Source organism: Petromyzon marinus, chromosome 57, assembly GCF_048934315.1.
Source record: "Petromyzon marinus isolate PM22_M1 ecotype Great Lakes invasive population chromosome 57, UKy_Petmar_22M1.pri1.0, whole genome shotgun sequence".
NCBI classification, from domain to species: Eukaryota; Metazoa; Chordata; class Hyperoartia; order Petromyzontiformes; family Petromyzontidae; genus Petromyzon; species Petromyzon marinus.
In genome coordinates this window covers 3,354,838-3,499,016 of record NC_133723.1, presented here as the reverse complement: position 1 = coordinate 3,499,016, position 144,179 = coordinate 3,354,838, and the positions used below count along the sequence as shown (strand labels likewise).

Here is a 144,179-nt window from a genome sequence, read left to right as displayed (position 1 = left end):
ATCCCAATCGCGTTTCTGGCCCTTGACCAGGAAAAGGCTTTTGACAGAGTGGACCACAAAATACCTGCTGGGAACCCTCAAGACCTTGGGTTTTGGAGATGCCTTTGTCCGAACGATCCGCCTACTCTACACCAAGGTGGAGTGCGTGATCAAGGTCAACGGTGCCCTCGCTGACCCGGTCAAATTAGAGCAAGGAGTGAGACAGGGATGCCCATTGTCGGGCCAACTTTATGCCCTGGCATTAGAGCCTTTCTGAATCTCATAAGGCGGAGACTCAGCAGCCTGGTGCTGAGGGAACCAAGCGTCAAGTTGGTCCTGACGGCACACGCCGACGACGTCCTCCTCATCCTGCGCTCCCTGGATGATGTCGCCCTGCTGCATGAGTGCCAGGAGGTCTTTTCGAAAGCCTCCTCATCAAAAATGAACTGGCAAAAGTGCAGCGGCCTGCTGGTTGAAGCGTGGGACATGACCGAGTGTCCCGAAAAGGCAAAAGCCATCAATTGGAGCACAACATCGCTGCACCACCTGGGGGTGTTCCTGGGACCAGAGGAGGAACCACCGCAGAGGAACTGGGTCGAGCTGGAGGAGAAGGTGAAGGAGCGGCTGGGCACCTGGAGTCGCCTGTGCAAGTTCCTCACCTTCAGGACAAAGACGTTGGTGGTGAACCAGCTGGTGACGTCCATGCTGTGGCACCGACTCTTCTCCCTGCACCCCCCCATGAGCCTCGTCAACGCACTTCAGAAGCGAGTCCTCGACTTCTTCTGGTCGGGTGGAGGACACCGGAGTCGCGGCTGGGGTCCTGGCCCTGCCACTGGACGAGGGCGGTCACGGGCTGGTGTGCGTGCGGAGTCAGCTGGCCACCTTCCGACTGCAGGCAGCGCAAAAGTTCCTGCACTCCGCCCCTGCACCGGCCTGGAGCGTTACGGCCTCCTTCCTCCTGAAACAGCTGGGGGGTCTGCAGTGCTCCAAGCAACTATTCTACATGGACCTGCAGGGCCTCCCACTGGGACAGCTGCCACCCTTCTACAGAAGCATCCTGCAGACATGGAGCTCCCTCGCCGTCAGCAGGCTGAACCAGCCGCAATCGGCCGAGGATCTGATCTTTGAACTGATCCTCAAGAACCCACAGACAAAGCTGCCATCCACCACCGCCACCCCAGGCATGGAGAAGCGCCTCGCCAACGCGCGGCTCACCAGGATGGGAGATCTCAAGGAGCCTGAAACACGGGGCTGGTGGCTCGGACCAGCAGACATGGCCGTAAAGACAGGGGGGCTGCAGTCGCTCCGGGTGGCTGCCCAGATCCTGGCCGAAGCCAAAGGAGCCTTTTCAGCGGCAGCGGGGAGAACGCCCCCCATCGGCGTTGGGGATGACGAGGCCCCTCTCGGTCCCCCTCCACCGGAGCTCTCAGTCGTACCACTGCATCGCCAATGCCGACAAACGAAGGCGGATCACAACCTGTGCCGGCTGGAAGACCTGCCGGAGTTGGCCTTCGCAAATGTAAAGAGGAAAGTGCTCTACTCCTACATGGTCCGGTTCCACCAACAGGACACCCTGAGGAGCCACAAGGACCACGCCTGGAGAAAAGCCCTGTCCAGCGTCTCTCCGGAGAGGCCTCTCTGGAGGCAACTCTACTCCAGCCCGACGTACAACCGCATCGGCGACCTCAGCTGGAGCATCGCCCACGGCACCGTCACCACCAACGCCTCCCTGGCGCGCTTCACCAACACGTCCCCGGAGTGCCGGTTCTGCGGTAAAGTGGAGACGGTGGCGCACCAATATGTGGAGTGCAAGAGCCTGGACTCGTTGTTCAAGGTCCTGAGAAACATTCTCCTAAGGTTCAGCCTCCACTTCTCCCCGACGGTGCTCATCTTTGGATACCCAAAGGACGACGGACCCGAACATCTTCAGGGGCTGGTCAACGTGCTCTTCGGCTACGCCAAGCTCGCCGTGTACAGGGCGAGGAAGTTGGCCCTGGAGGGGCAACGTCCGGCCAGCAGCCTGGGCATCTTCCGCGCTCTGGTCGGAGCCAGGGTGTGTGGGCCGGAGTTCTGCCACGCACGGCTGACCCACGCCGTGCCGGCCTTCAAGGAGCAGTGGGCGCTGGAGGAGGCCGTGTGCTCGGTTGCAGATGACGGTAGAGAGCTCTGCATGCAGATATAAGCTACCCGTCGGAGGCCGTAGGACTGTGGGAAGGGCTACGTGCAGATGCAGCACTTGTCGTAGTTATAAAAAAGCAAGAGTGAGCGAGAGAGAGCGAGAGAGAGAGCGGGAGAGAGAGTGAGCGAGAGAGAGCGAGAGCGACATGGAGTAGGAAGAGAGGGGGTATAGAGAGAAGGGGGTAGAGAGAGAGAGGGGAGGGGTAAGGAGAGCAGAGCGAGAAATCTTTTGTTAAATCTTTCATTTCAAAAGGGGGGGGGGGGTTACATAAAGCACAGCATAAAAAAAACTAAAATGATGAACGAAGCAAAGTACCGACTACACCGAGCACCTTCTTGTTTCCTTTGATCGGAAAAAAAAGAAAGAGAGGGAGGGGAGAGAGAGAGGGAGGGAGACGAGAGGGGGTCTGAGAGGTTAAGAGGGGAGCGAATGGGTGGGAGACGTAAACCGGGGGAGAGAGGGAGAGAGAGAGAGCGAGTGATGTGGAAGAGGCGGGGAGAGAGAGGCAGTGTTGAGAATGAGTCAGAGGTGTGAGTGTGTGCGTGACAATGAGAGAGGGAGAGAGTGCGTGTGTACAGGAGGATGGGAGACTTTGACTTTTAAACAACTTTTATTGCCGCCAGCAGCAAAAGCACTGGAGGCGATTTCGATATGAAATACACAAAGTTACCCAGCAACACAAATGAAAATAATCGCTACAAATCCACGCGCTGTGGCGCTAAAAAGCACCGCGCACGACACGAAATAAAAGTCACGTGGTTGTGGTGGTCATCGCGCACGTCACGGTGACGAGCGAGCGCTTCAGAAGGTGAACACGTGAGGGGTGACGTCCACGCTGGTACAGAGAGGGGCTTTTCCGGCCACCCCAGCGTTCGAGGCAGACGCGCTGCACATCACCGACACGTATGTGTTGTCACGTGGCGTGCTCCAGCCGGAGCCGCGCCTTGAGCAGGCCCCTGAACACTGCAAGCAGCACAGATCAGCCGTCAGTGTCACCTTGCAGCGTCTTTTTACCTCGTTCTGTACCACCGCCAACTTCGCCTGAGCACAGGCGAAGTTGGAGATGTCAGGGTCTGAATTGAACCCACGACCTCATGTCGACCAGGCGAGGTAGTCAACATCTCATAGCCACCGTGATGATGATGAGAGAGAGAGAGAGACACCGCAAGCTCCAAATATACAGCAGCGGGCATTGTCAGGGTCAGGATTGAACCCCCGCTCTATTGAATACCGGGCGAGGCAGTTACCACGGGTGGAACTATACCAACAACAACAACTACAACAACAACAACTACAGCAACTACAACAACAAGCGCGTGCGGACGTCACGTCTCACGCCCCCCCCCCCCCGGTCTGGGATTTCCCTGCCACTGTCACCGTCGTCACCAGCGAGGCACCACCCCCCCCCCACCCCCCCACAACTCTTTGATACAGGGCGGTGAAGTATGGTTGGTCAGCCATGGAAATCGACACGCCGTGAGGAGGGATTTTTGAGCTCTTCCGGCAGCGAAGAGAGCCCCGAAATGGGGCCGTGCATTGCTATTGGGGAAGCGTACACCACAGCGTCGTTAAAATACTAAATATAGTTTTTTTTAATAAAAACGTGCTATTAAGTGATTTGATTGGCTTTCTAATGCGTTTCGCTGCTGTTGTTCCTTGACATTGTTTTCTGCTGTGACCCCGTGACCCCCGCCTCCACCTTACTGGACATCTGTGGGTGGGGTGGGGGGAGGGCGGCGGGGGGAGCAGAGCTTCATAGCTCATCGGATTCCTCCGCCAGTACGAACAAATCAATTCTTGATTCCGATGCGCGGGAGCGGTGGCGCCGCGGTTAGCGCGCCGCTCCGTCGCCAACGCTCACGGGCGTCGTTGATGATCCTCACCACCAGGTCGACTCAGCTCTCAAATTAGTGCGTGGGTGCACTTGGGGGGGGGGGAGACAAAGGCGGCCCGGTGCGGCGATAGCCACGCAAACCCCCATCCCACTTCGTGTGCCGCAGTGCCGGCCTCCGAAGGCGCTGCTATTCGCTACGAACAGCACTTGCCCCACAAGTCTGTGAAGGCTATACTTGGAGGTGGGGGTGGGGGTGGGTGACCTTTGTCTTTGTGCGATCGGGGGCCCACCCGATATCGATTCCAACCGCTCACGGCCAACGTCAGTGGCGAGTTGATATCCGAACCGACTCCTGGTCCTCCCCTAGGTCGACTCAGCCTTAAACCGTGTAGCACCAGCGGATTCAGTGTGTGTAGACGTTAGCGGATGGGGGAGGGAGGGGGGGGCGGGTGGAGAGACAAAGGCGGCCGTGCGTGGGGTGGCCGCTGGCCACCAAACGCCCCGTCTCGCTACGAGCAGAGCCTTCCCTCTGCGTAGCACGAGGCTAACCGGGTGAGCTTTGTCTGTGCGCCAGTGTCTGAGTGTGCGAGAGAGAGAGAGAGGTGTACTGAGGTGGTGTTGCAAAGCAATTAATCTTTTATAGTTAATTTAGATCCTGGCCCTATGGGCATTGTGATTTATAGCCGAGAACCACACACACACACGCAACAAAACGCTCGCAACGCGTAAGAAAACACGTAAACACACACTCACATTGACACACACACAGACAAGGACAAAGATCCCCCGTGTAGCCTTAACAAACTGTGGGGGCAAGTGCTGTTAGCGAGCAGCAATACCTATGAAGGCCGGAACGGCACACGAGGGGGTGGGTGGCCAGCAACCACGCCCGGCCGCCTTTGTCTCCCCGGTGGCGATGTTTACACGCACACACCAGGGTAGTCATTTGAAGGCTGAGTCGACCTAGGGGAGGCCCAGGACCGGTTCAGAATAATCGTCACCGGTGTCGGTGGCCGGCCGTGAGCGGGAGTCGAACTCGGGGCAGCCGGGTTCGTAGCGCTCGCAGCAACGCGCTAACCACGGTGCCACCGCTCCCCACGGCATCACACGCGCCGCCAAAGGCGTTGTGAGTGTGTATAGTCGGTTAGGGTTTAGGAGTCAGATTTAGGGGTCAGGTGTAGGGGTCAGGTGTAGGGGTCAGGAGTAGGGGTCAGGAGTAGGGGTCAGGTGTAGGGGTCAGGAGTAGGGGTCAGGTGTAGAGGTCAGGTGTAGGGGTCAGGTGTAGGGGTCAGGTGTAGGGATCAGCAGTAGGGGTCAGATTTAGGGGTCAGGTGTAGGGGTCAGGTGTAGGGGTCAGGTGTAGGGGTCAGGTGTGGGGTAAGGTGTAGGGGTCAGGTGTAGGGGTCAGATTTAGGGGTCAGGTGTAGGTGTCAGGAGTAGGGGTCATGTGTAGGGGTCAGGAGTAGGGGTCAGGTGTAGGGGTCAGGAGTAGGGGTCAGGTGTAGGGGTCAGGAGTAGGGGTAAGGAGTAGGGGTCAGGTGTAGGGGTCAGGAGTAGGGGTCAGGAGTAGAGGTCAGGTGTAGGGTCAGGTGTAGGGGTCAGGGGTAGGGGTCAGATTTAGGGGTCAGGTGTAGGGGTCAGGAGTAGGGGTCAGATATAGGGGTCAGGAGTAGGGGTCACGTGTAGGGGTCACGTGTAGGGGTCAGGTGTAGGGGTCAGGTGTAGGGGTCACGTGTAGGGGTCAGCTGTAGGGGTCACGTGTAGGGGTCAGATTTAGGGATCAGGTGTAGGGGTCAGGTGTAGAGGTCAGGTGTAGGGTCAGGTGTAGGGGTCAGCTGTAGGGGTCACGTGTAGGGGTCAGATTTATGGGTCAGGTGTAGGGGTCAGGTGTAGGGGTCAGGTGTAGGGGTCCGATTTAGGGGTCAGGTGTAGGGGTCAGGAGTAGGGGTCAGGTATAGGGGTCAGGTGTAGGGGTCAGGAGTAGGGGTCAGGTGTAGGGGTCAGGTGTAGGAGACAGGAGTAGGGGTCAGCTGTAGGGGTCAGGTGTAGGGGTCAGGTGTAGGGGTCAGGTGTAGGGGTCAGGTTTAGGGGTCATGTCTAGGGGTCAAGTGTAGGGGTCACGTGTAGGGGTCAGCTGTAGGGGTCACGTGTAGGGGTCACGTGTTTGGGGGTCCGTGTTGGCAGCGTATCCCTCCAGGGCGCGGTGCTCGCGTCACGTGACCGGGAAAACAATCGGAGCCGTTGGGAGAGAAAAATGTTCTAATTAAGGAAGAGAGAGTGGGGAGAGGGAGAGCAGAGAGAGATACAGGGGGAGAGCGGGGAGAGAGAGTGAGCAGAGAGAGAGACAGGGGGAGAGTGGGGAGAGAGAGTGGGGAGTGAGAGAGACAGGGGGAGAGCGGGGAGAGAGCATGGGGAGAGAGAGAGCCATGGGGAGAGTGGGGAGAGAGAGTGGGGAGTGAGAGAGACAGGGGGAGAGCGGGGAGAGAGAGTGGGGAGAGAGAGACAGGGGGAGAGTGGGGAGAGAGAGAGTGGGGAGTGAGAGAGACAGGGGGAGAGCGGGGAGAGAGAGTGGGGAGAGAGAGACAGGGGGAGAGCGGGGAGAGAGAGTGGGGAATGAGAGAGACAGGGGGAGAGCGGGGAGAGAGCGTGGGGAGAGAGAGAGACAGGGGGAGAGTGGGGAGAGAGAGTGGGGAGAGAGAGAGCCATGGGGAGAGTGGAGAGAGAGAGAGAGTGGGGAGTGAGAGAGACAGGGGGAGAGCGGGGAGAGAGAGTGGGGAGAGAGAGAGACAGGGGGAGAGTGGAGAAAGAGAGTGGGGAGTGAGAGAGCCAGGGGGAGAGTGGGGAGAGAGAGTGGGGAGTGAGAGAGACAGGGGGAGAGTGGGGAGAGAGAGTGGGGAGTGAGAGAGTGGGGAGAGTGGGGAGAGAGAGTGGGGAGAGAGAGACAGGGGGGAGTGGGGAGAGAGAGTGGGGAGAGTGAGAGACGGAGGAGAGTGGGGAGAGAGAGTGGGCAGAGAGAGTAACAGGGGGAGAGTGGGGAGAGAGAATGGGGAGAGAGAGTGGGGAGAGTGAGAGACGGGGGAGGGTGGGGAGAGAGAGTGGGGAGAGAGAGTAACAGGGGGAGAGTGGGGAGAGAGCGTGGGGAGAGAGAGAGACAGGGGGAGAGGGGGAGAGAGCGTGGGGAGTGAGAGTAACAGGGGGAGAGTGGGGAGAGAGAGAGTGGGGAGAGAGAGAGCCATGGGGAGAGTGGGGAGAGAGAGTGGGGAGAGAGAGTGGGGAGAGAGAGTGGAGAGAGAGAGACAGGGGGAGAGTGGGGAGAGGGGGGAGAGTGGAGAGAGAGACAGGGGGGAGTGGGGAGAGAGAGTGGGCAGAGAGAGACAGGGGGGGAGTGGGGAGAGAGAGTGGGGGGAGTGGGGAGAGAGAGTGGGGAGAGAGAGCCATGGGGAGAGTGGAGAGAGAGAGTGGGGAGAGAGAGCCATGGGGAGAGTGGAGAGAGAGAGTGGGGAGAGAGAGAGACAGGGGGAGAGTGGGGAGAGAGAGTGGGGAGAGAGAGTGGGGAGAGAGTGGGGAGAGAGGGTGGGGAGTGAGAGAGACAGGGGGAGAGAGGAGCAATCGGTGTTGCTGAGTGTGACTGAGTATGGTAATTGAGGTGCTGTGCCTCCCCTAGGTCTACTCAGCCTGCGCTGTGTGAACGTCACCACTTGGGGAGACAAAGGCGGCCCGGAGTGGTGAGGGCTACCCACCCCATCGTGTGCCGTTTCGGCCTTCATAGGCGCTGCCGCTGGTCGCTCACAACACTTGCCCCATGAGTCTGTTGAAGGCTATACGGGAGGGCTTTGCCTTGTGTGTATGTGGCACAACAATCTTTAATAAGTGCTCGCTCACAGCACTTGCCCCATGCGTCTGTTAAAGGCTATACGAGGGCCTTTATCTCTTGTGTGTGTGTGTGGCACAGCAGCAGCTTTTAATAGGCGCTCGCAGACAGCCCACGTGTTAGCGCGACGCGATCCGCGTGCGATTGGGGCGGTTCGCACGCGTGGGGCCGCCCCGGGGAATAAGGGCGCGCGGAAACAATCAACACGTGCCTAAAGAGAGAGAGAGAGAGCCGGAGAGAGAGGGGAGGGAGGGAGCGAGAGGGAGGGAGGGAGCGAGAGAGAGGGAGGGAGGGAGCGAGCGAGAGAGAGGGAGATGTAGAGAGTCCACGCGTGCATGCGTAATCTCGCCGAGAATTTACATCGCGCGGCGAATTTGGCGTGCGAGATGGAGTAAGCGATTGCCTATTAGGGGCCCGCGTTCATTATGATGTTGGAACGTGTGTGAGTGGCTGGATGTGCGTTGGCGTGTGCGTGTGTCGTTGTGTAAGGTGGGAGCGGTGGTGCAGCGGTTAGCGCTACGACCCCGTGATCCCGAGTTCGAGTCCCTCTCACGGCCAACAACCAGGTGACGATTATCTGAACCGGTCCTGGGCCTGCCCCTAGGTCGACTCAGCCTCAAATGAGTACCTGGTGCGGTGTGTCAACATCGTCACCGGGGAGACAAAGGCGGTCGGGCGTGGTGCTGGCCACCCACCCCCTCGTGTACCGTTCCGGCCTTCATAGGTGCTACTCGCTAACAGCACTTGCCCCAACAGTCTGTTAAGGCTATACGCCCGGCCGCCTTTGTCTCTCCACCCCCCTCCCCCCCCACCCGCTAACGTTTACACACACTGAATCCGCTGGTGCTACACGGTTTAAGGCTGAGTCGACCTAGGGGAGGACCAGGACCGGTTCGGATATCAACTCGCCACTGACGTTGGCCGTGAGCGGTTGGAATCGAACTCGGGTTGACCCCCGATCGCACAAAGACAAAAGTCACCCCCCACCCCCACCTCCAAGTATAGCCTTCACAGACTTGTGGGGCAAGTGCTGTTCGTGTGTGCATGGGGAGCGGTGACGCAGATCAGCGGTTCGCTCGCTGCGCGGCGAACCCGAGTTTTTGACCAATTTCAGTGGGCCTCCCCTAGGTCGACTCAGCCTCAAATGGTGCGGTGTGTCAACGTCACCACTGGGGAGGAGGAGGAGGCGACCCGGGGTTGTCCACCCGTCGATGGTGGCACTGGCAGAGACTTCGGCCCCAAACGGTGTGTGTGTGTGTGGCAGGCGACGCGGGCGATAATATAACACAGAAACAGATGATGTAACAGATGGGGATTAGTCCACACACACTTTGATGTCACCGCCTTATCCCTGGCGAGCCAAGGGGGCGCGGCTCTCTGCTCGACACCCACCCACGTGGGAGGAAGGGAGTGAGTGTGGAACAGATGGAGATTAGTCCACACACACTTTGATGTCACCGCCTTATCCCAAGCAGATCCAAGAGGATCTGCTTGGATCAAATAAAAAAAAGTTTCTTAGTAGCCGTCCATAAATGACGTCACGCACCTGGGGGGGGGGGGGGGGTCAGACGTCACATCAAAATGCGCAACTTTATAAATAAATATAGACAACACGTTCTACTTAATTAAATAGACTTTTTAATAAATGTTTTCTCCTACAACATCAGAGTGCAGCGCCACATTAAATACGCACTACAATGACAATAGTTTAAAGCGATTTGAAGCACGTTTTATTAAAAAAAATTGGGGGGGGGGGCGGGTAGAGCTTTGTGACGTCATATTTGGGGGGGGTCTGACTTTTTGTGACGCCGTGTGACGAGGGGTGGAAGGGAAATCGTCCAAAATGGCGTGACGTCATATATGGACGGCCCCTTAGTAGCAGCTGCGTCACCCATCCTCACGACTGGAGGTTACAGGTGCAGTGGTGTTGCGGGAAGCGAACACACAGCCACACCAGGGTGGCTACAACCACGTCCGCTATAGCCACGCCCCTCAGTGGTGTTGCGGGAAGCGAACACACAGCCACACCAGGGTGGCTACAACCACGTCCGCTATAGCCACGCCCCTCAGTGGTGTGTGGGTGCCCGAGTGCTCGGGGCAGTGCGTCGGGCACAAGAATGAATAACCGGTGAAGAAGGAAGGCCGGCTAGGATAGACCCTGGGACTCCCCTGACCGCTGTCCCTTGTGAGGGCCGGCAGGGTAAGCCGGTGGTGCGGTCCCAGAGCCTCAGAGCCGGAGGCCCTTGTAAGGACCGGTCTGGTTGGTGGGGTGTCCGTGACCTGTGCTTGACCAGGGCCGGGTTAGATAGCCTTCTCTAGCGCCTGTAGCTGGAGGAACTGGGGACACAGGAGTTAGGCTGATAGCGTAGGAAGTGTCCCAACGTGTGTACGGGTGAAGGGGCCCGTTACTCCTTCCAGTGTAACCCCTCGTTAAGCTTGAATAAACAGTGCTGCCTCTACTCCACCGTCTCCGTGTCCCGTGAACCCACTACACAGGCAAGCCACGTAGCCTAAACTACTAAACTAAACTATTTGTTATGTTTTACCAGCTAAGACTCACCACTGAGCCGTCCGTGGAGCTCTTCAGAAGCGACCTTGCTCTCACAAATGATCGCTCAATGAAGTGAGCTCATCACCGCCACCATCATCACCGCCATCATCATCACCACCATCATCATCACCACCATCATCATCGCTGATAGCAACCAGCATAATAATAGCTCGAGATGCGTGGCGTTGATTGTTAGCGTGGAGGAGACGAAACAACCGGAGCACCCCGAGAAAAATCCACGCGACCACGGGGAGAGAGAGACACGCAAACTCCAAATATAGAGCAGCAGCAGGCGCTATGGTCGGGATCGAAACCACGACCTCCTGCAGACCAGGCGAGGTAGGTAACATCTCATAGCAACCGTGATGATGATGAGAGAGAGAGAGACACCGCAAACTCCAAATATACAGCGGCAGGCATCGCCAGGGTTGGGATCGAACCCCACGACCTCCTGCAGACCAGGCGAGGTAGGTAACATCTCATAGCCACCGTGGTGATGGTGGTGGTGGAACCCACGACCTCCTGTACACCGGGCGAGGTAGGTAACATCTCATAGCCACCGTGATGATGATGAGAGAGAGAGAGACACCGCAAACTCCAAATATACAGCAGCAGGCATCGCCAGGGTTGGGATCGAACCCCACGACCTCATGTACACCAGGCGATGTAGTTAACATTTCCTAGCCACCGTGGTGATGGTGGTGGTGGTGGAACCCACGACCTCCTGTGCACCAGGCGAGGTAGTCAACATCTCATAGCCACCGTGGTGATGGTGGAACCCACGACCTCCTGTATACCAGGCGAGGTAGTCAACATCTCATAGCCACCGTGGTGATGGTGGTGGAACCCACGACCTCCTGTACACCAGGCGAGGTAGTCAACATCTCATAGCCATCGTGGTGATGGTGATGGTGGAACCCGCGACCTCCTGTACACCTGGCGAGGGAGTCAACATCTCCTAGCCACCGTGGTGATGGTGGTGGTGGAACCCACGACCTCCTGTACACCTGGCGAGGTAGTCAACATCTCCTAGCCACCGTGGTGATGGTGGTGGTGGAACCCACGACCTCCTGTACACCAGGCGAGGTAGTCAACATCTCATAGCCACCGTGGTGATGGTGGTGGTGGAACCCACGGCCTCCTGTACACCAGGCGAGGTAGTCAACATCTCATAGCCACCGTGGTGATGGTGGTGGTGGAACCCACGACCTCCTGTACACCAGGCGAGGTAGTCAACATCTCATAGCCACCGTGGTGATGGTGGTGGTGGAACCCACGACCTCCTGTAGACCAGGCGAGGTAGTCAACATCTCATAGCCACCGTGATGATAATGAGAGAGAGAGAGATACACCGCAAACTCCAAAAAGACAGCAGCAGGCATCTCCAGGGTTGAGATCGAACCCCACGACCTCCTGTACACCAGGTGAGGTAGTCAACATCTCATAGCCACCGTGGTGATGGTGGTGGTGGAACCCACGACCTCCTGTACACCAGGCGAGGTAGTCAACATCTTATAGCCACCGTGGTGATGGTGGTGGTGGAACCCACGACCTCCTGTACACCAGGCGAGGTAGTCAACATCTCATAGCCATCGTGGTGATGGTGGTGGTGGAACCCACGACCTCCTGCACACCTGGCGAGGGAGTCAACATCTCCTAGCCACCGTGGTGATGGTGGTGGTGGAACCCACGACCTCCTGTACACCAGGCGAGGTAGTCAACATCTCATAGCCACCGTGGTGATGGTGGTGGAACCCACGACCTCCTGTACACCAGGCGAGGTAGTCAACATCTCATAGCCACCGTGGTGATGGTGGTGGTGGAACTCACGACCTCCTGTATACCAGGCGAGGTAGTCAACATCTCATAGCCACCGTGATGATAGTGAGAGAGAGAGAGACACCGCAAACTCCAAAAAGACAGCAGCAGGCATCTCCAGGGTTGAGATCGAACCCCACGACCTCCTGTACACCAGGCGAGGTAGTCAACATCTCCTAGCCACGGCGGCACCCCCACCACCACTGCCGTCTGGCTGCAGAGGCTGCCCGCTCATCTCCCGCGCGGGAATTGCGGGGCAATTGATGGCGAACAGCATCGGGAAGCCTCCCTGGGGTTCATTAGCTTGGCCAGCCGAGTCTCGGAGTGGGGGGGTGGTGGTGGTGGTGGGGGGGGGGTGTTGGGGTTGATTGGGGAGAGGGGGTGAGTTAGGGGGGTTGATTGGGGAGGGGAGGGGGGCAGCCCTTCCGCTTTGTTTGGTCTCTCCGGTTAGAGCTGAGAATGAATGAGAATTGAACGCCCGATCGCAATGGGGGTTGCAGGAGAGGCGCGCAATCGACAGTTGAGTTGCCATGCGATTGATGGGCAATTGCGCTCGCGTGCGGGTGGGGGCCATGGGGGCCATGGGGGCCATGGGGGTGGAACGGGGGGGGGGATGATGAGGAAAGTTGGGTGGTTAAATCGAGTACTCAGCTCTCATCTGGGGACGCAGTGCGCGCCAAAGTAGTGCGGGCTCGGTGGATGGAGAATGGTGGTGGTGATGGTGATGGTGGTAATGGTGGTAGTAGTAGTGATGGTGGTGGTGGTGGTAGTAGTGATGGTGGTAATGGGGGTGGTAGTAGTGATGGTGGTGGTGGTAGTAGTGATGGTGGTGGTAGTAGTGATGGTGGTGGTGATGGTGGTAGTAGTAGTGATGGTGGTAATGGTGGTAGTAGTGATGGTGGTGGTGATGGTGGTAATGGTAGTAGTAGTAGTGATGGTGGTCGTGATGGTGGTGGTAATAGTGATGGTGGTGGTGATGGTGGTGGTAATAGTGATGGTGGTGGTAGTAGTAGTAGTGATGGTGGTAATGGTGGTAGTAGTAGTGATGGTGGTCGTGATGGTGGTAATGGTGGTAGTAGTAGTGATGGTGGTGGTGGTAATGGTGGTAGTAGTAGTGATGGTGGTAATGGTGGTGATGGTGGTGGTAGTAGTGATGGTGGTCGTGATGGTGGTAATGGTGGTAGTAGTGATGGTGGTGGTGATGGTGGTGGTAGTAGTGATGGTGGTCGTGATGGTGGTAATGGTGGTAGTAGTGATGGTGGTGGTGATGGTGGTGGTAGTAGTGATGGTGGTGGTGATGGTGGTGGTAATAGTGATGGTGGTGGTGATGGTGGTGGTAATAGTGATGGTGGTGGTGGAAGTAATAGTGATGGTGGTAATGGTGGTAGTAGTAGTGATGGTGGTAATGGTGGTGATGGTGGTGGTAGTAGTGATGGTGGTGGTGGAAGTAGTAGTGATGGTGGTAATGGTGGTAGTAGTAGTGATGGTGGTAATGGTGGTGATGGTGGTGGTAGTAGTGATGGTGGTGGTGATGGTGATGGTGGTAGGAGTAGTGATGGTGGTAATGGTAGTAGTAGTGATGGTGGTAATGGTGGTAGTAGTAGTGATGGTGGTAATGGTGGTGATGGTGGTGGTAGTAGTGATGGTGGTCGTGATGGTGGTAATGGTGGTAGTAGTAGTGATGGTGGTGGTGATGGTGGTGGTAGTAGTGATGGTGGTCGTGATGGTGGTAATGGTGGTAGTAGTGATGGTGGTGGTGATGGTGGTGGTAGTAGTGATGGTGGTGTGATGGTGGTGGTAATAGTGATGGTGGTGGTGATGGTGGTGGTAATAGTGATGGTGGTGGTGGAAGTAATAGTGATGGTGGTAATGGTGGTAGTAGTAGTGATGGTGGTAATGGTGGTGATGGTGGTGGTAGTAGTGATGGTGGTGGTGGAAGTAGTAGTGATGGTGGTAATGGTGGTAGTAGTAGTGATGGTGGTAATGGTGGTGATGGTGGTGGTAGTAGTGATGGTGGTGGTGATGGTGATGGGAGTAGTGATGGTGGTAATGGTAGTAGTAGTGATGGTGGTAATGGTGGTAGTAGTAGTGATGGTGGTAATGGTGGTGATGGTGGTGGTAGTAGTGATGGTGGTGGTGATGGTGGTGGTAGTAGTGATGGTGGTGGTAGTAGTGATGGTGGTGGTGATGGTGGTGGTAATAGTGATGGTGGTTGTGGAAGTAGTAGTGATGGTGGTAATGGTGGTAGTAGTAGTGATGGTGGTAATGGTGGTGATGGTGGTGGTAGTAGTGATGGTGGTGGTGATGGTGGTGGTAGTAGTGATGGTGGTGGTGGAAGTAGTAGTGATGGTGGTAATGGTGGTAGTAGTAGTGATGGTGGTAATGGTGGTGATGGTGGTGGTAGTAGTGATGGTGGTGGTGATGGTGATGGTGGTGGGAGTAGTGATGGTGGTAATGGTAGTAGTAGTGATGGTGGTAATGGTGGTAGTAGTAGTGATGGTGGTAATGGTGGTGATGGTGGTGGTAGTAGTGATGGTGATGGTGGTGGGAGTAGTGATGGTGGTAATGGTGGTAGTAGTGATGGTGGTAATGGTGGTAGTAATAGTGATGGTGGTAATGGTGGTGATGGTGGTGGTAGTAGTGATGGTGGTGGTGATGGTAGTAATAGTGATGGTGGTAATGGTGGTGATGGTGGTAGTAGTAGTGATGGTGGTCGTGATGGTGTTAATGGTGGTAGTAGGAGTGATGGTGGTAATGGTGGTGATGGTGGTGGTAGTAGTGATGGTGGTCGTGATGGTGGTAGTAGTAGTGATGGTGGTAATGGTGGTAGTAGTAGTGATGGTGGTAATGGTGGTAGTAGTAGTGATGGTGGGAATGGTGGTGATGCTGGTGGTAGTAGTGATGGTGGTCGTGATGGTGGTAATGGTGGTAGTAGTAGTGATGGCGGTAATGGTGGTAGTAGTAGTGATGGTGAAAATGGTGGTGATGGTGGTGGTAGCAGTGATGATGGTGGTGGTAGTAGTGATGGTGGTAGTGATGGGGGTGGTAGTAGTGATGGTGGTGGTGGAAGTAGTAGTGATGGTGGTATTGGTGGTAATGGTGGTAGTAGTAGTAGTGATGGTGGTAATGGTGGTAGTAGTAGTGATGGTGGTAATGGTGGTGATGGTGGTGGTAGTAGTGATGGTGGTGGTGATGGTAATGGTGGCAGTAGTAGTGATGGTGGTAATGGTGGTGATGGTGGTGGTAGTAGTGATGGTGGTGGTGATGGTGATGGTGGTGGGAGTAGTGATGGTGGTAATGGTAGTAGTAGTGATGGTGGTAATGGTGGTAGTAGTAGTGATGGTGGTAATGGTGGTGATGGTGGTGGTAGTAGTGATGGTGGTCGTGATGGTGGTAATGGTGGTAGTAGTAGTGATGGTGGTGGTGATGGTGGTGGTAGTAGTGATGGTGGTCGTGATGGTGGTAATGGTGGTAGTAGTGATGGTGGTGGTGATGGTGGTGGTAGTAGTGATGGTGGTGGTGATGGTGGTGGTAATAGTGATGGTGGTGGTGATGGTGGTGGTAATAGTGATGGTGGTGGTGGAAGTAATAGTGATGGTGGTAATGGTGGTAGTAGTAGTGATGGTGGTAATGGTGGTGATGGTGGTGGTAGTAGTGATAGTGGTGGTGGAAGTAGTAGTGATGGTGGTAATGGTGGTAGTAGTAGTGATGGTGGTAATGGTGGTGATGGTGGTGGTAGTAGTGATGGTGGTGGTGATGGTGATGGTGGTGGGAGTAGTGATGGTGGTAATGGTAGTAGTAGTGATGGTGGTAATGGTGGTAGTAGTAGTGATGGTGGTAATGGTAGTAGTAGTGATGGTGGTAATGGTGGTAGTAGTAGTGATGGTGGTAATGGTGGTGATGGTGGTGGTAGTAGTGATGGTGGTCGTGATGGTGGTAATGGTGGTAGTAGTAGTGATGGTGGTGGTGATGGTGGTGGTAGTAGTGATGGTGGTCGTGATGGTGGTAATGGTGGTAGTAGTGATGGTGGTGGTGATGGTGGTGGTAGTAGTGATGGTGGTGGTGATGGTGGTGGTAATAGTGATGGTGGTGGTGATGGTGGTGGTAATAGTGATGGTGGTGGTGGAAGTAATAGTGATGGTGGTAATGGTGGTAGTAGTAGTGATGGTGGTAATGGTGGTGATGGTGGTGGTAGTAGTGATAGTGGTGGTGGAAGTAGTAGTGATGGTGGTAATGGTGGTAGTAGTAGTGATGGTGGTAATGGTGGTGATGGTGGTGGTAGTAGTGATGGTGGTGGTGATGGTGATGGTGGTGGGAGTAGTGATGGTGGTAATGGTAGTAGTAGTGATGGTGGTAATGGTGGTAGTAGTAGTGATGGTGGTAATGGTGGTGATGGTGGTGGTAGTAGTGATGGTGGTGGTGATGGTGGTGGTAGTAGTGATGGTGGTGGTAGTAGTGATGGTGGTGGTGATGGTGGTGGTAATAGTGATGGTGGTTGTGGAAGTAGTAGTGATGGTGGTAATGGTGGTAGTAGTAGTGATGGTGGTAATGGTGGTGATGGTGGTGGTAGTAGTGATGGTGATGGTGGTGGTAGTAGTGATGGTGGTGGTGGAAGTAGTAGTGATGGTGGTAATGGTGGTAGTAGTAGTGATGGTGGTAATGGTGGTGATGGTGGTGGTAGTAGTGATGGTGGTGGTGATGGTGGTGGGAGTAGTGATGGTGGTAATGGTAGTAGTAGTGATGGTGGTAATGGTGGTAGTAGTAGTGATGGTGGTAATGGTGGTGATGGTGGTGGTAGTAGTGATGGTGGTGGTGATGGTGGTGGGAGTAGTGATGGTGGTAATAGTGGTAGTAGTGATGGTGGTAATGGTGGTAGTAATAGTGATGGTGGTAATGGTGGTGATGGTGGTGGTAGTAGTGATGGTGGTGGTGATGGTAATGGTGGTAGTAGTAGTGATGGTGGTAATGTTGGTAGTAGTAGTGATGGTAGTAATGGTGGTGATGGTGGTGGTAGTAGTGATGGTGGTCGTGATGGTGTTAATGGTGGTAGTAGTAGTGATGGTGGTAATGGTGGTGATGGTGGTGGTAGTAGTGATGGTGGTCGTGATGGTGGTAGTAGTAGTGATGGTGGTAATGGTGGTAGTAGTAGTGATGGTGTTAATGGTGGTAGTAGTAGTGATGGTGGTAATGGTGGTGATGGTGGTGGTAGTAGTGATCGTGGTCGTGATGGTGGTAATGGTGGTAGTAGTAGTGATGGCGGTAATGGTGGTAGTAGTAGTGATGGTGAAAATGGTGGTGATGGTGGTGGTAGTAGTGATGATGGTGGTGGTAGTAGTGATGGTGGTGGTGATGGGGGTGGTAGTAGTGATGGTGGTGGTGGAAGTAGTAGTGATGGTGGTATTGGTGGTGATGGTGGTGGTAGTAGTGATGGTGGTAATGGTGGTGATGGTTGTGGCAGTAGTGATGGTGGTGGTGATGGTAATGGTGGTAGTAGTAGTGATGGTGGTAATGGTGGTAGTAGTAGTGATGGTGGTAATGGTCGTGATGGTGGTGGTATTAGTGATGGTGGTGGTAGTAGTGATGGTGGTGGTAGTAGTAGTGATGGTGGTGGTAACGGTGGTGACGGTGGTAGTAGCAGTGATGGTGGTGGTAATGGTGGTGATGGTGGTAGTCGTAGTAGTGATGGTGGTGGTGGGAGTGATGGTGGTGGTGATGGTGGTGGTGGGAGTGATGGTGGTGGTGGTGATGGTGGTGGTGGTGGTGGGAGTGATGGTGGTGGTGATGGTGGTAGTAGTAGTGATGGTGGTAGTGATGGTGGTGGTAGTGGTAGTAGTAGTGGTGGTGGTAGTATTAGTGATGGTGGTGGTGGTGGTAGTAGTAGTGATGGTGGTGGTGGTAGTAGTGATGGTGGTGGTGGGAGTAGTCGTGATGGTGGCAGTAACAGTGGTGATGGTGGTAGTAGTAGTGATGGTGGTAGTGATGGTGGTGGTAGTGGTAGTAGTAGTGGTAGTATTAGTGATGGTGGTGGTGGTGGTAGTGATGGTGGTGGTGATGGTGGTGGTAGTAGTGATGGTGGTGGTGATGGTGGTGGTAATAGTGATGGTGGTGGTGATGGTGGTGGTAATAGTGATGGTGGTGGTGGAAGTAATAGTGATGGTGGTATTGGTGGTAGTAGTAGTGATGGTGGTAATGGTGGTGATGGTGGTGGTAGTAGTGATGGTGGTGGTGGAAGTAGTAGTGATGGTGGTAATGGTGGTAGTAGTAGTGATGGTGGTAATGGTGGTGATGGTGGTGGTAGTAGTGATGGTGGTGGTGATGGTGATGGTGGTGGGAGTAGTGATGGTGGTAATGGTAGTAGTAGTGATGGTGGTAATGGTGGTAGTAGTAGTGATGGTGGTAATGGTGGTGATGGTGGTGGTAGTAGTGATGGTGGTGGTGGTAGTAGTGATGGTGGTGGTAGTAGTGATGGTGGTGGTGATGGTGGTGGTAATAGTGATGGTGTTTGTGGAAGTAGTAGTGATGGTGGTAATGGTGGTAGTAGTAGTGATGGTGGTAATGGTGGTGATGGTGGTGGTAGTAGTGATGGTGGTGGTGATGGTGGTGGTAGTAGTGATGGTGGTGGTGGAAGTAGTAGTGGTGGTGGTAATGGTGGTAGTAGTAGTGATGGTGGTAATGGTGGTGATGGTGGTGGTAGTAGTGATGGTGGTGGTGATGGTGATGGTGGTGGGAGTAGTGATGGTGGTAATGGTAGTAGTAGTGATGGTGGTAATGGTGGTAGTAGTAGTGATGGTGGTAATGGTGGTGATGGTGGTGGTAGTAGTGATGGTGGTGGTGATGGTGATGGTGGTGGGAGTAGTGATGGTGGTAATGGTGGTAGTAGTGATGGTGGTAATGGTGGTAGTAATAGTGATGGTGGTAATGGTGGTGATGGTGGTGGTAGTAGTGATGGTGGTGGTGATGGTAATGGTGGTAGTAGTAGTGATGGTGGTAATGTTGGTAGTAGTAGTGATGGTGGTAATGGTGGTGATGGTGGTGGTAGTAGTGATGGTGGTCGTGATGGTGTTAATGGTGGTAGTAGTAGTGATGGTGGTAATGGTGGTGATGGTGGTGGTAGTAGTGATGGTGGTCGTGATGGTGGTAGTAGTAGTGATGGTGGTAATGGTGGTAGTAGTAGTGATGGTGGTAATGGTGGTAGTAGTAGTGATGGTGGTAATGGTGGTGATGGTGGTGGTAGTAGTGATGGTGGTCGTGATGGTGGTAATGGTGGTAGTAGTAGTGATGGCGGTAATGGTGGTAGTAGTAGTGATGGTGAAAATGGTGGTGATGGTGGTAGTGATGATGGTGGTGGTAGTAGTGATGGTGGTGGTGATGGGGGTGGTAGTAGTGATGGTGGTGGTGGAAGTAGTAGTGATGGTGGTATTGGTGGTAATGGTGGTAGTAGTAGTAGTGATGGTGGTAATGGTGGTAGTAGTAGTGATGGTGGTAATGGTGGTGATGGTGGTGGTAGTAGTGATGGTGGTGGTGATGGTAATGGTGGCAGTAGTAGTGATGGTGGTAATGGTGGTGATGGTGGTGGCAGTAGTGATGGTGGTGGTGATGGTAATGGTGGTAGTAGTAGTGATGGTGGTAATGGTGGTAGTAGTAGTGATGGTGGTAATGGTCGTGATGGTGGTGGTAGTAGTGATGGTGGTGGTAGTAGTGATGGTGGTGGTAGTAGTAGTGATGGTGGTGGTAACGGTGGTGACGGTGGTAATAGCAGTGATGGTGGTGGTAATGGTGGTGATGGTGGTAGTCGTAGTAGTGATGGTGGTGGTGGGAGTGATGGTGGTGGTGATGGTGGTGGTGGGAGTGATGGTGGTGGTGGTGGGAGTGATGGTGGTGGTGGGAGTAGTCGTGATGGTGGCGGTAACGGTGGTGATGGTGGTAGTAGTAGTGATGGTGGTAGTGATGGTGGTGGTAGTGGTAGTAGTAGTGGTGGTGGTAGTATTAGTGATGGTGGTGGTGGTGGTAGTGATGGTGGTGGTGGGAGTAGTCGTGATGGTGGCGGTAACGGTGGTGATGGTGGTAGTAGTAGTGATGGTGGTGGTGGGAGTGATCATGGTGGTGGTGACGGTAGTGATGGTCGTGATGGTGATGGTAGTGATGGTGGTGGTAATGGTGGTGATGGTGGTAGTGATGGTCGTAGTGGTGATGGTGGTGATAGTGGTACTATAGTGATGGTGGGAGTAGTGATGGTAGTGATAGTGCTAATATAGTGATGGTGGTGGTGGGAGTGATGGTCGTAGTGGTGGTGATGGTGGTGGTAGTAGTGATGGTGGTGGTGGTAGTAGTGATGGTGGTGGTAGTAGTGATGGTGGTGGTGATGGTGGTGGTAATAGTGATGGTGTTTGTGGAAGTAGTAGTGATGGTGGTAATGGTGGTAGTAGTAGTGATGGTGGTAATGGTGGTGATGGTGGTGGTAGTAGTGATGGTGGTGGTGATGGTGGTGGTAGTAGTGATGGTGGTGGTGGAAGTAGTAGTGGTGGTGGTAATGGTGGTAGTAGTAGTGATGGTGGTAATGGTGGTGATGGTGGTGGTAGTAGTGATGGTGGTGGTGATGGTGATGGTGGTGGGAGTAGTGATGGTGGTAATGGTAGTAGTAGTGATGGTGGTAATGGTGGTAGTAGTAGTGATGGTGGTAATGGTGGTGATGGTGGTGGTAGTAGTGATGGTGGTGGTGATGGTGATGGTGGTGGGAGTAGTGATGGTGGTAATGGTGGTAGTAGTGATGGTGGTAATGGTGGTAGTAATAGTGATGGTGGTAATGGTGGTGATGGTGGTGGTAGTAGTGATGGTGGTGGTGATGGTAATGGTGGTAGTAGTAGTGATGGTGGTAATGTTGGTAGTAGTAGTGATGGTGGTAATGGTGGTGATGGTGGTGGTAGTAGTGATGGTGGTCGTGATGGTGTTAATGGTGGTAGTAGTAGTGATGGTGGTAATGGTGGTGATGGTGGTGGTAGTAGTGATGGTGGTCGTGATGGTGGTATTAGTAGTGATGGTGGTAATGGTGGTAGTAGTAGTGATGGTGGTAATGGTGGTAGTAGTAGTGATGGTGGTAATGGTGGTGATGGTGGTGGTAGTAGTGATGGTGGTCGTGATGGTGGTAATGGTGGTAGTAGTAGTGATGGCGGTAATGGTGGTAGTAGTAGTGATGGTGAAAATGGTGGTGATGGTGGTAGTGATGATGGTGGTGGTAGTAGTGATGGTGGTGGTGATGGGGGTGGTAGTAGTGATGGTGGTGGTGGAAGTAGTAGTGATGGTGGTATTGGTGGTAATGGTGGTAGTAGTAGTAGTGATGGTGGTAATGGTGGTAGTAGTAGTGATGGTGGTAATGGTGGTGATGGTGGTGGTAGTAGTGATGGTGGTGGTGATGGTAATGGTGGCAGTAGTAGTGATGGTGGTAATGGTGGTGATGGTGGTGGCAGTAGTGATGGTGGTGGTGATGGTAATGGTGGTAGTAGTAGTGATGGTGGTAATGGTGGTAGTAGTAGTGATGGTGGTAATGGTCGTGATGGTGGTGGTAGTAGTGATGGTGGTGGTAGTAGTGATGGTGGTGGTAGTAGTAGTGATGGTGGTGGTAACGGTGGTGACGGTGGTAATAGCAGTGATGGTGGTGGTAATGGTGGTGATGGTGGTAGTCGTAGTAGTGATGGTGGTGGTGGGAGTGATGGTGGTGGTGATGGTGGTGGTGGGAGTGATGGTGGTGGTGGTGGGAGTGATGGTGGTGGTGGGAGTAGTCGTGATGGTGGCGGTAACGGTGGTGATGGTGGTAGTAGTAGTGATGGTGGTGGTGGGAGTGATCATGGTGGTGGTGACGGTAGTGATGGTCGTGATGGTGATGGTAGTGATGGTGGTGGTAATGGTGGTGATGGTGGTAGTGATGGTCGTAGTGGTGATGGTGGTGATAGTGGTACTATAGTGATGGTGGGAGTAGTGATGGTAGTGATAGTGCTAATATAGTGATGGTGGAGGTGGGAGTGATGGTCGTAGTGGTGGTGATAATGGTGGTGATGGTAGTGATAGTGCTAATATTGTGATGGTGGTGGTGGGAGTGATGGTCGTAGTGGTGGTGGTAATAGTGGTGATGGTAATGATAGTGCAAATATAGTGATGGTGATGGTCGTGATGGTGATGGCGGTATTCGTGGTTGCTGTACACAGACCCAAATGTTTCGATATGCAAAGCGGCCGGTAACAATCAGCACGATCTATGGAATATACAGTACCGGCTCGGGTATATAAACATACTTTGTACATTGACTGCCAAGTCCCCTTGTATAATTTAAATTCACGTACATCAAAAGTTTGTGTCGTACACCCTTCCTCCACCCGACACTTCGCAACAGACTAACACGTAGTAGGCTTTCGCCGCGACCAATGTCATCCATAATACAGGTTTTATTGTTTTGGGTTAGATCGCGTAAATATGTAATTGTGTCGTTAAACCCGCCACCACCCGACACAGCCAACTAGTAAGGGTTGTGTCACATAAACAGAACGTGGCCAATTCGTCACTAGTAGAGCACTAGTGTGTAGTGTACAGTGTATAGTGTAGTGTTTAGTCGTGTAGTGTATATTAGTGTAGTGTATAGTAGTGTAGTGTATAGTGCAGTGTATAGTGTAGTGCATAGTGTAGTTTATAGTAGTGTAGTGTAAAGTGTAGCGTGTTACTACGCCGTGAAGGACCATCTTAAATTTCACACTTGACTTACAATTTAACAATCTTTGAAACAGCGTATTCAACCAAACCATGCGTTAATTGTGTTTTAACCGACCATTTGTGTTGCTTTATATAGTTTCCACATTTCGCTCAACCCTGTTTGATTTAGTGTGATGTTCCGTCTCTCTGTGTCCCCTGGTATATATGTGTTAATTCCCCCTACTTAAGGTCTGTATATATCTGCGGTTATGTGTTTCCTCTGCCTGATGATGATTGCTTGTGTTGCGATCGAAACGTCGTATGCTATTATATAATTTTATTTTATTTTTATTATTTCTACGTGACTTTACCGTGTTACCAATTGTTTTCTTGGTGACTATGGTCCCAGCTGCGTTGAGATCATTGACAAGATCCTCCCGTGTAGTTCTGGGCTGATTCCTCACCGTTCTCATGATCATCGCAACTCCACGAGGTGAGATCTTGCATGGAGCCCCAGGCAGAGGGAGATTGACAGTTCTTTTGTGTTTCTTCCATTTGCGAATAATCGCACCAACTGTTGTCACCTTCTCACCAAGCTGCTTGGCAATGGGCTTGTATCCCATTCCAGCCTTGTGTAGGTCTACAGTCTTATCCCTGACATCCTTGGAGAGCTCTTTGGTCTTGGCCATGGTGGAAAGTTTGGAATCTGATTGATTGCTTCTGTGGACAGGTGTCTTTTATACAGGTAACAAGCTGAGATTAGGAGCACTCCCTTTAAGAGTGTGCTCCTAATCTCAGCTCGTTACCTGTATAAAAGACACCTGGGAGCCAGAAATCTTTCTGATTGAGAGGGGGTCAAATACTTGTTTCCCTCATTAAAATGCAAATCAATTTATAACATTTTTGACATGCGTTTTTCTGGATTTTTTTTGTTGTTATTCTGTCTCTCACTGTTCAAAAATTAACCTACCATTAAAATTATAGACTGATCATTTCTTTGTCAGTGGGCAAACGTACAAAATCAGCAGGGGATCAAATACTTTTTTCCCTCAACTGTATATTAGTGTAGTGTATAGTGTAGTATACTAGTACAGCACACCGGTTGTGTGTTGGAGAGTCAAGCCACAACATTTACAATCAGAGCACGACGTTTCGCCAGTAATTACAACCAGCTTCATCAGGTGACAGCCAGATTTACGCGACTTTACCGAACGAGCAAACGAATACGATTCATAATGTTACACAGAAAGCGTCCTTCGCGCTAATAGCATCCCGTAACCCTGCGCGTTAATTATATGTAATTACCCAATCCACTCCCAAGCAAATTAAAACATTAATGAAATTATCCATAATGGAGGGGGGTCTTTATTGGGGGGGGGGGGTGGGTTAGTGAAATTAATAAACAGCACGAATACAAAAGGCGGGGACGACTCCTTAGTACTAATAAAATAAAATAACATTCTGCGAGGTGTGAGGCTCACATTGAGCCGCCAATTAAAATGTTTTTCAGAAGCGACCCTGGGCAAAGGACCGTCCATAAATGACGTCACGCGATTTCTGACGATTTTTGATCCCCCCCCCTCCCCTCGTCACACGGACCCCCCCCCCCTCAAATATGACGTCACAAAGTTCTGCCCCCGCCCGCCCCCCAAAAAATAAAACATTCTTCAAATCGCTTTAAACTATTGTCATCGTAGTGCGTGTTTAATGTGGCGCTGCACTCTGATGTTGTAGGAGAAAACATTTATTAAAAAGTCTGTTTAATTAGGTAGAACGTGTTGTCTAAATTTATTTATAAAGTTGCGCATTTTAGGTGTTGTTATCTTGGTGTGGTCTAGGACTGGTGTTGTTGTTGTCTTGGTGTGGTCTGGGACTGTTGTTGTGGTCTGGGATTGTTGTTGTTGTTGTCTTGGTGTTATCTGGGACTGTTGTTGTTGTTGTGGTCTGGGATTGTTGTTGTTGTTGTCTTGGTGTTGTCTGGGACTGTTGTTGTTGTTGTTGTGGTCTGGGATTGTTGTTGTTGTTGTCTTGGTGTTGTCTGGGACTGTTGTTGTTGTTGTGGTCTGGGATTGTTGTTGTTGTTGTTGTCTTGGTGTTGTCTGGGACTGTTGTTGTTGTTGTTGTGGTCTGGGATTGTTGTTGTTGTTGTCTTGGTGTTGTCTGGGACTGTTGTTGTTGTTGTGGTCTGGGATTGTTGTTGTTATCTTGGTGTGGTCTAGGAGTGTTGTTGTCTTGGTGTTGTCTTGGTGTGGTCTGGGACTGTTGTTGTTGTTGTCTTGGTGTGGTCTGGGATTGTTGTTGTTGTTGTTGTCTTGGTGTGGTCTGGGACTGTTGTTGTTGTTGTCTTGGTGTGGTCTAGGACTGTTGTTGTTGTCTTGGTGTGGTCTGGGACTGTTATTGTTGTTGTCTTGGTGTGGTCTGGGACTGTTGTTGTTGTTGTCTTGGTGTGGTCTGGGACTGTTGTTGTTGTTGTCTTGGTGTGGTCTAGGACTGTTGTTGTCTTGGTGTGGTCTGGGACTGTTGTTGTCTTGGTGTTGTCTGGGACTGTTGTTGTTGTTGTTGTCTTGGTGTGGTCTAGGACTGTTGTTGTTGTTGTCTTGGTGTTGTCTGGGACTGTTGTTGTTGTCTTGGTGTGGTCTAGGACTGTTGTTGTTGTCTTGGTGTGGTCTGGGACTATTGTTGTTGTTGTCTTGGTGTGGTCTGGGACTGTTATTGTTGTTGTTTTTTTTTATATTGGGTAAAGTCACGTAGGTGAAAATAAAATAACAAAATATCACGACGTTTCGGCCACAACACAAGCGGCCTTCATTAGGTGAAGGGACGAGACTGTCTGTGGGGTCTAGGACTGTTGTTGGTGTTTATCTGCCTTGCCCCAAGCTTGCATTAGCCATTGACAAATTGGCAAGTTCTGTATGAACTCACGCAACCTGCGCCTCTAAACTGCATAGTTATTTATAGTTTGTCACTTCCTTGACTGTTTCTCTGTTATGCACTGCTGTCGTGCCTGTCTGTGTGTGTGCTTTGTCTGTTGTTGTAACTTTCTGAGCCACCCCTCCTGGACAAAGAGCTTCATGGCTCGTGGGATTCCTCCCCCCGGCTAAATAAAGATTCTGATTTGATGCAGGCGGCAATGGTTACGCACGTGGCCTGCAACCGTGCACTGTGGGTGGCAGCGAGGGTTGGTGGATCGCACACAGATGGGATGTAAATCTCACTTCCCCTGGGTGTCGAGTAAGAGCCGTACCCCTGGCTCTCCAGGAGAAGGCGCTTGCAGCATTCCCTCGTTATTCGCGACCCTTGCCATCCGCGGTTTTGGCTATCGTCGACTCTCACCTGGAACTCTTTACGCGACTGCATTTCGAGGGAGAGAGAAAGTGATGCGATGAAGTGATAAGAGGGACTGCGATGAGATAGAGTGACGAGATAAAGAGAAGTCCATTTATAAAGTGTTATATAATATCGATTTAAAGCCTTCGTGACTGCAGGGATTCGTCTTCTTGGTTCTTTCGGTAAAGTCACCACGTAGAGTGGAAACAAAATAGTAAAGAAAATAATAACAATAATAAAATATAATAAAATTAAATTCTCACGACGTTTCGGCCACAACACAAGTTGCCTTCTTCAGGTGAATGAACAGGACTGTCCAGAAGACAGTGCTCGAGCGCTGTCAAGGTTCAAAGAAAATAACAAAAAAACTACGACGTTTCGATCGGTCGTCATCAGGAAAAGGGGGTTAGCCTCTAAAGGCAAACTGTTCACACAGACTGCGGTGGGATATCTGCCATTGGATCGTGATGATAATGCACTACACTATACAACAACAACAACCGGCATTCGCCACTAAGTGGCGATGACGTCACTACGACGCTTGTGCCAGGCCCACCTTGAGGCCACGTGAAGTTTCGAACGCCCGCTGGCAGGAGTTCACGGGGCAGACCCAGGTGCCACGGGTCGACCGACTGAGATGGATGGCTGATGCACCACCTGTGCCCCCTACTGTGCCAACTTGCCATGCTTTAGCCACCCGGCACTCCGCTCGTTGTTTTGAGCGTCGCTCCTACTCCCTCCATTGTTGTTGGAGGGCAACTGCCTCCAATTGCCCAGCATCTTTCACGAGCCTCCTGCACAGAAGCCGATCTTGACACCGCTGGTACCAGTCATCGGCAAGTCCACACAGCTCCACATCCTCCTGTACCACATCACTCCATCTCTTCTCTAGCCCGTGCCCCGCCTGTTTAGCCCCCTCTATCTGGCTGAACAAAAACTGTTTAGGCATGCGGTGACTGGGCATGCGGGCTACATGACCCAGCCAATGCAGCCTTGCCTGCCGGAGGAGCTCACCGATGGGACTTTGCCCAGATCTTTCAAGGATTTGTGAGCTCCTAACACAATCCAGCCTGGTTAAACCCAGGATGGATCGTAGGCAAGCCAGCCTAAATGTTTCCAATCGGCGAAGATGCTCCATTAGAGGGGTCCACATTTCGCAAGCGTAGAGAAGGGAGGGAATGACCATGGCCGAGAATACTTGAAGCTTCGTGCGGAGCGACAGACCAGGTAGCTTCCACACAGCATTACGCAACCGATGAAAAGATAATGCCGCTCAATTGATTCTGAGTGAGACCTCTGAGCACAGTGCCAAGGTATGGGAAACTCTCTAATCTCTCCACAACTGCCCCATCACCGATTGGGAGTTGTGGGCATGGAGTGCCCGATGGTACAAAATATCCAGGCAGGTGCTTAGTTTTGGTGGGGCTGATGGTAAGGCCCCACCTCTTAGTGGCACGCTCCAATTTCAGCAGCAGCGCCTCCAACTCCTCCTCTGAGTGAGCGGCAATTACCAGATCATCGGCATACACAGCGTGGTTGACCAATAGGGAGCCATCCCTTGACCGCACCCGGGCATCGACCAGCCTCCCATTGTATCTGTACCAGATGGAAATTCCTCTGGTACAACCATCAAAGGCTGCACGAACTACGTGGTGAAAACATATGTTAAATAATGTGGGAGCCAAGGTGAACAGGGAATGGCTCCAACTTCCGGCCAAGTAGTTTTACCCGGGCCCACTCACCATCATGAAGGCCCTTAATGATCGTGAGCAGAGGGTCAGGGACTCCGGAAATACGAAGAACAACCCAGAGTCCAGGCCTACTGATGGTATCATAGGCCTTGACCAGGTCAATAAAGCAGATATGTCGGTCTTGATGGAATTCCCTACACCTCTGCTGTAGCAAACAGACAGAAAATATGGCATCTGTGCAGGACCGCCCTTTCCTGAAACCGCATTGGGGCTCCGCAAGCCTCTCCTCAGTATGCCTGGCAAGGCGATGTTAAATAATCCTTGCCAGGACCTTTCCCGGCACACTGAGGAGTGAGATGCCCCTGTAGTTGTTACAGTCTGTGTGGTCCCCCTTCTTAAAGAGGGGGACCACAAGGGCATCCTTCCAATCCTGCAGAAATTTGAATCAGATGCCATCCAGACATCCACCCTCAGCCCTTCCCTGTGGAAGAGATATGTGGATGACACTTTCGTCATTTGGCCACATGGCCTCCCAGCTTTGAACCTTTTCCTAGACCACATCAATTCCAGACACCCTTCCATTAAATTCACCATGGAAGTGGAGAAAGATGGCAAGCTACCATCCTGTTTGAGAGAAGGCCTGATGGCTCTTTGGGACATTCTGTTTACAGGAAGCCCACCCACACAGACTCCTACTTGAAACCTGATTCCCACCACCACCCGACTCAGAAGAATTCTCTCCTCAAAACGTTAATCCATAGGGCTCATTGCATTTCTGACAAACACCACCTGACTAGTGAATTAAAACATGTACATATGGCCCTCAAGATGAACGGATACTCTGACTGTACCATCCGCCAAGCTGTTTCTCCCACCACACAGAAACAACCACTTGACACTCCGATCAAAATCATCACGTTACCATACATATCAGGCGTTACTAAAAAGATTTCCAAAATTCTAAACAAACACAAGATTCAGGTCCGGTTCAACACAGTGCACAAAATCTATGATCTGATCACGTCAGTAAGGGATGTGATTCCTGACCTACAGTACCCCGGTGTTTACAAATTGAGTTGTACCTGCGGGGACTGTTATATCCGGGAGACGAAACGACATATCTCTGACCGAATCCGCGAGCACAAATCAGATTTGAATCACGGCTGAACGAATTCTTCTGCCGTAGCTGATCATTGTTACAACGCTGTGGGTGATCATGATATTGTCTTCTCCGACACCAAGGTGCTCTGAAAACCTACAGACTATTATCAGAGATTTGTCCACGAGGCCATCCAGATTTACAAACACAAACACAACTTCAACCGAGAGGATGGTTTCAAATTGAGTAATCACTGGAAAGATGTTTTAAATCAAGTCAAACGTTAGCTGCCTTTCAATTATTTGTACAGCCATTCCTCACAGGTTGTATATCATAGTGCCCTTTGATCGCGTTCACAGAGAGCTCGCATCCGGGAGCCCTTTGATGTGAGCTCACATCGAGGGGCCCTTTGATGTGAGCTCGCACCGGGGGACCCTTTAATGTGAGCTTCGAGAAATGGGTGTTACCCGCAGCATTCTATCAAAAGGCTGCTTAGCCCAGCCCTCCCACCCACCCACGCCCCCTTACTGACTCCTCCCCCCTCCCTTAATCTGTATATAATCCAAGGTCGTCTCTGAACTGTGCTCCTGACACAGATATTCTGCGTTGACTTTTCCACCTGAAGACGGAAGCTTGTGTTGCCTCCAAAACGGCGTGATTTAATTGTTTTATTTTGTTTTATTTTATCTACGTGACTTTACCGAATAAAACCAAAGAGTATGAATCTTTGCAGTTACGAAAGCTTCAAATCTAGAACCTGCAGAACCCGTCAAGTGGTCCAGACTGTTGTTATGATGTCATGCAGGGCAGTCTATGCACAGACGCCACCCTCCCTCAGCATTTCGCTTGGGAGATCATCTCTGCCCGCTGCCTTTCCTGGTCTCAGACTCCGGATCGCCTTCAGTACTTCCTCAACAGATGGCACCTCAGCCATCCACTCACGGGGGGTGACTTCGTCCTCCAATATTTGAGGCACCGCAGCCTCAGCAGGGTCATCCCCACTTTGTCCCAAGATGTTTTCCATGTCGAGGCATTTCCCCTCCCCCAGGACTTCACAGAAATGCTCAGCAAATCTGCAAACCTGTTCCTGGGGGCCGGAGATTGGATAACCGTTTTTTCCCCTAATGATGGTAATGGGTGTGGCACTGCAGGTTACTTTTTTGATGGAGTTAGGACATGGCGGTAACAGCAAATATGGACCTGACCTGTTCCATCTGTATGGGGATCGAGTGTTTCCCCCTCGCACACGTGGGTTTTTTAAAAAAATCAGGGTCGCTCAGGTTTCCTCCGACTTTGCCGGTGAGTTTAAATGTTTAAATGTCCTGTTTAGTAACCAGGCAGTACCAGAGTCATTGATGAGATTTGAAGTTATAAACGATGCTCTTTTAATTATTCTTAATTGTATTTCTGTAATGGATTTATGTCTTAACATCTGCGCCTCTCGAATTTCACTTTTAATTTGAATTATTCTTTAACTTACATTTTTTGCATGTTTATGCGAATCTTGGTGGAGATTTTATCAGTCCTGACCCAGCCTCGCTCACGAACTCAATGAACGATAAAAACAACAATAACAATTACAACAACAATAACACCCCCTTCCTGACAATAACCAAGATCCCCCGTATAGCCTCAGCAGACTGTTGGGGCAAGTGCTGTTAGCGAGTAGCACCTATGAAGGCCGACAGCACACAAGGGGGTGGGTGGCCAACACCACGCCCGGCCGCCTTTGTCTCCCCAGTGGCGAAGTTTTTACGCACTGCACCAGCTACTCGTTTGAGGCTGAGTCGACCTGGGGGAGGCCCAGGACCGGTTCAGATAATCGCCAGCAGTGTTAGCCATGAGCGGGAATCAAACTACACAACAAACACAACACAGACACAACACAGTCACACTACACAACACAGACACAACACAGTCACAGTACAGAACACACACAAACAGTCACACTACACACAGAACACACACAACAGAGACACACAACACACACAACACAGTCACACTACACACAACACACACACACAACAGAGACACACAATATACACAACACAGACACTACACAGACAACACACACAACAGAGACACACTACACAACACACACAATACAGACACAACACACACCACAGACACTACACAATACACACTGCACAACACACACAACACATACAATACAGACAACACACACAACACACACACAATACAGACACACAACACACACAACACAGACACACTACACAGACAAACTTCACACACAACACAAACACACAACACAGACACACAACACACACAACACAGACACACAACACACACAACACAGACACACAACACAGACACACTACACACACAACACAGACACACTACACAACACAGACACGCAACAAAGACACAGAGACACACAACACAGACACACAACACAGACACACTACACACTCAACACAGACACACTACACAACACACACAATACAGACACACAATACAGACACACTACACAGACACACTACACACACAACACAGATACGCAACAAAGACACAGAGACACGTAACACAGGAACACAACACGACACACTACACACACACAACACACACAACACAGACACACTACACACACAACACACACAACACGACACACGACACACACTACACACACAAAACGACACACTACACACACAACACAGACACACAACACACACAACACACACACACTACACACACAACACAGACACACAACACACACAACACACACAACACAGACACACTACACACACATCCACACCCACAACACAGACACACAACACAGACACACTACACACACAACACAGACACACTACACACACTACACACACAACACGACACATTACACACACAACACAGACACAAAACACACACAACACAGACACACTACACACAACACAGACACACTACACACACACTACACACACAACACAGACACACTACACACACAACACAGACACACTACACACACAACACGACACACTACACACACTACACACACAACACGACACACTACACACACAACACAGACACACAACACACACAACACAGACACACTACACACAACACAGACACACTACACACACACTACACACACAACACAGACACACTACACACAACACAGACACACTACATACACAACACAGACACACTACACACAACACAGACACGCAACACAGACACACCACACACACAACACAGACACACTACACACACAACACACACACAACACACACAACACAGACACACAACACACACAACACAGACACACTACACAAAAAACACACACAACACAGACACACCACACACACAACACAGACACACTACACACACAACACACACAACACAGACACACAACACATACAACACAGACACACAACACAGACACACTACACACACAACACAAACACACTACACACACAACACACAACACAGACACACTACACACACAACACACACAACACAGACACACCACACACACAACACAGACACACTACACACACAACACACACACAACACAGACACACAACACAGACACACAACACACACTACACAGACCCACTACACAGACACACAACACAGACACACAACACACACTACACAGACCCACTACACAGACACACAACACAGACACACTACACACACAACACACACAACACAGACACACCACACACACAACACAGACACACTACACACACAACACACACACAACACACACAACACAGACACACAACACAGACACACTACATACACAACACAGACACACTACACACACACAACCCAGACACACTACACACACTACACACACACAACACAGACATCACCGCCCGCTTCTTTGAAATTAAAACCTTGTGACGGCACAAACGCCGCTAGCCAGCGAGGGAGCGGGTGGTGGTGGTGGGGGGGGGGTGGTGGTGGTGGTGGGGGGGTGGTGGTGGTGGGGGGGGGGGTGGTGGTGGGCGGGTGAGGTGGGGATGGGGTGGGGGGCGGGCAGGTGGCGTCAATTCCACGTTCCCACGCCGGGGGACGATGGAGGTAGTAGGGAGTGGTGGCGGTGGTGGGGAGCGGTGGCGGTGGTGGTGGGAAGCGGTGGTGGTGGGGAGCGGTGGTGGGGAGTGGTGGTGATGGTGGTGGGGAGTGGTGGTGGTGGTGGGGAGCGGTGGTGGTGGTGGGAAGCGGTGGTGGTGGTGGGGAGTAGTGGTGGGGAGTAGTGGTGGGGAGTGGTGGTGGTGGTGGGGAGCGGTGGTGGTGCTGGGGAGCGGTGGCGGTGGTGGGGAGCGGTGGTGGTGGTGGGGAGCGGTGGTGGGGAGTGGTGGTGATGGTGGTGGGGAGTGGTGGTGGTGGTGGGGAGCGGTGGTGGTGGTGGGAAGCGGTGGTGGTGGTGGGGAGTAGTGGTGGGGAGTGGTGGTGGTGGTGGGGAGCGGTGGTGGTGGTGGGGAGCGGTGGTGGTGGTGGGGAGCGGTGGTGGTGGTGGGGAGCGGTGGTGGTGCTGGGGAGCGGTGGAGATGGTAGGGAGCGGTGGCGGTGGTGGTGGTGGTGGGGAGCGGTGGCGCAGCGGTTAGCGCTACGAACCCGGCGACGCGAGCTCGATTCTCGCTCAGGGGCAACCACCAACACCACCGGTGGCGATTATCCGAACCGGTCCTGCGCCTCCCCTAGGTCGACTCAGCCTCAAATGAGCACCTGGTGCGATGTGTAGTGAACATCGTCACAGGGGAGACAAAGACGGCCGGGCGTGGTGCACGCCCCACTACCACCTCGTGTGCCGTGCGGGCCCTCACTGGTGCACGTGGACTCGCAGCAAGAAGCCGCCTGGGTTTGAATCCCAACCCGGGCGCTCTGTCTGCGTGGAGTTTTGTGTGAAACGGCCCTCGTCCTGCAGTGAGCGAGTGGAGGATGCGCTCCTGAACGGCACTTGCCCCCAACAATCTGTCGAAGGCTATACGGGGGATCTTTGTCTTTGTAAACTCTGCCGACGTGGCGGGACAGCACCACCGCGTGGCCGGTGTGAGAATCTCGTGCAGAGGTAAAACCTCTGTCCTGAAGAGAGGAATCTGGTGTAGAGGTAAAACCTCTGCCCTGAAGAGAGGAATTTGGTGTAGAGGTAAAACCTCTGTCCTGAAGAGAGGAATCTGGAGCAGAGGTAAAACCTCTGTCCTGAAGAGAGGAATCTGGAGCAGAGGTAAAACCTCTGTCCTGGAGAGAGGAATTTGGTATAGAGGTAAAACCTCTGTCCTGAAGAGAGGAATCTGGTGTAGAGGTAAAACCTCTGTCCTGAAGAGAGGAATCTGGTGTAGAGGTAAAACCTCTGCCCTGAAGAGAGGAATTTGGTGTAGAGGTAAAACCTCTGTCCTGAAGAGAGGAATCTGGAGCAGAGGTAAAACCTCTGTCCTGAAGAGAGGAATCTGGAGCAGAGGTAAAACCTCTGTCCTGGAGAGAGGAATTTGGTATAGAGGTAAAACCTCTGTCCTGAAGAGAGGAATCTGGTGTAGAGGTAAAACCTCTGTCCTGAAGAGAGGAATCTGGTGTAGAGGTAAAACCTCTGCCCTGAAGAGAGGAATTTGGTGTAGAGGTAAAACCTCTGTCCTGAAGAGAGGAATCTGGTGTAGAGGTAAAACCTCTGCCCTGAAGAGAGGAATTTGGTGTAGAGGTAAAACCTCTGTCCTGAAGAGAGGAATCTGGTGTAGAGGTAAAACCTCTGCCCTGAAGAGAGGAATCTGGTGTAGAGGTAAAACCTCTGTCCTGAAGAGAGGAATCTGGTGTAGAGGTAAAACCTCTGTCCTGAAGAGAGGAATCTGGTGTAGAGGTAAAACCTCTGTCCTGAAGAGAGGATATTGGTGTAGAGGTAAAACCTCTGTCCTGAAGAGAGGAATCTGGTGTAGAGGTAAAACCTCTGTCCTGAAGAGAGGAATCTGGTGTAGAGGTAAAACCTCTGTCCTGAAGAGGGGAATCTGGTGTAGAGGTAAAACTTCTGTCCTGAAGAGAGGAGTCTGGTGTAGAGGTAAAACCTCTGTCCTGAAGAGAGGAGTCTGGTGTAGAGGTAAAACCTCTGCCCTGAAGAGAGGAATCTGTTGTAGAGGTAAAACCTCTGTCCTGAAGAGAGGAATCTGGCACCTAAGGGGGAGTGCTCGGCGGGGGCGTTCCCGTTCTTGTGGCTGATTGGTCAGAACCGGGGGCATGGCTCAGCATTGAAGGAATCGATTTCAGTCAAAACCAAACATATCGACTCCTATTGTTTCTCATACGAATCGAATGGCAACCGAAGAATCGATCCTATTACACTTCTCAGCGTGGAATCGATTGTTGTACATTACAAATGCGCTAAATCGAACTCTCCTCACTCGAATCAACGTGAGTCCTCGATCGGCAGCAGGTGAGTGAGTGTGGGGGTGAGTGTGGGGGTGAGTGTGGGGGTGAGTGTGGGGGTGAGTGTGGGGGTGAGTGTGGGGGTGAGTGTGGGGGTGAGTGTAAGGGTGAGTGCAAGGGTGAGTGCAGGGGTGAGTGAGTGCAGGGGTGAGTGAGTGCAGGGGTGAGTGTGGGGGTGAGTGTAAGGGTGAGTGCAAGGGTGGGTGAGTGTAGGAGTGAGTGTGGGGGTGAGTGTGGGGGGTGAGTGCATAGGTGAGTGAGTTCAGGGGTGAGTGCATAGGTGAGTGAGTGCAGGGGTGAGTGAGTGTGGGGGTGAGTGAGTGTAGGGGTGAGTGAGTGTGTGTATGCACATGTGCTCGCTAACAGCACTTGCCCCAACAGTATGTTAATGCTATACGGGGGATCTTTGTCTTTGTGTGTGCACGCGCGTCTATGGGCAGTGTTAGTCTATGGTGCAGTGTTGAGTCTATGGGTAGTGTGAGTCTATGAGCGGTGTTAGTCTATCGGTAGTGTTAGTCCATGGGTAGTGTTAGTCTATGGGCAGTGTTGAGTCTATGGGCAGTGTTAGTCTATGGGTAGTGTTGAGTCTATGGGCAGTGTTAGTCTATGGGTAGTGTTAGTCTATAGGCGGTGTTAGTCTATGGGTAGTGTTGAGTCTATGGGCAGTGTTAGTCTATGGGCAGTGTTAGTCTATGGGCAGTGTTAGTCTATGGGTAGTGTTGAGTCTATGGGTAGTGTTGAGTCTATGGGTAGTGTTGAGTCTATGGGTAGTGTTGAGTCTATGGGCAGTGTTGAGTCTATGAGCGGTGTTAGTCTATGGGCAGTGTTGAGTCTATGGGCAGTGTTGAGTCTATGGGTAGTGTTAGTCTATAGGCGGTGTTAGTCTATGGGCAGTGTTAGTCTATGGGCAGTGTTGAGTCTATGGGTAGTGTTGAGTCTATGGGCAATGTTAGTCTCTGGGCAGTGTTAGTCTATGGGCAGTGTTGAGTCTATGGGCAGTGTTAGTCTATGGGCAGTGTTAGTCTATGGGCAGTGTTGAGTCTATGGGCAGTGTTAGTCTATGGGCAGTGTTGAGTCTATGGGCAGTGTTCAGTCTATGGGTAGTGTTGAGTCTAAGGGCAGTGTTAGTCTATGGGCAGTGTTAGTCTATGGGCAGTGTTGAGTCTATGGGCAGTGTTAGTCTATGGACAGTGTTGAGTCTATAGGCAATGTTGAGTCTATGGGCAGTGTTGAGTCTATGGGCAGTGTTGAGTCTATGGGCAGTGTTGAGTCTATGGGCAGTGTTGAGTCTATGGGCAGTGTTGAGTCTATGGGCAGTGTTGAATCTATGGGCAGTGTTGAGTCTATGGGTAGTTTTGATTTAAAGCTTTCGTGACTGCAGTAATTAATAGTCTTAGTTCTTTCGGTAAAGTCACGTTGAAGGGAAACAACATATATATTTTATTATTTTGTTGTTTCCCTTCAACGTGACTTTACCGAAAGAACTAAGAATATGAATATCTATGGGTAGTGTTGAGTCTATGGGTAGTGTTGAGTTTAAGGGTAGTGTTAGTCTATGGGCAGTGTTGAGTCTATGGGTAGTGTTGAGTCTATGGGTAGTGTTAGTCTATGGGCAGTGTTGAGTCTATGGGTAGTGTTGAGTCTATGGGTAGTGTTGAGTCTATGGGCAGTGTTGAGTCTATGGGCAGTGTTGAGTCTATGGGCAGTGTTGAGTCTATGGGCAGTGTTGAACCGCTCCAGTGTGTTTGGACTGTGATTTGCATCCAATGCTGCCACGGTGGCTAGGAAATGTTAACTACCTCGCCTGGTATGCAGGAGGTCGTGGGTTCAATCCCGACCCTGACGCCTGCTGCTGCTGCTGCTGTATATTTGGAATTTGCGATGTCTCTCCCTCTCTCTTTCTCCACGTGGTCGCGTGGATTTTTCTCCGGCTCGTCCCGGTTTTTCCCCTCCACATTTAGCATCAACGCATCACTCGTTCAGAGTGCATATTTGGCTGCTATGAATGTCCACACGACAGTGACGGTGATGTTGGGCCGCTTCGTTGAGCCATCGTTTGTGATGGGCAGGGTCGCCTCTGTTCAAGAGCTCAGGCCTTGCACGTTGGCTTAGCTTTAGTTGTCTGCGCTTTTAGTTTTGGTGCAATTTATTTGATCATGGTGAGATGTGCACTTGGGAGATGTAGACTTAGGAAATACGCTTAGGAGATGTTCACTTAGGAGATGTTCACTTAGGAGATGAGCACTTAGGAGATGAGCACTTAGGAGATGCAGACTTAGAAGATGTTCACTTAGGAGATGTTCACTTAGGTGATGTTCACTTATGAGATGTTCACTTAGGAGATGTAGACTTAGGAGATGTTCACTTAGGAGATGTTCACTTAGGTGATGTTCACTTATGAGATGTTCACTTAGGAGATGAGCACTTAGGAGATGTTCACTTAGTAGATGTAGACTTAGAAGATGTAGACTTAGGAGATGTTCACTTAGGAGATGTGCACTTAAGAGATGCGCACTTAAGAGATGTTCACTTAGGAGATGTTCACTTAGGAGATGCTCACTTAGGAGATGTTCACTTAGGAGATGAGCACTTAAGAGATGTTCACTTAGGAGATGTTCACTTAGGAGATGTTCACTTAGGAGATGCAGACTTAGGAGATGTTCACTTAGGAGATGTTCACTTAGGAGATGAGCACTTAGGAGATGTTCACTTAAGAGATGCAGACTTAGGAGATGTTCACTTAGGAGAAGTTCACTTAGGAGATGTTCACTTAGGAGATGTTCACTTAGGAGATGGGCACTTAGGAGATGTTCACTTAGGAGATGTTCACTTAGGAGATGTTCACTTAGGAGATGAGCACTTAGGAGATGTTCACTTAGGAGATGTTCACTTAGGAGATGTTCACTTTGGAGAAGTTCACTTAGGAGATGTTCACTTAGAAGTTCACTTAGGAGATGAGCACTTAGGAGATTAGCACTTAGGAGATGAGCACTTAGGAGATGTAGACTCCTCGGTGCGTGGCTGACGGATGCGTAAAACAGAAAAAAGCTTCTCCACACGCGGCGAACACAATATTGGTGTGAAGGAGAGAGAGGAGTGAGTGTAAGAGAGAGTGAGAGGAGTGAGTGTGAGAGAGAGGAGTGAGAGTGTGAGAGAGGGATGAGTGAGAGGAGTGAGTGTGAGAGAGAGGAGTGAGTGTGAGAGGAGTGAGTGTGAGAGAGAGGAGTGAGTGTGAGAGAGAGTGAGAGGAGTGAGTGTGAGAGAGAGTGAGTGTGAGAGAGAGAGAGATGAGTGAGTGTAAGAGTGTGAGAGAGAGTGTGTGTAAGAGAGAGGAGTGAGTGTGAGAGAGAGGAGTGAGTGTGAGAGAGAGGAGTGAGTGTGAGAGAGAGTGAGTGTGAGAGAGAGTGAGTGTGAGAGAGTGAGTGTGAGAGAGTGGAGTGTGAGAGAGTGGAGTGTGAGAGAGTGGAGTGTGAGAGAGAGGAGTGAGTGTGAGAGTGAGGTGAGTGTGTGAGAGTGAGAGGAGTGAGTGTGAGAGAGAGGAGTGAGTGTGAGAGAGAGGAGTGAGTGTAAGAGAGGAGTGAGTGACAGAGAGGAGTGAGTGTGAGAGAGACGAGTGAGAGTGTGAGAGAGAGGAGTGAGTGTAGGAGAGAGGAGTGAGTGTGAGAGAGAGTGAGTGAGTGTGAGAGAGAGGAGTGATCTTCCATATAAACATAGGGGGAACATAGACATAGAGTAGGGAGAGAGGGGGTACAGAGAGAGGGTAAGGAGAGCAGAGCGTGAAATCTTTTGTGAAATCTTTCATTTAAAAAAGGGGGGGGGGAGGGGGGGTTACATAAAGCAAAGCATTAAAAAAATCGAAATGATGAACGAAGCAAAGTGCCGACTACGAGGAGCGTCTTCTTCTTTCCTCTGATCGTAAAACAAGAGGGAGGGAGAGAGAGAGAGAGAGGTTGGACAGCCACCGAGCTCCGGGCAAGCCCATGAGCAGGGGAGTGGCTCCTCTGCCCACGTTAGGAATGCGCAGGGAGTGTGTGGGGAGGTCAGCGTGGTGGTGGGGGTGGTGGTGGTGGTGGGGGTGGTGGTGGTGGTGGGGCTGGTGGTGGTGGTGGTGGGGGTGGTGGTGGTTGTGGTGGGGGTGGTGGTGGTGGTTGTGGGGCTGGTGGGGGTGGTGGTTGTGGGGCTGGTGGGGGTGGTGGTTGTGGTGGTGGGGGTGGTGGTGGTGGTGGTTGTGGTGGTGGTGGTGGTTGTGGTGGTGGTGGTGGTGGTGGTGGGGGTGGTTGTGGTGGTGGTGGTGGTGGTTGTGGTGGGGGTGGTGGTGGTTGTGGTGGGGGTGGTGGTTGTGGGGCTGGTGGGGGTGGTGGGGGTGGGGGTGGTGGTGGTGGTGGTGGTTGTGGGGCTGGTGGGGGTGGTGGTTGTGGTGGTGGTGGGTGGGGGTGGTTGTGGGGGTGGTTGTGGTGGTGGGGGTGGTGGTGGTGGTGGTTGTGGTGTTGGGGGTGGTTGTGGTGGTGGGGGTGGTTGTGGTGGTGGGGGTGGTTGTGGTGGTGGGGGTGGTTGTGGTAGTGGTGGTGGTTGTGGTGGTGGGGGTGGTTGTGGTTGTGGTGGTGGGGGTGGTTGTGGTGGTGGGGGTGGTTGTGGTGGTGGGGGTGGTTGTGGTGGTGGGGGTGGTTGTGGTGGTGGTGGTGGTTGTGGTGGTGGGGGTGGTTGTGGTTGTGGTGGTGGGGGTGGTTGTGGTGGTGGTGGTGGTTGTGGTGGTGGTGGTGGTTGTGGTGGTGGTTGTGGTGGTTGTGGTGGTGGTGGTGGTTGTGGTGGTGGGGGTGGTGGGGGTGGTTGTGGTGGTGGGGGTGGTTGTGGTGGTGGGGGTGGTGGTGGTGGTGGTTGTGGTGTTGGGGGTGGTTGTGGTGGTGGGGGTGGTTGTGTTGGTGGGGGTGGTTGTGGTGGTGGTGGTGGTTGTGGTGGTGGGGGTGGTTGTGGTTGTGGTGGTGGTTGTGGTGGTGGGGGTGGTTGTGGTGGTGGGGGTGGTTGTGGTAGTGGTGGTGGTTGTGGTGGTGGGGGTGGTTGTGGTTGTGGTGGTGGGGGTGGTTGTGGTGGTGGGGGTGGTTGTGGTGGTGGGGGTGGTTGTGGTGGTGGGGGTGGTTGTGGTGGTGGTGGTGGTTGTGGTGGTGGGGGTGGTTGTGGTGGTGGTGGTGGGGGTGGTTGTGGTGGTGGTGGTGGTTGTGGTGGTGGTGGTGGTTGTGGTGGTGGTTGTGGTGGTTGTGGTGGTGGTGGTTGTGGTGGTGGGGGTGGTGGGGGTGGTTGTGGTGGTGGGGGTGGTTGTGGTGGTGGGGGTGGTGGTGGTGGTGGTTGTGGTGTTGGGGGTGGTTGTGGTGGTGGGGGTGGTTGTGGTGGTGGGGGTGGTTGTGGTGGTGGTGGTGGTTGTGGTGGTGGGGGTGGTTGTGGTTGTGGTGGTGGGGGTGGTTGTGGTGGTGGGGGTGGTTGTGGTGGTGGGGGTGGTTGTGGTGGTGGTGGTGGTTGTGGTGGTGGTGGTGGTTGTGGTGGTGGGGGTGGTTGTGGTTGTGGTGGTGGGGGTGGTTGTGGTGGTGGTGGTTGTGGTGGTGGGGGTGGTTGTGGTGGTGGGGGTGGTTGTGGTGGTGGGGGTGGGGGTGGTTGTGGTGGTGGGGGTGGTTGTGGTGGTGGGGGTGGTTGTGGTGGTGGGGGTGGTTGTGGTGGTGGGGGTGGTTGTGGTTGTGGTGGTGGGGGTGGTTGTGGTTGTGGTGGTGGTTGTGGTGGTGGGGGTGGTTGTGGTGGTGGGGGTGGTTGTGGTGGTGGTGGTGGTTGTGGTTGTGGTGGTGGGGGTGGTTGTGGTGGTGGGGGTGGTTGTGGTGGTGGGGGTGGGGGTGGTTGTGGTGGTGGGGGTGGTTGTGGTGGTGGGGGTGGTTGTGGTGGTGGGGGTGGTTGTGGTGGTGGGGGTGGTTGTGGTTGTGGTGGTGGGGGTGGTTGTGGTTGTGGTGGTGGTTGTGGTGGTGGGGGTGGTTGTGGTGGTGGGGGTGGTTGTGGTGGTGGGGGTGGTTGTGGTGGTGGTGGTGGTTGTGGTGGTGGGGGTGGTTGTGGTTGTGGTGGTGGGGGTGGTTGTGGTGGTGGGGGTGGTTGTGGTGGTGGGGGTGGTTGTGGTGGTGGGGGTGGTTGTGGTGGTGGTTGTGGTTGTGGTGGTGGGGGTGGTTGTGGTGGTGGGGGTGGTTGTGGTGGTGGGGGTGGTTGTGGTGGTGGGGGTGGTTGTGGTGGTGGGGGTGGTTGTGGTGGTGGGGGTGGTTGTGGTTGTGGTGGTGGTTGTGGTGGTGGGGGTGGTTGTGGTGGTGGGGGTGGTGGGGGTGGTTGTGGTGGTGGGGGTGGTTGTGGTTGTGGTGGTGGGGGTGGTTGTGGTGGTGGGGGTGGTTGTGGTGGTGGGGGTGGTTGTGGTGGTGGGGGTGGTTGTGGTGGTGGGGGTGGTTGTGGTGGTGGTGGTGGTTGTGGTGGTGGGGGTGGTTGTGGTTGTGGTGGTGGGGGTGGTTGTGGTGGTGGGGGTGGGGGTGGTTGTGGTGGTGGGGGTGGTTGTGGTGGTGGGGGTGGTTGTGGTGGTGGTGGTGGTTGTGGTTGTGGTGGTGGGGGTGGTGGGGGTGGTTGTGGTGGTGGGGGTGGTTGTGGTGGTGGGGGTGGTTGTGGTGGTGGGGGTGGTTGTGGTTGTGGTGGTGGGGGTGGTGGGGGTGGTTGTGGTGGTTGTGGTGGTGGTTGTGGTGGTGGTTGTGGTGGTGGTGGTGGTGGTGGTTGTGGTGGTGGTGGGGGTGTTTGTGGTGAGCGGAGGCGCAGTGGTTAGCGCGCCACGCCCGGCGACCCCGGGCGGGGTTCGATTCCCACTCGCGATCAACCGGTGCTGGCTCGCGCCTAGGTGGACTCGGCCTCAAATGAGTACCTGGTGCTGTGAGCAAGCATCGTCACTGGGGGAGACAAAGGCGGACGGGCGGGCGTAGGGACGTGCCGGCCGTCATGGGTGCTGCTACTCGCTTACAGGACTTGCCCCAAAAGTCTGTCAAGGCTACATCGGGGATCTTTGTCTTTGGCGGTGAGGTGTGAGAGCGAGGGAGTGTGGCGAGTTGAAGTGTGAGTGGTAGAGTGGGTGTGTGGTGGAGTGGTGGAGTGGGTGTGTGGTGGAGTAGGTGAGTGAGTGGGTGAGTGGTAGAGTGGGTGTGTGGTGGAATAGGTGAGTGGGTGGGTGAGTAGTAGAGTGAGTGTGTGGTGGAGTAGGTGAGGGAGTGGGTGAGTGGTAGAGTGGGTGTATGGTGGAGTAGGTGAGTGGGTGGGTGAGTAGGTAAGTGAGTGGGTGAGTAGGTAAGTGAGTGGTTGTGTGGTTGAGTAGGTAAGCGAATGGGTGAGTAGATTTGTGAGTGGGTGAGTGGTAGAGTGGGTGTGTGGTGGAGTGGTAGAGTGGGTGTGTGGTTGAGTTGGTAAGTGAGTGGGTGAGCGAGTGCGTTCGCCCGTGACCTCCAGTGTGGTGAGTGAGTGGGTGAGTCTTCTTGGCCAGAGTCATGCCCCTCCCCTTCTCTACACTTGCGAAACGTGGACCCCCTCTGATGGCACATCTTCGCCGGTTTGAAACGTTCAAGCTGGCCTTGCCTACGATTCATGCTGGGTTTAACCACGAGACTGGATTACAGTGTGAGGAGCTCACAGACAGAACCTTGAGTGATCTCGACGCAATTCCCATCATCGGTGAACTCCTCCAGCAGGCGAGGCTGCGTTGGCTGCGTCAAGTAGGCCGCTTTTGTCGGGAAGGAAGGCCTCTCTTGTGAGCATGGTTGGCTACGTATGGTGCAAAAGAAGTTCAACATACTGCCCATAGACTCACACTGCCCATAGACTCACACTGCCCATAGACTAACACTGCCCATAAACTCAACACTGCCCATAAACTCAACACTGCCCATAGACTAACACTGCCCATAGACTAACACTGCCCATAGACTAACACTGCCCATAGACTCACACTGCCCATAGACTCACACTGCCCATAGACTAACACTCCCCATAGACTAACACTGCCCATAGACTAACACTGCCCATAGACTCAACACTGCCCATAGTCTCTACACTACCCATAGACTCAACACTACCCATAGACTCACACTGCCCATAGACTCACACTGCCCATAGACTAACACTGCCCATAGACTAACACTCCCCATAGACTCAACACTGCTCAAAGACTAAACATTACCCATAGAATAAACATTGCCCATAGACTCAAAACTGCCCATATAATTAACACTGCCCATGGACTTAACACTGCCCATCGTCTCCACACTACCCATAGACTCAACACTCCCCATAGGTAATAGTAATAGGTTTTTACCCTTTTATCTGGCACAAAAACTGACACCTTTATACAAGGGATCATGTTTGCAATAACCACAACACAAGCAGTCAAAATGCAAACAAAAGAGACAACTCTGATAATAATATTGGCACTGTCCTAGAATTTGATTGGTTCACACCTGAGACGGCTTTTCTTAGAGCCTAGTCTCCACTGGTGTTGGACCGGAAGACGCCAAAAGGCGTACAACTCAAAAACAGCGCACTATCAGAGTATTGAGGGCTCGGGGTAAGCACTTACATTATGGTCCAACACCAGTGGAGACTGGGCTCTAAGAAAAGCCGTCTCGGTTGTGGACCAATCAAATTCAAGGACAGTGCATATCATTATCAGAGTTGTCTTTTTGTTTGCATTTTGACTGCTTGTGTTGTGGTTATTGCAAACATGATGCCTTGAATAAAGGTGTCAGTTTTTGTGCCAGATAAAAGGGTAAAAACCTATTACTATATCTTGTTACTAGCAAAGGAGGTCTCATAATGTAAATGCTCACCCTGAGCCCTCAATACTCTGATAGTTCGCTGTTTTTGAGTTGTACGCCTTTTGGCGTCTTCTGGTCCAACACGAATGGAGACAAGCCTCTAAGAAAAGCCGTCTCGGGTGTGGACCAATCAAATTCTAGCACGGTGCATATTATTATCAGAGTTGTCTCTTTTGTTTGCATTTTGACTACTTGTGTTGTGGTTATTGCAAACATGATCCCTTGTATAATGGTGTCAGTTTTTGTGCCAGATAAAAGGGTAAAAACCTAAACGAGATAAAAAGACGCTGCAAGGTGACACCGACGGCTGATCTGTGCTGCTTGCAGTGTTCAGGGGCCTGCTTAAGGCGCGGCTCCGGCTGGAGCACGCCACGTGACACACCCACGTGTCGGTGATGTGCAGCGCGTCTTCCTCGAACACTGGGGAGCCGGACAAGTCCCTCTCTGTACTAGCGTGGACGTCACCCCCCACGTGTTCACCTTCTGAAGCGCTCGCTCGTCACCGTGGCCTGCGCGATGACCACCACCACCACGTGACTTTTATTTTGTGTTGTGCGCGGTGCTTTTTAGCGCCACAGCGCGTGGATTTGTAACGTTTATTTTCATTTGTGTTGCTGGGTAACTTTGTGTATCTCGCATCGAAATCACCTCCAGTGCTTTTGCTGCTGGCGGCAATGAAAGTTGTTTAAACAACAGTCAAAGTTTGACTCTCACTCTCTTCCTTGCTCTCTCTCTCTCACTCTCTCACTTGCTCAATCACTTTGTCTCACTCTCTCACTCTCTCATCCTCTCTCGCTCTCTCTCTCACTCTCCCCAAAACACAAACACATGGTTGGGCAAACACAGAACGCAGATGAAACGCCAGGGCAGAAGCGAGAGGGAGAGAGCGGGGAGGTGGACTTGCGACTCTCGGGGGGCGTGTGCCTGCGTCAGCTGCAGCGGGGCCTGTAACCCAGTAGTGCCGGGGTTGGTGGGTCGCACACAGATGGCGTTGCGAAACTCCCTCCCTGCCCCCTGGCTCTGTGACACGAGAGTTGGCCATTGTGTGCCTGCGGTGGCAGGGCCCAAACACACTCACCAATTCATTCATCAACCCAGCCACTCACCATCTCACCCGCCCACCCACTCACCAGCTCACGCATCCACTTGCCATCTAACGCACCCACTCGCCATCTCACCCACCCACTCATCATCTCACCCACTCACCAGCTCACCTATCCACTTACCATCTAACACCCACTCACCATCTCACCCGCCCATTCACCAGCTCACCCGCCCACTCACCAGCTCACGCATCCATTTACCATCTAACGCACCCACTCGCCATCTCACCCACCCACTCACCATCTCACCCACTCACCAGCTCACCTATCCACTCACCATCTAACACCCACTCACCATCCCACCCGCCCACTCACCAGCTCACCCAGCCACTCACCATCTAACGCACCCACTCACCATCTCACCCACCCACTTACCATCTCACCCACCCACTCACCATCTCACCCACCCACTCACCATCTCACCATCTCACCCATCCACTCACCATCTCACCCACCCACTTACCATCTCACCCACCCACTTACCATCTCACCCACCCACTTACCATTTCACCCACCCACTTACCATCTAACCCACTCACCAACTCACCCATCCACTCACCATCTCACCCCCCCACTTACCATCTCACCCACCCACTCACCATCTCACCCTATCACCAGCTCACCTATCCACTCACCATCTAACACCCACTCACCATCTCACCCGCCCACTCACCAGCTCACCCATCCACTCACCATCTAACTCACCATCTCACCCACCCACTTAGCATCTCACCCACCCAATTACCATCTCACCCACCCACTCACCATCTAACGCACCCACTCACCATCTCACCCACCCACTTACCATCTCACCCACCCACTTACCATCTCACCCACCCACCAGCTCACCTATCCACTCACCATCTAACACCCAATCACCAGCTCACCCACCCACTCACCATCTCACCCACCCACTCACCATCTCACCCACCCACTTACCATCTCACCCACCCACCAGCTCATCATCTCACTGATGGGTGAGTCGGTTCCCAGCTGGGCTGTACGGAGCTGCCGTGGCTATGAGATGTTGACTACCTCGCCTGGTATGCAGGATGTCGTGAGTTCGATCCTGACCATGACGCCTGCTGTAAATTTGGAGTTTGCGTCTCTCTCATCATCATCATCATCACGGTGGATAGGAGATGTTAATTCCCTCGCCTGGTACACAGGAGGTTGTGGGTTCGATCCTGACCCTGACTCCTGCTGCTGTATATTTGGAGTTTGCGTGTCTCTCTCATCATCATCATCACGGTGGCTATGAGATGTTACCTACCTCGCCTGGTGTACAGGAGGTCGTGGGTTCGATCCTGACCCTGACGCCTGCTGCTGCTGTATATTTGGAGTTTGCGGTGTCTCTCATCACCATCACGGTGGCTATGAGATGTTACCTACCTCGCCTGGTGTACAGGAGGTCGTGGGTTCGATCCTGACCCTGCCGCCTGCTGCTGCTGTATATTTGGAGTTTGCGGTGTCTCTCTCCCCGTAAGCCGCGTGGATGTTTTTTTCTCCGGGTCCTCCGCTTGTTCCCTCCACGTTTAGCAACGCGCGTTGAGATTATCTTGCCGCTCGTGAATTTCCGCATGATGATGATGATGATACCGCCACTCCGTTGAGCTATCATTTGTGGCCAGGTCGCTCATGAAAAATAAGTTAATACCTCAAGTGGGCTTTGACTTTGACGGCCGCTTGTGTTGCGATGGACACGTCATGATATCTTTAGTCACTTTATCTTTTTTATTATTTTATTGTTATTATTTTTTTCTATCTACGTGACTTTACCGAAAGAGCCGTAGAATATGGGCTTCACCTGCTAAGATAAAACAATAATTTAGTTTTATTTTTATATTTGCAAGTGATTTGTTTACCTTTCTTTGGTTCTTTCGGTAAAAAGTGAATAAAATTACCACGACGTTTCGAACGCAACACAAACGGACGTTCGTCAGCAGGAAAAGGCGTTAGCCTCTAAAGGCAAACTGTTTATAAACAAACCGATCGAAACATCGTGATATTTTTATTCACTTATTTTTTTCTATCTACGTGACTTTACCCAAAGGACCAAAGAATACCAATTCCTGCAGTCACGAAAGTTGTAAGTAAACTTTTTAACATTTCCTATACTTTTGCACTATCGTGCTTTTTTGTATTTTGGTTGTTGTTGTTGTAACGTTCTTACTCTGGGCCCCTCCTGGACATCTGTAGAAGAAAAGAGCTTTATAGCTTATCGGATTCCTGCTGTCTTAAATACTGATTTTGACGCAGACCCTGCCTTGCGTGTGTGTGTGTGTCGTGTGCGTGTGTGTGTCGTGTGTGTGTGTGTGCCGTGTGTGTGCCGTGTGCGTGTGTGTGCCGTGTGTGTGCCGTGTGCGTGTGTGTGCCGTGTGCGCGTGTGTGCCGTGCGTGTGTGTGCCGTGTGCGTGTGTGTGCCGTGTGCGTGTGTGTGCCGTGCGTGTGTGTGCCGTGTGCGCGTGTGTGCCGTGCGTGTGTGTGTGTACCGTGTGTGTGTGTGTGCCGTGTGTGTGTGTGCCGTGCGTGTGTGTGTGTACCGTGTGTGTGTGTGTGTGCCGTGCGTGTGTGTGTGTACCGTGTGTGTGTGTGTGTACCGTGTGTGTGTGTGTGCCGTGTGTGTGTGTGTACCGTGTGTGTGTGTGTGCCGTGTGTGTGTGTGTACCGTGTGTGTGTGTGTGTACCGTGCGTGTGTGTGTACCGTGTGTGTGTGTGTGCCGTGCGTGTGTGTGTACCGTGTGTGTGTGTGTACCGTGCGTGTGTGTGTACCGTGTGTGTGTGTGTACCGTGCGTGTGTGTGTACCGTGTGTGTGTGTGTGCCGTGCGTGTGTGTGTACCGTGTGTGTGTGTGTGCCGTGCGTGTGTGTGTACCGTGTGTGTGTGTGTGTACCGTGCGTGTGTGTGTACCGTGTGTGTGTGTGTACCGTGTGTGTGTGTGTGTACCGTGCGTGTGTGTGTACCGTGTGTGTGTGTGTGCCGTGCGTGTGTGTGCCATGTATGTGCCGTGTGCGTGCCAGCATCAATCAGCCATGGCGTCGTCGTTCATCCCGGTGCCCGCCGACTCCGACTTCCCCATGGAGAACCTCCCCTACGGCGTCTTCTCCACACGCGACAACGTGAGCCTCGCACGCACACACACACACACACACAGACACACACAGACACACACAGACACACGCACACACACGCACACAGACACACGCACACAGACAACAACAACAACAACCGCCATTCGCCACTAAGTGGCGGTGACGTCACCACGACGCTTGTGCCAGGCTATGTGCACCCTGAGGCCACGTGAAGTGTCGAACGCCCGCTGGCAGGAGGTCACGGGGCAGACCCAGGTGCCACAGGTCGACTGACTGAGATGACTGGCTGATGCACCACCTGTGCCCCCTACTGTGCCAACCTGCTGTGCTTTAGCCACCCGGCGCTCCGCTCGTTGTTCTGAGCGTCGCTCCTCTGCCCTCCGTTGTTGTTGGAGGGCGACTGCCTCCAACTGCCCAGTAGCATCCTTCACGAGCCTCCTCCACAGAGGCCGATCTTGACACCGCTGGTACCAGTCATCGGCAAGTCCACTCAGCTCCACGTCCTCCTGTACCACATCACTCCATCTCTTCTCTAGCCCGTGCCGCGCCCGCTTAGCCCCCTCAATCCGGCCAAACAAAAGCTGTTTCGGCATGCGGTGGCTGGGCATGCGGGCTACATGACCCAGCCATCGCAGCCTTGCCTGCCGAAGGAGCTCACCGATGGGACCCTGCCCAGATCTTTCAAGGATTTGTGAGCGCCTCACACAATCCAGTCTGGTTAAACCCAGGATGGATCGTAGGCAGGCCAGCCTAAATGTTTCTAACCGGCGAAGATGTTCCATTAGGGGGGTCCACGTTTCGCAAGCGTAGAGAAGGGAGGGAATGACCGTGGCCGAGAAGACCTGAAGCTTAGTGCTGAGCGACAGACCAGGTAGCTTCCACACAGCGTTACGCAACCGATGAAAAGATATTGCCGCTCGACTGATTCGGAGTGAGACCTCTGCTGTTAAACTGGAGCCAGTCATAAGCACACTGCCCAGGTATGGAACACTCTCCACTCTCTCCACAACTGCCCCATCACCGATTGGGAGTTGTGGGGGTGGAGTGTCTGATGGTACAAAATACGCAGGCAGGTGCTTAGTTTTGGTGGGGCTGATGGTACGCTCCAGTCTCAGCAGCAGCATCTCCAACTCCTCCTCTGACTGAGCAGCTATTACCAAATCATCAGCATACATAACGTGTTCTTTGGTTCTTTCGGTAAAGTCACCACGTAGAATGAGAATAAAATAATAAATTGATAAAATAAAATAACACAATAATATTCTCACAACGTTTCGGCCACAACACAAGCGGCCTTCATCAGGTGAAGGGGGCGAGACTGTCTGGTAGGACAGCGCTGGAGTGAAAGAGCCATGTTCAGATACGGCCTTTAAGCTGTGTGAGAGGAACAAAGCGCCTTGACAAAGGAATTAGCATATGATTTAGCATTGAAATGGCTGAATGATTAGCTTGTGACTGGTCACAGAAATAGCTATGTTAAAAGTTAAAGCATACACACCCGCAGAGGCACCCATTGTTAAAGGGATTAGCATAGAATTTAGCATTGAAATAGCTAAGTTAAGGCATACACATCTTGACAATGGAATTAGCATAGAATTTAGCATTGAGATAGCTGAGTGATTAGCTTGTACCTGCTGCAGAAATAGAGCTTGTACCTGCTGCAGAAATAGCTACGTTAAAGTCAGAGCATACACATTCACCGAGGCCCTTAGTACAAATTAAACAGGAGAATTTAGCATTGGGAGATCATCTCTGCCCGCTGCCTTTCCTGGTCTCAGACTCCGGATCGCCTTCAGTACTTCCTCAACAGATGGAACCTCAGCCAGCCACTCACAGGGGGTGACTTCTTCCAATATTTGAGGCACCGCAGCCTCAGCAGGGTCATCCTCACTTTGTGCCACGATGTTTTCCTGGCTGAGGAATTTTCCCTCCCCCAGGACCTCACAGAAATGCTCAGCAAATCTGCAAACCTGGTCCTGGGGGTCGGAGATTGGATCACCGTTTTTTCCCCTAATGATGGTAATAGGTGTGGCGCTGCAGGTTACTTTTTTGATGGAGTTAAATAGAGATTTGTGATCACGGGCCACTGAGGCAGACTCCATCTCCTCAGCAACCCGCGACCACAGACACACAGACACACACATACAGACACACACGTAGACACAGACACAGAGCCCCACACACGCACAACAATAACAACAACCCCCATTCGCTACGAAGTGGGGGTGACATCACCACGGCGCTTGTGCACGTTGAGGCCACGTCAAGTGTCGAACGCCCTCTAGCAGAAGGTCACGGGACAGACCCAGTAGGTGCCAAGGGTCAGCTGACTGAGATGAGTGGCCGATGCACCACCTGTGCCCCCTACTGTGCCAACTTGCTGTGTTTTAGTCGCCCGGCGCTCCGCTCGTTGTTGTGAGCGTCGCTCCTCTGCCCTCCGTTGTTGCTGGAGCGCGACTGCCTCCAACTGCCCAGCAGCAGCAGTAGCGTCCTTCACGAGCCTCCTCCACAGAAGCCGATCTTGACACCGCTGGTACCGGTCATCGGCAAGTCCACTCAGCTCCACGTCTTCCTGTACCACATCACTCCATCTCTTCTCTAGCCCGTGCCGCGCCCGTTTAGCCCCCTCTATGCGGCCAAAAATAATCTGTTTAGGCATGTGGTGGCTGGGCATGTGGGCTACATGGCCCAGCCAATGCAGCCTTGCCTGCTGGAGGAGCTCACCGATGGGACTTTGTCCAAATCTTTCAAGGATTTGTGACCTCCTCACACAATCCAGCCTACTGGTTGAACCCAGGATGGATTGTAGGCAGGCCAGCCTGATTGGTTCCGTTAGGGGGGGGTCCACGTTTCGCAAGCGTAGAGAAGGGATGGCATGACCATGGCCGAGAAGACCCGAAGCTTCGTGTGGAGCGACAGACCAGGTAGCTTCTTGGTCTGGATCACAGACACACACACAGACACATGCACAATGAGAAAGAGGCACACAGACACACACAGACACACACAGACACATGCACACACAAGGCCCTTCCCCCAACTCGCGACCGGGAGAGCCTGGATTGAAAAACAACCCACTTCACCCACCCCCCTTCACCCCCCCTTCACCCACCCCCCTTCATCCCCTTTCACCCCCTTTCACCCACCCCTGTTACTCGCTACTAACAGCACTTGCCCCAACAGTCTGCGTGGGCTACACAGTGGGGGGGGGGGTACCTTTGTCTTTGTGTGTGGGCGCAGCCTCGGCCTAGGATCGGGGTGGCGATCGGGGACCACATCCTGGACCTGGGCGTGGTGAAGGAGGCCTTCAGCGGGCCCGAGCTTGCTCCTCACCAACACGTGCTCACCGAGGTGAGCGCCGCACGCACGCACACACGCACTCACGCACTCACACACGCACTCACACACTCACTCACACACTCACTCACTCACACACTCACACACGCACTCACACACTCACTCACACACTCACTCACGCACTCACACACGCACTCACACACTCACGCACGCACTCACGCACTCACACACGCACTCACACACGCACTCACACACTCACGCACTCACACACGCACTCACACACTCACTCACGCACTCACTCACGCACTCACACACGCACTCACACACTCACTCACGCACTCACTCACGCACTCACTCACGCACGCACTCACACACACACTCACACACTCACTCACACACTCACACACTCACGCACTCACTCACACACTCACACACGCACTCACGCACTCACACACGCACTCACTCACACACACACGCACGCACGCACTCACACACACACTCGCTCACGTACTCACACTCACTCACACACTCGCTCAAGCACTCACTCACTCACACACGCACTCACACGCACTCACACACTCACACACTCACACACACACTCACTCACACACTCACTCACACACTCACACACTCACTCACACACGCACTCACACACTCACTCACGCACTCACTCACGCACGCACTCACTCACACACTCACTCACGCACTCACTCACGCACTCACTCACACACTCATTCACACACTCACTCACGCACTCACTCGCTCACACACTCACTCACGCACTCACTCGCTCACACACTCACTCACGCACTCACTCACACACTCACTCACACACTCACTCACTCACGCACTCACACACGCACGCCACTCAACTCGCTGACCAGCACTCGCTCATCTCGGCGATGATACTCATGATGCTGATGAAGATGCTGATCCTGCTGCTGATGATAATGCTGATGAAGATTCTGATCATGCTGCTGCTGATGATGATAGAGTGGCGGTAAGTGCACTGCGAAACGAACCCGGCGGTTCGTAGCACAGTGCAGCGGTGACCCGGGTTCGATTCCCGCTCACCGCCACCGGCACCACCACCTGTGACAGCGATTATCTGAACACGTCCTGGGCTTCCCCTAGGTCGACTCAGCCTCAAATGAGTACCTGGTATGGTGTGTAGTAAACGTCGCCACTGGGGAGACAAAGGCGGCCGGACGTGGTGCTTCAACACCCACCCCCTCGTGTGCCGTGCCGACTTTCATAGGTCCTACTGCTCGCTAACAGCACTTGCCCCAACAGTCTGTTACAGGCTATATGGGGGGGGGGAGGGGGTACAGAGACTCCTCTACTTACGAACACTCGACTTACGAACTTTCATAAATACGAACAAAGCTGTCCGTACGTCCAGTTGCTTGTTCGGACCGAGAGTCGTAAGTTCACCCACCGCGGAATAGATGGCGGTGGTGGCATCTACATCTACAGAACGTGAAGAACCAGTGGCATCTACATCTGCAGAGCGTGAAGAACCAGTGGCATCTACATCTGCAAGAATATGAAGAACCAGTGGCGTCTACATCTACAGAACGTGAAGAACCAGTGGCATCTACATCTGCAGAGCGTGAAGAACCAGTGGCATCTACATCTGCAAGAATATGAAGAACCAGTGGCGTCTACATCTACAGAACGTGAAGAACCAGTGGCATCTACATCTGCAGAACGTGAGGAACCAGTGGCATCTGCATAACATGCAGGATCAGTAGCATCTACATCTACAGAACGTGAAGAACCAGTGGCATCTACATCTATAGAACGTGAAGAACCAGTGGCATCTACATCTACAGAACGTGAAGAACCAGTGGCATCTACATCTACAGAACGTGAAGAACCAGTGGCATCTAAATCTACAGAACGTGAAGAACCAATGGCATCTACAGGAAATTATACAACGTTTAAAGCCATTCCCCGTGTTTAGTGTACACACCGTACAACGTGTTTGGAGTCGACAGGAGTAAAGTTGGACTTTACAATCGACTTATGAACAGACACCTCTGGAACCCAACTCGTTCCTAAGCGGAGGAGCCCCAGTACTCGTTTGTAAGTGGAGGAGTCCTTGAACTCGTTCGTAAGTGGAGGAGTCCTTGAACTCGTTCGTAAGTGGAGGAGTCCTTGAACTCGTTCGTAAGTGGAGGGGTCTCTGTACTGGTTCGCAGGTGGAGAAGTTCTCGATCGGTTCGTAAGCGGAGGAGCCCATTGTGCTCGTACGCAAGTGGAGGAGTCTCTATTGGTTCGGGGTATGGAATTGATGTGGTTGAAGGAATTGGTCCAGAGCTGGTAGGCCATGTGGCCAGATGACGAACGTGTGTCATCTACGTACCTTTTCCAAAAGGAAGGACGTAGGGTGGATGCCTGGATGGCATCTGTCTCGAATTTGTCCATGAAAACATTGGCTACAACCGGAGATAAGGAAGAACCCATTTGGGGTACCTTCAGCTTGTTTGTAGAATGTTCCATTCCAGGTGAAGTAAGTGTTGGTGAGCCAGTGTCTAACCAGAGCCGCTACATCAGCATTCAGTCCTTGTTGGACCAAATCTTCAATGATTGCAACGGTGGCAGGCGCAGGAACTTTGGTAAACAAAGATACCGCATCGAAACTGACGAGCAAATCACCTGGAGATAGTGAGATGTCCTTAATTCACGATACCGTTGCTCGTTCTTACATTTACATGCAAATTTCATCACTAGCCCCGCCCAAATTTCGATTTAAAGCTTTCGTGAACTGCAGGGATTCATATTCTTGGTTCTTTCGGTAAAGTCACTTAGAAGGGAAACAATAAAATAATAAAAATATAAGACAATAAAAACAATACATTTTCTTGCTGTGCTTTTCACACCTGATGATGATTGCTTGCGTTGCAGTCGAAACGCCGTGAGAATTTTATTGTTTTATATTTTTTAATTATTTTATTGTTTCCCTTCTACGTGGTGGTGACTTAACCGAAAGAACCAAGAATATATAGCCCCGCCCACTTGGCTTATGACCCTTGGGCTCCGCCCATCTGAAACCTTTAAAACAACCTGCCTCAGCAGCTCTCTCGCAATTGTTTCACCTGATGACGATTGCTTGTGTTGCGATCGAAATGTCGTGATTTTTTTTTTCCTCTCTACGTGGCTTTTACCGAAATACCCAAAGAATATGGAGGAGTCTCTATTGGTTCGTAAGCGGAGGAGCCCCTGTGCTCGTCCGTAAGTGGAGGAGTCTCGATTGGTTCGTAAGCGGAGGAGGTTCGGTTGGTTCGTAAGCGGAGGAGTCAATTAGTTTGTCAGCGGAGGAGTCTCAATTGGTTCGTAAGCGGAGGAGCCCCCTGTGCTCGTCCGTAAGTGGAGGAGTCTCAATTGGTTCGTAAGTGGGGGAACCCCTGTGTTCGTCCGTAAGTGGAGGAGTCTCTATTGGTTCGTAAGCGGAGGAGTCTCTATGGGTTCGTAAGTGGAGGAGCCGCTGTGCTCGTCCGTAAGTGGAGGAGTCTCAATTGGTTCGTAAGTGGAGGAGCCGCTGTGCTCCTCCGTAAGTGGAGGAGTCTCAATTGGTTCGTAAGTGGAGGAGCCGCTGTGCTCCTCCGTAAGTGGAGGAGTCTCAATTGGTTCGTAAGCGGAAGAGCCGCTGTGATCGTCCGTAAGTGGAGGAGTCTCAATTGGTTCGTAAGCGGAGGAATATTCTTAGTTTTTTCGGTTAAGTCACGTTGAAGAGAAACAACAAAATAATAAAATATATATAAAACAATAAAAAATTCTCACGACGTTTCGACCATAACTCAAACGGTCGTCTTCAGGTGTGTTGGTTCGCATAAATTTATTTTTAAACGGCGCATTTATTTATTTATAAAAAACGTTAGCGCCACGCGCAGCGATTTGGCAGTTTACCCAGGACTAGTCCATCTATATTCTGAAAAGAGGAGGGGGGAGACGAAATTTTTTATAATGTATGCTGTCTGAAAGCCACTGTAAGCGTGAACAATCAATTAAGACCTGAAATGGTTTATCAAATCTTTCCAATGATTGCTAAGATAGAATCCATCTTCTCGGTTGAAATTGTCTCTGTGCTTGTATATGTGGATAGCCTCATGAACGAATCTCTCATGGAAGCCAGATGGCTTACAAAGAACCTCTGTCTTGGAAAAGTCAATGGCATGTGAGCCTACTGAATTAGAACAATGATCTGCTACGGTCGAGGTGTTGGTCCTACCGTGTTTAAGGTCTGCTTTGTGTTCACGAATGCGGTCCGAGACATGGCGTTTGGTTTCTCCAATGTAACTACTACCACAGAGGCAACTTAGTTTGTAGACACCAGGGTATTGTATGTCCGGAATCACATCTTTTACAGACGGAACCAGATCACGGATTTTATGTAATGTGTTGAAACGGACCTGGATCTTGTGTTTATTCAAGATTTTGGAGATCTTTTTTGTGATCCCAGCAATGTAGGGTAAAGTGATGCTTTTGAAAGGCTCCTCAAGAGGGTTCTTCTTCATGGTTTGAGTGATAGCTTTGCGGATTGTATAGTCGGAGTAACCATTAGCCCTAAGAGCTTGGTGTACGTGCTTGAGTTCACTGCTTATGTGTTCCTGGTCGGATATGCATTGGGCTCTATGATACAGAGTGTTGATGAGAGAATTCTTCTTTTTTAATAAATAAATAAATGCGCCGTTTAAAAATACATTTATGCGAACCAACACACCTGAAGACGACCGTTTGAGTTATGGTCGAAACGTCGTGAGAATGTTTTATTGTTTTATATATTTTATTATTTTGTTGTTTCTCTTCAACGTGACTTTACCGAAAAAACTAAGAATATGAATTACTGCAGTCACGAAAGCTTTCAATCAAAATTTAAGCGGAGGAATCTCAATTGGTTCGTAAGCAGAGGAGCCCCTGTGCTCGTCCGCAAGTGGAGGAGTCTCTATTGGTTCGTAAGCGGAGGAGTCTCTTGGTTCTTTAGCGGAGGAGCCCCTGTGCTCGTCCGTAAGTGGAGGAGTCTCAATTGGTTCGTAAGTGGAGGAGCCGCTGTGCTCCTCCGTAAGTGGAGGAGTCTCAATTGGTTCGTAAGCGGAGGAATCTCAATTGGTTCGTAAGCGGAGGAGCCCCTGTGCTCATCCGTAAGTGGAGGAGTCTCAATTGGTTCGTAAGCGGAGGAATCTCAATTGGTTCGTAAGCGGAGGAGCCCCTGTGCTCATCCGCAAGTGGAGGAGTCTCTATTGGTTCGTAAGCGGAGGAGTCTCTTGGTTCTTTAGCGGAGGAGCCCCTGTGCTCGTCCGTAAGTGGAGGAGTCTCAATTGGTTCGTAAGTGGAGGAGTCTCTATTGGTTCGTATGCGGAGGAGCCCCCGTGCTCGTCCGTAAGTGGAGGAGCCGCTGTGCTCGTCCGTAAGTGGAGGAGTCTCAATTGGTTCGTAAATGGAGGAGTTTCAATTGGTTCGTAAGCGGAGGAGTCTATTGGTTCGTAAGCGGAGGAGCCTCTGTGCTAGTCCGTAAGTGGAGGAGCCGCTGTGCTCGTCCGTAAGTGGAGGAGTCTCAATTGGTTCGTAAGCGGAGGAGTTTCAATTGGTTCGTAAGCGGAGGAGTCAAATGGTTCGTAAGCGGAGGAGTCTCTTGGTTCGTAAGCGGAGGAGCCCCTGTGCTCGTCCGTAAGTGGAGGAGTCCGCGTGCCACCTTTTCTGGCCCCCCCGCACGAGCGCAGGCGTCTCTGAACGGGCTGATGGCGCTGGGCGGCGGCGCGTGGAGGGAGCTGCGTGAGGCGCTGCAGCGCCTCCTCGCCTCCACGGGAGGCGGTGGAGCCCTGCGGGACGACGCCACCCTGCGCCGGCGGTGAGCGCCGGCGGGGACGCCCCGGGGGACGCTGGCGACCAGCCCGGCATGGGGGGGGGGGGGGTGGGGTGATGGCGGGGGTGGAGGGGGTTGCTGGGGGGGAAGGTGGGGGGTAGGCCTCGGCAAGGCAAGGTAACGTACCCCTTTTTACTGGGTGAAAGGGTAAACGTGTCGACCGTGGAGTAAGGCCGAGGGGTAGGGCCAAGGTAGCGTTGAAGTCTTACCCGCTAAATACTCTGTTTACCGCTCGCTCAAATCTCCGTGGCGCAGTCCGTGGCCTCCCTGTCAACCCGCGACCAGTTTGAGACGGACCGCGTTCTGGAGGTCGGGAACAGCAGTCGATGTGGGACAGCGGCGTGTGCCTTCCCGCGGGAGCACGCACGCCCTACGACCGGATGGAGGGGTGATCCCCGTGCGTGGCAAGGAACGCGGCAGTGCGTGCACTGCGTGCACCGCCGCGGGTGGTTTTTTTCCTCCCACGCGAACGCGCCGGGGTGAGAGAAGCCCCGCCTCAAGAAGCTCGCCGAGGCGCCGGCCCCGGGCGGCGGGGCCGGCGCCTCGGCGAGCCGCCGGTAAAGTTTGAGAACGCGGTGGGTTGATTTTCGTTCACCCAAGGTGCAAATCTCCCTGCGAGCCGCCGGCAGCGACGAGCCCTTAGGGGGCCACACTTTGACGCGGGGATACGGGGGGGGCCCGTCGAGCCGCAGGCTTGTCGGGCTTCACGCCATCGTGCTGCCCGTCGCTCGGGGCGTTCTATCTCCTTTACCTGGACGTCGCCACCTCGCTCGGACGGTCACGGTGCACCGGATCGACACCACATCCGGCGCGGGGACCATTCGGTCCGGATCGAGCGGACCAAAGCGCCGAACTGCGCTCGGCGCTCGGCGCCGTCGGGCGCGGCGAGGTCGCCCGGCGGCCGTGCCGCCGCGGAGGCCGCGGTCGCCAAGCTCGCCGGCGAGGAGCCGACGAGCACGGGGCGGAATTCGACGTTTCGGCGTGGGCGACGGCGCCGTCAAAGAGGCGTGTCGCGTCGGACACCGTCGGGGCGCGCTTCCGGGATGCGAGCGGCGTCGGCGCCCTCTCCGGACGTGCAGTGGGCAGGCGTCGAGGGCTTGGCCCAGCGTTCCTTGCGAATGCCGCGCCAGGTCGCGACCCCGTCGTCGGCGGCGGCGGCGGCGGGCCGCAAGTCGGCATTGGATCCCGTGCCGGTGGCGACGGAGCACCTGGTCCGTCGCCACCGGCGACCGCGGTGAAGCCGCCCTCCGAGCGGTCGACGAGCCCTTGGCCCGCCCGCGACCGGGGACGAAGGCCGAGCTGGTGCGGCGCCGCACCAGCTCCTAGCGGAATCCACAGCTGCCGACAACGGCAGAGCCGTACACGAGCTGGCCACACTGAAGGCCCCACGGTCCGCTCCGTCCTGCAGCGCCGTGGCTCAGGACGCGCTCGCGATCCCGCTCACGTGGTGGAGGAGCGGGTCGCTGCTCGGCACCCCGCCGCTCGGCAACGTCGGCAGCTCCGGCGACGACCGGCGGCGAAGAGGCCGATCGATCGTTTTCCGAGCCGTGGGGCGTCACGAGCGCCCAGCGCCTCCGTTGACGTCACGCGGTGGCGTGGTCTCCCCGCAAAGAGCGTGCTGCACGCCCACGACACGATGGCCTGCGACTGCTCGGGAGCGCCGGCGACGTCGGCTCCCTGCGAACGCGCGAATAGCCGAGCCGGCCGGGAGTTTGGCGCGCGTTCGCCGGTCGCTGCCGACGGCGCTCTTCACCCGGTCCACCACGTGCCTGCTCTCGCGGATCGCGGCCGGCTGCCTGAAGGCCCCCCACCCCACCCCCCCCCCCCCCCCCCCCCCCCCGTCTAACCGGGCCGGAGCGCCGCAGGATCTTATTGCCCGTCGTTCGTCCGAGGACGATGGGCAGTGACGAACAACTTGATCAGGTTGTTGGACGAGATGACGAGATCGTCGTCGGCCAAGACGGCTGGGACGAGGGGGGTTATGGAGGACGGTGTCGTCAACAGCCTCAATGCCCGATTCGAGAGTTTTCTGTACGAATGAAGCCCTCTACCTCGCATTTACCTTTCATAAACCTTTTTCACGTGTAGTAGTACCCCGGTAATTACCCTGCAATCGGGTCATTTGTATGGGGTAAGGGTGAGAAGGTAGGGTGAAGGTAGGCTCGTTGTTTTTAGCTTTTACCTTGCCTTGCCACGGACTAGTTGGGGGGTTGGTGGGGGGGGGGGGGTTGCGGGGTTGGTGGGGGGGTTGGGGGTGTGGGGGGGGGACAGGACCCCACAGGTGCTGTGGGTTGACCGATGTGCCAGGCTAGGTGCAGGAGGAGGTCACGGGACAGACCCAGGTGCCGTGGATTGACTGGCTGAGATGACTGGCAGATGCACACACACACACAAAGGTGGCCAGGCGTGGTGATTGTGTGACTGTCTTTATGTGTGTGACTGTGTGACTGTCTTTGTGTGTCTGTGTGTGACTGTGTGTGTCTTTTTGTGTCTGTGTGTGACTGTGTGAGTGTCTTTGTGTGTCTGTGTGTGGCTGTGTGAGTGTCTTTGTGTGTCTGTGTGTGACTGTGTGAGTGTCTTTGTGTGTCTGTGTGTGACTGTGTGAGTGTCTTTTGTGTCTGTGTGTGAGTGTCTTTGTGTGTCTGTGTGTGAGTGTCTTTGTGTGTCTGTGTGTGAGTGTCTGTGTGTGACTGTGTGAGTGTCTTTGTGTGTCTGTGTGTGAGTGTCTTTGTGTCTTTGTGTGTCTGTGTGTGAGTGTCTTTGTGTCTTTGTGTGTCTGTGTGTGAGTGTCTTTGTGTCTTTGTGTGTCTGTGTGTGAGTGTCTTTGTGTGTCTGTGTGTGGCTGTGTGAGTGTCTTTGTGTGTCTGTGTGTGTCTGTGTGTGACTGTGTGAGTGTATATGCGGCGGTGGTGGTGGTGGTGGTGCAGGCGGTTAACAAAGCACTTGCCCCCACAATCTGTTTTGAAGCTAACACGGGAGGGATCTTTGTCTTTATCTTTGCCGTCAGGGCATTCACGCTGCGAGAAGAGGCGACCATGCACCTCCCCGCCAACATCGGTGAGCGGCGCGTGGCATCAGTGGAAACTCCACGTTCCTCTGGCGAGAGCGAGTCTGTTCGACAGGCAACTACCGTTGACCCCGACACCCCACACTCCACAGAGTGGTATTCATTTTATCAAGACCCCGGAGAGAAGTGTGATGGGTTTGAATCAATGCCTCCACCAGGATGGGGACTCGCCGGCGACGATTATCTGAGCCGGTCCTGGGCCTCCCCTAGGTCGGCTCGGCCTCAAATGAGTCAGGCTGCTGTGATGGCGAAATGTTAACTACCTCGCCTGGTATGCAGGAGGTCGTGGGTTCGATCCCGACCCTGACGTCTGCTGCTGTATATTTGGAGTTTGCGGTGTCTCTCTCTCATCATCATCACGGTGGCTAGGAGATGTTAACTACCTCACCTGGTATACAGGAGGTCGTGGGTTCGATCCCGACCCTGACGCCTGCTGTGGATTTGGAATTTGCGGTGTCTCTCTCTCATCATCATCACGGTGGCTAGGAGATGTTAACTACCTCACCTGGTATACAGGAGGTCGTGGGTTCGATCCCGACCCTGACGCCTGCTGTGGATTTGGAATTTGCGGTGTCTCTCTCTCATCATCATCACGGTGGCTATGAGATGTTAACTACCTCGCCTGGTATACAGGAGATCGTGGGTTCTATCCCAACCCTGACGCCTGCTGCTGCTGTATATTTTGAGTTTGCGGCGTCTCTCTCTCTCTCACTCCCCGTGGTCACGTGGTTTTTTTTCTCCGGGTCCTCCGGTTTTTCCCTCCACAGATAGAATCGACGTCACGCTTTCGGAAGCGCTTCGAGTGCTCTGCATTTCCACACGATGATAAACCACTTTGTCGGTCTATCATTTGTGGCCAGGTCGATTCTGAAAAAGAGCTGAGTGGGCTTGACCTGCTCAAATTAAAACTATGTATTAAATATCTTTAAGTTTAAACCTGGTGCGGTGTGTAAACATCACAACTGGGGAGGCAAGGCAGCCGTAGGGTGGTGCTGGCCACCCACGCCCTCGTGTGCCTTGCCGGCCTTCATAGGCGCTGCTCGCTAACAGCACTTGCCCCGACAGTCTGCTGAGGCTATACAGTCTGTCAGCAGTTGTCTTTGCATGAGTGGGTTTGGTTGATAGGGTAGGTGAGTGGGTGGGTCGGTGGGTGAGGGAGGGAGTGGGTGGGTGGGTGAGTGGGTCGGCGAGTGAGTGGGTGGGTGGGTGAGAGAGGGAGTGGGTGGGTGGGCGAGTGGGTGGGTGAGTGGGTGGATGAGAGAGGGAGTGGGTGGGTGGGTGAGTGAGAGAGGGAGTGGGTGGGCGAGTGGGTGGGTTGGGTAGGGAGTCGTTGGGTGGGTGGGTGAGTGAGTGAGAGAGGGAGTGGGCGAGTGGGCGGCTGAGTGGGCGGCTGAGTGGGCGGCTGAGTGGTCGGCTGAGTGAGTGGGATGAGTGAGCGAACCCATTTGAGAGAGACAGAGACACCCAGACCCGGGGATTGAACCCAGGTTCTCGGCCGTGCTGGCTGCGTACCTTCGGACACGGCCATTGTGAACCTCACGCCCCCCCCCCCCCCCCGAGCACAGCCCCCCAAATGGTTTGTTTAAATGGCGAGGTGGGGGGGGGGGTGCGATTCACAATAGCACCTTTGTTTAAATGTCGTGAGTGCAGGAGACTACACAGACTTCTACTCCTCACGGGACCACGCCACCAACGTGGGGATCATGTTCCGCGGTCCCGACAACGCTCTCATGCCCAACTGGTGAGAGGGGGACGGAGAGAGAGGGAGAGAGACTCACACAGCCAGCTCACAGATCAACTCCACTCACTCTCCTACCTCTCCTGCCTCTCTCATCTCACTCCCCTCCACGCACTCCCCTACCTCTCCCCTCTCATCGCACTGTAGCCCCCTGGTGAGCATGGTTGTGGTGAGCTTGGTAGTGGTGAGCGTGGCGGCGGTGGTGAGCGTGGCGGCGGTGGTGAACGTGGCGGAGGTGGTGAGCGTGGTGGTGGCGGTGGTGGTGAGCGTGGTGAGCGTGGTGGTGGTGGTGAGCATGGTGGTGGTGGTGAGTGTGGTGGTGAGTGTGGTGGTGAGCGTGGTGGTGAGCGTAGTGGCGGTGGTGAGCGTGGTGGCGGTGGTGGTGAGCGTGGTGGTGAGCGTGGTGGTGAGCGTGGTGGTGAGCGTGGTGGTGAGCGTAGTCACGGTGGTGGTGGTGAGCGTGACGGTAGTGAGCGTGGTGATGGTGGTGGTGGTGAGCATGGTGACGGTGGTGAGCGTGGTGGTGGTGGTGGTGAGCGTGGTGATGGTGGTGAGCGTGGTGATGGTGGTGAGCGTGGTGATGGTGGTGAGCGTGGTGGCGGTGGTGAGCGTGGTGGTGAGCGTGGTGGTGGTGGTGGTGAGCGTGACGGTGGTGAGCATGGTGGTGGTGGTGGTGGTGAGCTTGGTGATGGTGGTGGTGAGCGTGGTGGTGAGCGTAGTGGCGGTGGTGAGCGTGGTGGTGGTGGTGGTGGTGAGCGTGGCGGTGGTGGTGGTGGTGGTGAGCGTAGTGGCGGTGGTGGTGGTGGTGAGCGTGGTGGCGGTGGTGGTGGTGGTGAGCGTGGTGGCGGTGGTGGTGGTGGTGAGCGTGGTGGCGGTAGTGATGGTGGTGGTGAGCGTGGTGGCGATGGTGGTGGTGGTGAGCTTGGTGGTGGTGGTGAGCGTGGTGGTGAGCTTAGTGGCGGTGGTGGTGGTGAGCGTGGTGCAGGCTGCACCTCCCGGTGGGCTACCACGGCCGTGCCTCCTCCGTGGTGCCGTGGGGACTCCGATTCGCCGCCCCCACGGGCAGACGCGGCCCCACGACGGTGAGCCCACACCTCCCGTCCAGCGGCACGCACGTACACACGCACACACTTGCACACACTTACACACACTACGCGCACACACTACACACACGCACGCACTTGACACACACGTGTGTGAGGGTCTGCGTGTGGTGGTGGGCGTGGGTGTCCGTGCCTGTGCGTGTGTGTGTATGCGTGTGTGTGCGTGTGTAGGTGTGCGTGTTAGTGTATCTAAGCACCTGCCTGGGTATTTTGTACCATCGGACACTCCACCCCCACAACTCCCAATCGGTGATGGGGCAGTTGTGGAGAGAGTGGAGAGTTTCCCATACCTGGGCAGTGTGCTTATGACCGACTCCGGTTTAACAGCAGAGGTCTTACTCCGAATCAGTCGAGCGGCAATATCTTTTCATCGGTTGCGTAACGCTGTGTGGAAGCTACCTGGTCTGTCGCTCCGCACTAAGCTTCAGGTCTTCTCGGCCATGGTCATTCCCTCCCTTCTCTTCGCTTGCGAAACGTGGACCCCCGTAATGGAACATCTTCGCCGGTTAGGACCTCACAATCCTTGAAAGATCTGGGCAAGGTTCCATCGGTGAGCTCCTCCGGCAGGCAAGGCTTCGTTGGCTGGGTCATGTAGCCCGCATGCCCAGCCACCGCATGCCTAAACAGCTTTTGTTCGGCCGGATCGAGGGGGTTCTAAACGGGCGCGGCACGGGCTAGAGAAGAGATGGAATGATGTGGTACAGGAGGACGTGGAGCTGAGTGGACTTGCCGATGACGGGTACCAGCGGTGTCAAGATCGGCCTCTGTGGAGGAGGCTCGTGAAGGACGCTACTGGGCAGTTGGAGGTAGTCGCCCTCCAACAACAACGGAGGGCGGAGGAGCGACGCTCACAACAGCGAGCGGAGCACCGGGTGGCTAAAGCACAGCAGGTTGGCACAGTAGGGGGCACAGGTGGTGCATCAGCCAGTCATCTCAGTCAGTCGACCCGTGGCACCTGGGTCTGCCCCGTGACCTCCTGCCCGCGGGCGTTCGACACTTCACGTGGCCTCAGGGTGCACATAGCCTGGCACAAGCATTGTGGTGACGTCACCGCCACTTAGTGGCGAATGGCGGTTGTTGTTGTTGTGGTGTGTGTGCGGTTGTGGGTGTGTGTGTGTGTGACACGACTGTGTTCCCGTGCGTACGTGTGTGTGTGTGTGCGTGTAGACCAGCCCCCCGTGTTCGGAGCGAGCCGCCTGCTGGACTTCGAGCTGGAGATGGTAACAACAACGCAGCGTGCGTCCACCCCGGTTCACCCCGCCGTGTTTCTATTAGCCTCACGACAACAACAACAGCAACAACAACACCGCTACTACCTCGCGCCCGTCCCCTTCGCTCGCGAGGGGGACGTTAAAGATCCCCGTGACGTCACGCGGAAGAGTGACGTCATCGTGAGCCGCCGCTCTCTGACGGTCCAACGTCACCCCCCCCTCTCCCCCTCCCTCCCCCCCTCTCTCTCCCTCCCCCTATATCCTTCACTCTCTCTCCCCTCCCTCCCTCCCTCCCTCCCTCCCTCTCCCTCCCCCTCCCCCTCTCTATCTCCATCTCGCCCTCTTTCTCTCCCTCGCTCTCTCCCACTCTCCGTCTCTCCTTTGCTCTCCTTCACTCTCTCCCTCCCTCCCTCCTCCCTCTCTCCCTCCCTGCCCCTCTCTCTCCCGCTCTCCCCCCCCCTCCCTCTCCCACTCTCTCCCCCCTCTCCCCCATCTCCCCCCCCCCCACCCCGCGTGACCCCCAGGCCTTCTTTGTGGGGCCCGGCAATCGGCTGGGCGAGCCCATTGCCATCGAGCGCGCGCAGGATCACATCTTCGGCATGGTGCTCATGAACGACTGGAGCGGTGAGTCACAACAACAACAACCACAACCACAACAATAATAACAACAACCACAGCAACACGCACAGCAACAGCAATCACAACCATAACAACATTCACAACAACAATCACAACCATAACCACAATCACAACAACAATCACAACAACCACAACAACAATCACACCAACAATGACAACAACAACCACAATGACCGTCACAACGCTGCAGTTCGACTAGTAACAGTTTGACGAGTGTCCACTCATTGCCTGCGTAGAGAGAGAGTGAGAGGGTGACTATGATGATGACAACGATGATCATGACGATTATGGTGATGACGATAATCACGACGATGATCACGACGATTATGATGACGACGACGATGATAATGATGACGACAATGGTTATGACGATGTTGACGATGACGATGATCAAGAGGTGGAGGAATCCTCCATAATCTCACTGCCCCTCCCCGCCGCTCAGCCCGCGACATCCAGAAGTGGGAGTACGTGCCGCTGGGGCCCTTCCTGGGCAAGAACTTCGGCACCTCCATCTCCCCCTGGGTGGTCACCATGGAGGCGCTGGCACCGTTCGCGCTGCCCAACGCCAAGCAGGTGCGGCGGTGACGCGAGTGCCCGGTCGGCATGGCAACCCACGGTCACCCAAGGTCACCCACGGTGACCCACGGTCACCCACGGTCACCCACGGCCACCCAAGGTCACCCACGGTCACCCACGGCCACGCAAGGTCACCCAAGGTCACCCACGGTCACCTACGGTGATCCACGGTCACCCACGGTCACACAAGGTCACACAAGGTCACCCACGGTGATCCACGGTGACCCGCGGTCACCCACGGCCACCCACGGCCACCCAAGGTCACCCAAGGTCACCCACGGTCACCCACGGTGACCCACGGTGACCCACGGTCACCCAAGGTCACCCACGGTGACCCACAGTGACCAACGGTCACCCACGGCCTCCCACGGTCACCCAAGGTCACCCAAGGTCACCCAAGGTCACCCACGGTGACCCACGGCAACCCACGGTCACCCACGGCCACCAAAGGTCAACCACAGTGATCCACGGTCACCCAAGGTCACCCAAGGTCACCCAAGGTCACCCACGGTCACCCACGGTGACCCACGGTCACCCAAGGTCACCCACGGTGACCCACGGCACGAGCCGCACATTCACCGCGGCCCGCCCGTCGTTCACCATCCGGTGCGCTGCATGCGGCACGGCGGTGGCAGTTACGAACCCGGCTATCCAGGTTCGGTCGTTAGCCTCCCCTAGGTCTGCTCGGCCTCAAATGAGTACCCGGGAGACAAAGGCGGCGGTCACACAACTCCATCGCGTGTGTGTAGGTGTGTGTAGGTGTGTGTAGGTGTGTGTAGGTGTGTGCCGTTCCGGCCTTCATAGGTGCTCGCCAACAGCACTTGTCCCGACAGACTGTTACAGGCTACACCGGGGAGGGGGGGGTGGGTCTTTGTGTAGGTGTGTGTGTAGGTGTGTAGGTGTGTGTGTGTGTAAGTGTGTGTGTAAGTGTGTGTAGGTGTGTGTGTAGGTGTGTAGGTGTGTGTGTAGGTGTGTGTGTGTGTAGGTGTGTAGGTGTGTATCCGGTAAAACAAACCCCTACCTCCTCGTGGTGCTGGACGGGCAACGCTGTCGTGGACAGTGCTGTGGGGGAGGAGGGCCAATTCCAATTGGCCTTTCCCCTCATGGCGTCTGTGACCACCACAGCGGCTAAATGGGGGCTCTGGATGGGTGCGAGGGGCTGGTAACCCCTCCACCTTCAATTAACTACCACTAAACTATGACCGAAAAATGTAATGAACAAGCTTGTGCCGGAGGCCCCGGGGGTACAGGCGTCTATGACGTCTCCTGGCCAAACCCCATTTGGCGGAGCCAGGAGATTGAATCTTTACCCTCGGAGCTCCTCCAGAAACAACAAAAAACCACTTGCTAGGCACGCTGAGGAGAGGCTTGCGGAGCCCCTATGCAGTTTCAGGAAAGGGCGGTCCTGCACAGATGCCATATTTTCGGTCCGTTTGCTACAGCAGATGTGTAGGGAATTCCAACAAGACTTACATATCTGCTTTATTGACCTGGTCAAGGCCTATGATAACATCTTCGCTGGTTAGAAACATTTTGGCTGGCCTGCCTACGATCCATCCTGGGTTTAACCAGGCTGGATTGTGTGAGGAGCTCACAAATCCTTGAAAGATCTGGGCAAGGTCCCATCGGTGAGCTCCTCCGGCAGGCAAGGCTGCGTTGGCTGGGTCATGTAGCCCGCATGCCCAGCCACCGCATGCCGAAACAGCTCCTCTGGCAGGCAAGGCTGCGTTGGCTGGGTCATGTAGCCCGCATGCCCAGTCACCGCATGCCTAAACAGCTTTTGTTCGGCCGGATCGAGGGGCCTTAATGGGTGCGACACGGGCTAGAGAAGAGATGGAGTGATGTGGTACAGGAGGACGTGGAGCTGAGTGGACTTGCCGATGACCGGTACCAGCGGTGTCAAGATCGGCCTCTGTGGAGGAGGCTCGTGAAGGACGCTACTGGGCAGTTGGAGGTAGTCGCCCTCCAACAACAACGGAGGGCGGAGGAGCGACGCTCACAACAACGAGCGGAGCGCCGGGTGGCTAAAGCACAGCAGGTTGGCACAGTAGGGGGCACAGGTGGTGCATCAGCCAGTCATCTCAGTCATCTTAGTCAATCGACCCGTGGCACCTGGGTCTGCCCCGTGAACTCCTGCCCGCGGGCGTTCGACACTTCACGTGGCCTCAATGTGCACATAGCCTGGCACAAGCGCCGTGGTGATGTCACCGCCACTTAGTGGCGAATGGCGGTTGTTGTTGTTGTAGGGGGGGGGATATTTGTCTTTGTGAAATGCAGGAGCCGCCGCCGCTCCCGTACCTGCAGCACGCCGACGCCTTCTCCTTCAACATCGACCTCAGCGTGGGGATCCGCGGTGAGCGCTCCTCCTGCTCTGCCTCGTCGTCTTCGTCGTTGTCATCGCCATCGATGTCGTCGCCGTCATCGCTGTCATGGTTATAGTTGTCGTCATCATTGTCATGGTTATAGTTGTCGTCATCGTTGGCGTGGTCATGGTTGTCGTCATCGTTGTCATGGTCATAGTTGTCGTCATCGTTGTCGTGGTCATAGTTGTCGTCATCGTTGTCATGGTTATAGTTGTCGTCATCGTTGTCATGGTTATAGTTGTCGTCATCGTTGTCATGGTTATAGTTGTCGTCATCGTTGTCATGGTCATGGTTGTCGTCGTCGTTGTCATGGTCATGGTTGTCGTCATCGTTGTCATGGTTATAGTTGTCGTCATCGTTGTCATGGTTATAGTTGTCGTCATCGTTGTCATGGTTATAGTTGTCGTCATCGTTGTCATGGTTATAGTTGTCGTCATCGTTGTCATGGTTATAGTTGTCGTCATCGTTGTCATGGTTATAGTTGTCGTCATCGTTGTCATGGTTATGGTTGTCATGGTCATAGTTGTCATGGTCATGGTTGTCGTCATCGTTGTCATGGTTATGGTTGTCATGGTCATAGTTGTCATGGTCATAGTTGTCGTCATCGTTGTCATGGTTATGGTTGTCATGGTCATAGTTGTCATGGTCATGGTTGTCGTCATCGTTGTCATGGTCATGGTTGTCGTCATCGTTGTCGTGGTCATAGTTGTCGTCATCGTTGTCGTGGTTATAGTTGTCGTCATCGTTGTCATGGTTATAGTTGTCGTCATCGTTGTCATGGTTATAGTTGTCGTCATCGTTGTCATGGTTATAGTTGTCGTCATGGTTGTCATGGTTATAGTTGTCGTCATCGTTGTCATGGTTATAGTTGTCGTCATCGTTGTCATGGTCATAGTTGTCGTCATCGTTGTCATGGTCATAGTTGTCGTCATCGTTGTCATGGTCATGGTTGTCGTCATCGTTGTCATGGTCATAGTTGTCATCATCGTTGTCATGGTTATAGTTGTCGTCATCGTTGTCATGGTTATAGTTGTCGTCATCGTTGTCATGGTTATAGTTGTCGTCATCGTTGTCATGGTTATAGTTGTCGTCATCGTTGTCATGGTTATAGTTGTCGTCATCGTTGTCATGGTTATAGTTGTCGTCATCGTTGTCATGGTTATAGTTGTCGTCATCGTTGTCATGGTTATAGTTGTCGTCATCGTTGTCATGGTTATAGTTGTCGTCATCGTTGTCATGGTTATAGTTGTCATCATTGTCATGGTTATAGTTGTCATCATTGTCATGGTCATAGTTGTCATCATCGTTGTCATGGTTATAGTTGTCGTCATCGTTGTCATGGTCATGGTTGTCGTCATCGTTGTCATGGTTATAGTTGTCGTCATCGTTGTCATGGTTATAGTTGTCGTCATCGTTGTCATGGTTATAGTTGTCGTCATCGTTGTCATGGTTATAGTTGTCGTCATCGTTGTCATGGTCATGGTTGTCGTCATCGTTGTCATGGTTATGGTTGTCATGGTCATAGTTGTCATGGTCATGGTTGTCGTCATCGTTGTCATGGTTATGGTTGTCATGGTCATAGTTGTCATGGTCATAGTTGTCGTCATCGTTGTCATGGTTATAGTTGTCGTCATCGTTGTCATGGTTATAGTTGTCGTCATCGTTGTCATGGTTATAGTTGTCGTCATCGTTGTCATGGTCATGGTTGTCGTCGTCGTTGTCATGGTCATGGTTGTCGTCATCGTTGTCATGGTTATAGTTGTCGTCATCGTTGTCATGGTTATAGTTGTCGTCATCGTTGTCATGGTTATAGTTGTCGTCATCGTTGTCATGGTTATAGTTGTCGTCATCGTTGTCATGGTTATAGTTGTCGTCATCGTTGTCATGGTTATAGTTGTCGTCATCGTTGTCATGGTTATGGTTGTCATGGTCATAGTTGTCATGGTCATGGTTGTCGTCATCGTTGTCATGGTTATGGTTGTCATGGTCATAGTTGTCATGGTCATAGTTGTCGTCATCGTTGTCATGGTTATGGTTGTCATGGTCATAGTTGTCATGGTCATGGTTGTCGTCATCGTTGTCATGGTCATGGTTGTCGTCATCGTTGTCGTGGTCATAGTTGTCGTCATCGTTGTCGTGGTTATAGTTGTCGTCATCGTTGTCATGGTTATAGTTGTCGTCATCGTTGTCATGGTTATAGTTGTCGTCATCGTTGTCATGGTTATAGTTGTCGTCATGGTTGTCATGGTTATAGTTGTCGTCATCGTTGTCATGGTTATAGTTGTCGTCATCGTTGTCATGGTCATAGTTGTCGTCATCGTTGTCATGGTCATAGTTGTCGTCATCGTTGTCATGGTCATGGTTGTCGTCATCGTTGTCATGGTCATAGTTGTCGTCATCGTTGTCATGGTTATAGTTATCGTTGTCATGGTTATAGTTGTCGTCATCGTTGTCATGGTTATAGTTGTCGTCATCGTTGTCATGGTTATAGTTGTCGTCATCGTTGTCATGGTTATAGTTGTCGTCATCGTTGTCATGGTTATAGTTGTCGTCATCGTTGTCATGGTTATAGTTGTCGTCATCGTTGTCATGGTTATAGTTGTCGTCATCGTTGTCATGGTTATAGTTGTCGTCATCGTTGTCATGGTTATAGTTGTCATCATTGTCATGGTTATAGTTGTCATCATTGTCATGGTCATAGTTGTCATCATCGTTGTCATGGTTATAGTTGTCGTCATCGTTGTCATGGTCATGGTTGTCGTCATCGTTGTCATGGTTATAGTTGTCGTCATCGTTGTCATGGTTATAGTTGTCGTCATCGTTGTCATGGTTATAGTTGTCGTCATCGTTGTCATGGTTATAGTTGTCGTCATCGTTGTCATGGTCATGGTTGTCGTCATCGTTGTCATGGTTATGGTTGTCATGGTCATAGTTGTCATGGTCATGGTTGTCGTCATCGTTGTCATGGTTATGGTTGTCATGGTCATAGTTGTCATGGTCATAGTTGTCGTCATCGTTGTCATGGTTATGGTTGTCATGGTCATAGTTGTCATGGTCATGGTTGTCGTCATCGTTGTCATGGTCATGGTTGTCGTCATCGTTGTCGTGGTCATGGTTGTCGTCATCGTTGTCGTGGTTATAGTTGTCGTCATCGTTGTCGTGGTTATAGTTGTCGTCATCGTTGTCATGGTTATAGTTGTCGTCATCGTTGTCATGGTTATAGTTGTCGTCATGGTTGTCATGGTTATAGTTGTCATCATCGTTGTCATGGTTATAGTTGTCGTCATCGTTGTCATGGTCATAGTTGTCGTCATCGTTGTCATGGTCATAGTTGTCGTCATCGTTGTCATGGTCATGGTTGTCGTCATCGTTGTCATGGTCATAGTTGTCATCATCGTTGTCATGGTTATAGTTGTCGTCATCGTTGTCATGGTTATAGTTGTCGTCATCGTTGTCATGGTTATAGTTGTCGTCATCGTTGTCATGGTTATAGTTGTCGTCATCGTTGTCATGGTTATAGTTGTCGTCATCGTTGTCATGGTTATAGTTGTCGTCATCATTGTCATGGTTATAGTTGTCGTCATCGTTGTCATGGTTATAGTTGTCGTCATCGTTGTCATGGTTATAGTTGTCGTCATCGTTGTCATGGTTATAGTTGTCATCATTGTCATGGTTATAGTTGTCATCATTGTCATGGTCATAGTTGTCATCATCGTTGTCATGGTTATAGTTGTCGTCATCGTTGTCATGGTCATGGTTGTCGTCATCGTTGTCATGGTTATAGTTGTCGTCATCGTTGTCATGGTTATAGTTGTCGTCATCGTTGTCATGGTTATAGTTGTCGTCATCGTTGTCATGGTTATAGTTGTCGTCATCGTTGTCATGGTCATGGTTGTCGTCATCGTTGTCATGGTTATAGTTGTCGTCATCGTTGTCATGGTTATAGTTGTCGTCATCGTTGTCATGGTTATAGTTGTCGTCATCGTTGTCATGGTCATGGTTGTCGTCATCGTTGTCATGGTTATGGTTGTCATGGTCATAGTTGTCATGGTCATAGTTGTCGTCATCGTTGTCATGGTCATGGTTGTCATCATCGTTGTCATGGTTATAGTTGTCGTCATCGTTGTCATGGTTATAGTTGTTGTCATCGTTGTCATGGTCATAGTTGTCGTCATCGTTGTCATGGTCATGGTTGTCGTCATCGTTGTCATGGTTATAGTTGTCGTCATCGTTGTCATGGTCATAGTTGTCGTCATCATTGTCATGGTTATAGTTGTCGTCATCGTTGTCATGGTTATAGTTGTCGTCATCGTTGTCATGGTCATGGTTGTCATCATCGTTGTCATGGTCATGGTTATCGTCGCCGTCATGGTCATCGTCATTGATTTCCTCGTCATCAATGTTGTCGTCGTCATTGTCGTCATTCTCGTCGTCGAAGGTCATCGTTGTCCTCACTGTCGCCGTCGTCATGGATGTCATCATCGTCATCATCGTTATCGTCGTCATTATCGTCTTCGTCATTGTCGTCATCGTCATCGTCGTCGTCTTCATCATCGTCGTCTTCATCATCGTCGTCATCGTCATCGTCGTCGTCATCGTCATCACCAGCCCATTCTCTCTTAGAGCAGGACTTGGTGTCCCATAAAGGAACCTGCGTGGAAGTGGATGTCACAAAGCTACTTCCGAGATCCGCTTCTCATTCACGTGATCACTGCGGCATGCTGCTGTGTATTTGGAGTTTTCGTGTCTCTCTCTCTCCCCCTCTCTCTCCCCGTGGCCGCGTGGATTTTTCTAGAGGCCCTCCCGATTTGTCTCCCCACGATCTAGAATCAATGTCGCGCGTTCAGAGCATCGTTGTCCACGCGGCGATGACGATGATAAGCCGCTGAGCGTCAGCTGAGTGATGGCCGTTACCTGGTACAACACGCAAGTCAAATGAGAATTAAGCAACGGGACCCACCCTGCAACTTGCGATCGTCTTCAGGGAAAGGGTTAACGCGAGGCGGCGAGGGTGAACTTGGTGATGGGTAACCGGCGTGTTCGTGTCCACTGCCCCCTCAGGAGAGGGGATGGCTGAGCCGGCGACCGTCTGCAAATCCAACTTCAAGGTTGGTACCCAGATCAATGCCACCACGCACCACTCTCCTGCCTCTCCCCCTCTCATCTCACTCCACTCCCCTCCACCCACTCTCCCCCTCTCATCTCACTCCACTCCCCTCCACCCACTCTCCTACCTCTCCTCTCTCATCTCACTCCACTCCCCTCCACGCTCTCTCCTGCCTCTCCCCTCTCATCTCACTCCACTCCCCTCCACCCACTCTCCTGCCTCTCCCCTCTCATCTCACTCCACTCACTCTCCTGCCTCTCCCCTCTCATCTCACTCCACTCCCCTCCACCCACTCTCCCCCTCTCATCTCACTCCACTCCCCTCCACGCTCTCTCCTGCCTCTCCCCTCTCATCTCACTCCACTCCCCACCACGCTCTCTCCTCCCTCTCCACTCTCATCTCACTCCACTCCCCTCCACGCTCTCTCCTGCCTCTCCCCTCTCATCTCACTCCACTCCCCACCACGCTCTCTCCTACCTCTCCCCTCCCATCTCGCTCCCCTCCCGCGCAATGCACTTTTCTCCCACACCTATAAACACTCAACGTTAATTGTGGCCGATAAAACCTTGATAATAGAGAGAGAGAGAGGACCATCGTTGGTAAGCTCCGGCTGCCCCTCATCACCACGTGGCTGCTGCTGCCTTCCCACTCCGCGTCTGTGGCTCCTCCTCCTGGAGCCTCGCTCCCTCAGTCTCTCTCTCTCTCCCTCCGAGTCATCCTCTCTCTTTCTCATTCACTAGGCGAGCGAGTTGTGGGTGAGTTGTACGGGTGAGCGGTGCGGGTGAGCGTTGCGGGTGAGCGGTGCGGGTGAGCGTTGCGAGTGAGCGGTGCGGGTGAGCGTTGCGGGTGAGCGGTGCGGGTGAGCGTTGGGGTTGAGCGGTGGGGTTGAGCGGTGGGGTTGAGCGGTGCGGGTGAGCGGTGCGGGTGAGTTGTATGGGTGAGCTGTATGCGTGAGTTGTATGGGTGAGCAGTTGCAGGTGAGTTTTATGGATGAGCTGTATGGGTGAGCTGTACGGGTGAGCGTTGCGGGTGAGCTGTACGGGTGAGCGTTGCGGGTGAGCTGTACGGGTGAGCGGTGCAGGTGAGCTGTACGGGTGAGCGTTGCGGGTGAGCTGTACGGGTGAGCGGTGCAGGTGAGCTGTACGGGTGAGCGTTGTGGGTGAGTAACCGTGCCACGTGACGCCCCCCCCCCCCCAGCACATGTACTGGAGCATGAAGCAGCAGCTGGCACACCACACGGCCTCCGGCTGCAACGTGCGTCCCGGAGACCTGCTGGCGTCCGGCACCATCAGCGGCCCGGTGAGCGGCGGCACGCCAGGCCCGCACAACCACCACCGCCATGACGACAACAACCACCACTACAATAACAACCACCACCGCCACGACAACAACAACCACCGCCACGACAACAACCACCACCACCACCGCCACGACAACAACAACCACCGCCACGACAACAACAACCACCACCGCCACGACAACAACAACCACCACTACAATAACAACCACCACCACCACGACAACAACAACCACCGCCACGACAACAACCACCACCACCACCGCCACGACAACAACAACCACCGCCACGACAACAACAACCACCACCGCCACGACAACAACAACCACCACTACAATAACAACCACCACCACCACTACGACAACAACCACCACCACGACAACAACAACCACCACCATGACAACAACCACCACCACGACAACAACTACCACCACCACGACAACAACAACCACCACCATGACAACAACCACCACCACGACAACAACCACCACCGCCACGACAACAACCACCACCACGACAACAACCACCACCGCCACGACAACAACCACCACCACGACAACAACTACCACCACCACGACAACAACAACCACCACCATGACAACAACCACCACCACGACAACAACCACCACCACCACGACAACAACAACCACTACGACAACAACAACCACCACCACGACAACAACAACCACCGCCACGACAACAACAACAACCATTTGTGATAGCGTCGTGGCTATCACAAATGACAGCTCACCGAAGTGGCTCATCATCGTCATCATCGTCATCGTCATCGTCGTCGTCATCGTCACCGTCACCATCATCGTCATCATCATCATCATCGTCGTCACCGTGTGGACATTTCTAGCAGCAGTCAAACTCTCTAAAGGCGGTGGTGTTGTTGTTGATTCTCAATGTGGGGGGATAAACCGGAGGACCTGGAGAAAAATCCACGCGACCACGGGGAGAGAGAGGGAGCGAGAGACACAAGCTACAAATATACAGCAAGCTTTTACTTTTTCGATTTAAAGCTTTCGTGACTGCTGGGATTCATATTCGTGGTTCTTTCGGTAAAGTCACCACCACGTAGACTTTACCGGAAGAACCCAGAATACAGCAGCAAGCTTCAGGGTCGGGATCGAACCCATGACCTCCTGCATACCAGGCGAGGTAGTTAACATCTCCTAGCCACCGTGATGATGATGATGAGAGAGAGACACGCAAACTCCAAATATACAGCAGGCATCAAGGTTCAGATCGAACCCACGACCTCCTCCATACCAGGCGAGGTAGTCAACATATCATATCTACCGTGATGATGATGATAATGAGAGACACGCAAACTCCAAATACACAGCAGGTGTCAGGGTCGGGATTGAACCCACAACCTCCTGCATACCAGGCGAGGTAGTTAACATATCCTAACCACCGTGATGATGATGATGATGATGAGAGAGAGAGACACGCAAACTCCAAATATACAGCAGTTGCTTCGTCAGGATCGGGATTGAACCCACGACCTCCCGCATACCAGGCGAGGTAGTTAACATCTCCTAGCCACCGTGGCGCCCCCTATCCCCCCAAGGTGCTTTGGGCCGTCAGCCACGAGCGTCACCTTTGCACCAACCCCCCCCCCCGCACTCCCCCTCTTCCCTCCCCCTCTTCCCTCCCCCTCTTCCCCCCCCCGCCACCGGACGTTGTCCATCCCGGTGCAGGAGCCGGGGAGCTTCGGCTCCATGCTGGAGCTGTCGTGGAAGGGCACCAAGAGCGTGGACCTGGGCGGTGGGAACACTCGGAAGTTCCTCCAGGACGGAGATGAAGTGATCATCACAGGTGGGCCGGACGTCAGCGCTAGCAGCGCACAACAACAACACACCTACTCGGTCACTCGCTTGCACAATCACTCACTCGCACACACACTCGCCCACTCACCCACTCACCCACTCGCCCACTCACCCACTCGCCCACTCACCCACTCGCCCACTCACCTACTCAACCACTCACCCACTCACCTACTCAACCACTCACCCACTCAACCACTCACTCACTCACCCACTCAGTCACTCGCTCACCCACACACTGACTCGCTCACCCACACACTCACTCGCTCACTCACCCACTCACTCATTCACTTACCCTCTCGCTCACCCACACACTCACCCACTCACTCACCTACTCTCTCACCCACTCACTCACCTACTCTCTCACCCACTCACTCATTCACCCACTCACTCATTCACCCACTCACTCATTCACCCACTCACCCACCCACCCACTCACCCACCCACCCACTCACCCACCCACCCACTCACCCACCCACCCACTCACCCACCCACTTACTCACCCACTCACCCATTAATTCACTCTACCACTCACCCATTAATTCACTCATTCACTCACCCACTCACTCACCCACCCACTCACTCACCCACCCACTCACTCACCCACTCACTCACCCATTCACTCACTCAGCCGCTCACTCACTCACGCACTCACTCACCCAATCACTCACCCACTCATTCACCGCACTACCAGTCTCAACAACTCACCCACTCACTCACCTACTCACTCACCCACTCACTTACCCACTCACTCACTCACTCGCTCACCCACTCACCACTTAACCAGTCACAATACACTCACCCACTCACTCACTCGCTACTCGGCCGGTCACAACAACAGCCCACTCACTCGTTCACCCGCTCACCCACTCACCACACTACACGGCACAACAATAGGTTCACTCAGTCGCCCACTGAGGCACTCTCCCACACACTCACCCACACACTCACTCACCCACACACTCACCCACACACTCACTCACCCACACACTCACTCACCCACACACTCACCCACCCACTCACCCACACACTCACCCGCCCACTCACCCGCCCACTCACCCACACACTCACCCACACACACACTCACTCACCCACCCACCCAGTCACCCGCCCACTCACCCACACACTCACCCACCCACTCACCTACCCACTCACCCGCCCACCCACTCACTCACCCGCCCACTCACCCACACACTCACCCGCCCACTCACCCGCCCACTCACCACACTGCAGGTTTCCACGTCTGGTTCTTAACTAACACTACTCCACTCTGGAATTCCCCTCTTATAGTCTCTCTCCGCCACGTCCTGAGACCTGCTCTAGGTTCTAGAAACCTGTTAAATCCTCTATCTACTATAAATGTACTGGATTTTTTTGTAGTGCATGGCAGTGAAGTGTATACTGTATAGTGTAGTGTATAGTAGTGCATTGTATAGCAGTGTAGTGTATAGTGTAGTGTATAGAAGTGTAGTGTAGAGTGTAGTGTATATGAGTGTAGTGTATAGTGCAGTGTATATGAGTGCAGTGTATATGAGTGCAGTGTATATGAGTGCAGTGTATATTAGTGTAGTGTATATTAGTGTAGTGTATATTAGTGTAGTGTATAGTAGTGTAGTGTATAGTAGTGTAGTGTATAGTAGTGTAGTGTATATGAGTGTAGTGTATATGAGTGTAGTGTATAGTAGTGTAGTGTATAGTGGTGTAGTGTATAGTGTAGTATATAGTAGTGTATAGTAGTGTAGTGTATATAAGTGTAATGTATAGTGCAATATATAGTATCATACCTGTCACAACCCATACGGTTTACCCCGTATTCGTGTACAGGTAAATTGAGTTTCCAGCTCCATACGGCGTACAGCCGTTTCAATATGGGGCAAAACATTTTTTATTTGTGTTTCTCCCTTGTGATGGGACTTTGTAGGTTGAACGTTGAGATTTATAAGGGGCACGGGGTGACCAATAAGATCGGGGCTGATAAGGGGTTGACAAGCATGCCTGACCAGTGAAACAGGTGCTGTTTGTGGTGCGGTGCTGTGGTATGCTGTGTGTGGTGCTGTGGTATGCTGTGTGTGGTGCTGTGGTATGCTGTGTGTGGTGCTGTGGTATGCTGTGTGTGGTGCTGTGGTATGATGTGTGTGGTGCTGTGGTATGCTGTGTGTGGTGCTGTGGTATGCTGTGTGTGGTGCTGTGGTATGATGTGTGTGGTGCTGTGGTATGCTGTGTGTGGTGCTGTGGTATGCTGTGTGTGGTGCTGTAGTATGCTGTGCGTGGTGCTGTGGTATGATGTGTGTGGTGCTGTGGTATGCTGTGTGTGGTGCTGTGGTATGCTGTGTGTGGTGCTGTGGTATGATGTGTGTGGTGCTGTGGTATGCTGTGTGTGGTGCTGTGGTATGCTGTGCGTGGTGCTGTAGTATGCTGTGTGTGCTGCTGTGGTATGATGTGCGTAGTTCTGTGGTATGCTGTGCGCAGTGCTGTGGTATGCTGTGTGTGGTGCTGTGGTATGATGTGTGTGGTGCTGTGGTATGCTGTGCGTGGTGCTGTGGTATGCTGTGTGTGGTGCTGTGGTATGCTGTGTTGTGCTGTGGTATGCTGTGTGTGGTGCTGTGGTATGATGTGTGTGGTATGCTGTGTGTGGTGCTGTGCACTATGCTGTGCGCGGTGCTGTGATATGCTGTGTGTGGTGCTGTAGTATGATGTGTGTGGTATGCTGTGCGTGGTGCTGTGCGCGGTACAGGTCACTGCCAGGGTGAGGGCTACCGCGTCGGGTTCGGGGCCTGCACGGGGAAGGTGCTGCCGGCCCTGTGAGGCCGCCCACAGGCCAACACATCCCTGTTAAGGCCACGACAGCCTCGTGAAGGCCAACACAGTCTCACGAAGGCTGACAAAGCTTAGCGAAGGCCTCCACAGCCTTGTGGAGGCTGACAGCTTTGCAAAGGTCTCCGCAGCCTTGCGAAGGCCACCACAGGCTTGCGATGGCCTGCGCAGGCTTGCGAAAGTGTCTACAGCCTTGCGAAGGCCTCCGCAGCCTTATAAAGGCCTCCACAGTCTTGTGAAGGTCGACGCAGCCTTGCTAAGGCCCTCCACAGGCTTGCGATGGCCTGCACAGGCTTGCGAAGACCTCTACAGGCTTGCGAAGAACGCCACAGGCTTGCGAAGGCCACCGCAGGCCATCGCAAGCCTGCGCAGGCTTGCGATGGCCACCGCAGGCCATCGCAAGCCTGCGCAGGCTTGTGAAGGGCGTCTCCCACAGCTCTACGATGATTCGTGCTGATCGTACCGATGCCTCGCGTCTTAAGCGCCGATTTCTCTCCGTATATTTTTTATATAATCGATACGCAAAACGTGCAGTACACACACGGGTGATTTTTGGTGCAAATTAAAGCTGTTGCTGATCGGTGATCGACTGCGCCTGTTTCATTTGCCATATCTCACGGCGCCCTTTGCCACTCCGCCGCTGAATGCGAGGCGACATCAGCCGACGATTCTACATCGCGTGCACGCAGCTTCATATAAGACGGAAATCATTCTCGTTGTTGCGAATGCAATCCCGCTTGCTTTGCCCAGGAAAGCATCGGTGAGGTCTCGAGACTTTTTCGGGGAGGGTCTTTCCAGGTATTTTTTTTTGTTTGCAGCGAGGAGGATGTTGCTGCTCCTGCTGCTGCTGCTCTATTTGTAAACCCAGTTGATCGATCTATTAGCAGTGTGGTCATCACATCTACGCCTCTATATAAGGAGCGAAACGGGTGGACTTCTCCACAAATCTGGCTGTCGCCTGATGAAGCTGGTTGTAATTACTGGCGAAACGTCGTGCTCTGATTGTAAATGTTGTGGCTTGGCTCTCCAACACACAACCGGTGTGCTGTACTAGTATAGTACACTATACACTACACTACTATACACTACACTACTATACACTACACCACTATACACTATGCTACTATACACTACACCACTATACACTACACCACTATACACTACACTACTATACACTCCACTATACACTACACTACGATATCCACTACGATACACTCCACTATACACCACTACTATACACTACACTATACACTACACTACTATACACTACACTACTATACACTTCTATACGCTACACTATATGCTACACTATACACTCCACTATACACTACACTACTATACATTACACTACTATACACTACACTACTATACACTACATTACTATACACTACTATACACGTCACTATACACTACACTACTATACACTCCGCTATACACTACTCTACACACTAGTGCTGTACTAGTAACGAATTGGCACGTTGTTTACGTGACAACCCATACTAAATTACACTCCACAAAACAAAGAACCAAGAAGATGAACCCATACTAATTGTCTGCGTCGGGTGGTGGTGGGTTTAACGACACACATTTATATATTTACGCGATCTGACCCCAAAAAAAAACACTTGTTTTGTGGAGTGTAATTTTTCTTCGTTGAGATGGCGTTTGGGCCAAAGCCGGTTCCAATCTGCGGTTTGGTTTTTTTTGCTTTGCTTTTGGAGGAAACCGGAGAACCCATAAAAGAAACCCCTGCGGAACACGGGGGCAGCAGAGAATGCAAACGCGGCTCACGCCTTGCGGAACAGGTTGGAGATCGGTGCAGAGAGCAGGGGGCTCCCCCACACTCTCCTGCTGAGTTGTCATCAATTGGGATCGAACCCACGACCTCCTGTGTACCGGGCGAGGTAGTTAGCACCCTGCCACCGTGACGCCCCACACTCCAATGAGTTATCGATTGGGATCGAACCCACGACCTCCTGTGTACCGGGCGAGGTAGTTATGTGCATTGAAGTGGTGGGTTCGATCCCAACCCAGACGCCTGCGCGTTTGGAGTCTGCACGTTCGTCCCCGTGGTGGCGTGGATTCCGCTCCGGATCCTCCGGATTTGTCCCCTCTCAACAGCCACGCGTTTAGAGTGTTCGGCTGCTCGCGAATGTCCACGCGATGATGATGATGATCCACTTCGTTGAGCTGTCATTTGTGGGCACGTCGCTTCTGAAAAAAATCTCAGTTGGGGGGCCTTTGCCTGGGTGAAATAAAAGATTGTTTTAGTTTTAACCGACCTGTAAATACTCCCCATAACACGGATCTTTTTTTTTTTGGGGGGGGGGGGGGGGTGGTTACATCGCGTGATATAAATGTGTCGTTAAACCCGCCACCACCCGACACAGCCAATTCGTAAAGGTGTGTCACGTAAACAGAACGTGCCAATTCGTTGCCAATACAGCAACACCGGTCTGTTGGAGGGCAAATCCACAAACATTTACGATCTCAGTGCCGTGGCGTTTCGCCTGCAATTAACGAGTGCCATCATCGTCATTATCAGGCCTGCGACAATGCGAGCAATAGCTCTCGTAGTAGCCCAACAGACGTGCCTTAGACACCAACACTGACGGCGTTGCGTACGGCGCAAACCCCTGGTGCTAAACAAGCCGCACGTCACTTAACTTTCTCAGCAAGCAGCAGTAGCCACTACCACCCACTCACCACCCACTCACCACCACTACCACCCACTCACCATTACCATTCACCACCACTACCACCCACCACCACCCACTACCACCCACTCACCACCACTACCACCACTACCATTCACCACCACCACTACCACCCACCACCACCCACTACCACCCACTCACCACCACTACCATTCACCACCACCACAACGACCCACAACCACCCACCACCACCCACTCACCACCCACCCACCACTACCACCCACTCACCACTACCATTCACCACTACCACCCACTCACCACCCACTCACCACTACCACCCACTCACCACTACCATTCACCACAACCACCCACCACCACCCACTACCACCCACTACCACCCACTCACCACCACTACCACCCACTCACCACTACCACCCATTCACCACTACCACCACTCACCACCACTACCATCCACTCACCACTACCATTCACCACAACCACTACCACCCACTCACCACTACCATTCACCACCAACCACTACCACCCACCCACCACTACCACCCACCCACCACTACCACCCACCACGACCACTACCACCCACCCACTACCACCTACCCACTACCACCTACCCACTACCACCTACCCACTACCACCCACCACTACCACCCACCACTACTACCACCCACCCCTACCACCACCCACCACCCACCCCTACCACCACTACCACCCACTATCACCATCATCAGCGTCGTCACCATCACTGACTCACAACTCCCTCCCACTGCCAACGATTCGTCAACGAGGCGGGGGTCCGGCCACTCCCTCCTCCTCATTCTGTGGGGGGAGTCGCCTGCTCCCATTCATTCACTCACTCAGTCGTTCGGTGAGCTGCTGCTGCTGGTGGTGGTGATTGTTGTTGTTTGTGGTGGTGGTGGTTGTTGTTGTTGTTGGTGGTGGTGGTTTGAAGAGGCCATGTCCGAAGACTCTGAGCAGCGCGGGCAGGAGGAGGAGGAGACGCCTCTGGGTGAGTGGCCACGTCGATGTTAAGCTCCACGCGAGCTCTCTCCACTGCTGGATAGCAGCCTCGATTGCGTCGCTCAGCATACACGCAGTGCCGTGGGATGCCTACATTACTTGCACGTGTGTGATACACATGTAATACACCGCACATGATACACATCACACGTGATACACCACACACATGATAACATACACTACACATGTGATACACCACACACATGATAACATACACTACACATGTGATACACCACACACATGATACACCACACATGATGGCGACACAACAACAACTCTCGTGGTGGAGGGGAGAGGGATTCACATCGGACACGGAGGAGGCACGGACGATGCTGTGTGGGTGGGTTCTGTGTGTGGTGTGGGTGATGTGTGTGCTGTGTGTGGTGTGGGTGCTGTGTGTGTGGTGTGGGTGCTGTGTGTGTGGTGTGGGTGCTGTGTGTGTGGTGTGTGTGTGGTGTGGGTGATGTGTGTGTGTGGTGTGGGTGCTGTGTGTGGTGTGGGTGATGTGTGTGTGTGTGGTGTGTGTGTGGTGTAGGTGATGTGTGTGTGTGGTGTGGGTGCTGTGTGTGTGGTGTGTGGGTGCTGTGTGTGGTGTGGGTGCTGCGTGTGTGGTGTGTGGGTGCTGTGTGTGGTGTGGGTGCTGTGTGTGTGGTGTGTGGGTGCTGTGTGTGTGCTGTGTGTGGGTGCTGTGTGTGTGTGGGGGTGCTGTGTGTGTGGTGTGTGGTGTGGGTGCTGTGTGGTGTGGGTGCTGTGGGTGCTGTGTGTGTGGTGTGTGGGTGCTGTGTGTGTGCTGTGTGTGGGTGCTGTGTGTGTGTGTGGGGGTGCTGTGTGTGGGTGCTGTGTGTGTGTGTGGGGGTGCTGTGTGTGTGGTGTGTGTGTGGTGTAGGTGCTGTGTGGTGTGTGTGTGGTGTGGGTGCTGTGTGTGGTGTGTGGGTGATGTGTGGTGTGTGAGTGCTGTGTGGTGTGTGGGTGCTTTGTGTGTGGTGTGTGGGTGATTTGTATGTGGTGTGGGTGCTGTGTGTGTGTGGTGTGGGTGCTGTGTGTGGTGTGGGTGCTGTGTGTGGTGTGTGGGTGTGGTGTGGGTGCTGTGTGTGTGGTGTGGGTGCTGTGTGGTGTGTGAGTGCTGTGTGGTGTGTGGGTGCTTTGTGTGTGGTGTGTGGGTGATTTGTATGTGGTGTGGGTGCTGTGTGTGGTGTGGGTGCTGTGTGTGGTGTGTGGGTGTGGTGTGGGTGCTGTGTGTGTGGTGTGGGTGCTGTGTGGTGTGTGCTGTGTGTGTGGTGTGGGTGCTGTGTGTGTGGTGTGGGTGCTGTGTGTGTGGTGTGGGTGCTGTCTGTGTGGTGTGGGTGCTGTGTGTTTGTGTGGTGTGTGTGTGGTGTGTGGGTGCTGTGTGTGTGTGTGGTGTGGGTGCTGTGGGTGCTGTGGGTGCGGGTGCTGTGGGTGCTGTGTGTGGTGTGGGTGCTGTGTGTGGTGTGGGTGCTGTGTGTGTGGTGTGGGTGCTGTGTGTGTGTGGTGTGGGTGCTGTGTGTGGTGTGTGGGTGCTGTGTGTGGTGTGTGGGTGCTGTGTGTGTGGTGTGTGGGTGCTGTGTGTGTGGTGTGTGGGTGATTTGTGTGTGGTGTGGGTGCTGTGTGTGGTGTGTGGGTTCTGTGTGTGGTGTGTGGGTGTGGTGTGGGTGCTGTGTGTGTGGGTGCTGTGTGGGGTGGGTGCTGTGTGTGTGGTGTGAGTGCTGTGTGTGTGGTGTGGGTGCTGTGTGTGGTGTGGATGCTGTGTGTGGGTGGGTGCTGTGTGTGTGGTGTGGGTGCTGTGTGTGTGGTGTGGGTGCTGTGTGTGTGGTGTGGGTGCTGTGTGTGTGGTGTGGGTGCTGTGTGTGTGGTGTGGGTGCTGTGTGTGTGGTGTGGGTGCTGTGTGTTTGTGTGGTGTGTGTGCTGTGTTTGTGTGGTGTGTGTACTGTGTGTGGTGTGTGAGTGCTGTGTGTGAGTGCTGTGTGTGGTGTGTGGGTGCTGTGTGTGTGGTGTGGGTGCTGTGTGTGTGTGGTGTGTGTGGTGTGTGTGGTGTGTGTGTGGTGTGTGTGGTGTGTGGGTGATGTGTGTGGTGTGTGGGTGATGTGTGTGGTGTGGGTGTTGTGGGTGCTGTGGGTTCGGGTGCTGTGTGTGGTGTGTGGGTGCTGTGTGTGTGTGGTGTGGGTGCTGTGTGGGTGCTGTGTGTGTGGTGTGGGTGCTGTGTGTGTGGTGTGGGTGCTGTGTGGTGTGGGTACTGTGTGTGTGGTGTGGGTGCTGTGTGTGTGGTGTGGGTGCTGTGTGTGGTGTGGGTGCTGTGTGTGGTGTGGGTGCTGTGTGTGGTGTGGATGTTGTGTGGGTGGGTGCTGTGTGTGTGTGGTGTGGGTGCTGTGTGTGTGGTGTGGGTGCTGTGTGGGTGCTGTGTGGTGTGTGTGTGGTGGGGTGTGGTGTGTGTGTGTAGTGGGGTGTGGTGTGTTTGTGTAGTGGGGTGTGGTGTGTTTGTGTAGTGGGGTGTGTGTGGTGTGTAGTGTAGTGTGTGTGTGGTGTGTAGTGTAGTGTATAGTGTGTGTGTGTGGTGTGGTTGGCCCGGGCACGGCTAACATCAGTAGCGAGCCCTCGATCCTGGGCCGAATCCTCAACATCCAACCCAACCCCAAACGCGCATTGACCAGCGTGGTGAAGTATGGTCACCCCCCCACAATGACCTAGCTTCATCCAGCAGTAGATTAACAGAGTTACATTGTAATACACTACTACTACTACACATGCTAAACCTGTACGGGCGATGATTAAATCCACTGCTTGACCAGGGCCTAGGCTTACCCCACTGTACATGACACGTTTGCACGGCACAGTACAGTGCAATGAACGTTACATAACTTGCTCTTAAATATCACTGCAGCCGTGTACACTAGCGGCTAACACGCAATCTACACGTGTGTGCTAAACAACAACGCGATTTCTTGTTATTAATGACGTGTGTGATGCCTGCAACAGTCAAATTTCCGCATTCGTAGCCACGTGTTGTGCTGTAGTTGTGCAGTGGGTGGTCCAAGAAGTCTTGTGACCTCCCATTTAATTCTGTAAAAAGTTAATGTGTTTATATTTGTTTTTTTTTAATATAATGAGTGTGGTGAGGGTGAGTGTGGTGAGGGTGAGTAGAGTGAGGGTGAGTGTAGAGAGGGTGAGTGTGGAGAGGGTGAGTGTGGTGATGGTGAGGGTGAGTGTGGTTAGGGTGAGTGTGGTGAGGGTGGTGAGGGTGAGCGTGGTGAGGGTGAGCGTGGTGAGGGTGAGTGTGGTGAGGGTGACTGTGGTGAGGGTGAATGTGGTGGTGAGGGTGAGCGTGGTGATGGTGAGCGTGGTGATGGTGAGGGTGGTGGGGGTGAGTGTGGTGATGGTGAGGGTGAGTGTGGTGAGGGTGAGTGTGGTGAGAGAGGTGAGTGTGGTGAGGTTGAGTGAGGGTGAGTGTGGTGAGTGTGGTGAGGTTGAGTGAGTGTGGTGAGATTGGTGAGTGTGGTGAGGTTGAGTGAGGGTGGTGAGTGAGGTGAGTGTGGTGAGTGAGGGTAGGGTGATAGTGGTGAGTTTTCTCTCATCACAAGTAACAAAAATAAAGATGCAGTGAATCTAAATGTGAGCAAACTGCGTCGTGACACGTGACGATGGGAATGTGACGCAATCGTGACTAATTATATGATGTAGCAGTAGATGTTAATGTTAATAATAACAAATAGGTCAACCTGCAGCGCAAGTGTGATGAGGGAGAGATCGCGTTACACCTGAAGATTGCACAATTACAACATCTGGGTAGTGGTGGTGTCTGGGTAGTGGTGGTGTCTGGGTAGTGGTGGTATCTGGGTAGTGGTGGTGTCAGGGTGGTGGTGGTATCTGGGTAGTGGTGGTGTCTGGGTAGTGGTGGTATCTGGGTAGTGGTGGTGTCAGGGTGGTGGTGGTATCTGGGTGGTGGTGGTGTCTGGGTAGTGTTGGTGTCTGGGTAGTGGTGGTGTCTGGGTAGTGGTGGTGTCTGGGTAGTGGTGGTGTCTGGGTAGTGGTGGTGTCTGGGTAGTGTTGGTGTCTGGGTAGTGGTGGTGTCTGGGTAGTGGTGGTGTCTGGGTAGTGTTGGTGTCTGGGTAGTGGTGGTGTCTGGGTAGTGGTGGTGTCTGGGTAGTGGTGGTGTCTGGGTAGTGTTGGTGTCTGGGTAGTGTTGGTGTCTGGGTAGTGTTGGTGTCTGGGTAGTGTTGGTGTCTGGGTAGTGGTGGTGTCTGGGTAGTGGTGGTGTCTGGGTGGTGGTGGTGTCTGGGTGGTGGTGATGTCTGGGTAGTGGTGGTGTCTGGGTAGTGTTGGTCTCTGGGTAGTGGTGGTGTCTGGGTAGTGTTGGTGTCTGGGTAGTGTTGGTGTCTGGGTAGTGTTGGTGTCTGGGTAGTGTGGTATCTGGGTAGTGGTGGTGTCTGGGTAGTGTTGGTGTCTGGGTAGTGGTGGTATCTGGGCAGTGGTGGTGTCTGGGTAGTGTTGGTGTCTGGGTAGTGGTGGTGTCTGGGTAGTGGTGGTGTCTGGGTAGTGTTGGTATCTGGGCAGTGGTGGTGTCTGGGCAGTGGTGGTGTCTGGGTAGTGTTGGTGCCTGGGTAGTGTTGGTGTCTGGGTAGTGTTGGTTTGGCATTGTTGGTATATTTGCAGAGTTGGTACATGGGCATTGGTGGTATCTGGGCAGTGTTGAGTCTATGATGTGCAGTGTTGGTACATGGGCCATCTGCCCTCAAGCACTGTGCAATCCTTACCTCACCAGCCAAAATTCCACATAATTATTGCAGGGGCTGTTACCTGTCTCATATACTATTTTTAATGCATCTGTGTATGCGTCATGAGCTGATGAATGAGTCACGAGGGTGTGTGTGTGTGTGTTAGCGCTAGTCGCAATATTGCATCATGCATGCGAGAAAGCCGGCGAGGAGCAGCTGGTTAGCGCACTGAGCAGTGGTGGTGTCTGGGTAGTGGTGGTGTCTGGGTAGTGGTGGTGTCTGGGTAGTGATGGTGTCTGTGTAGTGGTGGTGTCTGGGTAGTGGTGGTGTCTGGGTAGTGTTGGTGTCTGGGTAGTGGTGGTGTCTGGGTGGTGGTGGTGTCTGGGTGGTGGTGGTGTCTGGGTAGTGGTGGTGTCTGGGTAGTGTTGGTGTCTGGGTAGTGTTGGTGTCTGGGTAGTGTTGGTGTCTGGGTAGTGGTGGTGTCTGGGTAGTGGTGGTGTCTGGGTAGTGGTGGTGTCTGGGTAGTGGTGGTGTCTGGGTGGTGGTGGTATCTGGGTAGTGGTGGTGTCTGGGTAGTGTTGGTGTCTGGGTAGTGGTGGTGTCTGGGTAGTGGTGGTGTCTGGGTAGTGGTGGTGTCTGGGTAGTGTTGGTGTCTGGGTAGTGTTGGTGTCTGGGTAGTGGTGGTGTCTGGGTAGTGTTGGTGTCTGGGTAGTGTTGGTGTCTGGGTAGTGGTGGTATCTGGGTAGTGGTGGTGTCTGGGTAGTGGTGGTGTCTGGGTAGTGTTGGTGTCTGGGTAGTGTTGGTGTCTGGGTAGTGGTGGTGTCTGGGTAGTGGTGGTATCTGGGTAGTGGTGGTGTCAGGGTGGTGGTGGTATCTGGGTAGTGGTGGTGTCTGGGTAGTGGTGGTGTCTGGGTAGTGTTGGTGTCTGGGTAGTGGTGGTGTCTGGGTAGTGGTGGTGTCTGGGTAGTGGTGGTGTCTGGGTAGTGTTGGTGTCTGGGTAGTGTTGGTGTCTGGGTAGTGTTGGTGTCTGGGTAGTGTTGGTGTCTGGGTAGTGGTGGTATCTGGGTAGTGGTGGTGTCTGGGTAGTGGTGGTGTCTGGGTAGTGTTGGTGTCTGGGTAGTGTTGGTGTCTGGGTAGTGGTGGTGTCTGGGTAGTGTTGGTGTCTGGGTAGTGGTGGTGTCTGGGTAGTGTTGGTATCTGGGTAGTGGTGGTGTATGGGTAGTGGTGGTGTCTGGGTAGTGGTGGTGTCTGGGTAGTGTTGGTGTCTGGGTAGTGTTGGTGTCTGGGTAGTGGTGGTGTCTGGGTAGTGTTGGTGTCTGGGTAGTGGTGGTGTCTGAGTAGTGGTGTTGTCTGGGTAGTGGTGGTGTCTGGGTAGTGGTGGTATCTGGGCAGTGGTGGTGTCTGGGTAGTGTTGGTTTGGCATTGTTGGTATATTTGCAGAGTTAGTACATGGGCATTGGTGGTATCTGGGCAGTGTTGAGTCTATGATGTGCAGTGTTGGTACATGGGCCATCTGCCCTCAAGCACTGTGCAATCCTTACCTCACCAGCCAAAATTCCACATAATTATTGCAGGGGCTGTTACCTGTCTCATATACTATTTTTAATGCATCTGTGTATGCGTCATGAGCTGATGAATGAGTCACGAGGGTGTGTGTGTGTTAGCGCTAGTCGCAATATTGCATCATGCATGCGAGAAAGCCGGCAAGGAGCAGCTGGTTAGCGCACTGAGCAGTGGTGGTGTCTGGGTAGTGTTAGTGTCTGGGTAGTGGTGGTGTCTGGGTAGTGGTGGTGTCTGGGTAGTGGTGGTGTCTGGGTAGTGGTGGTGTCTGGGTAGTGTTGGTGTCTGGGTAGTGTTGGTGTCTGGGTAGTGGTGGTGTCTTGGTAGTGGTGGTGTCTGGGTAGTGGTGGTGTCTGGGTAGTGTTGGTGTCTGGGTAGTGTTGGTGTCTGGGTAGTGGTGGTGTCTGGGTAGTGTTGGTGTCTGGGTAGTGGTGGTGTCTGGGTAGTGGTGGTGTCTGGGTAGTGGTGGTGTCTGGGTAGTGTTGGTGTCTGGGTAGTGTTGGTGTCTGGGTAGTGGTGGTGTCTTGGTAGTGGTGGTGTCTGGGTAGTGGTGGTGTCTGGGTAGTGTTGGTGTCTGGGTAGTGTTGGTGTCTGGGTAGTGGTGGTGTCTGGGTAGTGTTGGTGTCTGGGTAGTGGTGGTGTCTGGGTAGTGGTGGTGTCTGGGTAGTGGTGGTGTCTGGGTAGTGTTGGTGTCTGGGTAGTGTTGGTCTCTGGGTAGTGTTGGTGTCTGGGTAGTGTTGGTGTCTGGGTAGTGGTGGTGTCTGGGTAGTGTTGGTGTCTGGGTAGTGGTGGTGTCTGGGTAGTGTTGGTGTCTGGGCAGTGTTGGTGTCTGGGTAGTGTTGGTGTCTGGGCAGTGTTGGTAGTTCTAGATTTAAAGCCTTGTCAGAACACCTTGTTTGCTCGCACACAGGTCCGATGTCTGAGCGTGGTTGTGTTTCGCTAAATTCTCCTGTTTGATGAGTGCTAGGTGCCTCGGTGAATGTATATACTCTAACTTTAACATAGCTATTTCTGTGACCAATTTCTAGCTAATCACTCAGCTATTTCAATGCTAAATTCGATGCTAATTCCTTTGTCAAGGGTACCTCTGCGGATGTGTATACTTTAACTTAGCTATTTCAATGAGCCATTTCAATGCTAAATTATATGCTAATTCCTTTGTCAAGGCGCTTGGTCTTCTTTATCTTCTCACACAGCTTAAAGGTCGTGATCTAAGCGTGGCTTCTTCCACTCCAGCGCTGTCCTCCAGACAGTCTCGTCCCTTCACCTGATGAAGGCCGCTTGTGTTGTGGCCGAAACGTCGTGATTTTTTGTCATTTTATTTTCACCTACGTAACTTTACCCAATAGAACCAAAGAGTATAGTGTTGGTAGTGTTGAGTCTACGATGAACAGTGTTGAGTCTACGATGGGCAGTGTTGAGTCTACGATGGGCAGTGTTGGTACACGGGCCATCTGCCCTCAAGCACTGTGCAGTCTTCTTTGGTTCTTTCGGTAAAGTCACGTAGATTGAGAATAAAATATTAAATTGATAAAATGAAATAACACAATAAAATTCTCACGACGTTTCGGCCACAACACAAGCGGCCTTCATCAGGTGAAGGGACGAGACTGCCTGGAGGCCGCTTGTCTCGTGGCCGAAACGTCGTGAGAATTTTTATCGTGTTATTTTATTTTATCAATTTATTATTTTATTCTCATTCTACGTGGTGACTTTACCGAAAGAACCAAAGAAGATGAATCCTTGGAGTCACGAAAGCTTCAAATCGAAACACTGTGCAGCCCTTATCTCGCCAGCGGAAATTCCACATTATTATTGCAGGGGCAGTTACCTGTCTCTTATTTTACTGCATCTGTGTATGCGTCACGAGCTGACGAATGAGTCCCAAGGGTGTGTGTGTTTGTGTTAGCGCTAGTCGCAATATTGCATCATGCATGCGAGAAAGCTGGGCAGCTGGTTAGCGCACCGTGCCACGAATCCGGCGAATGGCCGAGTTCGAGTCCCGCTCGCGGCCGCCCAACACCGCACCGACGACGGTTGTCTGAACCGCTCCTGTGGTCTCCCCCTAGGTCGACTCGGCCTCAAATGAGCACCCGGTGCGGTTGCGTAGTTAACATCGCCACGGGGTCGGGGGGGGGGGTGGTGGTGGGGGAGACAAAGGCGGCCGGGCGCGATGCTTTGGCCACCCACCCTCCCTTGCCGTGCGCCGTGCCGGCCTTCGGAAGGTTGCCGCCCGCTCGCAGCGCCCGGCCCCAACAGTCCGCTTTAGTTCTTGCGTCTTTCGGTGAAGTCACGTGGAATTTTGTTTTTTTTTTGTCATCTCGAGATAGAGGCAAAAAAACAACAACCCCCCCACGACGTTTCGATCGCAACGCAAGCGGTCTTCATCGGGCGGAGAGACAAGATGGGGGGCACGGCCTCCAAATGCCACTCCGTGACTTTTGCCCGACAGAAGGGCCAAGAATGTGGAGTCCCGCAGTCACCAAAGTTTCGAGTCCGTTTCAGGCGACACGGAGAGGGTGCTAGAGGGAGGGAAAACCCGCAACATTTACAATTCCGAAGTGTGGGTCCATGGTCCCCCCCCCCCCCCCACTTACCCGCGGGCGTGAACGTTGTGGCTTTTTCTCTTCCCAACACGAGTGACCAAGTTGGCACGTCTTGCTCCACGTGGCAAACCCCCTCCCCCCCCCCCCCCGACTTTTTGGGCCGTGCCGTGCGGTTGGTGGCTGGGTTCAACGGCACGTTTGAACAAATCTGGCTGTCGCCTGACGAAGCTGGTTGTAATTACCGGCGAAACGTCACGATGCTCGGATTGTAAAAGTTGTGGCTTGGTTCTCAAACACACAACCGGTGTGCTGTTATAGTATACTACTATACACTACACTACACACTACACTATACACTACACTATTCAATACACTACACACTACACTATACACTAGTACTGTACTAGTATACACTACACTATACACTACACTATACACTACACTATACACTACGATACGCTACGATACACTGCACTAATATACACTACACTACTGTACACTACACTATACACTACACACTACACTACTATACACTACACTATAAACTACACTATACACTACACTATACACTACACTATACACTACACTACTATACACTACACTATAAACTACACTATACACTACACTATACACTACGATACACTACACTATACACTACACTACTATACACTATACACTACACTACACACTACACTACTATACACTACACCATACACTACACTATACACTACACTACTATACACTACACTATACACTACACTACACTACTATACACTACACTATAAACTACACTATACACGACACTACACACTACACTATACACTACACACTACTATACACTACACTATACACTACTATGCACTACACTATACACTACACTACACACTAGTGCTGTACTAGTGACGAATTGGCCACGTTCCGTTTACGTGACAAACCTTACTAGTTGGTCGTGTCGGGTGGTGGCGGGTTTAACGACACAACATTTATATTTTTATACGCGATCTAACCCAAAAAACACCCGTATTATTAATATTTACGCCATCTCACCCCCCCCCCCCCCCCACTCATATCATGGACAACATTAATCGCAAAAGCTTACTTCCACCTGTTACTACTACTGCTAGTCTTAAACTGTATGGGGGATCTTTGCCTTGCCAGTGAAGTTGCAAATATTACATCATGCACGCTGCGTCGTAGACCTTCCTCTGGCAGGGTCACTGGGCCCAACCCACTGGTTCTGTCTCGTCCGCGGCGGTTTTGGGGGGCTAGGGACCTTTTGTATGTGTGTGTGTGTGTTGAACGTCTTCTGTGGGTGTCTGTGTGTCTGTGGGTGTCTGTGGTTGTGTGTGTGTGTATTGAACAGCTTCTGTGGGTCTCTGGATCTGGGTGTCTGTGGGTGTCTGTGGTTGTGTGTGTGTGTGTTGAACAGCTTCTGTGGGTCTCTGGGTCTAGGTGTCTGTGGGTGTCTGTGGTTGTGTGTGTGTGTTGAACTTCTTGTGTGGGTCTCTGTGGGTCTGGGTGTCTGTGGTTGTGTGTGTGTGTTGAACGTCTTCTGTGGGTCTCTGTGGGTCTGAGTGTCTGTGGGTGTCTGTGGTTGTGTGTGTGTGTTGAACTTCTTGTGTGGGTCTCTGTGGGTCTGGGGGTCTGTGTGTGTGTGTGTGGGTCAGAGTCAGAAAAATTCCCTGCACACCTTGGGGTGCGACAGCGATGCCCTCTGGCTCCAACATTATTTAACATCTATTTCGACCACGTAGTTCGTGAAAACTTCAGTCGCTGTACAATGGGAGGCTGATCGATGCCCAGGTTTCGGTCAAGGGATGGCTCCCTATTGCTCAACCATGTTATGTATGCCGATGATCAAGGTCGCGTCGACGGAAGTGGCAGGGACTGGCCATTCTTGTTTGCGGCCGATGGGGGGTGGGGTGTTTAGTTTTATTTGTAAAGTCCTTGGTTTAGAGACGGACGCTTGAGCGAGGTCACTCGTAGAGTGGCGGAGCGGGAAGTGAAAGCGACGGAGCCGGCGGCGAGTGAGCGGGCGACACTCCGGGTCGGAGTGGGGGGGGGTACGGAGAGGGGTGGGGGGGGATCTTTATTTAGACTGCAGGAGGAATCCGATGAGCTATGAAGCTCTTTTTGCACAGATGTCCCAGTCGGGGCATGGGGTGAGTGAAGTGAGCGAGAGACGCCCCTGTGAACTATGAACTCATGGGGCCTGGCCACGTGGGCCAACATCGTCACCATCGTCGATTCAGCGTCGCACTCGGTGGCAGTAATATCACCCCCCCACCACCATTGTCAATACCGAGCTGAACGTCTTCTGCAGAACGAGTCCTCATTGTTGTGGTGGTCGTTGTTGTGGTGGTCGTTGTTGTGATTGTCGTCGCCGTTGTGGTCGTCGTTGTGATCATCGTCGTGGTTGCGGTCGTTGTTGTTGTGATTGTTGTTGTGATCGTTGTTGTCGTTGTGATTGTTGTTGTGATCGTTGTGGTCATTTGTTGTGGTCATCGTCGTTGTTGTGGTTGTTGTCGTCGTTGTGATTGTCGTTGTGATCGTTGTTGTCGTTGTGATTGTTGTTGTGATCATTGTTGTCGTTGTGATTGTTGTTGTGATCATTGTTGTCGTTGTGATTGTTGTTGTGATCATTGTTGTCGTTGTGGTTATCTTCGTGGTTGTTGTCGTCGTCGTCGTCGTGGTCGTGCTCGCCGCGGCCTCCGTGGCTGTGGCCGCGTCTCTGACGTCATCGTTGCCCCTGTGCCCCGCCCCCCGCAGGCGCCCTCTACACGTCGGAGCGCGACGGCAGCGACGAGAGCGGAGACGGCAGCCAGGAGAAGCCCTTCAAGAGCGTCCTGCAGGTAGCACACACACACAGCGTCACCCTGCAGGTAACACACACACACAGCATCACCCTGCAGGTAACACACACTCACAGCGTCACCCTGCAGGTAACACACACACACCGTCACCCTGCAGGTAACACACACACAGCGTCACCCTGTAGGTAACACACACACAGCATCACCCTGCAGGTAACACACACACAGCATCACCCTGCAGGTAACACACACACACAGTCACCCTGCAGGTAACACACACACACAGTCACCCTGCAGGTAACACACACACCCCGTCACCCTGCAGGTAACACACACACACACCGTCACCCTGCAGGTAACACACACACAGCATCACCCTGCAGGTAACACACACACAGCATCACCCTGCAGGTAACACACACACCCCGTCACCCTGCAGGTAACACACACACACAGTCACCCTGCAGGTAACACACACACCCCGTCACCCTGCAGGTAACACACACACACAGCGTCACCCTGCAGGTAGCACACACTCACCGTCACCCTGCAGGTAACACACACACACACACAGCGTCACCCTGCAGGTAACACACACACACACACAGCGTCACCCTGCAGGTAACACACACACACAGTCACCCTGCAGGTAACACACACACACAGTCACCCTGCAGGTAACACACACACAGTCACCCTGCAGGTAACACACACACACAGCGTCACCCTGCAGGTAACACACACACAGCGTCACCCTGCAGGTAACACACACACCCCGTCACCCTGCAGGTAGCACACACACAGCGTCACCCTGCAGGTAGCACACACACAGCGTCACCCTGCAGGTAACACACACACACCGTCACCCTGCAGGTAGCACACACACAGCGTCACCCTGCAGGTAACACACACACAGCGTCACCCTGCAGGTAACACACACACCCCGTCACCCTGCAGGTAGCACACACACAGCGTCACCCTGCAGGTAGCACACACACAGCGTCACCCTGCAGGTAACACACACACACCGTCACCCTGCAGGTAGCACACACACAGCGTCACCCTGCAGGTGCACACACACACCGTCACCCTGCAGGTAGCACACACACACCGTCACCCTGCAGGTAACACATACACACAGCGTCACCCTGCAGGTAGCACACACACACCGTCACCCTGCAGGTAACACATACACACAGCGTCACCCTGCAGGTAACACATACACACAGCGTCACCCTGCAGGTAACACACACACAGCGTCACCCTGCAGGTAGCACACACACAGCGTCACCCTGCAGGTAGCACACACACAGCGTCACCCTGCAGGTAGCACACACACAGCGTCACCCTGCAGGTAACACATACACACAGCGTCACCCTGCAGGTAACACACACACAGCGTCACCCTGCAGGTAGCACACACACAGCGTCACCCTGCAGGTAGCACACACACAGCGTCACCCTGCAGGTAGCACACACACAGCGTCACCCTGCAGGTAACACACACACCGTCACCCTGCAGGTAGCACACACACAGCGTCACCCTGCAGGTAGCACACACACACCGTCACCCTGCAGGTAACACACACACAGCGTCACCCTGCAGGTAGCACACACACAGCGTCACCCTGCAGGTAGCACACACACACCGTCACCCTGCAGGTAACACACACACACCGTCACCCTGCAGGTAGCACACACACAGCGTCACCCTGCAGGTAACACACACACAGCGTCACCCTGCAGGTAACACACACACAGCGTCACCCTGCAGGTAACACACACACACCGTCACCCTGCAGGTAACACACACACACACAGCGTCATCCTGCAGGTAACACACACAGTCACCCTGCAGGTAACACACACACACCGTCACCCTGCAGGTAACACACACACACCGTCACCCTGCAGGTAACACACACACACCGTCACCCTGCAGGTAACACACACAGCGTCACCCTGCAGGTAACACACACACACCGTCACCCTGCAGGTAACACACACACACCGTCACCCTGCAGGTAACACACACAGCGTCACCCTGCAGGTAACACACACACAGCGTCACCCTGTAGGTAACACACACCGTCACCCTGCAGGTAACACACACACCGTCACCCTGCAGGTAACACACACACAGCGTCACCCTGCAGGTAACACACACACAGCGTCACCCTGCAGGTAACACACACACAGCGTCACCCTGCAGGTAACACACACACCGTCACCCTGCAGGTAACACACACACAGTGTCACCCTGCAGGTAACACACACACCATCACCCTGCAGGTAACACACACACACCGTCACCCTGCAGGTAACACACACACCGTCACCCTGCAGGTAACACACACCATCACCCTGCAGGTAACACACAAACACCGTCACCCTGCAGGTAACACCCACACCGTCACCCTGCAGGTAACACACACACACCGTCACCCTGCAGGTAACACACACACACCATCACCCTGCAGGTAACACACACACACCGTCACCCTGCAGGTAACACACACACCGTCACCCTGCAGGTAACACACACACCGTCACCCTGCAGGTAACACACACACAGCGTCACCCTGCAGGTAGCACACACACAGCGTCACCCTGCAGGTAACACACACACACCGTCACCCTGCAGGTAACACACACACACCGTCACCCTGCAGGTAACACACACACACCGTCACCCTGCAGGTAACACACACACAGCGTCACCCTGCAGGTAACACACACACACCGTCACCCTGCAGGTAACACACACACACCGTCACCCTGCAGGTAACACACACCATCACCCTGCAGGTAACACACACACCGTCACCCTGCAGGTAACACACACACCAGGACTCACTACCCTACACCCTGCAGCTACACACTGGGACTCCCCACTCCCTCCTACTGGTACCAGCGCCAGGTGACCGGGGTCCCACCGAACCTGTTTGGTCATCTTTGTTCTTGTAGCTTTCTCACCCCATGCCCCTACTGGACATCGGTGGAAAAGAGCTTGATAGCTCATCGGATTCCTGCTGCAGTGTACATCGAGACTCTGATTCTGAGCCCTGCCTGTATCCCCCCCTCCCCGTATCCCGTTGGTAATGGCCGGCGGTGTGGCCTCCTCGCTCAGGCCTTGAAATCTGTGGGCACGGTGCCGCTCCCGAGCCTCTACGTGGACGCCAAGGCCCAGGGAGAGGTAACGGGCTCACTGCCTGCACGTGACTACAGTCGTTGTCGGTCACAGCGACGGTGATGCTGACGACGGTGATGGTGACGACGGTGATGGTGACGACCATGATGGTGACGACCATGATGGTGACGACCATGATGGTGACGACGATGATTATGACGATAATGACCATGATCATGATGATGTTGACGATGATGATGATGACGACGATGATGTTGACGACGATGATGGTGACGACGATGATCGTGACGATGATGATCGTGACGACGATAATGACGATGATCATGATGATGTTGACTACGATGATGGTGACGACGATGATGGTGACGACCATGATCGTGACGACGATGATCGTGACGACGATGATGACGACGATGATTATGATGATAATGACGATGATCATGATGATGTTGACGATGATGATGACGACGATGATGCTGACGACGATGATGGTGACGATGATGATCTGGACGACGATGATCGTGACGACGATGATGACGATGATTATGACGATAATGACGATGATCACGATGATGTTGATGACGACGATGTCGACGACGACGATGATGACGACGACGATGATGACGACGATGATGATCGTGACGATGATGATCGTGACGACGACGGTGACGACGATCATGATGGTGGTAACGATGATAACGAAGACGATGATGATGGCGATGACGACGATGGGGTGTCCTGCTGCACTGTGGATGGGTTTCATTTTTAAACCAGAAACTATTTTTTATTTAACCAGGTTAAGGCCCTACTGTGCTACGTGGCTAGTTTTCAGACGCGACCTGGCCACAAATGATCGCTCAACCAAAGTTGTCGCCGCCATCGCCGTCGTGTGGAAACTTACGCCGGCCAAATACTCTGAACGCACCTTGATTCTAAATGTGGAGCGAGAAGCCGGAGACAAATCCACGCGGCCACTGGGAGAGTGAGCGAGAGAGACGCCCGACTCCCAATGTACGGCAGGCACCCGGCTCGGTGTCGAACTCGCGGCCTCCTGCAGACCAGGCGAGGTAACATTTGGTGTATGCGGAGACACGGATGTGTGGACGTGGTTGTGTCTGCTAGAGATGGGAACCGATATCCAAGACGCAGCTGAAGGGCGTCAAGAAGGCCTGGCAGCGCGAGCAGACGAAGCAAGACGCCAAGGACAAGAAGGAGGTGCATGGGCCTACAAGCACACACAGAGAGAGACACGCGGGGACACACACACAGACACGCGGGGACACACACACAGAGACACGTGGGGACACACACACAGAGACACACGGGGACACACACAGAGACACGGGGACACACACACAGAGACACGTGGGGACACACACACAGAGACGCGGGGACACACACACAGAGACACGCGGGGACACACACAGAGACGCGGGGGGACACACACAGAGACACGCGGGGACACACACACAGAGATGTGGGGACACACACACAGAGACACGCGGGGACACACACACACAGAGACGCGGGGACACACACACAGAGACACGGGGACACACAGAGACGTGGGGACACACAAAGACAAAGAAGACAAAGATCCCCCGTTTACCCCTAACAGACTGTCGGGGCAAGTGCTGTTAGCGAGCAGCACCTATGAAGGCCGGCACGGCACACGAGGGGGTGGGTGTCCAGCACCACGCCCGACCGCCTTTGTCTCCCTAGTGGCGATGTTTACTACGCACCGCACCAGGTACTCGTTTGAGGCTGAGTCGACCTAGGGGAGGCCCGGGACCGGTTCAGATAATCGTCACCGGTGTTGGCCGTGAGCGGGAGTCGAACCCGGGTCGCCGGGTTCGCAGCGCAGCGCAGCGCCGACCGCTACACTCGCAGAGAGAGATTAGAGGGGGGAGAGAGGTCCCGCAGGAGGGCACGTGGAGGGGGAGTGGGGGGGCCCGGCGTGAGCGTGACGGTGGCCTGGCGGTGCTGCGCTACGTGCGACCGGCAGGCGGAGGATGCTGTACGCCGGGAGAAGAACCTGGAAGAGGCCAAGAAGATCAGCATCGCGCTCGACCCCAGCCTCCCCGCACCGCTGCAGGTGGGGACAAACACAAAGATTATCCCCCCCCCGCCCCAAGTGTAGCCTTGACGGACCGCTGGGGCAAGTGCTTGCTGGCGAGCGGCCCCCGAGGTCGCTGCGTTCGTGCGCTAACCACTGCGCCACCGCTCCCTATGTAAAAAGACAAAGGTCCCCCGTGTAGCCTTGACGGACCGCTGGGGCAAGTGCTTGCTGGCGAGCGGCCCCCGAGGTCGCTGCGTTGTATCTGCGTGCGTGCGTTCTTCTTTCGCACCGAACGTAGCCAATTACGGTAGCCTGAGGTGCGGGGAAGGACGACAAACTAAACGCGACAACGAGCGGCTGTGAAGACAGTGGTTTGTCAATGGCGATGATTTGAAAGTGCACACAGCTCCCGGTGAGTTCCTCGTGTCGGAAGGCAGAACGTTCTCGACGGCCGCAGAAGCAGTGAATGTGGAAGCGCCGCGCGGATGCGGTGGCCACCGCCCTTTGTTCGATGGTTAGCAGCCGAAAGCCGCTGCTGCTGCTGCTGCTGCTGCCGCTGCTGCCGCTGCTGCTGCTGCTGCCGCTGCTGCTGCTGCTGCCGCTACTGCCACTGCCGCCGCTGCTGCCGCTGCTGCTGCCGCCGCTGCTGCTGCTGCCGCTGCTGCTGCTGCCGCCGCTGCTGCTGCTGCCGCTGCTGCCGCTGCTGCCGCTGCTGCCGCTGCTGCCGCTGCTGCTGCTGCTGCCGCTGCTGCTGCCGCTGCTGCTGCTGCCGCTGCTGCTGCTGCTGCCGCTGCGAGGATGACCGAAGTTTTCGTGATGGTGGTTTACGCTCCTTGGCAACATCAGCGGTGCATTTGCGGCAAGCGCTTTTGTGTGTAATAACTTGGGACCTTACGATGTTTCAAAAGTAAGCCCCTAAAAGATGAATCGTGTAAGTGCGAATTCACCACGGTGGCTATGAGATGTTAACTACCTCGCCTGGTACACAGGACCATGGCTTACATCATGGTGACCTCCTTTGCCAGTACCAAAATATGAGCAGAGGTTTTACCCCTTTTTTCTGGCAACAAAACAGCCGTGTTGAGATGTCAAATCACCAAACTGAAAACTTTTTTTACAAGGAATCGTGTCACTGCATTAACCACAATGCTTGTGGTGATGATTCCTTGTTAAAGGTTTCAGTTTGGTGTTTTAACTTCTCAACACAGCTGTTTTGTTTGCCAGAAAAAAGGGGAAAACCTATTCTCATATTCGTGGGTTCGATCCCGACCCTGACGCCTACTGCTGTATATTTGGAGTTTGCGGTGTCCCTCTGTCATCATCATCACAGTGGCTATGAGATGTTGACTACCTCGCCTGGTATGCAGGAGGTTGTGGGTTCGATCCCGACCCTGACGCCTGCTGCTGCTGCTGTATATTTGCGGTGTCTCTCTCTCTCTCCGTGGTCGCATGGATTTTTCTCCGGGTCCTCCGGTTTTTCCCCTCCATATTTAGAATCGACATCACGCAATTAAGGGTATTTGGCTACTGCTCAAAATTCCCACGTAATGATGAAACATCAGCTCAGTGGAGGCCTTGCCTGTGGTTGTCGTCGTAGCGGCCATGGTTGGGTCCGTGCGTCGGTTGGTTGGGTGCGTGCGTTGGTTGGTTGGTTGGGTGCGTTGGTCGTGTGCGTGGTTGGGTGCGTGCGTTGGTTGTGTGCGTGCGTGAGCGTTAACCACGGCCGTGGTGCCTCCGCATTGCAGCTCAAGGTGGTTGAGCTGGCGGCACACCGGGGCAGCCGCGTCAAGGTGTTTGGCTGGGTGCACCGGCTGCGGCGGCAAGGTGAGGCCTCACCCCGCCGGACCGGCCCGACACTCGCCCTCAACCTCCGTGTCGCTCCTCCTGTCGCTCCTCCTCTGTCTCTCCTCTCCGTGTCTCTGCTCCTCTCTCTCTCTCCTCCTCTGTCTCTCCTCCCCGTGTCTCTCCTCTCCGTGTTTCTCCTCCCTTGTCTCTCCTCCCCGTGTCTCTCCCACTCTGTCTATCCCCCTCTGTCTCTCCTCCTCTGTCTCTCCCACTCTGTCTCTCCTCTCCGTGTCTCTCCTCCTCTGTCTCTCCTCCCCGTGTCTCTCCTCCCCGTGTCTCTCCCACTCTGTCTCTCCTCCTCTGTCTCTCCTCCCCGTGTCTCTCCTCCCCGTGTCTTCTCCCACTCTGTATCTCGTCCTCTGTCTCTCCCACTCTGTATCTCCTCCTCTGTCTCTCCCACTCTGTATCTCCTCCTCTGTCTCTCCCACTCTGTATCTCCTCCTCTGTCTCTCCCCCTCTGTCTCTCCTCCTCTGTCTCTCCCCCTCTATCTCTCCTCCTCTGTCTCTCCCCCTCTGTCTCTCCTCCTCTGTCTCTCCCCCTCTATCTCTCCTCCTCTGTCTCTCCTCCTCTGTCTCTCCTCCCCGTGCCTTCTTCCTGTATCTCCCCCACTCTGCGTCTCCTCCCGCTCTGCATCTCCTCCCACATCAACCCAACAATTTACATGGGAGGTATTTTTAATATAAAATATTATTCATATGTTCTAGTGACCCTGACCCCGACACTGACCATACCACTGACCCTGACCCCCACCCCGACCCCGAGACTAACCCTGACCCTAACACTGACTCCGACCCCTAGACTAACCCCGACCCTAACACTGACCCTGACCCCGAGACTAACCCCGACCGTGACCCTGACCCGACCACGAGACTAACCCCGACCGTGACCCTGACCCTGACCCGACCACGAGACTAACCCCGACCGTGACCCTGACCCTGACCCGACCACGAGACTAACCCCGACCGTGACCCTAACACTGACCCTGACCCCGAGACTAACTCTAACACTGACCCTGACCCCGACCCCGAGACTGACCCCGACCGTGACCCTGACGTGCGTGGCTCTTCCCCGGCAGGGCGGACGTTGATGTTTGTGGTGCTGCGTGATGGCACCGGCTTCCTGCAGTGCGTCATGAGCGAGAAGCTGGTGAGTTCACTTCACTGCTGGCGGTGGTGGCGGTGGTGGTTGTGCCAGTGGTGGTGGTGGCGGTGGTGGTGGTGGTAGTGGTGGTGGTTGTGGTTGTGACGGTGGTGGTGGTTGTGGCGGTGGTGGTGGTGGTGGTTGTGGTTGTGACGGTGGTGGTGGTTGTGGCGGTGGTTGTGGCGGTGGTGGTGGTGGTGGTTGTGGTTGTGACGGTGGTGGTGGTTGTGGCGGCGGTGGTGGTGGTTGTGGCGGTTGTGGCGGTGGTGACTGACGATGCTGTTGGTGACTGTTGTTGTGACGCTGGTGGTGTTGTTGCGGTGATGTGACGGTGGTGATGATGGTGGTGGTGACTGACGATGCTGTTGGTGACGGTGTTGTTGTGACGCTGGCGGTGTTGTTGCGGTGATGTGGTGACGGTGGTGACGGTGTTGCGGTGATGTGGTGACGGTGGTGACGATGGTGGTGGTGACGGTGTTATTGTGACGGTGGTGATGGTGTTGCGGTGATGTTGTGACGGTGGTGATGGTGTTGCGGTGATTTGGTGACGGTGGTGACGATGGTGTTGTTGCGGTGTTGTTGTGACGGTGGCGGTGTTGTTGCGGTGTTGTTGTGACGCTGGCGGTGTTGTTGCGGTGATGTGGTGACGGTGTTGTGACACCACAGTGCCAGTGCTATGCCGCCGTGCTGCTGGCCACCGAGAGCTCCGTCGCCGTGTACGGCACCGTGAAGCCCGTGCCGGACGGCAAGGCGGTGAGCGCCGGCACCACGACACAGCACCACGACACCACGACACGACACCACACATGTCACCACGACACCACACACGTCACCACAACACGACACCACGACACAGCACCACGACACGTCACCACGACACAGCACCACGACACTACGACACAGCACCACGACACCACGACACAGCACCCCGACACCACACACGTCACCACGACACGACACCACGACACAGCACCACGACACAGCACCACGACACCACGACACAGCACCCCGACACCACACACGTCACCACGACACGACACCACGACACAGCACCACGACACAGCACCACGACACCACGACACAGCACCACGTCACCACACACGACACCACACACGTCACCACGACACAGCACCACGACACAGCACCACGACACCACGACACGGCACCACGACACGGCACTCGCCAAAGCCACAGGGCAGAGCCACCCCTTCCCCCCACTGAGTCGGTGCAAACACAGTGGGGGGGGGGGTGGGGGGGACACTGGGGGTGGGGGTTGGGGCACTGGGGGGGGGGGACACGGGGGGGGTGGGGGGGGACACTGGGGGGGTGGGGGGTGGGCCGGGGAACTGGGGGTCAGGGGGCGGGTGGACCCAGCATCGCTCCTACAAGGCTTCACAGAGCAGTCTGCATTCACCACACACCACGTGATTCGTCCGCCCACTGTCCTTCCTGTCCCCCCTTGCCCGCCCACCGCCCCCCCCCCCCCCTTGCCCACCGCCCCCAGGCCCCCGGCGGGCACGAGCTAATCTGTGACTTCTGGGAGCTGGTGGGCGCCGCGCCGGCGGGCGGTGCCGACAACCTCCTCAACGAGGAGTCGAGCGTGGAGGTGCAGCTGGACCACCGTCACATGCTGCTGCGCGGCGAGACGCTGGCGCGGGTGCTGCGCGTGCGCTCCGCCGTCGTGCAGTGCTTCCGCGACCACTACTTCAGCCGCGGGTACCACGAGGTATGTCTCCGTGGCAACGGGCGGCGGCGCTCGCTCGCTCGCTCGCACGAAGACAAAGATCCCTCGCCCCACTGTATAGCCTTCACAGACTGTCGGGGCAAGTGCTGTTAGCGAGCACCACACACGCGCACACCCGGGTCTCCACCACACCCGGGTCTCCACCACAAAAGGCAAAGATCCCCCGTGTAGCCTTAACAGACTGTCGGGGCAAGTGCTGTTAGCGAGCACCTATGAAGGCCACACACACACACACCCAACAACAACAACCGCCATTCGCCACAAAGTGGCGGTGACGTCACCACGACGCTTGTGCCAGGCTATGTGCACCCTGAGGCCACGTGAAGTGTCGAAGCGCCCGCTGGCAGGAGGTCACGGGGCAGACCCAGGTGCCACGGGTCGACTGACTGAGATGACTGGCTGATGCACCATCTGTGCCCCCTACTGTGCCAACCCGCTGTGCTTTAGCCACCCGGCGCTCCGCTCGTTGTTGTGAGCGTCGCTTCTCCGCCCTCCGTTGTTGTTGGAAGGCGACTACCTCCAACTGCCCAGTAGCAGCGTCCTTCACGAGCCTCCTCCACAGAGGCCGATCTTGACACCGCTGGTACCAGTCATCGGCAAGTCCACTCAGCTCCACGTCCTCCTGTACCACATCACTCCATCTCTTCTCTAGCCCGTGCCGCGCCCGCTTAGCCCCCTCAATCCGGCCAAACAAAAGCTGTTTAGGCATGCGGTGGCTGGGCATGCACACACACACAGACACACACACAGACACACACACAGACACACACAGACACACACACACAGACACGCGCGTGTCTCCACTGCAAGACAAAGGCAAAGATCCCCCCACCCCTCGTACAGCCTCAACAGACTGCCGGGGCAAGAGTAGCGGCAGCGTCCTTGCGTTGCGCCGCAGGTGACGCCGCCGACGCTGGTGCAGACGCAGGTGGAGGGGGGCTCCACGCTGTTCCGCCTCGACTACTTTGGGGAGGAGGCCTTCCTCACGCAGTCCTCGCAGCTCTACCTGGAGACGTGCATCCCCGCACTGGGGGACGTCTTCTGCGTGTCGCAGTCGTACCGGGCCGAGCAGTCCCGCACGCGGCGCCACCTCGCCGAGTACGGACTCGCTCGCTCACTCGCTCGCTCGCTCGCTCGCTCACTCGCTCGCTCACTCGCTCGCTCACTCACTCACTCGCTGACTCACTGGCCCTCACCACGCTCACTCGCTCGCTCACTCACTCACTCGCTCGCTCTCACCACGCTCACGCGCTGACTCACTCACTCTCACCGCAGGGGCTCGCTCACTCGCTCACTCACTCGCTTGCTCACTCACTCGCTCGCTCGCTCACTCACTCATTCACTCTCACCACGCTCACGCGCTGACTCACTCACCCTCACCACAGGGACTCGCTCACTCGCTCTCAACGTCGCTCACTCGATCGCTCACTGGCTCGCTCGCTCGCTCACTCACTCGTTCACTCACTCGCTAACTAACTCACTCTCACCGCAGGGACTCGCTCGCTCACTCATTCGCTCACTCACTCACTCGCTCGCTCGCTCTCACCACACTCACTCGCTCACTCACTCGCTCACTCACTCACTCACTCATTCGCTCACTCGCTCACTCACTCGCTCACTCGCTCACTCACTCTCACTGCAGGGACTCGCTCACTCGCTCACTCGCTCGCTCACTCATTCGCTCTCACCACGCTCACTCGCTGACTCACTCACTCTCACCGCAGGGACTCGCTCACTCGCTCACTCATTCACTCGCTCACTCGCTCGCTCATTCGCTCGCTCGTTCACTCGCTCTCTCACTCGCTCACTCATTCACTCACTCGCTCATTCACTCGCTCACTCACTCGCTCGCTCGCTCGCTCACTCGCTCGCTCACTCGCTCGCTCGCTCACTCGCTCACTCATTCGCTCTCACCACGGGGACTCGCACAATCACCGAGGGGACACTCGCCACGGAGTCTCGCTCACCACGGACTCGTTGTGGCTGCGTGCGGAGCGGCGGGGCATCGGCCAGCGCGCGCCGCGCTACCAACCCAGCAGCCCGAGTTCGAATCCCGCTCGCGACCAAGCACCGGTGACGAACATTCTAACCGATCGCGGACCTCCCCTAGCTCCGCTCGGCCTCAAGCGAGCACCCGGTGCGGCGCCGCTCCTCGCCACCAACGGCGCTGACCCCCGTGGCCTGCCCGAGGCCACGCGGGGCCTCCCGTGTCTTGCGTCCTCGTGGGTTTGACGGCCGCCACCGCGTGCGCTGCGTGCCGGGCTAGGTACACGCACGTGGAGGCGGAGTGCCCTTTCATCACGTTCGAGGAGCTGCTGCAGCGTGTGGAGGACCTGGTGTGTGACGTGGTGGAGCGTGCCCTGAGCTCGCCGCTAGCCGGTCAGCTGCTCGAAGTCAACCCGGTGAGTGGCCCCACCCCCCATCCCGCACCCCCCACCCCGCACCCCCCGCGCCCCCCCCCCCATTCCGCACCCCCCACCCTAAAACCCTCCCACCCCCCCTGCCCCGCCCCCCCCACCCCCCCCAGCTCCCCAACCCTCTGAGTCGTCCTCTCTCTCTCTGAGTCGCCCTCTCTCTCTCACTCTGAGATGCCCTTTCTCTCTCTCTGAGTCGTCCTCTCTCTCTCACTCTGAGTCGCCCTCTCTCTCTCTCTGAGTCGTCCTCTCTCTCTGAGTCGCCCTCTCTATCTGAGTCGTCCTCTCTCGCTCTCTGAGTCGTCCTCTCTCTCTCTCTGAGTCGTCCTCTCTCTCTCTGAGTCGTCCTCTCTCTCTGAGTCATCCTCTCTCTCTCTGAGTCGTCCTCTCTCTCTCAGAGTCGTCCTCTCTCTCTGAGTCGTCCTCTCTCTCTGAGTCGCCCTCTCTATCTGAGTCGTCCTCTCTCGCTCTCTGAGTTGTCCTCTCTCTCTCTCTGAGTCGTCCTCTCTCTCTCTGAGTCGTCCTCTCTCTCTGAGTCATCCTCTCTCTCTCTGAGTCGTCCTCTCTCTCTCAGAGTCGTCCTCTCTGTCTCTGAGTCGTCCTCTCTCTGAGTCATCCTCTCTCTCTGAGTCGTCCTCTCTCTCTGAGTCGTTCTCTCTCTCTCTGAGTCGTCCTCTCTCTGAGTCGTCCTCTATCTGAGTCGTCATCTCTCTGAGTCGTCCTCTCTCTCTCTGAGTCGTCCTCTCTCTCTGAGTCGTCCTCTCTCTCTGAGTCGTCCTCTCTCTCTCTGAGTCGTCCTCTCTCTCTGAGTCGCCCTCTCTCTCTGAGTCGCCCTCTCTCTGAGTCGTCCTCTCTCTCTGAGTCGTCCTCTCTCTCTGAGTCGTCCTCTCTCTCTGAGTCGTCCTCTCTCTTAGTCGTCCTCTCTCTCTCTGAGTCGTCCTGTCTCTCTCTCTGAGTCGTCCTCTCTCTGAGTCGTCCTCTCTCTCTGAGTCGTCCTCTCTCTCTGAGTCGTCCTCTCTCTCTCTGAGTCGTCCTCTCTCTCTGAGTCATCCTCTCTCTCTCTGAGTCATCCTCTCTCTCTCCGAGTCGTCCTCTCTCTCTCTCCGAGTCGTCCTCTCTCTCTGAGTCGTCCTCTCTCTGAGTCGTCCTCTCTCTCTCTGAGTCGTCCTCGCTCTCTCTGAGTCGTCCTCTCTCTGAGTCGTCCTCTCTCTATCTGAGTCGTCCTCTCTCTCTCTGAGTCGTCCTCTCTCTCTGAGTCGTCCTCTCTCTCTGAGTCGTCCTCTCTCTCTCTCTCTCTGAGTCGTCCTCTCTCTGAGTCGTCCTCTCTCTCTGAGTCATCCTCTCTCTCTAAGTCATCCTCTCTCTCTGAGTCGTCCTCTCTCCCTGAGTCGTCTTCTCTCTCTGAGTCGTCCTCTCTCTCTCTGAGTCGTCCTCTCTCTCTGAGTCGTCCTCTCTCTCTCTGAGTCGTCCTCTCTCTCTGAGTCGTCCTCTCTCTCTCTCTGAGTCGTCCTCTCTCTCTCTGAGTCGTCCTCTTTCTCTGAGTCGTCCTCTCTCTCTCTCTGAGTCGTCCTCTCTCTCTGAGTCGTCCTCTCTCTCTGAGTCGCCCTCTCTATCTGAGTCGTCCTCTCTCTGAGTCGTCCTCTCTCTCTGAGTCGCCCTCTCACTCTCTGAGTCGTCCTCTCTCTCTCTGAGTCGTCCTCTCTCTCTGAGTCGTCCTCTCTCTCTCTGAGTCGTCCTCTCTCTCTCTGAGTCGTCCTCTCTCTCTCTCTCTCTGAGTCGTCCTCTCTCTCTCTGAGTCGTCCTCTCTCTCTGAGTCTCTCTCTCTCTCTGAGTCGTCCTCTCTCTCTCTGAGTCATCCTCTCTCTCTGAGTCGTCCTCTCTCTCTCTCTCTGAGTCGTCCTCTCTCTCTCTGAGTCGTCCTCTCTCTGAGTCGTCCTCTCTCTGAGTCGTCCTCTCTCTCTGAGTCGTCCTCTCTCTCTGAGTCGTCCTCTCTCTCTGAGTCGCCCTCTCTCTCTCTGAGTCGCCCTCTCTCTCTGAGTCATCCTCTCTCTCTCTCTCTGAGTCGCCCTCTCTCTCTCTGAGTCGCCCTCTCTCTCCGAGTCGTCCTCTCTCTCTCTCTGAGTCGCCCTCTCTCTCTCTGAGTCGCCCTCTCTCTCTCGGAGTCGTCCTCTCTCTCTCTGAGTCGTCCTCTCTCTCTCTCTGAGTCGTCCTCTCTCTCTCTGAGTCGTCCTCTCTCTCTGAGTCGCCCTCTCTCTCTGAGTCGCCCTCTCTCTCTCTGAGTCGCCCTCTCTCTCTGAGTCGTCCTCTCTCTCTCTGAGTCGCCCTCTCTCTCTCTGAGTCGCCCTCTCTCTCTGAGTCGTCCTCTCTCTCTCTCTGAGTCGCCCTCTCTCTCTCTCTGAGTCGTCCTCTCTCTCTGAGTCGTCCTCTCTCTCTCTGAGTCGTCCTCTCTCTCTCTCTGAGTCGTCCTCGCTCTCCGCGCCGTGCTCTCTCCGCTGCTGCAGGGCTTTGTCGCACCCAAGAGGCCGTTCCGGCGCATGGACTACACGGACGCCATCGTGTGGCTACGCGAGCACAACATAACCAAGGAGGATGGCACCTTTTATGAGTTCGGGGAGGTGAGGCCTCGCTCGCCCACACGCTCACCCACGCGCTTGCTCGCCCCCGTGCTCACCCACATGCTCGCTCGCCCCCACGCTCACCCACACGCTCACCCCCACACTCACTCGCCCACACCCTCACCCATGCGCTCGCTCACCCCCACGCTCACCCACACTCTCGCTCACCCCCACGCTCGCTCACCCCCTCTCTCTCCCCCCATACTCGCTCGCCCCCTCCCTCTCCCCCATGCTCGCTCGCCCCCACGGTGTCGCGTGTTGACGAGTTGAAGCGAGCGAGAAGCTCCACGTCGTAGCAGCCCTGCAGCCTACTTGCTGCGCTGCTGCCTTTGTCTCTCTCCGCAGGACATCCCCGAGGCCCCGGAGCGGCTGATGACGGACGCCATCGGCGAGCCCATCCTGCTCTGCCGCTTCCCGGCCGAGATCAAATCCTTCTACATGCAGCGCTGTGCTGACGACCCGCGGCTCACCGAGTCGGTGCGTACACTCACTCGCCCACACGCTCACCCACACGCTCACTCGCCCACACGCTCACCCGCTCGCTCACCCGCTCACTCACCCACACGCTCACACACTCACTCGCCCACACACTCACCCGCTCGCTCGCCCACACGCTCACCCGCTCGCTCGCCCACACGCTCACACACTCACTCGCCCACACGCTCACCCACTCACTCGCCCACACGCTCGCCCACACGCTCACCCGCTCGCTCACCCGCTCACTCACCCACACGCTCACACACTCACTCGCCCACACGCTCACCCGCTCGCTCGCCCACACGCTCACCCGCTCGCTCGCCCACACGCTCACACACTCACTCGCCCACACGCTCACCCACTCACTCGCCCACACGCTCGCCCACACGCTCACCCGCTCGCTCACCCGCTCACTCGCCCACACGCTCACACACTCACTCGCCCACACGCTCACCCGCTCGCTCGCCCACACGCTCACACACTCACTCGCCCACACGCTCACCCACTCACTCGCCCACACGCTCACACACTCACTCGCCCGCACGCTCACCCGCTCGCTCACCCGCTCACTCGCCCACACGCTCACACACTCACTTGCCCGCACACTTACCCACTCACTCGCCCACACGCTCACGCACTCACTCGCCCGCTCGCTCACCCGCTCACTCGCCCACACGCTCACCCACTCACTTGCCCGCACACTCACCCGCTCGCTCACCCGCTCACTCGCCCACACGCTCACCCGCTCACTCGCCCACACGCTCACACACTCACTCGCCCACACGCTCACCCGCTCACTCGCCCACACGCTCACACACTCACTCGCCCGCTCGCTCACCCGCTCACTCGCCCACACGCTCACCCGCTCACTCGCCCACACGCTCACTCGCCCACACGCTCACACACTCACTTGCCCGCACACTCGCCCACACGCTCACACACTTACTCGCCCGCACACTCACCCACTCGCACACCCGCTCGCTCGCTCACTCGCTCATTCACTCGCCTGCACACTCACTTGTCCGCACACTCACTCGCTCGCTCACCCGCTCGCTCACTTGCCCGCACACTCACTCGCTCACTCGCTCAATCACCTGCACACTCACTTGCACACTCACCAGCTCGCTCACTCGCTCACTCGCCTGCACACTCACGCACTCACTCGCTGACTCGCTTGCACACTCACACAGCCATCTTTGTCTGGGCGTGTGTGTGTCTGTGAGTGTACACGCGTCTGTGTGTGTCTGTGAGTGTACACACGTGTCTGTGTGTGTCTGTGAGTGTACACGTGTCTGTGTGTGTCTGTTAGTGCACACGTGTCTGTGTGTGTCTGTGAGTGTACACACGTGTCTGTGTGTGTCTGTGAGTGTACACACGTGTCTGTGTGTATCTGTTAGTGCACACGTGTCTGTGTGTGTCTGAGTGTACACACACGTGTTTGTGTATGTCTGAGTGTACACACGTGTTTGTGTGTGTCTGTGTGTGTACACACGTGTCTGTGTGTGTCTGTGTGTGTACACACGTGTCTGTGTGTGTCTGAGTGTACACACACGTGTTTGTGTGTGTCTGTGAGTGTACACGCGTCTGTGTGTGTCTGTGAGTGTACACACGTGTCTGTGTGTCTGAGTGTACACGCGTCTGTGTGTGTCTGTTAGTGCACACATGTCTGTGTGTGTTTGTGAGTGTACACACGTGTCTGTGTGTGTTTGTGAGTGTACACACGTGTCTGTGTGTGTCTGTGAGTGTACATGTGTCTGTCTGTGAGTGTACATGTGTCTGTGTGTGTCTGAGTGCACACGCGTGTCTGTGTGTGTCTTGTGTGTACACACGCGTGTCTGTGAGTGCACACGCGTGTCTGTGTGTGTCTGTGTGTACACACACGTGTCTGTGTGTGTCTGTGAGTGTACACACGTGTCTGTGTGTGTCTGTGAGTGTACACACGTGTCTGTGTGTGTCTGTGAGTGTACATGTGTCTGTGTGTGTCTGAGTGCACATGCGTGTCTGTGTGTGTCTGAGTGCACGCATGTGTCTGTGTGTGTCTGAGTGTACACGTGTCTGTGTGTGTCTGTGAGTGTCCACACGTCTCTGTGTGTGTCTGTGAGTGTACACACGTGTCTGTGTGTGTCTGTGAGTGTACACACACGTGTCTGTGTGTGTCTGCGAGTGCACACACGTGTCTGTGTGTGCCTGCGAGTGCACACACGTGTCTGTGTGTGTGTCTGTGAGTGTACACACGTGTCTGTGTGTGTCTGTGAGTGTACACACGTGTCTGTGTGTGTCTGTGAGTGCACACACGTGTCTGTGTGTGTCTGTGTGTACACACGCGTGTCTGTGAGTGCACACGCGTGTCTGTGTGTGTCTGTGTGTACACACACGTGTCTGTGTGTGTCTGTGAGTGTACACACGTGTCTGTGTATGTCTGTGAGTGTACACACACGTGTCTGTGTGTGTCTGTGAGTGCACACACGTGTCTGTGTGTGTCTGTGAGTGTACACACGTGTCTGTGTGTGTCTGAGTGCACACACGTGTCTGTGTGTCTGTGAGTGTACACACGTGTCAAGGCTACTCGGGGGACCTTTCTCTTTCTGCCAGGTGGACGTGCTGATGCCCAACGTGGGTGAGATTGTGGGGGGGTCGATGCGTATTTGGGACCACGAGGAGCTCCTGGAAGGCTACAAGCGTGAGGGCATCGACCCCACGCCCTACTACTGGTACACGGACCAGGTGAGCGGGGTCCCACCATTTGTTGTTGTGTGTTGTTGCCCATACAGGGACTCCTCTACTTACGAATGAGTTAGGTTTCCGGAGGTCTGTTCGTAAGTCCAACTTTACTCCTGTCGATCCCAAAACATGTTGTACAGCGTGTACACTAAACACGGGGAATGGCTTTAAAGGTTGTATAATCTCCTGCAGATGTAGATGCCACTGGTTCTTCATGTTCTGTAGATGTAGATGCCACTGGTTCTTCACATTCTGTAGATGTAGATGCCACTGGTTCTTCACGTTCTGTAGATGTAGATGCCACTGGTTCTTCATGTTATGCAGATGTTGATCCCACTGGTTCTTCACGTTCTGCAGATGTAGATGCCACTGGTTCTTCACGTTCTGTAGATGTAGATGCCACTGGTTCTTCACGTTCTGTAGATGTAGATGCCACTGGTTCTTCACGTTCTGTAGATGTAGATGCCACTGTTCTTCACGTTCTGCAGATGCCACCACCGCCATCTATTGCGCGGTGGTTGACCTAACGATTCTCAGTCTGAACATTCAACTGAACGTACGGACAGCTTTGTTCGTATCTCTGTAAAGTTCTTAAGTCGAATGTTCTTAAGTAGCGGGAGTCACGTGTCCTGGGACATCTGTGGAAAAGAGCTTGAAAGCTCATCGGATTTCTCCTCCAGTCTAAATTCAGATATTGGTTCCCGGTTCCCTTGACTCCGGCCTCCTGGCGTGTGCGCCGAGGTCGGACCTCCTGGCAGAGCCGGGGGGCACGACTCCTCATCGACATCCACCCACGGATCGGAGGGAGGGAATTTCACGACCACGTGTGTGTGTGTACGTTGAGCTGCGTTCGCATCCTACGTAGCCAACCGTGCCGATCGGAGGTGCCGGGGGAGGGACAACAAGCCTGACACGAAAATCGGTGGGAAAGAAAGGAGTTTGTCGATTTGGGTTGAAAAGATCCGGCGCTGCAGCTGCAGCGCCGGATCACAGCGGGCAGACCACGTGGAGCGGTGCGGCCACCGCCGCTACCGCCACCACCACCACCGCGCCACCACCACCGCCACCATCACGACCGCCACCACCACCACCGCAAACGCCAGCACCACCACTGCATGACCACCACCACCGCCGCCACCACCGCTACCACCACGCCACCACCGCCACCACCACTGCATGACGACCGCCACCACCACCACCGCCGCCACCACCGCCACCGCTACTGCCACCACCGCTACCACCGCCACGACCGCCGCCACCACCACCACCGCCGCGGCCACCACCGCTACCGGGCACTTGAGGTGATCTCCGAATTTGTGTTGCAGCGCAAGTACGGCTCGTGCCCCCACGGCGGCTATGGCCTGGGCCTGGAGCGCTTCCTCACGTGGATCCTGAACCGGCACCACATCCGTGACGTGTGCCTCTACCCGCGCTTCATCCAGCGCTGCAAGCCCTGAGCTCAGGGCCGGCCCTGAGCTCAGGGCCGGCCCTGGCGGCGTCGCCACGGCGACCGTGGTGGCAGGGCGGCGCGACAAGTCAATAATGAACACGGTGATTTAGAGGGTAACGGCGTCGCATATCCCACCTCTCGCCAGGACGATGAGGTTGTAGGCGGGGACACGTGGTTAAGTTCAGATGTGTGTGCGGTGCGTGTGTGCGGTGCGTGCGTGCGGTGCGTGTGTGTGTGTGGTGCGTGCGTGTGTGCGGTGCGTGGTGCGTGTGTGCGGTGCGTGCGTGCGGTGTGTGGTGTGTGCGGTGCGTGTGTGTGTGGTGCGAGTGTGTGTGTCTTGTGTGTGTGGTGCGTGCGTGTGTGTGGTGCGTGTGTGCGGTGCGTGCGTGCGGTGTGTGTGGTGCGTGCGTGTGTGTGGTGCGAGTGTGTGTGGTGCGTGTGTGTGGTGCGTGCGTGTGGTGTGTGTGGTGCGTGTGTGTGGTGCGTGTGTGTGGTGCGTGTGTGTGGTGTGTGCGTGCGGTGTGTGTGGTGCGTGCGTGTGTGTGGTGCGAGTGTGTGTGGTGCGTGTGTGTGGTGTGTGCGTGCGGTGTGTGTGGTGCGTGCGTGTGTGTGGTGCGAGTGTGTGTGGTGCGTGTTTGTGGTGCGTGCGTGCGGTATGCGGTGCGTGTGTAGTGTAGACATCCTCTCCAGTGTGTAAGCGTGATGGTTCACACACGGCGTGTGCCCAGGGCTAGGCTGCTACTGACGTGCGGGTTTCGGTGGTGGTGGGGGGGAACCGCTCGGCCGTGGCTCGAGGAGCCGAGCTGGCGGGAACACCGCTCGCTCGCTCGCTCTCCGTGCTAAAAAACGAACGTCCGTAGGACGTAGCCATTCGACAGCGCGTCAAGCGCAGCTGCTGCACTGTGGGCCGGGGTGCGGGAGGCGGAGGGGCGGTTGACTTAGTCGGCGGTGCTGGGGGGGGGGGGGTCGGATACGCGACATTGTACTGTACCGCGGGTTCAATCCACGTGCGTCTTCGGGTTGATTCCTTAATTTGCGACGGCGCCTGTAGAGTAGCCGTGATGCTGTGTGACCACGCCGCGTGTGTCTGCTATCGTTGAACTTCTTTCGCGCCGTACGTAGCCAATCGGAGAAAATGAGTTTGTCGTACCGGATGATTTTACAAGTGGCATCACGGCTCCCCCCCGTGGGCTTCCTAGTATCGGAAGGGAAGAGCGTTCCGGACGGCTGCAGCAGCAGCATCTGAAAGCGCCGCGCGATCCGGTGACCACCGTCTCTGTGTGTTCGACGGTCAGCCAAAGGCCGCTGCCGCGAAGTCACGTGACCTCGCTGGTGAAGAAAATTGGGCGGCGGCGGCGGCGATGGCAAGCCATGAGTCTCCACGACCTCGCAGCGGGAAGGCATGGCCTGGGTTCGATTCCTGACCCGGGCGCTTTTTTTCCGCGCGCACGCGCGTGTGTGTGTGTGTGGAGTTTGGATTCCCTCCCTCCCACCACCCTGTTCCGCATGGGTTTCCCTCCAGGTTCATGTCCTCCCGCAGGTGAAACAAACGCCACGCACAGACAACAGACAGAATCCTTACGGGAGTTACTTTTACAGATGTCAAACATCCCAATTCTGAAAATGTACCTGCAGATGACTCAATTGGGGTCGCACGCACAGCAGAAAACATCACCCCCACTACTGCGCGAAAACTTAACGGGCCCCCCCTGAAAGAGAGCCTTGAGACTCGTGAATAAACCCTCGTGAATAAAAACCGGGCCCTCTACGGCACTGATTTGATGGTCTCAGCCTGATCACCAATCATCCACAGAGGGAGACCCACCCATAGACTCAGAGACCCATAGACTCACAGAGAAATCCATAGACTCAGACACCCATAGACTCAGAGACCCATAGACTTGCAGAGAAATCCATAGACTCACACAGAGACCCATAGATTCAGAGAGACCCATAGACTCACACAGACACCCATGGACTCAGAGACCCATATACTCAGAGAGAGACCCATAGATTCAGAGAGACCCATACACTCAGACACCCATAGACTCAGACACCCATAGACTCGCAGAGAAATCCATAGACTCACAGAGAGACCCATAGATTCAGAGAGACCCATCGACTCACACAGAGACCCATAGATTCAGAGAGGCCCATCGACTCACACAGAGACCCATAGACTCTAGAGACCCATCGACTCACACAGAGACCCATAGACTCAGAGACCCATAGACTCACACAGAGACCCATAGACTCACACAGGCAGCAATATACTCGCTTAAAAGACCCATGGGGGGGGGGGGGATATTTTACTTTAGACGGTGATCGCCGAGTCGACTTTGTCGATTTGCAGCCCGCGACGGGAGGGAATAAATAAAATCGATGCCCTCGGGACGATTCGGAGGGGGGTTGAGCACCCAGGGTTGTTGGGTTTGGTCTCGTGTCACGTTCATGATCATCGTCAATTGTCACGTGCATGCGCGCGCGCGCGATTCCTCTGTTCACAGGTTCATTGCGAATAAAAGTGTTGACTGAAGGTGGCAACGATGATGGGGATGGCCGGCGACTCGGGCCCGCATCTTTTTTTTTAGTTTTTTTTTTGCCCGAAACGGGCGCAGCACCCACACGTGGTCAGGAGATGGCAACAAGTGCATAGGCAAAGGTCCCCCGTGTAGCCTCGAACAGACCGTGGGGGCAAGTGGTGGTGGCGAGCAGCGCCTAAGCAGGCCGGCTCGGCACACGACTGGGCGGTAGGGTGATGATTTTTTTAACAAAGGGGCCGTCCATAAATGACGTCACGCGATTTTGAACGATTTTGACCCCCCCCTCAAGTATGACGTCACAAAGCTCTACTCCTCCCCCCAAAAAAAACATTTCCATTTTGAAACTAAAACATGCTTCAAATCGCTTTAAAATATTGTCATTGTAGTGCGTATTTAATGTGGAGCTGCACTCTGATGTTGTAGGAGTGTTGTTATAACACATTTAGTGTTGCTGTAACTATTCTATATTTATTTAAAGTTGCGCATTTTGATGTGACGTCACATTTCTCAAACTACCCCCCCCCCCTCGTCACATGTCTGACCCCACCCCAGGTGCGTGACGTCATTTATGGACGGCCCCACACCGCACCGGGTACACATTTGAGGCTGAGTTGAAGTTCATACAGTACATACCACTAAAACACTACTGTAGTAATAATACCCTATGGGAAGTTCATACAGTATATACCACTATAACACTACTGTAATAATACCGTATGGGAAGTTCATGCAGTACATACAACTATAACTACTGTAGTAATAATACCCTATGGGAAGTTCATACAGTACATACAACTATAACACTACTGTAGTAACAATACCCTATGGGAAGTTCATGCAGTACATACAACTATAACACTACTGTAGTAACAATACCCTATGGGAAGTTCATGCAGTACATACCACTATAACACTACTGTAGTAATAATACCCTATGGGAAGTTCATACAGTACATACCACTATAACTACTGTAGTAACAATATACTATGGGAAGTTCATACAGTACATACAACTATAACGCTAATGTAGTAATATCCTATGGGAAGTTAATACAGTACATACAACTATAACTGTAGTAATAATACCCTATGGGAAGTGCATACAGTACATACCACTATAACACTACTGTAGTAATAATATCCTATGGGAAGTTAATACAGTGCATACAACTATAACACTACTGTAGTAATAATATCATATGGGAAGTTCATACAGTACATACAACTATAACACTACTGTAGTAACAATACCCTATGGGAAGTTCATACAGTACATACAACTATAACACTACTGTAGTAACAATACCCTATGGGAAGTTCATGCAGTGTATACCACTATAACACTACTGTAGTAATAATACCCTATGGGAAGTTCATACAGTACACAACTATAACTACTCTAGTAACATTACCCTATGGGAAGTTCATACAGTACATACAACTATAACACTACTGTAGTAATACCCTATGGGAAGTTCATACAGTAGATACCACTATGACACTACTGTAGTAATAATACCCTATGGGAAGTTCATACAGTACATACAACTATAACACTACTGTAGTAATAATACCCTATGGGAAGTTCATACAGTACATACCACTATAACTACTGTAGTAACAATATACTATGGGAAGTTCATACAGTACATACAACTATAACGCTACTGTAGTAATATCCTATGGGAAGTTAATACAGTACATACAACTATAACTGTAGTAATAATACCCTATGGGAAGTGCATACAGTACATACCACTATAACACTACTGTAGTAATAATATCCTATGGGAAGTTAATACAGTGCATACAACTATAACACTACTGTAGTAATAATATATGGGAAGTTCATACAGTACATACAACTATAACACTACTGTAGTAATAATACCCTATGGGAAGTTCATACAGTACATAAAACTATAACACTACTGTAGTAACAATACCCTATGGGAAGTTCATACAGTACATACAACTATAACACTACTGTAGTAATAATATCCTAAGGGAAGTTCATACAGTACATAAAACTATAACACTACTGTAATAATAATACCCTATGGGAAGTTCATACAGTACATACCACTATAACACTACTGTAGTAATAATACCCTATGGGAAGTTCATACAGTACACAACTATAACTACTCTAGTAACATTACCCTATGGGAAGTTCATACAGTACATACAACTATAACAATACTGTAGTAATACCCTATGGGAAGTTCATACAGTACATACCACTATAACACTACTGTAGTAATAATACCCTATGGGAAGTTCATACAGTACATACAACTATAACACTACTATAGTAATAATACCCTATGGGAAGTTCATACAGTATATACCACTATAACACTACTGTAGTAATAATACCCTATGGGAAGTTCATACAGTATATACAACTATAACTACTGTAGTAATAATATCCTATGGGAAGATCATACAGTACATACAACTATAACACTACTGTAGTAACAATATCCTATGGGAAGTTCATACAGTAGATACCACTATAACACTACTGTAGTAATAATATCCTATGGTAAGTTCATACAGTACATACAACTATAACTACTGTAGTAATAATACCCTATGGGAAGTTCATACAGTACATACCACTATAACACTACTGTAGTAACTATCCTATGAGAAGTCCATACAGTACATACAACTATAACACTACTGTAGTAATAATACCTTATCGGAAGTTCATACAGTACATACAACTATAACTGCTGTAGTAACAATATCCTATGGGAAGTTCATACAGTACATACAACTATAACTACTGTAGTAACAATATCCTATTGGAAGTTCATACAGTACACAACTATAACTACTGCAGTAACAATATCCTATGGGAAGTTCATACAGTACATACAACTATAACACTACTGTAGTAATAATACCCTATGGGAACATGATACAGTACATACAACTATAACTACTGTAGTAATAATACCCTTTGGGAAGTTCAGACAGTACATACAACTATAACACTACTGTAGTAACTACCCTATGGGAAGTTCATACAGTACATACCACTAACACTACTGTAGTAACAATACCCTATGGGAAGTTCATACAGTACATACAACTATAACACTACTGTAGTAACAATACCCTATGGGAAGTTCATACAGTACATACAACTATAGCACTACTGTAATAATAATACCCTATGGGAAGTTCAGACAGTACATACAACTATAACACTACTGTAGTAACAATATCCTATGGGAAGTTCATACAGTGCATACCACTATAACACTACTGTTGTAATAATACCCTATGGGAAGTTCATACAGTACATACAACTATAACACTACTGTAATAATACCCTATGGGAAGTTCATACAGTACATACCACTATAACACTACTGTAGTAATAATACCCTATGGGAAGTTCATACAGTACATACAACTATAACACTACTGTAGTAATGATACCCTATGGGAAGTTCATACAGTACATACAACTATAACACTACTGTAGTAATAATACCCTATGGGAAGTTCATACAGTACATACAACTATAACACTACTGTAGTAATAATACCTTATCGGAAGTTCATACAGTACATACAACTATAACACTACTGTAGTAATAATACCCTATGGGAAGTTCATACAGTACATACCACTATAACACTACTGGAGTAATAATACCCTATGGGAAGTTCATACAGTACATACAACTATAACACTACTGTAGTAATACCCTATGGGAAGTTCATACAGTAGATACCACTATGACACTACTGTAGTAATAATACCCTATGGGAAGTTCATACAGTACATACAACTATAACACTACTGTAGTAATACCCTATGGGAAGTTCATACAGTAGATACCACTATGACACTACTGTAGTAATAATACCCTATGGGAAGTTCATACAGTACATACAACTATAACACTACTGTAGTAATAATACCCTATGGGAAGTTCATACAGTACATACCACTATAACTACTGTAGTAACAATATACTATGGGAAGTTCATACAGTACATACAACTATAACGCTACTGTAGTAATATCCTATGGGAAGTTAATACAGTACATACAACTATAACTGTAGTAATAATACCCTATGGGAAGTGCATACAGTACATACCACTATAACACTACTGTAGTAATAATATCCTATGGGAAGTTAATACAGTGCATACAACTATAACACTACTGTAGTAATAATATATGGGAAGTTCATACAGTACATACAACTATAACACTACTGTAGTAATAATACCCTATGGGAAGTTCATACAGTACATAAAACTATAACACTACTGTAGTAACAATTCCCTATGGGAAGTTCATACAGTACATACAACTATAACACTACTGTAGTAATAATATCCTAAGGGAAGTTCATACAGTACATAAAACTATAACACTACTGTAATAATAATACCCTATGGGAAGTTCATACAGTACATACCACTATAACACTACTGTAGTAATAATACCCTATGGGAAGTTCATACAGTACACAACTATAACTACTCTAGTAACATTACCCTATGGGAAGTTCATACAGTACATACAACTATAACAATACTGTAGTAATACCCTATGGGAAGTTCATACAGTACATACCACTATAACACTACTGTAGTAATAATACCCTATGGGAAGTTCATACAGTACATACAACTATAACACTACTATAGTAATAATACCCTATGGGAAGTTCATACAGTATATACCACTATAACACTACTGTAGTAATAATACCCTATGGGAAGTTCATACAGTATATACAACTATAACTACTGTAGTAATAATATCCTATGGGAAGATCATACAGTACATACAACTATAACACTACTGTAGTAACAATATCCTATGGGAAGTTCATACAGTAGATACCACTATAACACTACTGTAGTAATAATATCCTATGGTAAGTTCATACAGTACATACAACTATAACTACTGTAGTAATAATACCCTATGGGAAGTTCATACAGTACATACCACTATAACACTACTGTAGTAACTATCCTATGAGAAGTCCATACAGTACATACAACTATAACACTACTGTAGTAATAATACCTTATCGGAAGTTCATACAGTACATACAACTATAACTGCTGTAGTAACAATATCCTATGGGAAGTTCATACAGTACATACAACTATAACTACTGTAGTAACAATATCCTATTGGAAGTTCATACAGTACACAACTATAACTACTGCAGTAACAATATCCTATGGGAAGTTCATACAGTACATACAACTATAACACTACTGTAGTAATAATACCCTATGGGAACATGATACAGTACATACAACTATAACTACTGTAGTAATAATACCCTTTGGGAAGTTCAGACAGTACATACAACTATAACACTACTGTAGTAACTACCCTATGGGAAGTTCATACAGTACATACCACTAACACTACTGTAGTAACAATACCCTATGGGAAGTTCATACAGTACATACAACTATAACACTACTGTAGTAACAATACCCTATGGGAAGTTCATACAGTACATACAACTATAGCACTACTGTAATAATAATACCCTATGGGAAGTTCAGACAGTACATACAACTATAACACTACTGTAGTAACAATATCCTATGGGAAGTTCATACAGTGCATACCACTATAACACTACTGTTGTAATAATACCCTATGGGAAGTTCATACAGTACATACAACTATAACACTACTGTAATAATACCCTATGGGAAGTTCATACAGTACATACCACTATAACACTACTGTAGTAATAATACCCTATGGGAAGTTCATACAGTACATACAACTATAACACTACTGTAGTAATGATACCCTATGGGAAGTTCATACAGTACATACAACTATAACACTACTGTAGTAATAATACCCTATGGGAAGTTCATACAGTACATACAACTATAACACTACTGTAGTAATAATACCTTATCGGAAGTTCATACAGTACATACAACTATAACACTACTGTAGTAATAATACCCTATGGGAAGTTCATACAGTACATACCACTATAACACTACTGGAGTAATAATACCCTATGGGAAGTTCATACAGTACACACAACTATAGCACTACTGTAATAATAATACCCTATGGGAAGTTAATACAGTACATACAACTATAACACTACTGTAGTAATAATACCCTATGGGAAGTTCATACAGTGCATACAACTTTAACACTACTGTAGTAACAATACCCTATGGGAAGTACATACAGTACATACAACTATAACTACTGTAGTAATAATACTCTATGGGAAGTTCATACAGTACATACCACTATAACACTACTGTAATAGCAATCCCCTATGGGAAGTTCAGACAGTACATACCACTATAACACTACTGTAGTAATAATACCCTATGGGAAGTTCATACAGTACATACAACTATAACACTACTGTAATAATAATACCCTATGGGAAGTTCATACAGTACATACAACTATAACACTACTGTAATAATACCCTATGGGAAGTTAATACAGTACATACAACTATAACACTACTGTAGTAACAATACCCTATGGGAAGTTCAGACAGTACATAAAACTATAACACTACTGTAGTAATAATACCCTATGGGAAGTTCATACAGTACATACAACTATAACACTACTGTAATAATAATACCCTATGGGAAGTTCATACAGTACATAAAACTATAACGCCTTTGTCCCAGTGCATGGTAAAGCGACGTCAATACATTGCATTGTTCATCATCAACCAAGGTCAATCCACTGCTGGATGAGGACCACGGCCTGCCCTCTTGCATGGCGTGCGACTCTGAAACCGAGGATTCGAACGTCGTCTCAGCTATGAAATGTTGACTACCTCGCCTGGTTCACAGGAGGTCGTGGGTTCCACCATCACCACGGTGGCTATGAGATGTTGACTACCTCACCTGGTATACAGGAGGTCGTGGGTTCCACCATCACGGTGGCTATGAGATGTTGACTACCTTGCCTGGTCTACAGGAGGTCGTGCGTTCCACCACCATCACCACGGTGGCTATGAGATGTTTACTACCTCGCCTGGTATACAGGAGGTCGTGGGTTCCACCACCACCATCACCACGGTGGCTATGAGATGTTGACTACCTCGGTTGGTGTACAGGAGGTCGTGGGTTCCACCATCACGGTGGCTATGAGATGTTGACTACCTTGCCTGGTCTACAGGAGGTCGTGGGTTTCTCCACCATCATCATGGTGGCTATGAGATGTTGACTACCTCGCCTGGTGTACAGGAGGTCGTGGGTTCCACCATCACCACGGTGGCTATGAGATGTTGACTACCTCGCCTGGTCTACAGGAGGTCGTGGGTTCCATCACCACGGTGGCTATGAGATGTTGACTACCTCGCCTGGTCTGCAGGAGGTCGTGGGTTCCACCACCACCATCACCACGGTGGCTATGAGATGTTGACTACCTCGCCTGGTCTACAGGAGGTCGTGGGTTCCACCATCACCACGGTGGCTATGAGATGTTGACTACCTCGCCTTGTATACAGGAGGTCGTGGGTTCCACCGCCACCATCATCACGGTGGCTATGAGATGTTGACTACCTTGCCTGGTCTACAGGAGGTCGTGGTTTCCACCACCACCATCATCATGGTGGCTATGAGATGTTGACTACCTCGCCTGGTCTACAGGAGGTCGTGGGTTCCACCACCATCATCACGGTGGCTATGAGATGTTGACTACCTCGTCCGGTATACAGGAGGTCGTGGGTTTCACCACCATCACCACGGTGGCTATGAGATGTTGACTACCTCGCCCGGTCTACAGGAGGTCGTGGGTTCCACCACCACCATCACCACGGTGGATATGAGATGTTGACTACCTCGCCTTGTCTACAGAAGGTCGTGGGTTCCACCACCACCACCATCATCACGGTGGCTATGAGATGTTGAACATCTCTCATGGTATACAGGAGGTCGTGGGTTCCACCACCATCATGACGGTGGCTATGAGATGTTGACTACCTCTCCTGGTATACAGGAGGTCGTGGGTTCCACCACCACCATCACCACGGTGGCTATGAGATGTTGACTACCTTGCATGGTCTACAGGAGGTCGTGGGTTCCACCACCACCATCGCCACGGTGGCTATGAGATGCTGACTATATCGCCTGGTACACAGGAGGTCGTGGGTTCCACCATCACCACGGTGGCTATGAGATGTTGACTACCTCGCCTGGTCTACAGGAGGTCGTGGGTTCCACCACCACCATCATCACGGTGGCTATGAGATGTTGACTACCTCTCTTGGTACACAGGAGGTCGTGGGTTACACCACCACCATCACCACGGTGGCTATGAGATGTTGACTACTTTGCCTGGTCTACAGGAGGTCGTGGTTTCCACCACCACCATCACCACGGTGGCTATGAGATGTTGACTACCTCGCCTGATGTACAGGAGGTCGTGGGTTCCACCATCACCACGGTGGCTATGAGATGTTGACTACCTCGCCTGGTCTACAGAAGGTCGTGGGTTCCACCACAACCATCACCACGGTGGCTATGAGATGTTGACTACCTTGCCTGGTCTACAGGAGGTCGTGGTTTCCACCACCACCATCATCACGGTGGCTATGAGATGTTGACTACCTCGCCTGGTGTACAGGAGGTCGTGGGCTCCACCACCACCATCACTACGGTGGCTATGAGATGTTGACTACCTCGCCTGGTCTACAGGAGGTCGTGGGTTCCACCACCATCACCACGGTGGCTATGAGATGTTGACTACCTCTCCTGGTACTCAGGAGGTCGTGGGTTCCACCACCACCATCACCACGGTGGCTATGAGATGTTGACTACCTCGCCTGGCCTACAGGAGGCGTAGAGACGCGTGGGCGCGGTGAACGATGTCACAAATTAACAACAACAACGACAACGGCAGCAGCGCTCGCTGGAGTTTTACAAAAATAAATATTTAAAAAGTTATAAATAAATAAAAGCATTTTTATTGTTATAATCTTGGTTCTTTTGGTAAAGTCACCACGTAGAAGGGAAACAATAAAAGAATAAAAATATAAAACATATTGTTATTTTTTAAATTATTTAATTGTTTCCCTTCTACGTGGTGGTGACTTTACGGAAAGAACCAAGATTATGAATCCGTGCAGTCACGAAAGCTTTAAATAAAAATAGTTATTGTTGTTGTTGATACACCATCAAGCCCCGCCCTCAACGGCGGGGCGTGACCCGCGGGCGGAAGGCGGCGACTCGGTGGTGGTGGTGAGTCGTGGGGAGTCGTGGTGGTGAGTCGGAGTCGTGGTGAGTCGGAGTTCTGAGTCGGAGTCGGGGTGGTGAGTCGTGGTGAGTCGGAATCGGGGTGAGTGTGGGGGTGTCGGGGTGAGTGTGGGGGTGGTGAGTCGTGGTGCGTCGGAGTCGGGGTGCGTCGGAGTCGGGGTGAGTCGGAGTGGGTGTGGGGGTGAGTGTGGGGGTTTCGGGGTGAGTGTGGTGAGTGTTGTGTGAGCGTCTCGCTCTGAAGTTCGCCTCCATCCTAGTACTCGCAGCCTTCACTGGTGAGGAGCAGGGTGAGCAGGGTGAGTTAGGGTGAGCAGGGTGAGATAGGGTGAGCAGGGTGAGTTAGGGTGAGCAGAGCGCGAGGGGGATGACTGGGGTGTTGGTGGTGTTTATGATGATGGTGGTGGTGATGGTGATGATGTTGGTGGTGTTTATGATGATGCTGGTGATGGTGATGATGTTGGTGGTGATGGTGGTGGTGATGATGGTGGTGGAGGTGGTGTTTATGATGATGGTGGTGATGGTGATGGTGGTGGAGGTGGTGTTTATGATGATGGTGGTGATGGTGGTGTTGGTGGCGGTGTTTATGATGGTGGTGATGGTGATGTTGGTGGTGATGGTGGTGGTGATGATGATGGTGGTGGAGGTGGTGTTTATGATGATGGTGGTGATGGTGATGTTGGTGATGGTGATGATGTTGGTGGTGATGGTGGTGGTGATGATGATGGTGGTGTTGGTGGTGTTTATGATGATGGTGGTGATGATGATGGTGGTGGAGGTGGTGTTTATGATGATGGTGGTGATGGTGATGTTGGTGGTGTTTATGATGATGGTGGTGATGGTGATGTTGGTGGTGATGGTGATGATGGTGGTGATGGTGATGATGGTGGTGATGGTGATGATGATGGTGATGGTGGTGATGGTGATGTTGGTGGTGATGGTGATGGTGGTGATGGTGGTGATGTTGGTGGTGATGGTGGTGATGGTGATGTTGGTGATGATGGTGGTGATGGTGATGTTGGTGATGTTGGTGGTGATGGTGGTGATGGTGATGTTGGTGGTGATGGTGGTGATGGTGATGTTGGTGGTGATGGTGGTGTTGGTGGTGTTTATGATGATGGTGGTGATGGTGATGATGTTGGTGGTGATGTTGGTGATGGTGGTGTTGGTGGCGGTGTCTAAACGCACGGACCGTGAGTGTTGACATTTAAAAGCGTCCGCTGGAAGTGAGTTTGTGATGGCGCTGTGCGACTCTCCCCCCTCGCTGTGTCTCTGTCTGTCTCTCTGTGTGTCTCTGTGTCTCTCTGTGTCTCGGTGTCTCTGTGTCTCTCTGTGTCTCGGTGTCTCTGTGTGTCTCTGTCTGTGTGTCTGTCTCTCTGTGTCTCTGTCTCTCTGTGTGTCTCTGTCTCTCTGTGTCTTTCTGTGTCTCTCTGTGTCTCTGTCTCTCTGTGTGTCTCTGTCTCTCTCTGTGTCTCTGTCTCTCTTTGTCTCTCTGTCTCTCTGTGTGTCTCTGTCTCTCTGTGTGTCTCTCTGTGTTTCTGTCTGTGTGTCTCTGTCTCTGTGTGTCTCTCTGTGTCTCTGTGTGTCTGTGTGTCTCTGTGTGTCTGTGTGTCTCTGTGTGTCTGTGTGTCTCTGTCTCTCTGTGTGTCTGTGTGTCTCTGTCTCTCTGTGTGTCTCTGTGTGTCTCTCTGTCTCTCTGTGTGTCTCTGTCTCTCTGTGTCTCTCTGTCTCTCTGTGTGTCTATGTGTGTCTATGTGTCTCTGTGTGTCTGTGTGTCTGTCTCTCTGTGTGTCTCTGTCTCTCTGTGTGTCTCTGTGTGTCTCTGTCTCTCTGTGTGTCTGTGTGTCTCTCTGTCTCTCTGTGTGTCTCTCTGTGTCTCTCTGTCTCTCTGTGTGTCTCTCTGTCTCTCTGTGTGTCTCTCTGTGTGTCTCTTTCTCGGCCACATTGGCCACTGAGCCAGGGGCCCAGCGAGAGACTACAGTAGTGTTACAGTGCACACGGCCCCGACACGTGTGGTGTGTGTTGTGTGTGTGGTGTGTTGTGTGTATGGGGTGTTGTGTGTATGGGGTGTTGTGTGTATGGGGTGTTGTGGCGTGTTGTGTGTATGGTGTGGTGTGTTGTGGTGTTGTATGGTATGTGTTGGGTGTAGGATGTGGAGTGTAGTGTGTATAAAGTGTGTGTATTGTGTAGTGTGTCTGTGGTGTGCAGTGTGTGGGGTGTGTTGTGTGTTGTGTAGTATGTGTTGTGTATGCGGTGTGTGTGGAGTGTGCGCAGTGTGTATGTGGAGTGTGTATGTTGTGTATGCGGTGTGTGTGTGTGTATGCGGTGTGTGTGTATGCGGTGTGTGTGTATGCGGTGTGTGTGTGTGCGGTGTGTGTGTGTGCGGTGTGTGTGTATGCGGTGTGTGTGTATGCGGTGTATGTGTGTATATGCGGTGTGTGTGGTGTATATGCGGTGTGTGTGGTGTATGCGGTGTGTGTATGCGGTGTGTGTATGCGGTGTGTGTGTGTATGCGGTGTGTGTGTATGCGGTGTGTGTGCGGTGTGTGTGTGTGTGCGGTGTGTGCGGTGTGTGTGTGTATGCGGTGTGTGTGCGGTGTATGTGTGCGGTGTGTGGTGTGCGCAGTGTGTGTGTATGCGGTGTGTGGTGTATGCGGTGTGTGTGTATGCGGTATGTGTGTGTGTATGCGGTGTGTGTGTGTATGCGGTGTGTTTGTTTGCGTGGTGTGTGTGTGTATGTGGTGTGTGTGTGTACGCGGTGTGTGTATGTGGTGTGTGTGTGTATGTGGTGTGTGTGTGTACGCGGTGTGTGTGTGTGTGTGGTGTGTGTGTGCGGTGTGTGTGTGTATGCGGTGTGTGTGTATGCGGTGTGTGTGTGCGGTGTGTGTGTGTGTATGCGGTGTGTGGTGTATGCGGTGTGTGTGTGTATGCGGTGTGTGTGTGTATGCGGTGTGTGTGTGTATGCGGTGTGTGGTGTATGCGGTGTGTGTGGTGTATGCGGTGTGTGTGGTGTATGCGGTGTGTGTGGTGTATGCGGTGTGTGCGTGGTGTGTGTATGCGGTGTGTTTGGTGTGTGTGTGTTGTGTTTATGCGGTGTTTATGCGGTGTGTATGCGGTGTGTATGTGGTGTGTATGCGGTGTGTGTTATTGCAGAGTGTGTGCTGTGTGTGTGTGTGGTGTGCGGTGGGTGTGTAGCTTTTTTTTGGAGACACATTTTTAAATAGTTGGTTGCGGTTTTGTGATCACCGCTGTCGTGTTTAGCACGTCGTGCGGAGAGATTGGGGGCACCGCGGTGGCTATGAGATGTTAACTACCTCGCCTGGTAAACAGGAGGTCGTGGGTTCGATCCCGACCCTGACGAAGCCTGCTGCTGTATATTTGGAGTTTGTGTGTCTCTCTCTCTCATCATCATCATCACGGTGGCTAGGAGATGTTAACTACCTCGCCTGGTACGCAGGAAGTCGTGGGTTCGACCCCGACCCTGACGAAGCCTGCTGCTGCTGTATATTTGGAGTTTGCGTATCTCTCTCTCATCATCATCATCACGGTGCCTAGGAGATGTTAACTACCTCGCCCTGTTCACAGAAGGTCGTGGGTTCGACCCCGACCCTGACGACGCCTGCTGCTGCTGTATATTTGGAGTTTGCGTGTCTCTCTCTCTCCCCCGTGGTCGCCTGGATTCCTCTTCGGGTCCTGCCGTTTTTCCCCTCCACATTTAGAATCAACGTCACCACGCGTTTGGAGTTATTTTGCTATTGCTACTATAAATGTCCACACGGCGACGAGAAGCCGCCGCAATTTCGTTGAGCCGTCATTCGTGACAGCCACGTCGCCTGCTGAAAAAGAGCTCGCAGTTCAGCTCGGCGGGGCAATTTATTTGCCTTGTAAAATAAAATAGTGAAAAATATTTGCACGTGAGGAAACCGCGCTTAGACGCGTGTTATTATGCTGGGTTTTTTTTGCTTGCGTTCTGACCACAAGCGTTGTGGTCGATGCAGGCAATGATGCCTTGTAAAAAAAAAACGGTTTCAGTTTGGTGTTTTAACATCTTAACACAGCTGTTTTGTGGCCAGAAAAAAGGGAAAAAAACTTATTATCATATTTTGGTACTGGCAAAGGAGATCCCATGATGTAGGTGCTCACCCCCAAGCCCTCATTACTCTGATGGTGGCGTTGTCTTTGTGCTGTGTGACGCCTTTTGGCGTCCTCTGGTCTAACACCGTTTGAGACGAGGCTCAAAAGAAAGCTGCCTCTGGTGTGTGGACCAATCAGTTTCAAAGACAATGCATCATCATATTTTCTTTTATTTTTCTACCCACGTGACTTTACCGAAAGAACCAAAGAGTATGGATTCCTGCAGTCACGAAAGCTTCAAATCAAGATTGAATGCATCATATTATCAGAGTGTGCTTTGTGTTTGTATTCTGACCACAAGCATTGTGGTTAATGCAGACAATGATGCCTTGTTAAAAAAATGTTTCAGTTTGGTGTTTTAACATCTTAACACAGCTGTTTTGTTGCCAGGAGAAAGGGGAAAAACCTATTATCATTATTATTAGTGGTTTGGCCAAAGTTGAGCGAGAGGGTCGGTGGGTTTTGTAAACTCCGAGTGCGTTTGTAAATTAAGATAATTCACAGGGGGAGGCAGGTGGGGTCAGAATCAGAAAATGTATTTATTGCTGGAGGAGGAAATCTGATGGGCTCCAAATCTCCTTTTCACAGATGAAGCATTTGGCGGGACCCCGGGGTCCCATCACTGCCCCGGGGTGGGAAAACCCGCGTAGCGACACGAGTCTTGTCGCCTTACCCGACAACAAAACTCTAGTGGTCAATCGATTGGCCTCGTCGAGAGCTACTCGGGGACACTAAGTTTCGTAAAAAGTTGAAAAATTACACGAACACGTTAAATTCACTGCCTGGGGAGGGGCGGGCTCGCCTTGGCAAAGAAGCTGAGGATCGACGGCTGACCGGAGGGCGTCGTCGCCCCCCGGGGCTTGCGTTTGGCCGGTGGGGGTGGCGCCCATCGTGGTGATTGCCGCCTGCTGCTGCTGCTGCTGGCGCTTGTTGGCACGAGTCTGGGCGGGCGGCGCGTTGCTGTCGGGATCACGTAGTGGGGCGGACTGAAAGATAATAATTATTGACCTGATTTTTGCGGGACCCCTGGGGTCCCGCCAAATTATTCAGATGTCCAGACGGGGCACACGGGATCAGAACGTCCCGACAACAAACAAAAAAATCAACGCAACACGCACGGTAGTAGCGCGAAACGCACGACGGAGGTGAACAAAGCGGCCAAACTCTCATCCAAGCACTGCTGCTAAGCCATCCCCACGGGCAAAGCCCCCACCGAGATGCGAACTTATTTTTCAGAAGCCACCTGGGCCACTGCAAATGAGGAGCCGCTCAAGGAAAGTGGGCCCACCCACAATTGGACATTTTGTAGCACCCTAAATACATCTAAATAATGGACCCTTCCCCGTGGCGTTATTTATCGAGGACTTCACAAACGCCTTGGCTGGTAGTCACCACGTTGCAAAATGTGGCTCGCTCTTGAAATGTTGAGAGTTAAAAAGAAAATAAAATTAGAGAGAGAGTGAGAGAAAAACAAAAATATTTGGTGTTTGAACATCTTAACACCACCTCCTTGTTCTTTTTGCCTGAAAGGATGCAAACCTAATTATATTTTGTCATACTTTGTTACGCTCCGACACGTGTGGCATTGTCCTTGTCCTGTCCGCCTTTGGGCGATGTTCTCTCTGCTCTGACACTGGTGGTGATACTTGGTGTAGGCCATTTTCAAAGACAATGCCATATATGATCATAGCAATTCATAATAAAGGTTTTTGGATTAGATCGCGTTATTTATAAATGTGTCGTAACCCTCCACCACCCGACACGGCCAATCGGCAAAAAAGTGTCACGTTGACAAAAGACAATTAGTTCACTACTTTAGCCCACCGGTGTGTTGAGTGAATCCACAACATTTACAGTTTGAGTACGACGTTTCGCTGGTAATTACATCCAGCATCATCGGGCAATTCGCCAGAATGGTAAAGCCCTCACTTGCTGTCGGTCTTAAATAGAGCAGTAGGGTGACGTCATCATTTAACTCAATTCAGGTGCAGTGATTTGAGGCGGAGGGGGGGTATTGTAATTATATAATCGATTGGTAATCAGTCAGATGATGCTGGAATGTAATTACCTGCGAAACGTCGTATTCAAACTGTAAATGTTGTGGATTCACTCTTCAACACACCGGTGGGCTCAAGTAGTGAACTATTTGTCTTTTGTCAACGTGACACTTTTTTTGCTGATTGGCTGTGTCGGGCGGTGGAGGGTTACGAAACATTTATAAATAACGCGGATCTAACCCAAAAACCTTTATTATGAATAATATTGGTCGCGAAAGCCTGCTACGTGTGAAACTGATCGTAGCAATGTTTGCATTTTCACATGTACTGCCTGTTGTTACTGCAGTTCTTGATTCCTTGTGAAGAAGTTTAATCTATTTATTATTTGAACATCTTAACACACCTCCTATTTTATTGCCAGAAAGGGCAAAACCCTATTTTCTCTTCCCCTTAAAGGAATGTCTCTTGCTATTTTTGCTTTTGCCTGACGCCCACCCCCTGATCGAGAACTAAAAGCAGCTGCTTGATTGGGCCTGGCGTGCCTCTGGGTTCATGCGCACCGGTTACAGGTGGTGTTAAATATACAGTGGTGGTTGATAAGGGAGCGGTGGTGCAGCGGTTAGCGCGCGCGGCGCCACGGTGCCCAACCCCCCCGGGGCGACCCGAGTTCGATTCCGGACTCACCGCCTCCGACCGACCAACCAACACCAGTGACGATTATCTGTGCCGTTGGACTCGGCCTCGGATGAACCGTGACCTGGGTTGCGGTGTGTCTGTCGTCAACATCGCCACTGGGGGAGACAAAGGCGGCCGGGCGGGCGTGCCAGCTGCAGTGGGTGCCAGCCGCAGGAGCTATTTACTTTTAAATCATCATCATCCAGTCAGGCGTGGGGAACCTTTTTTTTTCTGCCAAGGGCCATTGGGATATTTATAACATCATTCGCGGGTCATACAAAATGATCAACGTAAAAATTAGCCGGTTTCATTTGGTCAAACGTTAAAATTAACTCGCCCCTAATGCGATGGCTGGAACAGACCAAACGATTTCACGGGCCTTATACGGCCTGTGGGCCGGACGTTCCCCACACCTAACACTACCCATAGACTCAACACTACCCATAGACTCAACACTACCCATAGACTCAACACTGCCCATAGACTCAACACTACCCATAGACTAACACTACCCATAGACTAACACTGCCCATAGACTCACACTACCCATAGACTAACACTACCCATAGACTCAACACTACCCATAGACTCAACACTACCCATAGACTAACACTACCCATAGACTAACACTACCCATAGACTAACACTGCCCATAGACTCACACTACCCATAGACTCACACTACCCATAGACTCAACACTACCCATAGACTCAACACTACCCATAGACTCAACACTACCCATAGACTAACACTGCCCATAGACTAACACTGCCCATAGACTAACACTGCCCATAGACTAACACTGCCCATAGACTAACACTGCCCATAGACTCAACACTACCCATAGACTAACACTACCCATAGACTAACACTACCCATATACTAACATTACCCATAGAATCAACACTACCCATAGACTAACACTACCCATATACTAACATTACCCATAGAATCAACACTACCCATAGACTAGCATTACCCATATACTAACACTACCCATAGACTCACACTACCCATAGACTCAACACTACCCATAGACTAACAATACCCATAGACTAACACTACCCATAGAGGCATAGACTAACACGGCCCACAAACTAACACTAACACGTAGGCTTTCGCGACCAATATTATTCATAATAAAGGTTTTTGGGTTAGATCGCGTTATTTATAAATGTGTCGTAACCCTCCACCCCCCGACACGGCTAATCAGCAAAAAAGTGTCACGTTGAGTTAAATGATGACGTCACCCTGCTGCTCTATTTAAGACCGGGAGCAAGTGAGGGCTTTACCATTCTGGCGAATTGCCCGATGATGCTGGATGTAATTACCAGCGAAACGTCGTACTCAAACTGTAAATGTTGTGGATTCACTCTTCAACACACCGGTGGGCTAAAGTAGTGAACTATTTGTCTTTTGTCAACGTGACACTTTTTTGCAGATTGGCCGTGTCGGGTGGTGGAGGGTTACGACACATTTATAAATAACGCCATCTAATCTTCTTTAGATATTTCGGTAAAGTCACGTAGAATGAGAATAAAATAATAAAATAAAACAGTAAAATTCTCACGACGTTTCGGCCATGACACAAGTGGCCTTCTTCAGGTGAAAGGAACAAACCTGTCGGGACAACAGAGCTACGATGAAACGTCGTGAGAATTTTATTGTTTTATTTAATGATTTTATTCTCATTCTACGTGACTTTACCGAAAGAACCAAAGAAGATGAATCCTTGCAGTCACGAAAGCTTTAAATCGAAACGCAATCTAACCCAAAAACATTTATTATGAAGACTAACACTACTAGACTCAACACTACCCATAGACTCAACACTGCCCATAGCCTAACACTACCCATAGACTCAACACTACCCATAGACTCACACTACCCATAGACTCACACTACCCATAGACTAACACTACCCATATACTAACACTACTTGACTAACACTGCCCATAGCCTAACACTGCCCACAGACTAACACTACTAGACTAACACTACCCATAGACTAACACTACCCATAGACTAACACTGCCCATAGACTAACACTGCCCATAGACTCAGCATTGCCCACAAACTAACACTGCCCACAAACTAACACTGCCCATAGACTCAGCACTGCCCACAAACTAACACTACCCATAGACTCAACACTGCCCATAGACTCAACGCTACCCATAGACTCAACACTACCCATAGACTCAACACTACCCATAGACTAACACTACCCATAGACTCAACACTACCCATAGACTAACACTACCCATAGACTAACACTATCCATTGACTAACACTGCCCATAGACTAACACTGCCCACAGACTAACACTACTAGACTAACACTACCCATAGACTAACACTACCCATAGACTAACACTGCCCATAGACTCAGCATTGCCCACAAACTAACACTGCCCACAAACTAACACTGCCCATAGACTCAACACTGCCCATAGACTCAACGCTACCCATAGACTCAACACTGCACCTCCAATCATCACGGTCGGCTATGTGCAATGCAAAAGAAGTCCAACACACACACACAAGTGCTCACTAAGAGCATTTGCTCCAACAGCATGTTGAAGGCTATACGGCGGGGGGTGGGGTGTGGGATGAATCTGTGTCTAATATTAAGCTTTTAAACATGCGAAGGAAATGTGCGTGGGATTTCCTCCTGAAGTTTTCCCTTTTAAGGCGGCGCGTGGCGCTTACTTGGCTGTGCCCGTGTGACGCTGCCAACGCGTGGGGTTGAATATGGGCGCAAGGAGACGTACTGAACATCCACGGCAGACGCTGCGGTGTTAATGCGGCGAGGGACGTGCGGTGGGTGCTCTGGTGCCTGTCGGTGTTCGGGTTGAATATGGCGAGAGGATTTTTCGCGAAAAAATTACAGTCAAAACGTGTGTGTGTGTGTGTGGCATCGGGGGTTAAATATGGTGATCGGAGGCGTGTGGACTTGGGTAATAAGAGACGTGGTGTGAGCTGAGTTGATATCAGGGTTAAATATGGCAGTGAGATATTCTTGGTTCTTTCGGTAAAGTCACGTAGCAGGGAAACTATAAAATAATAAAAGCTTTAAATCAAAATGGCAGTGAGAGTCGTGTTAAATAATCTGCGCGGCATTTGCGGGCGCTGTTAACGTGGACGTTAAATATAGTCCCCTATGGTAATGTGCAACGTGTGAGTGTGTGCTCTGTGTATATTTAGGGTTAAATATGGTATCTGTAATAGGGTTTTTCCCCTTTTTTCTGGCAATAACTGAAACCTTTTTACAAGGATTCATGTCTGCATTAACCACAATACCTGCAGTCAAAATGCAAACAAAAAACATGATATGATCATTTATGCATTGTCCTTGAAACTGATTGGTCCACACCAAGGGACGGCTTTCTTTTGAGCCTCGATCCAATTGGTGCTCGACCAGATGACGCCAAAAGGCGTGTGGACCAATCAGTTTCAAGGACAATGCATATATTATCATAGTATGTTTTTTGTTTGCATTTTGACTGCAGGTATTGTGGTTAATGCAGACATGAATCCTTGTAAAAAGGTTTCAGTTTTGTTGCCAGAAAAAAGGGGAAAAACCCTATTATTATATTTTGGTACTGGCAAAAGAGGTCTAATGATGATATGGTATCTGTGTCGGTCTAACGGTCCCAGTGGGAGTCTGTAGGTCTCTGTGGGAGTCTGTAGGTCTCTGTGGAAGTCTGTAGGTCTCTGTGGGAGTCTATATGTCTCTGTGGGAGTCTGTAGGTCTCTGTAGGAGTCTATAGGTCTCTGTGGAAGTCTATAGGTCTCTGTGTCGATCTACGGGTCTCTGTGGGAGTCTATGATGCAAGTTTATGGGTCGATGTCAGTCCATGGATCTTTCTCCATGGGCCCTGCATGGGATTGAGTCGTCCTCTCTCTCTGAGTCGTCCTCTCTCTCTGAGTCGTCGTCTCTCTGAGTCGTCCTCTCTCTGAGTCCTCCTCTCTCTCTCTGAGTCGTCCTCTCTCTCTCTGAGTCGTCCTCTCTCTCTCTGAGTCGTCCTCTCTCTCTCTGAGTCGTCCTCTCTCTCTCTGAGTCGTCCTCTCTCTCTGAGTCGTCCTCTCTCTGAGTCGTCCTCTCTCTCTGAGTCGTCCTCTCTCTGAGTCGTCCTCTCTCTCCGAGTCATCCTCTCTCTCTCCGAGTCATCCTCTCTCTCTCCGAGTCGTCCTCTCTCTCCGAGTCATCCTCTCTCTCTACGAGAGCGATGAGCGGATACTGTGTGGTGGCGGCTGTACAGCGTTATGCGTTGACATCATCATCATCATGATTATTATTTACTCCTCCCGTTGGCATCAAGGAAAGATCCCCCATGTAGCCTTAACAGACTGGCGGGGCAAGGGCTGTCAGCGAGTAGCAGCAGCGCCTATGAAGGGGGTGCGTGTCGCCAGCATCATACGCCCGGCCGCCTTTGTCTCCCCAGCGACGCACACCGCACCATGGCTGCTCGTTTTGAGGCCGAGTCGACCCAGGGGGAGGCCCGTGTGCCGGATTCAGATAGCCGTCGTTTTACCACGAGCGTGTGCGGTGAACGGAGACCCCATGATGCCTCGCTCGGTGTTTGGGACACGCACCTCCGGGACTCTTACTGCCGGAAAGGGTCGCAGGCGACGCTCTCTGGCTTCAACCGTGGGATCGTGGCGTTTCCGCCTCCTAGAAGCTCGGGACCGAGGCGTTTGGCCTTCGACAGCTGTCACCATCGTTATCAATGTCGCCAATCGGCGTTGATGAATCCGCCGCTGGATGGATGGAACGCCTACTCCAGGCCGTCGACCGTCTTTCGCCGCCCTGTGAAGGCGCCAGCGATCCCTGCCTGGCGCATTCGCGCCAGCCGATCCCGTCGCTCCGTCGCTCCATCGCTCCGTCTCCGCCGTTGTTACGTTGCTCCTTGGTTGCCCTGCCCTCTCTTGGGTGGCGCTCCATCATCACCCCTCGCCCACCGGCCCCCACGGAGACCCATAGACCCAAAGACTCACGCAGAGACCCATAGACTCACGCAGAGACACATAGACTCACGCAGAGACCCATAGACTCACGCGGAGACACATAGACTCACACAGAGACACGTAGACTCACGCAGAGACCCATAGACTCACGCGGAGACCCATAGACTTACGCGGAGACCCACAGACTCATGCAGAGACACAGACTCACGCAGAGACCCATAGACTCACGCGGAGACCCATAGACTCACACAGAGACCCATAGACTCACGCAGAGACACGTAGACTCACACAGAGACACGTAGACTCACGCGGAGACCCATAGACTTACGCGGAGACCCATAGACTCACGCAGAGACACAGACTCACGCAGAGACCCATAGACTCACGCGGAGACCCATAGACTCACGCAGCGACCCATAGACTCACGCAGAGACCCATAGACTCACGCGGAGACCCATAGACTCACGCAGAGACCCATAGACTCACGCAGAGACCCATAGACCCACATAGACCCATAGACTCACGCAGAGACCCATAGACTCACACAGAGACCCATAGACTCATGCGGAGATCCATAGACCCACATAGACCCATAGACTCACGCGAGACCCATAGACTCATGCAGAGACCCACAGACTCACGCAGACACCCATAGACTCATGCAGAGACCCACAGACTCACGCAGAGACCCACAGACTCACGCAGACACCCATAGACTCATGCAGAGACCCACAGACTCACGCAGAGACCCTTAGACTCACACAGAGACTCATAGACTCATGCAGAGACCCATAGACTTGCGCAGAGACCCACGGACTCGCATATAGCAATGTACGAAAGAGGCTTCGTCGTCACGATGATGATTCGTCACCCCGTGCCAATCCTGACGCAGTCATCTGGCTCATCAACCACCGCCACGTACAATCACAGCTGTTGGCTCTACAACAACATCATCATCATCATCAGCCCGCACCTCCGATTAGCCACGGATGGCTACGTACAGTGCGAAAGAAGTTCAGCGTGCGGTACCTGCACACGTCAGCCAGAAGGGGAAGATTCAAACGATCCGAGCAAGTGACGACGACCTTTTTAAGCGTCCATTACAAACGACGGGCGGGGGGAGGGGTATGGGGGGGGCACGGGGCGGGGGGGGGAGGGTGGCACGGGGGGTTTGGTGGTTGGCTCGTTTTACCGCTCCGCACGTGGTTTGGATAACCGCTGCGCGGATAAACAACGCGGGGGCGGTTACGGAGCAAGCGGCGCGACGTGGCGCCACGGCCACCGCCGCTGGGAGCTCGGCGTGGAAGCGGCGCCCGTCTGGGGAGAGGCGGTGAACGCGGCGGGGAGAGGCGGTGAACGCGGCGGGGAGAGGCGGTGAAGGCGGCGGGGAGAGGCGGTGAAGGCGGCGGGGAGAGGTGGTGTAGGCGGCATGGAGAGGCGGTGAACGCGGCGGGGAGAGGCGGTGAAGGCGGCGGGGAGAGGCGGTGAAGGCGGCGGGGAGAGGCGGCGGGGAGAGGCGGTGAAGGCGGCGAAGAGAGGCGGTGAAGGCGGCGGGGAGAGGCGGTGAAGGCAGCGGGGAGAGGTGGTGTAGGCGGCATGGAGAGGCGGTGAACGCGGCGGGGAGAGGCGGTGAAGGCGGCGGGGAGAGGCGGTGAAGGCGGCGGGGAGAGGCGGTGAACGCGGCGGTCGCAGGCGGTGAACGCAGCGGTCGCGTGGTGCTCATCGCAGCGCAGCAATCTCTCGGAGCGCTCCCGAGTGCTCGTTTAACGTGGGCACCGCGAGTCCACAACGCCACCGATGCTGCCGATTCGCCAGCATCGGTGGCATCGTCATCAGCAACGTGATCGTCATCATCAGCGGCGTGATCGTCATCATCAGCGGCGTCATCGTCATCAGCGGCGTCATCGTCATCAGCGTCGTCATCGCCATCCTTGCCATCGTCGTCATCATCATTGTCATCATTTTCGTCATCGTAACCATCGTCAGCATCGTCGTCATCGTCGTCAGCATCAGCTGACGACGATGACGTCGCCTCTCGAGCGACTGCACCGGGGCCTCGCCGCGGCCGTCACCGCCCTGCGGTTCCCCCGCGCCGGCGCTCGCCCCCCCCCCCCCACCTCCCGTCGGTTCCGTCCGCTGGCCAGGGCCCCTTGGACACGGTGTGGCCTGCGGCCACCTCCTCGCTGCTTTCCTCCATTGCGACGTGCAAAAAAATAAAACCTCCACGCTTTCGTCATCGTCATCATCATCGTCATCATCATCATCCACGTCATGGCCGTGGACTCTCCGCTGCCGGATGAATATCAACACGACGTCTCTGATCACGTGCGCTCAGGAATCCGCGTGGGCCTCCCCGTGCCTCCGAGGGCGACCATATCCCCGGCCAGGTATCCCTCCACGCTGTCGTCATCACCCTCGCCATCGGCGTCGTCGCCGTGGTCTCTCCGCTGCTGGATGAAGCAGGAAGCAGACGACCGCGACGTCTCCCTGTCGAGCGTCTGCCCTCTCGGCCCCGCGCCGCGTTCCCCCGAGCTCCCTCGGCGTGACGCCGACCGAGCGAGCGTCTCTCCCGCACGGCCGTCATCCTGCAGTGGATTGACGCGTGGTGGTGTGGTGGTGGTGGTGGTGGGGGGGGGGCGCTGGCCATACACACACGCCGGGAACGCGAGCGCAGGATAAATATTGTGCGGCGGCGTGAGTGGAGTAATTCCATCTCCTCCCTAATTGGAAACTCAAACCGCCGTCTCATCTCGGTTGTGATCTCCCTGACGCAATTGCACCGCCCCTCCGCGCAGTGCTCACAATGCCCGCAGTGAGAGCGGTGAAATGTTAGGAAGCCACTTGAGCAATGCGCTTTCAAGTCGAGGTTGAAAACGAATTTCTTTAGAGCCGCATCGCGCGGCGCTTTCGGTGGGCGCTTCTGCGGCCGTCTGGAACGCTCCTCTCTTCCGGTATTAGGAAGCTCACTGGGAGCTGTGATGCCACTCTTTAAATCACCAATCTAGGATTGACAAACAACTTTCTTCAGAACTGCTTCTTGTTGTCGTCGTGTTTAGTTTGTTGTCCTTCACCCGCACCTCCGATTAGGATAGTGGCTAGGAGATGTTAACTACCTCGGCTGGACTACAGGAGGTCGGTGGGTTCAATCCTGACCCTGACACCCGTTGGATATTTGGAGTTTGCGTATCTCTCTCCCCGTGGTCGCTTGGATTTATGGATCTCTGTGTGTCTCTATGGATCTCTGTGTGTCTCCATGGATCTCTGTGTGTCTCTGTGGATCTCTGTGTGTCTCCATGGATCTCTGTGTGTCTCTATGGATCTCTTTGTGTACCTATGTCTTTTTGGGTTTACTGGGCGGTCCATAGTTTGGGCTGCATGGCCACAGTTGCACCACTAGAGACCAGTCTCCAGACCCCTGAGTCTCCAGATCCCCGAGTCTCCAGACCCCCGGAGTCTCTAGACCCCCGAGTCTCTGGACCCCCGAGTCTCCAGACCCCCGTAGTCTCCAGATCCCCGAGTCTCCAGACCCCCGAGTCTCCAGACCCCCGAGTGTCCAGACCCCCGAGTGCCCAGACCCCCGTAGTCTCCAGACCCCCGAGTCTCCAGACCCCCGAGTGTCCAGACCCCCTGAGTCTCTAGACCCCGGAGTCTCCAGACCCCGGAGTCTCCAGACCCCCGAGTCTCCAGACCACCGAGTGCCCAGACCCCTGTAGTCTCCAGACCCCCGAGTCTCGACCCCGAAGTCTCCAGACCCCCGTAGTCTCCAGACCCCCGAGTCTCTAGACCCTGGAGTCTCCAGACTCCGGAGTCTCCGGACCCCCGAGTCTCCAGACCCCTGAGTGTCCAGACCCCGGAGTCTCCAGACCCCGAGTCTCCAGACCCCTGAGTCTCCAGACCCCCGAGTCTCCAGACCCCCGAGTCTCCAGACCCCGGAGTCTCCAGACCCCGGAGTCTCCAGACCCCGGAGTCTCCGGACCCCCGGAGTCTCCAGACCCCCGAGTGTCCGGACCCCCGAGTCTCCGGACCCCCGAGTCTCCAGACCCCCGAGTCTCCAGACCCCGGAGTCTCCGGACCCCCGAGTTCCTCGACCTCTCTCTAGCAGCGGAAGGGGGCCTCCTCCTTCTGCCAGCAGTGGCGGCGTGCGCCCGGCTATCGTCCTTGCCGTACCCTCTGGCCCTACGCGGCGGCGTTCCTTCGATGGGCGCGCGGCTGACATGGAGACCGGGCGGCTCACTGTGACAGCCCCCCACCCACCCCCCGCTATCCCCCCCCCCCCCCGCGGCCACCACCCCCTCCCCCCCGTCTGAATAAAGATTCTCGTTGAGCGTGGATGTGGCACCGTGCGAAGCGCGGGGGAGACACGGAGCGCCGGTCTGGTGTGAGAGGGGGGGGCGGGGGTAAGCGCGTGGATGGATTCCGTGCTCTGCGGCTCGCGCCGTGGCAACCTTGCGCCCCCCCCCTTCCCCACCCGGTGGGGGGGGGGGGGGGAGGGGGGTGATAGCGGCGACGGCGCTTTGCCATTCACCGGCGGGATCGCCGCAAATCTACGGCCATTCAGATCCCACGAGCCGCGAGGAACCCCTCCCCCCACGATCGCAACGCGCACGCGATGTGAATTAAGTACCAAGACTCGGCGGTCTTGAGACACGGGGGGACCAGGTCTCAAGGTTTTGAGACTCAGGGTTTGAGACACAGGGAGACCAGGTCTCAAGGTTTTGAGACTCAGGGTTTGAGACACGGGGAGACCAGGTCTCAAGGTTTTGAGACTCAGGGTTTGAGACACGGGGAGACCAGGTCTCAAGGTTTTGAGACTCAGGGTTTGAGACACGGGGAGACCAGGTCTCAAGGTTTTGAGACTCAGGGTTTGAGACACGGGGAGACCAGGTCTCAAGGTTTTGAGACTCAGGGTTTGAGACACGGGGAGTCCAGGTCTCAAGGTTTTGAGACTCAGGGTTTGAGACACGGGGAGACCAGGTCTCAAGGTTTTGAGACTCAGGGTTTGAGACACGGGGAGACCAGGTCTCAAGGTTTTGAGACTCAGGGTTTGAGACACGGGGAGACCAGGTCTCAAGGTTTTGAGACTCAGGGTTTGAGACACGGGGAGACCAGGTCTCAAGGTTTTGAGACTCAGGGTTTGAGACACGGGGAGACCAGGTCTCAAGGTTTTGAGACTCAGGGTTTGAGACACAGGGAGACCAGGTCTCAAGGTTTTGAGACTCAGGGTTTGAGACACAGGGAGACCAGGTCTCAAGGTTTTGAGACTCAGGGTTTGAGACACGGGGAGACCAGGTCTCAAGGTTTTGAGACTCAGGGTTTGAGACACGGGGAGACCAGGTCTCAAGGTTTTGAGACTCAGGGTTTGAGACACGGGGAGACCAGGTCTCAAGGTTTTGAGACTCAGGGTTTGAGAGACGGGGAATCCAGGTCTCAAGGTTTTGAGACTCAGGGTTTGAGACACGGGGAGACCAGGTCTCAAGGTTTTGTGACTCAGGGTTTGAGACACGGGGAGTCCAGGTCTCAAGGTTTTGAGACTCAGGGTTTGAGACACGGGGAGACCAGGTCTCAAGGTTTTGAGACTCAGGGTTTGAGACACGGGGAGACCAGGTCTCAAGGTTTTGAGACTCAGGGTTTGAGACACAGGGAGACCAGGTCTCAAGGTTTTGAGACTCAGGGTTTGAGACACGGGGAGACCAGGTCTCAAGGTTTTGAGACTCAGGGTTTGAGACATGGGGAGACCAGGTCTCAAGGTTTTGAGACTCAGGGTTTGAGACATGGGGAGACCAGGTCTCAAGGTTTTGAGACTCAGGGTTTGAGACACGAGGAGTCCAGGTCTCAAGATTTTGAGACTCAGGGTTTGAGACACGGGGAGACCAGGTCTCAAGGTTTTGAGACTCAGGGTTTGAGACACAGGGAGACCAGGTCTCAAGGTTTTGAGACTCAGGGTTTGAGACACGGGGAGACCAGGTCTCAAGGTTTTGAGACTCAGGGTTTGAGACACGGGGAGACCAGGTCTCAAGGTTTTGAGACTCAGGGTTTGAGATGCGGGGAGACCAGGTCTCAAGGTTTTGAGACTCAGGGTTTGAGACACGGGGAGACTAGGTCTCAAGGTTTTGAGACTCAGGGTTTGAGACACAGGGAGACCAGGTTTCAAGGTTTTGAGACTCAGGGTTTGAGACACGGGGAGACCAGGTCTCAAGGTTTTGAGACTCAGGGTTTGAGACACGGGGAGACCAGGTCTCAAGGTTTTGAGACTCAGGGTTTGAGACACA

At 53.1% G+C, this 144,179-nt stretch overlaps 3 protein-coding genes across 25 annotated transcripts in view; all 3 read left to right on the top strand.

Moving 5' to 3' along the window:
* Positions 1-44,763: 44,763 nt before the first annotated feature.
* FAH (fumarylacetoacetate hydrolase) lies at positions 44,764-79,953 on the top strand. The gene is given in 17 exon segments (XM_076052681.1): positions 44,764-44,795; positions 45,109-45,232; positions 48,386-48,484; positions 51,698-51,808; positions 57,478-57,605; positions 60,628-60,677; positions 62,338-62,428; positions 63,411-63,454; positions 63,457-63,507; positions 64,696-64,748; positions 65,264-65,363; positions 65,821-65,951; positions 68,232-68,307; positions 73,379-73,425; positions 74,622-74,723; positions 76,431-76,548; positions 79,291-79,953. Coding segments are annotated over 17 exon segments (1,413 nt in total). The 5' UTR covers positions 44,764-44,778; the 3' UTR covers positions 79,362-79,953.
* A 2,884-nt stretch (positions 79,954-82,837) lies between these two features.
* On the top strand, positions 82,838-116,873 carry NARS1 (asparaginyl-tRNA synthetase 1). Of its 2 annotated transcripts, XR_012929713.1 has the most exons (16): positions 82,838-83,051; positions 94,665-94,747; positions 97,839-97,904; positions 98,982-99,074; positions 99,865-99,954; positions 101,664-101,742; positions 102,840-102,910; positions 103,571-103,657; positions 104,409-104,630; positions 105,547-105,746; positions 106,915-107,050; positions 109,564-109,677; positions 110,023-110,154; positions 112,747-112,878; positions 114,201-116,476; positions 116,514-116,873. XR_012929713.1 is itself a non-coding variant. In XM_076052680.1 (15 exons), exons 1-15 carry the CDS (start codon positions 83,000-83,002, stop codon positions 114,330-114,332), a joined length of 1,689 nt encoding a protein of 562 aa, XP_075908795.1. In that variant the 5' UTR covers positions 82,838-82,999; the 3' UTR covers positions 114,333-116,873. The 2 variants fall into 2 exon arrangements, 1 of the variants encoding a protein (XP_075908795.1); XM_076052680.1 differs by having other exon boundaries at positions 114,201-116,873.
* Positions 116,874-125,993: 9,120 nt separating this feature from the next.
* LOC116954915 (uncharacterized) overlaps positions 125,994-144,179 on the top strand; it is a 41,927-nt gene continuing 23,741 nt past the window's right edge. For 8 of the 22 annotated variants that reach the window (XR_012929708.1, XR_012929709.1, XR_012929706.1 and 5 more), the window contains exon 1: positions 139,607-140,297. Coding sequence is in view for 4 of the 22 variants with exons in the window: in XM_032975728.2 (XP_032831619.2) it covers positions 140,182-140,297 (116 nt within the window). In the remaining 18 variants the exon portion in view is untranslated. Of the gene's footprint in view, positions 126,221-126,248; positions 126,266-126,323; positions 126,435-139,606; positions 140,298-144,179 lie in introns of those variants that run through there. The other 14 variants (XM_076052673.1, XM_076052670.1, XM_076052669.1 and 11 more) reach the window with 14 other exon arrangements.

Bases quoted from the DNA above. Each gene is read 5' to 3' on its own strand.
- NARS1 (XM_076052680.1), top strand. From the start codon at position 83,000: ATGTCCGAAGACTCTGAGCAGCGCGGGCAGGAGGAGGAGGAGACGCCT. The intron at 94,748-97,838 runs GTAGCACACACA...CTCCTCGCTCAG, and splicing joins CCTTCAAGAGCGTCCTGCAG to GCCTTGAAATCTGTGGGCAC. The intron at 107,051-109,563 runs GTGAGTGGCCCC...CCGCTGCTGCAG, and splicing joins AGCTGCTCGAAGTCAACCCG to GGCTTTGTCGCACCCAAGAG.